Source organism: Semicossyphus pulcher, unplaced genomic scaffold (genome assembly GCF_022749685.1).
Source record: "Semicossyphus pulcher isolate SPU_LCO1_2020_fin unplaced genomic scaffold, fSemPul1.0.p SCAF_11, whole genome shotgun sequence".
NCBI lineage: Eukaryota > Metazoa > Chordata > Actinopteri > Labriformes > Labridae > Semicossyphus > Semicossyphus pulcher.
The window spans coordinates 8,858,986-9,003,164 of NW_027211615.1; the positions used below are offsets into that span (position 1 = coordinate 8,858,986).

The 144,179-nt window shown below is 41.5% G+C and overlaps 5 protein-coding genes across 11 annotated transcripts; 3 read left to right on the top strand and 2 right to left on the bottom strand.

Moving 5' to 3' along the window:
* Positions 1–523: 523 nt before the first annotated feature.
* rnf8 (ring finger protein 8, E3 ubiquitin protein ligase) lies at positions 524–8,687 on the bottom strand. 4 transcript variants are annotated; one of them, XM_069657144.1, is made up of 9 exons: positions 8,514–8,687; positions 8,158–8,286; positions 5,817–6,274; positions 5,348–5,555; positions 5,180–5,242; positions 4,891–4,980; positions 4,699–4,806; positions 3,832–4,036; positions 524–868 (listed from the first exon to the last, which is right to left on the bottom strand). In XM_069657144.1, exons 1-9 carry the CDS (start codon positions 8,634–8,636, stop codon positions 681–683), a joined length of 1,572 nt encoding a protein of 523 aa, XP_069513245.1. In that variant the 5' UTR covers positions 8,637–8,687; the 3' UTR covers positions 524–680. The 4 variants fall into 4 exon arrangements, with proteins under 4 accessions (XP_069513245.1, XP_069513244.1, XP_069513247.1 ...); XM_069657143.1 differs by having other exon boundaries at positions 524–871; XM_069657146.1 differs by having other exon boundaries at positions 786–868; positions 3,825–4,036.
* Positions 8,688–9,591: 904 nt separating this feature from the next.
* Positions 9,592–16,897, top strand: aida (axin interactor, dorsalization associated). 2 transcript variants are annotated; one of them, XM_069656924.1, is made up of 11 exons: positions 9,592–9,853; positions 10,578–10,644; positions 10,728–10,781; positions 11,918–11,972; positions 12,075–12,138; positions 12,473–12,576; positions 12,743–12,751; positions 13,786–13,908; positions 14,058–14,180; positions 15,333–15,450; positions 15,538–16,897. In XM_069656924.1, the coding sequence occupies exons 1-11, from the start codon at positions 9,747–9,749 to the stop codon at positions 15,635–15,637; spliced, it is 924 nt and encodes a 307-aa protein (XP_069513025.1). In that variant the 5' UTR covers positions 9,592–9,746; the 3' UTR covers positions 15,638–16,897. The 2 variants fall into 2 exon arrangements, with proteins under 2 accessions (XP_069513025.1, XP_069513033.1); XM_069656932.1 differs by lacking the exon at positions 12,743–12,751.
* A 1,105-nt stretch (positions 16,898–18,002) lies between these two features.
* mia3 (MIA SH3 domain ER export factor 3) lies at positions 18,003–34,343 on the bottom strand. 3 transcript variants are annotated; one of them, XM_069687349.1, is made up of 28 exons: positions 34,188–34,343; positions 32,831–32,964; positions 32,642–32,728; positions 29,728–32,506; positions 28,618–28,938; positions 28,287–28,417; positions 25,122–25,253; positions 24,838–24,859; positions 24,647–24,735; positions 24,481–24,558; positions 24,263–24,373; positions 24,109–24,180; positions 23,913–24,017; positions 23,702–23,824; positions 23,519–23,606; positions 23,348–23,400; positions 23,172–23,262; positions 22,900–23,038; positions 22,591–22,753; positions 22,467–22,502; positions 22,274–22,341; positions 21,913–21,998; positions 21,537–21,650; positions 20,927–20,989; positions 20,795–20,841; positions 20,605–20,673; positions 19,769–20,156; positions 18,003–18,767 (listed from the first exon to the last, which is right to left on the bottom strand). In XM_069687349.1, exons 1-28 carry the CDS (start codon positions 34,306–34,308, stop codon positions 18,526–18,528), a joined length of 5,952 nt encoding a protein of 1,983 aa, XP_069543450.1. In that variant the 5' UTR covers positions 34,309–34,343; the 3' UTR covers positions 18,003–18,525. The 3 variants fall into 3 exon arrangements, with proteins under 3 accessions (XP_069543450.1, XP_069511485.1, XP_069511484.1); XM_069655384.1 differs by lacking the exon at positions 21,537–21,650; XM_069655383.1 differs by lacking the exon at positions 20,605–20,673.
* Positions 34,344–35,472: 1,129 nt separating this feature from the next.
* On the top strand, positions 35,473–42,174 carry taf1a (TATA box binding protein (TBP)-associated factor, RNA polymerase I, A). The gene is made up of 11 exons (XM_069657483.1): positions 35,473–35,580; positions 36,068–36,260; positions 36,676–36,839; positions 37,039–37,152; positions 37,231–37,429; positions 37,851–37,972; positions 38,552–38,710; positions 39,306–39,372; positions 39,550–39,673; positions 39,800–39,954; positions 41,313–42,174. The coding sequence occupies exons 2-11, from the start codon at positions 36,134–36,136 to the stop codon at positions 41,357–41,359; spliced, it is 1,278 nt and encodes a 425-aa protein (XP_069513584.1). The 5' UTR covers positions 35,473–35,580; positions 36,068–36,133; the 3' UTR covers positions 41,360–42,174.
* Positions 42,175–64,655: 22,481 nt separating this feature from the next.
* On the top strand, positions 64,656–77,621 carry dusp10 (dual specificity phosphatase 10). Its single transcript, XM_069657377.1, has 4 exons — positions 64,656–64,804; positions 65,927–66,750; positions 70,889–71,257; positions 72,871–77,621. The coding sequence occupies exons 2-4, from the start codon at positions 65,973–65,975 to the stop codon at positions 73,134–73,136; spliced, it is 1,413 nt and encodes a 470-aa protein (XP_069513478.1). The 5' UTR covers positions 64,656–64,804; positions 65,927–65,972; the 3' UTR covers positions 73,137–77,621.
* The last annotated feature ends 66,558 nt before the right edge of the window (positions 77,622–144,179 follow it).

A 144,179-nucleotide genomic window follows, 5' to 3' on the forward strand; every position in this document is an offset into this window, starting at 1 on the left:
GCCCAAGGAGCTGTTGCATTAGCTGCTAGACAACATGTGTGTTATTACACAAAGGTGAGGTGAAAACAGTTGGTTCAGTTGGTTGTTTTTGTTAGTCGGGAGCAGTGAGACGTGATGTACACTCTGAAGTGTGGCCAGTGGGAGTGATACATGCTCCTCCTTTTTTTCAGCCCAGGAGCCTTGCAGCAAAGCACGACGCAGTGTGTGTGCCAGGCGAAGCAACTCCCAGGTGGGCATGTGGATGAAAAGAAATCAGGGCAGCGCTGCATGAAATATAAAAAATAACATGAAAGTAGCATGCATTACAGTATTGGCCTATTTTCCAAAGATGAGACAGGTGGTTCCTAGATTAGGAGATTACATGAAACCCTAGTTGCTTTCTAATTGAGCTTTTTTAATAAAAGACAAACTGAAAAAGCAGAACTGACACAAAGAACACTCTTTGTAGTTGGGGAGACTCGCTAGTTCCTTAGCAACATGAACACAATGAATCAAAACATACAGGCAGGAGTGACAGTGGAAATGCATAGGAAGAAACTTTATTCCTTTGGACGAAAATAAAGACAATAAGACAACTTATATTTTTACAAAAACAAAAACATACCTTCACCGAACCTGGACTCAAGATGAGCCCAAAAATATCAACCCCAAAAAGTCCGTTTCACATTACCGCCGGCCGACTAGTCGTAAAAGTCATCGACACTTTCATCAGAGTCATCGCTGAAGGACGGACTGGAGTCCAAGTGGATGCTGCCGTCTGTGTCCACGGAGACCAGAGAGCTGGCGCTGCTGTCTATGGACACCATGCTGCCGTCACTGTCGCTGCTGTCGTCGTCATGGATCACCTCGATCACTTGAGAGGAGTCAGCTGCTGGAAACACAGAGACAACTGGTTATATATATATATATATAATCTTTTTTTTTTACAAATATTTGACAGAGGAGTATCTAACTTTTCTGCCACTTTCAGGCACTTCCCAAGATTAAAAGAAAATTCCAGCCAAAAAAACCTCATGACGAGGGGGAGTTTTTCCTCCCCCGAATCGAGGGTTTCAGGATAGAGGAAGTCACTTCCTGCACAGACCGTGAGGCCTCTTGAGGCAAATTTTAGATTTTATGATACAGGCACAGATCAAATTGATTTGACTTGACTTCCTTAAGCTCTGTAGTTCTTGTTCTGCTTTTTGTCTTTTCCGGTTTAAGTTCATTATGAAAACAAAATGCTTTTTTAGGGACTTGTAACAGATATAGAAAATCACTAGACTGACCCTCTGAAGTAAACTGGGCGTCCTTCACACTTTTATCATGGCTGGCTAATATGTGTGACATCGCTAACCCTTCAAGCCTTTGCTATTATTGTACTGGAACAAACCTTGTATCCAAACTGCCAGCTGTTTCAATACAAGACACTCTAAACAGAGCCAATATGGGCACCATGTATCAGAGCGCATTGCTCTGCTGTTTAATGGAGAAGGAGGAGGAGGAGAAGAAGGAAGAGGACGAGGAGGAGGAGGAGGAGGAGAAGAAGAGGAAGGAAGAGGACAAGGATGAGGAGGAGGAGGAGAAGAAGAGGAAGGAGGAGGACAAGGATGAGGAGGAGGAGGAGAAGAGGAAGGAGAAGGTCAAGGATGAGGAGGAGGAGGAGAAGGAGAGGAAGGAGGAGGACAAGGATGAGGAGAAGGAGAAGAAGAAGATGGAGGGGAGGAGAAGGAGAAGGTGAAGAAGGAGGAGGGGGAGAAGGAGAAGGAAGAGGGGGAGAAGAAGAAGAAGGAGAAGGATGGGGAGGAGGAGAAGAAGGAGTAGGAGGAGGAGGGGGAGGAGAGGAAGAACGAGAAGGAGGAGAAGAAGAAGAAGGAAAAGAAGAAGGAAAGGGGGGAGGAGGAGAGGAAGGAGAAGGAGGAGGAGGGGGAGGAGAAGAAGGAGGAGGAGGAGGAGGGGGAGGAGGAGAAGGTGAAGGAGAAGAAGAAGGAGGAGGAGGGGGAGGAGGAGAAGAAAGAGAAGGAGGAGGGGAGGGGGAGGAGGAGAAGAAGGAGAAGGAGGAGGAGGGCGAGGAGGAAAAGAAGGAGGAGGAGGGGGAGAAGGAGAAGAGGAGGGGGATACAGAAAAGAAGAAGGAGAAGGAGGGGGAGGAGGAGGAGGTGAAGGAGATGAAGGAGAAAAAGAGTCATGCTTTATCTGTCTTATAAGCTCAAACAATGTAGAAAAAGAACCCTCCAGTTCATATCAGGGCCACAATTTTTGTACTGAATTTAATGTTAATGTTCTTTCCTGCACATTTATGAGGCGTGCTGAAGCTGCATGTTTGGCAATAATTGCTAACCTAGATGTAAAATATCATTCAGCAGAGATCAAAGACATCAGTCAGCCTCACTGTGCTGCCACCTTGTGTTTGAAATGTTTACTGTCCTCCAGCTGCCCCCAGTCCTCAGTAAACAAGCATATGCACAAATAAATCCCACAGAGGCTGAAGCAGTGAGTGTACATACTCTTTAATCATCTCCCTTTTTCTGCCTGAGAGCCTCTGAGCAGCTTCACCAGCCGAGAGTTCAGCACTTTGCTCAAGGACACGGGACGAGCTTTAGTCACAGACGTGTCAAGACTCTTCAGTCATTTGATCTGATGAATGTGGCATTGCACACCACTGCTGGTAAGAAGACTGTCAGGCAGATATTAATGCTATATCGGTCATCCATGTGAGAAGCCGTGCACGAGGGTGATCCTGACTGAATAAGCTACATCACTGTCACATAATGAAGATTAATATGTGGTAATGGAGAAAGTAAGGCGGGGAAACTTCAGCATAACATAACATAATGACTGCTGCAGGTGGGGGGCAAAATGTACTGCATATTTTAACAAGTAGCAAAGCATTATCTTGATATCTGTGTGTTAACATAATTTGTTAAATATTCCAACCTAGATGGTACAAAATATGTAATTTTCTTGTATTTTTTCTACGGCTATTTCTTTTCAAAATAAGAGCATATGTAATGTGGAATATAAAAGACCTCAACCCAGGACAGATGTTGGTCCTTTTTTATTTGAGATACTTCCCTCAGACATGGGAAGTGTAAACCAAGGTGGGGTATTTTCAGATGAGAATTTTGTACAAAATATCTACATGTAGAGGCAATAAATAAAATGCCCATTGCAATATATGACCTGAAAGAACTTTGAAAACAAATATAAGAGGCAACATAAGAGCACCTTAATGCAGGTTATTTTCTGATTGTCAAAATACTCATAATATACATTATATTTTTGGCTGACCGCCGGGGTCAGCCCTACACATGGGTCTGTATGTGACTGACTGACTGACTGACTGACTGACTGACTGACTGACTGACTGACTGAGTGAGTGAGTGACGGTACTTTCAGAGCTGTAGAGAGAGAGAGTTGCAACATCGCAATGGTGGATCATATGGACCTCCACTGACGCGACTCTCTGTCTATACGGCTCTGGATACTTTGTTCGGGGAGTAGGCGGGGCTGCTCCTCCGCTGTCCTCACCTATGTCCGCAGCGCGCCTACTTTCAAATACGTCATCATCAGCCTAATAAGGACAGTCCTTGTAACACATTGACCAAAAAGCGCACATTGACCTGATGCAGTCAGCCACATACGAGGTTTAGACCTAGTCTTGTTGAACTTCTCGTGTGTTACTGTACTCTAATTTGTTATTACACTATGTCTTGCCTTTGTTGATTTAGTCTATTTTCTTTTATATTTATCCGTTCCGTTCACATTGCTCTTCACAAACAACAAAAAAACCTGCCCTTGTAAATGTTTAACTGTAAGATCCTAATGACACAGTTGATGACGCACCTCTCACCTTTCCTCTCAGTGATGAGTGTCTGCCGTCTCGCCTTCATGTCCAGGCTCAGGTTCTCCACCATGCTGTTGATGCAGTTGTCCAGGGCCAGGCAGCGGGTCTGCGACTGGATGGCCCTTCTGCAGATGGGACACTCGTCTTTCTTCTTTCGCCACTGCTTGATGCAGAAAGAGCAGAAGCTGTGCGCACAGTTCAGGATCACTGCCTGCAAAAGATATAAATACTTTTTCAGTTTCGGACTTGTTGTACGCCTATGAAGGGCTTGTATATTCAAAGCTTTGTACATTCAGCAGATAGTAGTTAAAGTTATAATCTCAAAGATCTCAGATTAATTATCTTTGGCGCCACCTATGGTGACAAACAGTAATTGCGGGAGCACACTTCCCAGATATCCAGACAGTGTTGCATGTGTGATGTCCACGGTTGGCTCCAGTTGTAACTCTTGTGACTCGTTTGCCTTCATCAGAGCGTCGAATTGGTTTCTTTTTCTTTGGTTTTTTAATTATTTTTGAAGTTGTATCTGTAGTCATCCATCTTTTCTTTGCTTGTTCAGCCATAGTAGATTACTGTTTACTCGCAACATGTGCAGAGACCGGAAAAGCAGTCGCTTAGCTCCGCCTACCCTCTCTGGCAGACCAACCACTGCTGGCTGATGGAAAACACGTCACTAACTGGGCGCTGCTTGTGATTATTTTCCACTAAAGTCGCCACAGACTGTAATACTACAAATACAAAGGCTTTCATCAGTGGGCCATAGGCTCAATCACCATTGTGTTAGCTCATTCTGTGAAAGATAGTGACTTACAGACATTTATTTAAATGAAAATATTCGGGATCATACTATGCCGAACTGACCCTTACTCCTACCTCAATGAAGAGCTCGGAGCAGATGATGCACTGAAGTTCGTTCTCAAGAACTTCAGTCACTTGTGTAACTACTTCCTCCTTCTGGGCCCTCGCCTTCTCTTTCTCCTCCTGCAACAAAAGACAAAGATGAATTACTGAAGCTTTGTCGATGCCACGGCAAACTAACTTCAATGACTATAAATGTAGTCGTACCTTTGTCACTTCCAGTTCTTTGTTTTTGGCCAAGAGAATCTCTTCAAAGCCTTGCCGAGAAAGGGCAAGTTCATCTATGACTTTCTTTTGCTGAGGACGTTGAAAACAGTGTGACCAATTCAATAACATTTCAAGAATGTTGAGTTAATCTTAAGCATAAAACGACTGCTCTAAAAGAGCATTGGAAAATGTCTAGTATATAGATGACAATTTTACACAACAAACTATGTCTGGTTGTTTATATTGGTTGCATTACAATCAATAAAAGCTCTAGTTTTATTCTGCATACCTCTTGTAAGGCCTCTTCCAACTGCTTTTTCATGAGCTCCTCTTGTTGCTGTGTTTTCTGTGCCTATATACATAAAAAGTTACACTTTAAGTGAATGAAGTTTTTCATTCCTGCACATTGGAAGCAGATTTCGTTGACTCCATAAATAAGAGGTGAAAAACGTCCCACCTCCAGCTGCCTCTTCGTCTCGCTGAAGGTCTTCTCTAACGTCTCCATGCGGTGCATCTTGGCTCTGAGCGTCTCCAGCTGACCCTGCAGCTCTTTCACCTGCTCCTCTCTGAGCGGGTCGCTCTTCTGGGGCTCTCCCCCCAGCGTGGCCACCTGCCTCTCCGTGTCGACCACCTGCTCCCTTAACATCAGGATGTTCTGGCTGTACCTGAAACAAGAAATAAACAAAAACGTTTTGTTAATGACAAAAGCGAGAATATTTAACAGGCAGGATGAAACACAAAGGAATGTAATTTGTGTAAGAGCCACTGTTAGACTTAGACAGTATTAATTATTATCTTTATGATATGGAAGTTTGTTACTTTGTGATCCAGATGGACAGAAAGTCTGTAAGGAATCTGAAAGTACCTTAAAAAACTTCACAACAACCACACTTGAATGTGTGTTAGAGGCACACACTGGGGCTTACATCTGCAGGTTGTCCCGGTCACAGGTAGTGCTGGAGCCACCTGAGGGCCCGTCTACTTCCTGGACTCGTCGGCTGGTTACCGTTTCCTCTGGCTGGCTGTGACTGAGCCTCTGCTGCTGTTTCACTGGTGACAGAGGGCACGGCTTTGCAAACGATTTGCCTGCAGAAGAGCAGCGGTACAGCTTTGGGTTTGAGGTAGACGGCTCAACCTCTTCTACGGCCAGCTTCCTCTTGGGCTTCTTGGGAACATGAGCTGCTTTAGCGCCCCCTCTATTTCCCTTCGGCAGAGCCAGGTTAAAGAGTTTCAAGTCTTTGAGGGGCCGCTGGACCAGGATGTAGTCAAACTCTACTTGGGTTCCAATTACAGGAACGCCAAGTTGTATGGAGTCTCCGAGCCTCAGCTGATGGGGTTCTTCAGCAGGTATGCGGTTTCCATTCACCCACACACCATTGAGACTCTGAGGGAAAAAAGATAAAATAATATTGAATAAGGTACACTTATATCCCTTTCCCACCTAAATTTAGCGGGTTGACGCAGATTTTTCAGACCCGGGAAAACCCGCTTATAGATGCCGATTGTCTCTGTTCCCATTGCCAGTGAAGTATACTCCTGTCGGTCTCTCTACTGCTGCATCACTGACTGACTTCACAAACGTGCCCGAGACAGTAAGTTAGTTATTAAACAGTGAAGATGTTACGGTGGTTAGGTCTTTATTGTATCTATTACTCATTCGATGCTAACACGAGCACTGCTTGGATGGAGACGGGCGGATATGTAGCTATGACGACAAGGAGACCAGAAGTTACCGACATATTCATATATATATATTACATTCTGTATTTATATATTTTTCCAAAACTACATTTTATGTCCATTACCATACACAACACACCAGCCCTCACAGTTTTGTCTGTCTTAAGTGTGTTGTTTTGCTTGTCTATTGTCTTGTAATTTGCACTATTTCTTAGCACACTGTCTGTGAGAAACAACATATTGTTCAGCTGTATACCGTGTATGTGTATGTGTATGAATGACAATAAAGTTGGCTTGACATCTGTGATATATCTAGCGTCTGGTATATTTTGAAGCGACTGCAACATTTTCAAACATAATTATGTTACTTACATAACCGAATAACGTTTCTGTTTGAGTCGGTGAACATGTGTTTGAAAGTGTTTATTTACAAATAGGCAATTTTTCCAATTTCCTTCTACAAACCCAATTCTAGAAAAGTTGTGAAATGTGAATAAAAACAGAAAACAGCGATTTGTAAATCCTTTTCAACCTATATTCAACTGAATACAGCACAAAGACAAGATATTTAATGTTCAAACTGATAAACTTTATTGTTTATTTGGAAACATACACACATTCTGAATTTGAAAGCCTGCAACGCGTTCCAAAAAAGTTGGGACAGGAGCAAGAAAAAGACTGGGAAAGTTGTGGAATGCTCAAAAAACACCTGGAACATTCCACAGGTAAGTCAGTTAATTGGTAACAGGGGATAGTACCGTGATTAGGTATAAAAGGAACTCCTCTGAAAGGTTCAGCCATTCACAGTCAATGATGGCGCGAGGTTCTCAATTGCAAGGTGTTTAGAGATTTCACCATCTACAGTCCGTAATATCATTAAAAGATTCAGAGAATCTGGGGAAAATCTCTGCATGTAATGGGCAATCCAAAACCAACATTGAATGCTTGTGACCTTTGATCTCTCAGGCAGCACTGCATTAAAAATCGGCATCATTCTGTGATGGATATAACAACGTGGGCTTAGGAACACGTCAGAAAACCATTGTCAGTTAACACAGTATGTCGCTGCATACAAATGTGAGGAAGACTCTACCATGCAAAGCAAAAGCCAAATATCAACAACACCCAGAAGCGCCACCGACTTCTCTGGACCCGAGCTCATCTGAGATGGACTGACCTAAAGTGGAAAAGTGTGCTGTGGTCTGACGAGTCCACATTTCAAATTGTTTTTGGAAATAATGTCATTATTTGCAGTTTAGGTGATCACTTATTTTTGTTGCATGCAGTTGTACAAGTGATGAACACACCGGTTTGTTTCCATTATTGTGGTAAGTGCAGTGGTTGATCCTTGTCTGGTTGGCCTGTGGCTTCTTCTGATAAGAACTGTTTGTCCTGCCCCCTAAACTGTGTCAACATCTATCTGTCACCTATGCAACTATAAACACACAACCCCGTGCATATACTGTCGACCAAAGTGTCCAAAATAATACTACAAATATATCCAAACAAAATAATGACATGCCAACAATAAACAGAATATGGCTCCTACAGTTAAATTCCTAATGCGAAAATCATACAGCTCGTTACCTTCTTGTCTGTCACTGTCCACTGGCCATCATCCTTTTGCTTGAAAGTACAGTGCAGTCTGGAGATCATCAGAGGACAAGTTGGAGACAGCAGCTGGTAGGTTACATCCACACCACGTCCAATGGTGATCTGAAGAGTCAAAAACAAATATGTAAAACAGCTAGTTAGCTAGATAGCTCCTGTGCAGCTAATTAAACACATGTATGCTCGTCGATAACTGCATGCTTAAGAAAAACAGGAATGATTCATGGATGATTAGTGCATTTTATTAGAGAAATTTGACTCCACCATGAACTTGAAAAAGTTAAAGGGTTTAAAGGGAAACTTAGCTTAAAGCTAGCATGAGCAAACTGCACCTCAGTGTTTTCGTACAAGCGAAGCCAGTCTGTATTTATTCCGACCCTCATCAAACATAAAACCTCAGAGTCCGGACTTTCATCCTCCTCTACGGCAGAAGATTCTGTCGTTACGGTTTCCATCTTATCTCATTCTTTCAACGGCTACACACTGCTGGCTGTGTTGTATCTCCGTCCATGGCTAACGTAGCTAGCTACTACCAGAGCGTCAAGGTAGAGATTGGCAGGGCAAAACCGGAAGCATTAGCTTTGTTTTCAAAATAAAGGCGTTAAATCCAACTGAACACTTTATTCGTCATCTAAATTATTGTTTTTTAACTTTCATATTTATTTAGGTAACCTTATTAACAAAAAGTGATTGGTTATTGGCCCTAAAATTGGGAAAAATACGACGCCCCCACAGCCCTTTCTACATCGAAATAAAGACTTTTATTTTTTTTAATGTTTGTGATAAAGTCACTTTGGTAATTGCTTTGTTTATTCTATTAGGTTAAAATGACGAATCTCAAATTTGTCTAGAAAACAATTCAATTCTGTTTTTTTTAATATCACATACTGCTTAGTTACATACTACCTATGCTGGTGTGTGCTACTGTTGCAAACCAAATTGCCCCTTGGGGACAATAAAGATTTTTCCAATCCAATCCAATCCAATCCAGTTTTGTGTTAAGTTCTATACTGTATTTATAAGACAAGATAAGCCTTTAAGTACGGATAAACAGACAATAATGTAAACAATAACAGGTATAACATACCTAAACAGGATTTGAAAGAATAATACAAATTGTACAAAAGCTGTCAAAGACAAAATAACCAAAGTGACAGTAGTATGATTAGTAGTAGCTAAGTCAGAAAGTGCAGTATATGTAAGCAACATGAATCGGAATAATATATGACATGATTCAGTAATGATACATTACATGTTTTTTTTGTTTTACGACCATCAACACGTTTACAATTAACACTTCCGGTTGCCGTTCACTCGTGCGACCCCGAATCTCAAATCGCGCGCACCCCTAGCTCCAGGCGGGACTTCCTCTGTGCTGCGGATGCGATACTGAGGGTGAGCAGGCAGAAAGGGCTTGGTCGGGGTGTCACTGGTGTATGTGTGCGGCTCTGGACAGCAGAAAACCGGGCTGACGACGCCGCCGCTGCTGTTTCTAAAGCCTCGTAGATGAATCTCCTCCTCGGCTATGCTGCCCTGAAAGCACCGCGAGCACCCGCCCTGCCAACATGTCTGATGTCAACAAGACTATTCAGAAATGGCACGCCAGTTTTAGGAAAGGCACGGACTTTGACTCTTGGGGACAATTAGTGGAGGCTATAGATGAGTACCAAATGTAAGTTGCGTTCAACATGTGTGTCATAACCTCTCTCACCACACTGCTGCTTTATCCCGAGATAAGCGCGAGCGGCATGTTTCATTTCCTCTCCTTTAAACCCATCTCTCTGTAAAGTCTGCAGGGCGCGTGTAGGAGACAGAGGGTGCACGGGGCTTCACAAGAAGTTATAGCCTCTGGAGCTGTCAGTCAGCTCCCACAGCAGTAAACAAACCCTACCCATCCATGACGTGATGTGGCAGTGGTTGCAGAGGGAGCAGGGTCGTTGCTGTCTGTGTGTGAATGTTGCATCCCGGCTTCATCCACAGGCACTTTGAGTTCAGGGAGAGTCCTTTCGTATTTCATGGAAAACCATCCGGAAATATGCTCAGTTTGTTTCATTATGTGTCATGCAGTGCAGAAATGGGCCGATATTCCTGGGAGTATTGAGAAATAGTCAGCCACACCCTCTCATTGTTATGGGTGGGTTTTCATCTGTGTAGTGAGGAATGCTTCCTGCTTTTACTCAAAATGACTGAATTTAGATTTTTTTTTAAAGATGACACTGCTTTTTCTTCCTATTTTTAAACTAATAAATGTTTTAACAGAAATTGCACTAATAATACAAATGTCTGCTCCCCGACTAGTGATTGTATTGGCCACAAGGGGGCGCTTAAATGCATGAAAGAGCCACTGTACATGACAAGTTTTGCTGCAGAGCGTTAACGCACTTGTTGTCGTTTAGTCTGGCGAGGCAGCTGCAAAAAGAACACCAGTCAACAAACTCATCAGACTTCACAGAGGAGCAGAAGGTAATCATTACACCTCTGTTTAAGCTCTGGGCAGAAGAGTTAGGTATTCTGCTTAATTAACTTTTGTTTTCTTTTTTTTGTAGAAAACTTTAGGGAAGATTGCAACATGCCTGGAAATGAGAAGTGCCAGTTTGCAGGTTTGTGTTATTAATTTAAAATCTGTATGATATAAGGAAACATTTACAAAGCATACAGTATCTGGGATTTAGGAAATTGTCAAAAATCTAGTTGATTTAAAAGGCAAATGTTGGTCAAATAGATATAACATAACAAAGTATATAACAAAAAAGACACAATTAAAAGCAAGAATGGTCATGAGGTTTATGAACACAATCATATATACACAGCTTAAATGTATATAAAAAGCACCAATGACCAAAAACATAGATAACTTAAGTTTTTTATGTACACAAGTCACGTGTTTAACAGAAAGTTGTGAACAAAAGAATAATGTAAAGTGATTAAAGATTCAATTTGGAAGATTTCAGTTTCTTTCTCTTTGGCGCCTCTAATGGTGATAAACGGTAACTACAGAAGTACACTTCCTAATTTAACCAGACATCTACAGTTGTCTCCCTTTGTAACAGCTGTTACTTCCTTTTTAGACTGTTTGTCTTCATCTGAGCGTCCAATTTGTTTCTTTTTCTTTGGATTTTCACTTATTTTTGAAGTTGTATCTGTAGTCATCCATCTTTTCTTTGTTTGTTCCGCCATAGTAGATTACTATTTACTCGCAACACTTGCAGAGAGCGGAAAAGCAGCCGCTTAGCTCCGCCTACCCTCTCTGGCAGACCAACCACTGCTGGCTGATGGAAAAACACGTCACTAACTGGGCGCCGCTTGTGATTTTTTCCCTCTAAAGTCGCCACAGAAACCCAGCCAGTCATTTGGCAATAGATAGATAGTGACTTAAAAGACATTTATTTAGATGAAAGTCTTTGACATTATTACTTTAATATTGACAATAAAAATTATAACATGTGACTATTTTACATATACACTTTAAACAGTGCATTTTAAGCTGTAATAATATATACACTATTTGAACCCATTTATACACTAATTGTTTTCTGATTAGGGTCAATAAGTAAAATACTGACACCAAAGCCTCCAAAATTCTCAGTGACAATCCAGAGGACTGGACCAAGCTTTGCTCAGTTGTACCTACAGCGTGATTCTGCTCATGGTAGACTTGACATATGCTATATTTTCTCTATAGTCACTCTTCTAGCTGTGTGCCGTGTTAAATGTAAATGTGTCTGCTCTTCTGCAGTGCACACAGTCTACAGAGGATTTCAAGTTAGAAGAACTGAAGAAACTGGAAACCAGTAAGTGTTGTGACTGGGAATAAAGTGTAATTCTCCTGGGATGACTGGATAATTATTTTAATTATTTCTACTAACGACTCAACTTCATCCTTTTGTCAACAGTAATTCAAAATATTCTGACTTTCAACAAAGAATTCCCCTTTGATGTCCAGCCGGTGCCCTCAAGGTAAATATCCATCATTTAATATACCTTGTGTTGTAATTATTTTGAGATCATTTTTTTGGTGGTGTCAAAAAGAGGGCAATACCATATAAATTTAATAAGTACAACATAGATGAAAAGTGCATTTCCATAAAAAAATAAAGATAGGAAAGTAGCTTATTGCATTATTTGAACCCATCTGGCTTTAAAAAATACCAGAAATTTCATTTAAAGTCCATGCTGTTCTCAATCTGTCTCTCTGCTGCTGTCATAGATCGATTTCCTCGCAGCGATATTTCAACTTTCTTTGATCTAGTCTGTAGATAAAGTGATTAAAGTTGCCGTGACTTTCTGTCAGGAAAATCCTCGCTCCAGGCGAAGAGGAGAACCTGGAGCTGGAGGAGGAGGAGGATGCTGCGGCAGGAGCAGGTTCTACGGAAGCTTTCCCCCCGCGAGCCCCCGGTACTGTTCACAGATAAATCTAAGGCACCCACTGTTCTGGGATGTTTGATCTGTTGTGTCATGTTGTCCTGTTTTACGGAGGGCTGTTTGACTGTGTGTCCTTTTCGTTCTCTCTGTCGGTGCTGTGCATGGCTTCATCGCTCATTCCTGCCTGCTTCATTTGCAGCTTCGCAAGGTACGCCTTCATCACCCGACAGCATCTCAGTCTGTTCTCTGCTGCATGAAACACAGGTTTTTTATTCAGTGGAAATTCACAGCTTGACAAAAATGTGAGTTAGTCTAGATTTAGATGAACGTAGATATGTTTTATTATTCATTTAAAAAGCAGAAAGTTGAGTTTAATTCATATTAAAGTTAAATGTATTTCCACTGCTGTGTTGAAAAGTAAATATTCTTGAAAAGAACTATTATTGTTGAGAATAATTTGTGATACTTTGTTTCACAGCTTGTTGTTAAAATTGCCTTTTACAAGGTCAATAATGAACTTTCTAACTCATTATCATATGTAGCATCCAACAGCCACAACTCCAAGGTTTTGATGCTGTGCCAATCCTTCAAGGACTTAAATTTTCCTCTTTTTTTTACACAGTACTACATGCCAATCAACATTGAACCTGCCCTAATCTGTTTTTGATTAAATTATTATGTGTAAAGGGAAAGGTCTCACCTAAATCTGCAGCTCTCCTCAGCTCTATATAGAGTTTTAGCATCTTTAGCAATCTTAGTTTTACAGCTTTCAACTTTTGTTTCCAGTCCCAGCGGCAATTTTCAGCTACAAAAGAAAAGGTTTTAAAAGTTGACTGTACACCACCTGCTCTGCACCCAACAGGCAGACAAACAGAGCTAGTGACTACGTGGTAAACAGAGTGAAGCATTTAGCTGCTAAAGGTGCATTCATTTATCTTAAAACAAACAAAACAAAGCTAAAAGTAAATCAATATCGGACTTGCATTCATCAGGTGGACCGAAATGCTGGTGATGAATTGAATGAATGCAGCTTTGAAATATGGCCAATATATTTTATAATTGTAAATAATGTAGCTTTTCCTAAATACTAATAAAAGAAACCCTCTGTGGGAAAATACATCCAATACTGAAAGCTAGCCAAACAGAAGCTAACCATGGAGTCGTATTATTGGTTAATATTTAGTTCCACGTGATTTCATCATCTATTGTTATGGTAACTGTTTAAACCTTTGTCCTCAACAGGTACTTTGTTACCACGGTTACCCTCAGAGCCTGGGATGACACTACTTACACTAAAGATTGATAAGATTGGGTTAAAGGATGCCGGGCAGTGCATCGACCCTTACATGACCATAAGTGTTAAAGGTAACGACCCCATCTCAGTGTACTCATTTCTAATATGTGTTGTTTGGGCACTTTTCTCTCTGCTGAGGTGGTCCTCTACTCTTCCACCGTCTAGATAAGAAAACACCTTGAGTGCTAAAATGAGAGCATGTTCTGTGTTTGTCCTACAGATGTGAACGGTGTGGATTTGAACCCAGTGCAGGACACACCCGTGGCCTCCAGGAAGGAAGATACCTACATCCACTTCAGTGTGGACGTGGAGATCCAGAGACACGTGGAGAAACTACCAAAAGGTAACACCTTTAAGTTTAAAGTGACTTATTATAAATATAACAACATTTAATTTAATTTAATTGAATTTGCTTTACTATCATCTCATAAAGGATAAGTCTGGCTGTACTGTCAAATTTCACAAGAAGACCAAAACTAACAATAAATGAATCCCACTGACACTTATCTATGACGATTTTCCACTGTTGTTCAGAATATGACAATATTGGGAATTTGATTTAGGTCATGTAAACAGTATATTCCATTTGGATAGATCCAGGTAGGCCATATAAACAAGTAGCATTTTCCTACTAACATATGTGGGATTTTATAACAGTTATTTCCGACCAAGTAATCTGATTGGACAAGAGGCATTCCATGAGTGCTGATATAGAATATCATTCCTACTCAGTCACCATGTACATGTTTGTTTTAATTTATTGTCCTCTGTGTGATTAAGAGGTACCAGCTTGATCAATGTCAACATACTGTGTCTGCTGTGATGTTAATTAACAGTATTCAGAACACCTGGCTGAGGCGGAGTGATACACAGAGTGAAAAGTCCCAGTGATGTTGCACTGTATATCAGCACTCATTGAATGCCTCTTGTCCAATAAGATTACTTGGTCAGAACTAACTGTTGTATAAATGCTGATGTTAGTTTTTTCCACATCCTACTTGCAAGGCAGGGTAGAGAGATGCATACACAAAAAGAAAATCCCATATTTATGGTTATAAAAAGAAAAATACCTCCATTAAAATAATATGAAAAACTTGCTTTCTTTAACATAACCCAGCTCTGAGTTGAGGATTAGATGTATATTAAGCAGTTAGTTTAATTATCATTGCTTTAAACGTCATTGCCCAGAAGTTAAAGGAATATGCGACTTAAAAGTAAAAAAACAACTTTTTAAAAAAGATTTGCCTTCAGTAGGAACAAGAAGTGTTTGGACCACAGCCTGGGGGAGTCAGGTTGAAAAGTATTAGGAGATGAACGAGCACATTTTTGTGGGATTTGTTGAGGGTAAGAAAATATACAATAAGGCCGATCTTATCCTTTTAAAGCTGCTGGGATCCTGACACGCCAGTGAGCAGAGAGTTTTAAAATAGAGAACAAACTAGAGATACGACTGCTGATAATGTTAACCCTTCTTTTGGTGCTACGCCTTCCTTAGGAGCAGCTATCTTCTTTGAATTCAAGCACTACAAACCTAAAAAGAGGTTTACCAGCACAAAATGTTTCGCCTTCATGGAAATGGACGAGATCAAACCAGGCCCCATCGTAATCGAACTGTAAGTCAACTAAATGTTAAGATTTTTAAGATGAGTCGTTACTATCTTTACAAACATGGAGAAAATACAGTATGTCTTGAATTTCAGGTACAAGAAGCCCACAGACTTCAAGAGGAAGAAACTGCAGCTCTTAACAAAGAAACAACTCTATCTTCATCTGAATCAGACATTACACAAGGACAGCTAAGTCCCAGCACGCCTTGATTATAGACCACCTCTTTTAATCATTCTCTTACATCCACATGTGGTGTTTCGCCTCATCACACCCAGCAATACTAACTCAACCTCTTCTCCATGAGTATATGAAGACAGTTAAGGGAAAGTTAAGCTCAGATCCTCACATTACTTCTTTAATTTTGTGTTCTTTTCTGTTATATTTGCACATCCCTTCTGTCGCAGGAAACCCTTCTCCAGAAGCCCTCAAATACGTCGGTTTTACTACATGGAGAAGGTTATGTTAAAACATCTAAACCACCTCATCTCCAGTCTTCCTTAGCTCACAGATTTGGGGAAATGGGATAAAATGTGAGTTACTGCAGGTGCTTAATCTGAGTCTTTATTGAATTTGACTTGCCACTATTTGTTGGTGCTGTTGGACTTTGGAAGTTAAATTTAGCAAAACATTAAAGCTGCCAAATAATGTGGACTTGTTGGGAAGGTCATGGCAGAGTTTGCAGAGCAACACCCAGAATAATGACACACTAAAGGCAACACTGTGTGCTCTTTGGAGCCACTAAAGTTAAAAGATCTTTTTTAATAATCTATTAATGATTTAAAGAGTTTGGATGTGCCATAGTTAGAGACTTAAATTGTGTTTTATTATCAAATAGATCAATGACTACTAACTTACAAACTGGTTTATTAAATTTGCATTTGAATCAGTCGTAAAAAAGGAATTAAAAATAGAATTTTGTATTGACCAGTTAATAATTCAGCTTTTTTGTACTTTCTTTCATATAACTCTACTTTAACTCATTTTTTGACCACTGTGGGGCAGCAGATAAGAGCTGTAAACACACCTTCGAGGTATCATCACCTTTTAAGATGATATTTGAGATCTTCCTGTTTACACATCCAGCAGACATGGAGCAACATTAGCAAACGATTAGAGTCGCTGATTTTCATTTTTTGCTCTGTTTTTGTCTCCACCAACATCCGAAGGAATTATCTGGCTCTTAAGCTCAACTAAGTTCGCCAACTGACAGTGGGTCAACAGTAAATTAATTTTAATCATATATAATATTAATAATATTAAACAAAAAAGTCCAAATTGTCCTGTTGGCACTCTCAGACTCTGTAATACTTTGTTTATTCACAGACAGTATTTCATTCAGCAGTGGCATTTTTTAATGTTAAATGGTGCAAATAAATGTTATTAAACATGAGGTTTGTTTTATTATGTTTTAAAGTTGTGTTAGCTTTGTCAGAATATCTTACACAAATAATTAAGGCCTAAGGCCAGATTTTCATACTCATACTGAATATTTGTTCGGTCAGAATCTGAGGTTTTGACCCAGTAGCTTTAACGTCCCCATAATTCTGACGGTCCTCGTATGGCAGTGTTACGCTTCATTCTGTTCAGACTGTTTTTTTAAACGAGTAGATTGGAAGCAGCATGGTTTGCATGATGTGGATGTGTATCCTGTATTCAGAGAGAGGGTTTTTGGGGGGGTGGGGGTGTTTTTCTAAATAAGCAGAAATATAGGGGTTGGTTTTTTTTCTAGTGTTATCAGCTCACCTTTATCGATAGTCAAAGGACAGGAATTGTGTGCTCAAACAACTTTTTAAGAATTGTCCTACAAATTAGAAAAAGCTACTGCTTTTATTTTGAAACTCCACACCACCCTTTTATAAAGGGCTTTTAAAAAATGAAGTTGCATGTTACTTTCTGTTACCATTCTGACTTTGCAGGTTTTTTTCTCTTCACTTAATCATTCACATTGTTACGTTTGTTTTTCAGATTTTATTTTTGTAATGTCACAATATTCAGGACTGTAAATTAACTGTAAGATACACTAACTGATGAATATACAGTAACTGTGTGTGTGTATGAAGCGCTGTGGCGCGGTTGGACTGAGACCTGTGGAGTGTTTAAGTTTTGTTGACACTGAGGGGAATTGTATCGAAACATTTACAATGCTTTTAATTTCTAATAAACTACAAATGAAGCCGTTTGGTGAGTTCATTCGTCTTTTAAGTGAAGAGTTGTGACAAATAAAGAAGTTACTTCTGTTTTTCCTTATTTTCAAAAGGCTCTTTGTTTTAAATGTAATGCTTGTCAGAACGCACTTCCTGAAAGCTCTTGATAAAGGGCCAGTTCACTCACTTGACATCTAACCTGCAGTTTGGTTTTATTTCCCCCCTCTAAATTTACACGTTTGTTTTGATGAACAGAACTAATATAAGTGTTCTGTCTCAGCAGCAGCACAGATGTATGCCTTATTTTTTCAAAATAAAGCAAAGGCATTAAGACGCATGTTGAGAAGTATCTGGATCTAGTGTAAAAGACATCCATTGTGAGTGAACTGTAACCAGCTGATAACATACCACTGACAGCTTTTACATTCTTTATTATTAAAAGTTCTACCAACATAGTAAAATAAGTTATACATCTGGCCATCAAATTACACATTTGCTTTACAGTTGGTTCTAAAGCAACAGCTTTGGGAAATGATGGTATTCCTGAAATGCTAGAAGCTAAACCTCCCTCCTTTGTCTCCTTTTTTTAAAATAATTTCCACAGGAAATGACATTAAAAAATTGCCCCTTAAAAATCATTGCTATATTTTTTCAAAGATCAACAAAAATGAAATTCCTCTGGCGTATAATGAATTATTATTGCACAAGAAGCTTTTTAAAAAGTGGCAACCCTTTAAACTCATATCAATTTCAGACACTTAATTATGGATGATGCTTTAATTTAAGGACCATGTTTTCTTTTTTTAAACAAACATCATTGCAGTTTTTACTTTATAACTGAAGTATGAAAAAAATCATGACCTATGTTTGGATTGGCTCTGGGTTGTTAATATGTTCGGGGTCAGCTCAAGTCCTTTGCCGCAGCTGGTGGCATTTTTAAGGCTTGACCATTGCTGGCCTCCCTGAGTCCTGAGGGGCCTCCTGCTTCACGTACGGGCCCTGTCCGGGGCCGCTGTGAGGTCCCGCTGAGTTCTGGAGGGCATCGGGTGGAGCCTGACCATAAGCGTCACCAGGATGTGCAGGATGGGGAGGGACACCTGGAGGCAGGTTCATTGGCGGGCCTGGGTAGCGCATGTCAGGAGGGATGGGTGGACGTGGTCCCATGGGTCCACGGATACCTACACAACAATGAAAAGATAGTTAGGAATGATGAATGAGAAACAATGAAACATTTCCCTTAGTTCTCAGTGCTGGCAGAACATTAATCAAACCTTCTGCAGTTGGTTTGTATATATGCATCAGCAGATGTATGTACTGCTTTCAGGAAATAGTCATAGCCTTACACCTGCAACATTAACCTGGGAATTTCTCCACTTGATTGGAGGAGGTGAAAGAACTAGGGATGCACAATACTGGATTTTTTGCTGATATTTTGCAACCCTTTTTGCTGATTGCAGATTTCAATACAATATATTGGGCTCATGTTTTTTCCAACTAATTGCAGAGAACAAGTCTCCCCTGTAGTGGAATTTATATCATGCCTACTCTTATTGTAGTGGCCAAAAACCGCCATACTACAGACATCTCGCACCCTTCTTCAGGCTTGACGGAAGAGGCGTTGTACAAAAGCTCATGTGTCTGATCACTCACGTTTCTGAGCGTACCTGAATGCAGCAGCGTGTTTGATGTTTTCAAGTTTGGTAACATGACGAGAATATGAGCTAGTTAAGAGTTGTGGAGGTTGTTTAACTGCTTAGCATTTAGGCATTATTGAAGTCCTGTTTTATCAGCAGAAACATGACATATCTGCTGATGTCATTTTCAAGCCATATTCTGCAGATACCGATAATGTGCAGATGATATAGTACAGCCCTAGAAAGAACCTCTGTACTTCTTCCAGCCAAGATTGTAGCTACTTGCCTCTCTCTACACTTCCTCCAGTTTGAGAATTTGTACCAGCAGAATACTTAAAATATCGCTTGTTAAGGGCTTTATAGCATGCTAAATTAGTTCATGTACAAGAGCTGGACAGCATATTCAGTGCTTGTTACACTGTGGATACTATTCCTGCAACTCAATCAATCAAAAATCCAGCAATTCTAAAGCATTAGGGGTCAACATAAAACTTCCCAGCTCCGATTTTGTGTTGAAATTAAAAAAACAAAAAGGCAGTAAGCACCAGGTGGTGGAGGCATCGGTCCAAAGTGATGAGGCGGATGGGGACGGAAGTGTGGTGGGGGACCTCCAGGTCCTGGCCTGGGGTGGAATGCATGTCCGTTGGCCGGCCGAGGTCCAAACTCTCCTCCCATTGGTCCAGGCAGGGGCATGCCTGGGTGTCCGTTGGGTGGCAGTGGAGGCCGGTGAAGAGGAAGAGGTGCATTTGGAGGAAGAGGACCATGAGGGCCAGGTGGGAGGTGGTACTGGCCAGGTCTTGGTTGTCTGTAAGGCCCAGGAGGAGGCAGGCGACCATGGGGTCCAGGAGGAAGGATCTGATCATGGGGTCCAGGGCCAGGTCCTATGGGGCCAGGTGAGTCCCTGATTGGAGACGCTAGAAAAGATCCAGGTCCCTGAAAGAAACCACCAAAAGAAATATGAGATCAAGAAGTCCGTCCTTTGAGCGAGGAGAGATGGATACAAGTCTTTAGTCATGCAGTAAGAAATCCACAAAGCACACAATTTATTCCCAACACAGAGTGCATTTAGTGCTCAATCAGTAACCACACACCATGATTATTTGGATGGAAAAAATCATATCACTTTCGTAAATGACACACAAACTTGAAACTGACCCAATTATTACGCAACGCAACACATTTCAGAAGTTCAGACTAGAATTGCAGCGTCTCTCCGTGCTGTGAGGACAGGTGAAACAACACACTCAGCCCAAAGAGTCACATCAGCCCCAGTGAGACAAAACCATTAATCTCTTCCCAAATCCAAATCCAGCTTTAGGGAAGAGGCGGTGGAGTGCTTGCATACACCGTCACACCTGGCCTGAACCGCCTCTATACTCACAGGCTCTGGACTGTCTGTGGAGGCCTCAGCCTGTGTCTCTGCTTTTATCTGTGGATCTACTGCTTGTGTCTGTTTTAGAGCAAGGACAGACACAACAGACATGTAGGTAGGAGCTCCATATCTTCATGAACTGGAAGGAGGGAAGTCATCGTATAAAATATGAGTGTGATCTTATATGAAACGGACTTACAGATGTGTCCATGTTGGCGGGCGAGGAGCTGCGGGGGCCCATCATGTCTGAAAGAGGAGACACGGCAGAGTGTTGGAAGAAGGGCTCAAAGCAGAGAAGAACTGTGTAATGCAGAGACGGCAGAAGACATACCCATCCCAGAGATGTGTTTGTTTTCAGCGTAACGACCGTGTGGGTCTGATGGAGGTCGCGGGCCTGAGGGGAGAAAAAAACCAAGATGAAGAAAGAATGAAATCCGCTCAAGATTCTGCCTGTAGCATTTATCCAGGGCGGACTGGCCTTCTGTGAACACTCAGAGGAACTAAGCGTTCTGGTGGATTTTAAAGCCCCTTAAAACTTGGGTTCAAATTCAATTCTCTTCTTCTTGATTCATGACATAATCGAGTCGAATTTGTGGATATTTGTTTTTCATCATTATAAAAGTCAAGCTTCAGCAGGACTTTTTATATTAATGATAAGCTTAATGGAAAAATATGTTTTAAGGGCCTTTGAGGAGCAAAAGGTGAAAAAAAAAAAAAAGCAACAACAACAAAAAAGAAATAAGAGCATGAAAAGGGAGTTGAAGACAGAGGAACCAGGAATATGCAGGATGTAATACACACTGTGAAGCGATAAAAGAAGGAACAAAAGAGGTGAAGGAGCTGAAAAGAAAAATGAAGTCAGGTGTGCAGGAAGAGAAAGATTTAAGGAGGCTGCAGCAGAGGGATGATTTCCAACTGGACAGTAATCCGCCAGGACTCACCATACGGGTCAATTCTTCGCCCCACTGGGGCAGAGGGGGGGCGCCTGGGGCCCTCTATCATTATAGGAGGGGAAGGTGCACCCCCACTCACAGGAGAGGGCCCGTATGAATCACCTGTTTTGATCAAACCAACCGTTTACCAATGGAAAAGAAAGAGCCCAACAATCTATGCAAAGATGAAGTCCTCGTTCCAGGCTCAGAGAAAGTCAACATTTACAACAACAAACAAACAAGTTGGAATACTTTTTCCCTTTTAGCAAAAAAAACCACAACAAAGACATGCAGGATTTCATTAGAGAAGAGCCTCCTCTTCTCAAAGTTCTGCCGAATAACCCGATGGAGAAAAAACAGAAGACAAGCTGTGAGGCCTGCTTACCTTGGCGAGGGCCTGCAGGTTGTCCAGAGTTCGGTCTGAAGAGAGGAGCGCGGCGCTCGTTAAGCTGAGAGGTCAGGACAGCTAATCTGTTAACGGAAAACACATTGGTTAGATGTATATGAGAACTTATTTTCTGAGTATCTGACATTATAAAGCGGCTCCTTGTGTCCAACACAATCCAAAACTTTATTCAATTAACAGTTATATTAAACAGAAAAATACCAAAGCTCACATCTGAGGAGCTAAAACAAGTGAATGTTTAGTAGTTTGGCTTAAAAATTACTCTGAATTACTGCCACTAAATTTCTGTTGCTTAAGCCAAAAAACAAACACTGTCTCTACTAAATCTGACAACACTTACTTTTCACGAAGCTTTGATGACTCAAGCTTCTCTTGATTCAGCGCTCGCTCTGCATTACGAGCATTTACCTGCAGGCGATGGGAGAATTAGTGTGCAGCCACAATCTGAATGTCTCAGCTCATTATTAACATTAAACAGGCTTAAAGGTTTGTTTAAAGCATGTTGGCATGTGTAAACAGACTGTGCAACTTACCCAGTTTGAGTGAGTCTTGTTTTCCTGTTCTTTTATCTAAAAAGAAAGAAACAGACATTCATTCAGGGTTCAGGTTTTAGTAGCTCGTTTTTTTCTGTACTTGCTCATCTCACAGCGAGTCTACCTGGTCTTTGTAAACTTCCTCCGTCTTCTTCATCTGGTCCTCCATTTCATTAATGCGTTGCCTTAAGACTTTAACCTGCTCCTCAGCCTCCACAGCTTTTCCTCCGACCTCAGACAGCATGCTCTCTTTGCTGCGTCGCTCCAGCTCCTCCTTTGTTAATCTCCTGTGAAACCACAGAAACACACCTCTTTAAATAACAGCTTTTCTTTCGCTAACACAGCACAGCTTGTTTATATTCATGATGCAATGAGCACGTGTGAAGCAGCAGTTCATAATAACATGTTGATTGATGGTTACAGCTTCACTTACTGCTGCAAAGCGTTCTCCTTCTGCTGATACATTTCAACCATGATTTCATTTTTCTGCTGGAGGATCGTGAACTGGTTTTCCACATGGCTCTTCTCGCTTTTTAGGGCTGCAATTGCGTGCTCCAGCTCCTGGTGTTGTTCTGGTGCCAAAGATACAATGATGTGTTTGTTTAGAGGAAGGCAGGAAGAAAGTTGCATTCAGAGGCTGCATGTTTATGCAATTATCCCCGCACCTCTTTGTAGTTTCCATCAAAACAAACAAGACCAGCATACCTTCCAATGACTTTCTACCCTTTTCTTCATTCAGAAGTTTGGTCATGAAGCGATCGCGCTCTTCTTCAACGACAGCGAGAGTGGTCTGGACCTAGAAAGAAAACATTCAAATAACCAAAACAAAAAAAAAAGTGTCTTTTTGGAAGAGCTATCGTCAGCTGTAAAGTTCATCTTACCCTGGAAACATCCATCATCTGTTTGATCCTGTTCTTTATGGCTGTCTTCTTGTCTGAAAAAGTCAATAAACCACTTATTATGAAGCTTACACAACATAGTTTATACTGTTACAGACAACATGTGTCGGCATTACTTGAATGCAACACTCATTTTACTGAGGTTGGACTAACCAGGTGTGACTTCTCCGTTGGCTAAAACTTTGGTGTCACCTTTCTGTGAATCGCAAGCATCCAGGTCGGCTAGAAGTTCAGACAGCACCTACAGGGAGATATTTTTGTGTGGGTATGTTGACAATTTAATGCACTCTAAGGATTGATATAAACATCTGACAACAATCAAAAGAAAATCCTGACCTCGACATTGTGATCTTTGAGCACCACAGAGTCCTCCAGCTCTTTCTGGGACTTCTGATAGACTTTTATCTGCTCGTTCAGCTCTTTGTGTTTCTCCTCCCAGCCCTTAATGTTCACCTTAAGCTGGAAGAAGAGGAGAGCGGATTAGGACGACGGTATCTATTGAGTTAAAAGACCTCAGTGCTCAACACAACTCTGAACGTCGTCTTACTGTTTTATTCTCTTCTTTTAGTGCGGCAAAATCTTTCTCAAGACACTTTTGATGAACGTTTCGGGCATCTTCTCGGATCTTCGCCTCGTCCAGGAGGACAGTGGTCTGTGGCAAACACATGAGGTTGATATAAGGGGTTAAAACCACAGACTTCAAGTTATCTTGCAACGTGTAGAAGATTGTGCAACGACTTTACCTTAGCAAGAGCATCCTGAACCTTTTCCCTGCTGAGCTGTAGCTTCTCATTTGACTTCTCCAATTTTTCAATCTGTAAAAGACACAGTCGAGCATCAGGGATCTGAGAAAACAGCTGGAGTTATTAAAGGGAGGAAAAGGGATCGAATGTTTACCCTGGTTTCGTTTTGCTGTGAGTTTGCCCTCTCATTTTGGAGGAGTTTGGAGTACTTGTTCTTTTCCTCTGCTATCTTTTCATTCCGTGTTTCTGCCTCCAGAACTTTACCCTGCAACAAGGCAATAAGAGACTCTTACTCTTAAAAATATATCGAATTAAAACACCCAAAACAGTGCAATCGAATACACAACCACAAATAGAAGGTTTAGTGCTTACCTCCAAGTTTTGAAGCCTTTTGACTGTACAACTAACTTCTTCCTTTGACTGTTTTGCTTTTTCTTTTAGCTCTTCAGTCTTAAAAAAAAACAGAAGCCAGAGATAAGTAAGAGAACGTGTCAAAAGAGGCTCATACATTTTTAATTACATTTTGTTAGTAGCTCACCTGTTTCTGGAGGTCAGACATTTTGGTGAGGGCATCATCCTTCTCTTTTTTGAAAGCGTGCATTTGTTCATACAGCCGTTTTTCATCCACTGTGTCAGCAAATGTGCAACAAACATTACACAACAAGTTAGATTTAGCAATTCTGCATTTTAAAAGGCAGCAGGATAAAAATAAAAAGTGTAAAGACTTACCGAGGTACTTTCTCTTCTTTACCTAAAAATGTTTAGAAAAGTGCTTAGTAAAGATCAATTTGATGCGTCAGTGATCCAGATAAGAAAACATTATATTCATCTTAAACTACTTATAGTCTAAACAAGATGGAAAATAACACTCTAAGACATTAACATTTCAAAGCAGTGTGCTTCTTCAAAGTTATTAAATCAAAGCATAAACGCAACAATATTTTTTTCTAAGTTGTTGGCAAATCCTGAAACAATTTGAGCAAATATGAGAGATAATGCAGTCCAACACTTACTGCCAACACGGTCCTCCAGAAGAAGAGGGTGAAGGTCACTACTCCAACCAGAGCAGTGATGACAACAGCTTGCCAAGGACAGCCATACAAGGTTTCCCCCGGCTTCCACTCTTCTGGTAGAAGGGAAATCATCTAAAAGGCGCACAGATACAAACAAAATATTAAAGAATCATTAAAGATGCATCAGTAATGATAATCTAAAGCTGAAAAAAAGATTATTATAAAGATAGTAGATAGATAGATAATTCTGCAAGCCCGGTATTTATCTCAAAGCTTGCATTAAATGAGTTAAGAGGGTACTCTTGTCTTGTTACCCTTCTTTCTGTGACTTCACTGTAAATAATATTGTGACTAAAAATAGACAGGAGGAAAGTAAATATGTATCAAAACACAGTACGACCATCCACTGGGTTTGTCCTCAGAGTAACTTCCAATATTTACACATTACCCCTACACTCATTAACTGAACTCTGATAAAACAAAGGAAATGAGTGATCTGTTACTCTTTTCAGAGACAAAAGCTAATCAGAGCATTAGCATACAATAATTAAAGCAATGCACCAAACTGTGTTCTTATACAACATGCAATAATATTTAACTCTTTGTTTATTAGCCCAAAAACAGGAGCAAATAAGGCAAAGGGTTGCCAAACTAATCAGCTCTTTCACAAGTTTCCTGCCACAAACAGCAGCAGTGCTGTGTGTAACATCAGACGCCAAGGAGGAAATAATTTAGTACTGCACTATTTAGGGTACTTTTTTTTTTTTTAGAATATTGCTGAATTTTGCTGAGTTTTTTGCTGCCAAAGGCATGACTAAATATCACCATAGCCAAATAGACCATCATTTTACCACATTATTGTCCAGTCATGCCAAGATGAACTCTGCATATTGCGATAACCACAATGTAACCTTTGAACTGAGCACGCAAGTGTTAACACAGGATCAAACACAAACTCCTTTGTCTATTATAAAAGCAGGGATTTTAAATGAATTAACACCACTCTGCTGGGAAGGGATTAACATGCTCTGTGCAGCATGCAGCATTTCAATTCAGCACTGCATATAGGCAGGACTGTAACCATGCTATGTTTAAGGTCATTCAAACTGTAATCCACACAGAAAACATGATATAGATAAAGACTCGTGGAAGTTCTGTCAACAGTTAAAGAGGCAGAATTAACTGCATCCGGTAGTTTGGTGAGAAGATTCAGTAGTTGTGCATCAGCCATCTGCTTATTAACACGTCAGCAGGCCATGATAGCATAATAAATACTTAACATGGACAGAATTGATAGCGCCTTAGTTTTAGACTTATTTCTTCACTTACATGTTGTAGCTGCTTCAGAAACAACACGTAAACATGATTCGGTTCCACTACAGGTCGGGGTACTGTATCAGTCTCCATGCCAGCCTTTGAAACAAGAGCGGAACCACTCCGAGTATGCTAGTTTGACAGATATTAGCTTGCTAGCACGTCAACGTTAGCTATCCACTAAGTAAATTGAACGCTTAAGCTAACGTTAGCCGTTTGGTTTAAGACCACTGCACTGTAAAATAAAAGTAAAATACGTTACAAACAGTGACAACGTTAGATGGCAGAGACAGGTGCGACGCTTAGAACGTTCGGTCTTGCCAACAGTAGTTAACGGTCAATCCAAATGAGTCGTCGAATCCCTTTCACTATCAAAAATCAGCGGATAAGCCGGAGACGTTAGCTGAGCCGGAGGTTCAAATATGGATTAAAAAACGTTCCTATAAAGAACATTTCAGAAACTAGATTAACTTAACCGGAGAGAGTCCATGTTACGACTGAGTCTTAAGGTAATTATCTGCCTTTCCATGCCAAAATAAGGCCCCCGGTAGTGCTAGTAGCCAGCTCAGCAACCGGCTGTGTTGAACTTCAGCCTACACCGCGACTGTCAACAAGACAGGGGGAGGGCCGTGGGACGTTCAAGAAAAATCGGAAATTAGACCCTTTCCCTGTTAAGCTGTCCCAATATCCAACCTGAAGTGACACCTCATGCTTAAAGCTCATGTGAGGAATTTTTTGCTGGTTATGAAACAAAAAGAAATTAATTCTGTTTACTCTATATGACCTACAAATGCAAGCGAAACTAAGCGATTAACTGCAAGCTGCCTTGTTGGCTTTGTTTACATTTTCCAGGGCAAAAAATTAAAGTGAGTGATACATATGACTGTTAAAGAAAGCAGGATGAGATTTTTTGTTAAAAAAATACCACTTGAAGCTCCTGTGAGGAGTTTTTATCAAGTTATGAAACAGAATTAAACTGATTCTGATTACTCTATATGAGCTACAAAAGCATAGCAGACCATCAGCGACAAGATTCATAATTTATACATAATTATTTTTAATGCCTGAATGCGCTGGCGGGGGTAGGTGTCAGATGAAGCGATATACTGCACGCTGAGTTTGTTTACATTTTCAAGGGCAAAAATTTAAAGTGGGTGATCCATATGACTGTTAAAGAAAGCAGGCTGAGATTTTTTGTTAAAAAAATACCACTTAAGCATGTCCAGGACAAAATCAGTAAAGAGATAAGAGACACAGCTTCGTCCACAGGGGGTACCAAAATCAACACAAGCAAAGTTCCTCACAGGAGCTTTTAATTGATCGTTGGCTAAATGTGTGAGTGCTTAAAATGCTTTAAAACCGATTGAACGTCAATATGGGACATTTTGAACATGGGCTCCTGTTCTGTTTAATTCACTGTTAATTTGTGTTGTTCATTTCTACTTTTTAAGAAAAAATATAAATTGTAATATAATCACAAAATTTCTAAAAATGAACATGATTCAGTTGTATAGTAAAAAACCACATAGTGTTTAAAGTAATTATTCCACAACTAGCCCTCTGAGTTTGTATTAATGTCCTTTTTTTATGAAATCACAGTTTTCTTTTGGTCTCGCTAGCAAATGTTATGGGCCCGACAGTGATCCACAGCCTGATGGTTTGGTACCACATGTAGGTAATAGCTGAAGTCAAGGGAAATCAAATGAAAGACATCAAATATGAAAAAGCATTGTTCTGCACTATTGATTTTATATTTTTAAATGTTTCCCTAACACCATGCACAGCCCAGACAACAAAAACAACTGAGCTGACAAAGCTAGTGTACACAGGTGCTTAAAATTCTTGACTTACCACAGTGGTCCACTCTACAATTTTACTCCTGATCATTGAAAGGATGCAGCCCATGTAAACAATTCCAGTTGAGAATAATCCCACTTCTTCTTCACTAATTTCAGACACTGGGTCCATGGAGTCCAAGGATCCTAGCGAGACAAAATTCACCTGTTATTGAGTTTGTGTGTGTTATGGACAGACAGAACCACACATTACATTACTTTAACAAAATAAAATATCAGGGAGCTTAACGAGCAGTGAATTTTGCTGACCCCAAGTCCAGGCAAGACTTTGACATTTCTATTAGGGGTTAGGGGAGCATTTATCGATCATGTCATATATTACCAACCTGACGGTGAGTGCTCAACCTCGACACCAAGGACTGGATTTTCCAGAGTGTCTTGAGGGACTTTCTGCATCTCCTCTGGTTCCCTGAAGCTCGGCTGATTGTCTTTGTTTTTGTTAAAGTGTCCGCCATCTTCCTCAACGTTGACTTCTTGTCCTCTGTGCACTCTACCCCAAAGTACTTTATCTTTTTTAGTCTTTGTCGGTCTTTTGTCATGATCTGTTCCTGTGAGGTTGTCATCGCTCTCAGCCTCAGGGACGATGCCCACCCTGTCTTTTTCAATTATGTTGGGTACGTCCTCTTTTGCATTTATTTCCCGTTCATCTACAAGAAAAAACATTAAAAAATAAATAAGGTACATTTCCAGATGCATGTGAAAAGTTTCTTGTTTAAAAGGGTCATATGGTGGGGTGTGTAATTGCTATCAACTCTGGTTTTAGCCAAACATATTTGTTGTAATGAAAGCAGGTGTGGGTTATTGGCTTTGTCAAGATTGTGGTATTCAGGTGCAGCTAAAACACACTGAACATGCAGCTCGATCAAAAGAGCTGAAGCTACATACCAGCTACTAAACCACTTTTTCATTTTTGCTGTTGGCATGGAGCCAAAGTAATACAATTATAGCACACAAACAGGGCAAGATTACTTAAGTAAAAAAGGATGAAATATCAAGGAGCTGCTACAGGCGTCTTTTTTGGCTATATGGCCAAACTAAAATGTGTTTTTGCTCTTTTTAGTGATGGCTGCAATTCCTGGTTGGCAGGGAAGTGAAACCTTTATAAAATGGCCTCTTAAGACACATTTTGATTCAAGGTGTTAGCTGCAATCTCTTTCAACAATCTGGATACATCTGGAAACAAGATGGATATAAACAGTGACTGAAAGGACACTTACACCCTGCATAATCACTGTTTCACATTTTCAAAGTCTGGATTTACTTAAACTGTGGATCATAAACTGGTGGAATTCGCCAAACTTTCTAGACGGCCCCATGTGAGAGTTTTAAACAGAAAATGCTGTGGCAAGCACCGACTCTACCAATCATGGAGGAGTCATTCCGACAAGTTTTTTTTAAATACCAGATACTCAAATTGAATCTAAAAACAAGCCCACCTTGGTCAATATCTGATTCTTTTTCTTGTGCCAAAGGTGTGCTGTCACTGGCCGTTGAATACTTCTGTCGTAGGCTGAATGCAAGCTCCTGGAAGTCATCCAGTATTTCAGTCTCCTCATCTATACTACTTTTGTCCATATGTTGCTCATAGTTGTGTTTTGTGCCCTGGCTATCCAGCATCTTCTCAATCTCATCAAGGATGGTGTTCTCGGAGGCTTCCAGGATGCCTTCGAGGGCACTCTCAATGTCTAGGGTAGTACCATATTGTGAAAGACGGGTAGCCTTCATTTCTGTGTCCAGGTCAGAGAACATAGCCTCCACTTTGAAAAGATTCTTGAGACCCAGAAGCTTTTGGACCCGCTCGATTTTCTCCTCTGTGAAGTGGTCTCGGAGAAGAGTCAGTCTCAACACACTATCGCTGTATTCTGGCTCTGGAGTGGACTCAGTGGGCACAGCTTCAGGTGAGGGTTTATCAGAATCTGTGTTGTCTGTTTGTGAGAAAGAAAGTGCATTTTCATCTTCAAGTAATTCTTCTTTCTCCTCTGCAATCTCTGGATCTTTCTTTTCTTCCAAATGCTCCTTAGGAGGTTCCCTGTGAACCTTGGTTTTCAGTAGGCTGTCATCTACAGCCTTTTTATCTTTCTTGAAATCTGAAGTTGGTTGCTTTTCTTCAAGGGATGGTTGATGATGCTTTTCTTTTTCTGTGCCAGCTAATTCTTGATTGGTAACCATTTTCTTTCCTCCTACGTCATTGTCAGAATCATGACTGTGCTCCATTGTAACGCTACTGTCCTGCACAGTTGCCTTATCATTGTTGACCTCTTCTTCCCGTTGGGGAATTGGATCATATTTTCTATTCATAACCAATTTTTGAGCTTTAGGAATGGCAGGACTGCCATCTTGTAGTACCAGATCCTCTGATTTTGTACTTGCCTCTCTTTGATGGTGTATTGGCTCATTCCTTGTTTCCTCCAAAGCTTCCTCAGGTCCGACCACTTCTCTTTCACTCTCATCATCATCATCATTATTTTTCTTTGCTTCCTCAAAACTCAGAGGGGTTTCTGAAATAGCTTCTTCTTCCTCATCATCATCGTCCTCATCATCGTCTTCCTCTGAACCGTAATCTGCTGTCCTCTCTCCTCCAGTGACAACAGAAAAAACAGCATCTCCAAATGATGTCCACATGTTCTTCTCCTCTACAGCCTTATCATCAGGTGCTGACGCTGGAGTGTTCAAAGACTCTTCAGAGAAAGACAGTAGTGGAGTTTCTTCTTTAACATCAGTGGGATCTTCAGAAGGACTTTCCACATCTTCACGTTCTTCCTCTTCATATGGGGTTACTCTATTGGTGGCTTCTTCATTGGTGATGACAGCATCGAAAGTTGTTCCATAGCTTGTTTTTAACTTGGGTATTTGCACTCCTTCAGAAATTTTGTCTGAATAAGATGCTGGAGTCTCTTCAGTTAAAGTCAACAGTGGAGTTTCTTCTTTTACACCACCGTCATCCTCAGGAGTATTCTCTACATTATCGCTTTCCTCCTCTTCATTTGGAGTAACTTTCAGAGTGATATCGTCATTGGAGATAATAGCATCCAATGTTGTTCCATAACTTGTTTTTAATTTAGGGATTTGCACTCCTTCAGAAATTTTGTCTGAATAAGATGCTGGGCCGTCATTTGTTTCTTCAGAGGTCAACAATGGAGTTTCTTCTTTAAAGTCATCTTCAGGTGGACTTTCGCCATCTTTGCTTTCCTCCTCTTCATATGGGGTAACTTTCTTGGTGATTTCCTCATCAGTGATAACAGCATCAAAAGTTGTTCCAAGTGTTGTTTTTAATTTAGGGATTGGCACTCCTTCCGAAAATTTCACTGTATCAGACGTTGGAGTGTTCGTGGTTTCTTTAGAGAAAGACAGCAGTGGAGTTTCTTCTTCAGCATCAATTTTATCGTCAGAAGGGTTTTCAACATCTTTGCTTTCCTCCTCTTCATATGGTGTTACTTTCTTGGTGACTTCTTCATTAGTAATGACAGCATCAAAAGTGTGTCCAAGGGTAGTTTTTAATTCAGGGATTGGCATTCCTTTAGAAATTTTGACAGAATCAGATGCTGGAGTGTTCACGGTTTGTTCAGAGTAAGACAGCAGTGGAGTTTCCTTGTTCTCATCAATGTCATCATCAGGAGGGTTTACAACATCTTCACTTTCCTCCTCTTCATATGGGGTAACATTTTTAGTGATTTCGTCATCGGAGACGACGGCATCAAAAGTTGTTCCCATCGTAGTCTTTAACTTTGGGATTTGCTTTCCTTCAGAAATCGAAAAGTGTTCTGTAGAAAAATCATCTTTGGACGCAGAATCCACTGCAGTGGCTGTGTCTTTGGTTTCACTCATGTCGGACATTTCAGTTTCATGAACTGTGTGTTCTTCTGTGTGTTCTGCATCTCTTTCAGTGGCATCAGGAGCAGCAGTTGTATCTGACTCTAGTACTTCTGTAGATGGTGATTCAGTTGCCACGTCAAGTTTGGGTAAAGAGCCACTTTGATCATCAGGGACTTCATCAAAGTCCTCAGAGTTATCATGATGCTCAGTTGGTGTTTCACTTTCAGCTTCACTGTCTTCTGATGGCTGTGTTTCTATCTGGGTATCCTCACCAACCTCAAATTGGTCAGATGGCTCCTTATTTTCACTATCATCCTCCTCAGGTGAAGAGCCTAGCAGTAAATCGATGTCATAATTGTTAAACTTATCAAATCCAGAGTCAAAACAGACAAAATCTGTTTCCTGCAAAAAAGACAGAAGAATGAAATTACAAAAAACATACAGAGGCATTGCGGGGGAATTAGTAAGTGCTACTGTGTTGACAGTTGAAAGGATTTTAGATTTAATTTTGAGTCATTCAGCAAGATACTTCCATACCTCTGCTCGAATTTCAATTTCTTTGTCAGTATAAACGTGGTTTACTGCAAGAAGGTCCATTGGAAAATAGCCAAAGTTAGCTCCAACCTATTGATGAATACAAGAAAGAGAAGTGTTGAAAATTATACCCACATAGCCAAACCTAGATATCAACCAGTATTAATTAAAATTCAAACATAATATTCTTACACTTCCAGCCCACATGTCCGCCCTTCTTCCTGACAATTTGTAGTAAACATAGATAGTTTCTGACTTCTTAACATTCAGGAACCGACAGTCTGGTCCAGAGAAATCTTTCAGAGCTTTTCCACGAACCAGAAGCACTGTGAAAGCAAAATATAAAGCATTATTAAGACTTGTTTCAAAAAGATATGCTTTATCAATCTCAATTTCATACGGTGCTTATTTGTAGAATGCAAAGGACCAAACTGAATGCATCTTTTTCATCATCTTTTTTTCTCTCAATGGATTGGTTAAGTAATGGTCCATGTATTGTCAGAAAACAGTGTTAGTCATGATTTCTTAAAGCTTACTTACCTGATTGTTTATCAAAATAATTTCTGATTTTCCCCAGTCAATTGTATAACTGTTTCTTAACCTCGTTGTACAAAACATGCAACACAAAATGATACTGTTAATGATGTTACTTAAGTAAAGAGCTAGCTATCTGCTTCTGACTCACATTTTATAGGTTTATAACATTTCCTCAATAGATAATGACTTATCTACTTGTGGCTTTCTCACTGCTTGTGATTTTTGGTTAACGTGTTAATGTGTTTCTTTACTGTTTTATGACTCAAAAATAACTTTCCCTGATGCTATGTGGTCAATAAAACAATCTCCTGTTACCATCACCAACCTTTAGGTATATTTTCAGGTGACCATTGTCAACAACAGCTGTTACAGTCCCCTCAGGCTTGACCTACCGGTACGTTAGCTTAAATCTATCATGCAAACTGGGATGTAAACCTTGATTAACAGTTATGTATATTGACTTAATTCTCCATCAGTTCAGCTAAAGATGAAGTTACATTTAAAGAGTTTGCTGTTTAAGCTAGGCAAACTAGAGTAACGTTGGTCTGTTTGAAGTTGTATAGCCACAGGGTGAAAAGTAAAGCTAATGTTGCTCAACAAAAGCGCTAACGAGGCTTCTGCTTTGTTAGCTTCAGTTAACTATTGTTTGTTCAGGTAATAACCATAACATTAGCCAAATGGCGGCTAATTAGCTGCTAACATTAGCAACCGCATTCGACACAGTACGGCAGGCCGGAGATGCCAGGCAACCGGCCAACACAGGCTGCGTCTCAACGGATAACCTTCCCAAGCTAATGACTGATGAAAACATTAGCTTGCCCTTGTTTGAGTAAGCGTAACAGAGCTTTCCAGCATCAGAATAGCTGCATGAGGTTACCAAGGTAGCAAATATCGACTGGCAACAGGTCCAGAGATAAGGCGCAGTTTATGGCTAGCTGTAGTATCTGGATGTGGGAAGATGCATCCTTGAAGTCCTGATGAGCTACTAGTTACAACAAGCAAGCAAACTTACTGCTGCACTCCTCATCGGCGCATCTTTTAAAGTCGGAGAACCTTTTCTCCAAGGCTGCGGTGGAAATAAAATTAAATAAAAGTAATAAAAAGCCCTGTCGGTAAAAGTGTTTTGCTGCCATGTTGGCAGTTTTGTTGACTGGCTTGATTCTGCAGCTTGAGCATGAGCACTGGGCAGAAGGAGCGGACACGTCAGCACATCAGATCCGGCTGGGTGTAGGCTCGGATAGGTTTTCACAGGATATAAGGTTCGTATCAGGCTGTTTTATGAGACCGTGAGAAACAAGCTCAGACCGAGGCAGTGATAGATAGAACCAGCCTCATCATTTTGTGTAAACGTATCCTGTAAAGTTTCCTCTGGAATAATCGAGGAAGAAAAGGATTTAAAAACAGGTCTTCCTCATCACGCATAAATGAATATTAAGAGGATTTTGATTGGTGCATTTGTAGAGTCATTCAATCATACCATGATCTCCGTTTAGACAATTTTGTTAGGGTAGTGAATGGCATTAAAAAAAACATGACACAAATGTAATCTCATAATAATAAGAAAAATCAATATGGGCAGTAAATACAAAGGTACATGAAGAAATATTTGTTGTCAACAATATTGTTTTCACAAGTGGGAATTCAAATGAGATAATTGACAATAATACCTTTGTTTGTGAAGCAGTTATAAAAACAGAGTTTATAAATTGCTTTGACAGAAAAAAAAGTTAAAATAAAAACGATTAAAACGTTTACAGCTATCAATCACAAACATCTGACCCATTGAACGTGTTATCCATAGATAGATAGATAGATAGATATAAGGTCATATAAAAATTTCACAGAACAAACAGCATAAGAACACTCCCCCTGACTAAATCTTAGATGTCATAATCATCATTGTTTATTATGTCTGTGTAAACAGTATTTGGTGAATACTACCATCAGGTATAAAGTAGTTTGCATAGTTTATATACACTAAATCACTCAAGAAGTGATTTATAAAAGATTTTGATTTTGAAGAAGGCCAGTTTCTGAAACAAAAATATTTTCTGATACTGCTCTTCTTCGCCTCAGGTCAAACCAGGTTGGACAAAGACGAAGACGAAACAAGCGAAGAAGAAACTCTAAGCCCCGCCTCTTCCGACAACAGCGACCAATGAACCAATTTTCATCTCTACTTCCTGAGTTACCGTAGTAGAAACATGGTGGGCAATAGTTAATAACGTGGAAATTCACTGTGACCGACATTACAAGACATCGCTCAATGTACTTGATTTCAAAAGAGGTCTGTTTAAGTACAGTAAATTAGACATGGACGTCAGCGAGCTGGCTAACCGATAAAGTTTAGCACAGGGTACGTCGTATATCTTCAGAAACGTCTGACTTTAGTTGCTGCCCTCCAGGTAGGAACTGAGATCAGTTTCTTTTACAAGTGAAAAGCTTGCTTTTCAGACTAAATTAATTTAACTTTGTATACGTTAGATTTCCAAGCCAGCCAAGTAGGGATTAGCCTCAAATCCATCAAACAATTAGTAGATTAAGCCATGATTTGAATACACGAAATCAATCGATTAATGGGCAGCTATTGATCGAATAATCACTTCAGTATATTTTTTAATGCTGATGCATGGTCCTGCTTCTCAAGTATGAGAGTTTTCTAGTCTTACATTTTTGTACATGTCCTACCTTTGGGACTAAGCTTATTGGTTAAATTGTTAGACTTAAACAAATTGGGTACTATTGTTTGACGTTTTGTCAATAAGAAAAAATAAATAATCAGCAAATCAATCAATAGTTGAAATAATTGTTCATAAATAATATGTGTTTGTCATGATCTATATGTCTTGCAAGCAAGTTGCCTGCTGAACACATACATTTTTCTCCTTGCAGATAGAAGTTATACACTTAGTGTCAGTGAAAGCGATAAAAGGCAGCTGGGTTACTTGAGTGTTGATCATGGATGACTTGGAAAGAGAGCTTGGGCCTATTGAAGACGAAGAGGACGATGATGACTCCTCAGAGGACAACTCTACAAAAGGAGGGAAACAATCAAAGCTCCCTCTGGGTTACCCTCTGTGCGTAGGTGAGTTATACAGTATCTACATACACTATTGAATGTAGAATCTATTTGAGTTAGATTGATTTAATTTCTAGCTAATGTATCAGCCAATTTTAACTTATAGCAGATGGTATGTCTGGCTAGCTGATAAATGAAATCTTTTATATGAATGTTATGTTGCAGCTAATTCAGAATTAGCTCCATTACTTATTAGACACACTTAGGTAATAAAACAAATATATAAAAAAAAAAATTTTTCTAGCAAATGTGTATGTTATTATGTAAGTAATTCGATGTAATCTGATTTTTTGCATATCAACATAGGTATCAGCCTCAAAAACCCATTACCAGTCAAGCTATAAACATGTAATAGTTACTAATGTTTATGACAAATCCAATCATGTAATCTAATTAATAATAACTTTTTTTTTATCTTAAGAGCAACCAAAGGAAACTGGGTTTCATCAGAGTACCAGAATGTGTCTGGAGCAGATCAGAGAAGCTCTTCTGCACCATAGGTGGCAAGAGGCAGCTGAATATATGGCGTGTTACCCACAGATGTTAGAAGACACAACCAATGGCACAGCTCAGCAGTATAAAGAGGCAGGTTTGGTTTTGGTGTTCGTATGTTTTTGTGTCATGTAGTCATAGATTATGCACTGATAATACAATTTCAATTTTGTTGCCACAAAAGGCCTGTTTCTAAAACACAATTTAATTATTTAGTTATTAATCTTTAAGTTATGAAGACCAGTTTCCACAACTTTGATATTAACACTCCTTTTGCAAATTCCAACCCTAGCTTATTTGGAGAATCAGCGCTGAGATCCTTCATCACCACCCTCGCTCAAAGATGGAAGACTACAACAACATCTATGAACGGATGAAGCACTCGGGAGTGAGACATTACCTGATGGTATGTTAATGAACCTGATTGACCTTATTACACAGATTTAAGTTGCTTTTTACATTTAAGATCAATTATGTTTTCTAGATCTGTCTGGAACATTCATTCCACCTGCTGCTTAACGGTCACATTGACGATGCGAAGCGCCAGCTGTCTGTTGCTGAAAGTTGGAGGCATGGGAAGGAGTCAGCAGCTCACTTACAGAGAACTAAACTGATCCAGGCCTACAGGAGTTTACTGGATTACATCATCTGGTGTGACAAAAAGGACACAAACGCCAACAGTGGTAAGGGGATACACCTGTTAACACCCAAAGCATCGATATTTAAGAGTCTGTAACACGGCCATGCTGTCAGCTCTTGTGTGATGTCACACTGCCACCTACAGGTTAAATCTAATAACTGAAAAAAGAAGCTAAAGATATGATGAGTCTGTTTGTGTCTCCACTATTTTCACTTAAAGCTCTCTAGTGGAATAGATGATGTGAATGAGAAGTGAACTGATCCTTTTTTTTAAAAAAGATTTTGGCTTTACCTTTATTAGATAGGACAGCTGAAGAGTGACAGGAGATGTGGGGAGTAGAGAGCGGGGGATGACATGCAGATGATCTGCAGACTGGGAGTCGAACCTGTAGCCTCTATACATGGGGCACCTGCTCTACCAACTGAGCTAAACCAGCACCCTGTGAACTGATCCTTTTGTTTCAGATTATCCCGACTCCAGTGACAACAAAGACATGCACAACTACTTCAGACAGGCCTCAGTGAATCTGAAGGACATTTTGAGGAATCCTGGTGTCTGGGATCCTTTCATACTCAGTTATGTTGAGGTGAGAACTCATTCACAACTACCAGAATATATCAAAGTAATATATTTGTTTTAATACTAGTTTAGTGCAGTAACAAGTATTCGAATGATGGAAAAATAATCTTGATTAAGATTTATAATCTTCATTATTTTCATAAAAAATCAACTTATTGCTTCCATTTCCCTAAATTATAGGGCAACCAAATTGTATGCTTTCAGGAAGAAGATAGTAGTTGTTTATTAACATAGTAACAGCTTTATAAAGTTAAGACAGAACTTTATTCATCCAGAAGGAAATTATAGTGCCAGATAGCTCCAAAAATACAGTGCAAAATTAGAGAAATACAAAAAAACTACTCACATATAAGTGAAAATATAAAATGTATGGTTTAATGCTAAAGAGACAGCGCCTAAAAGAAAAACAATATTACAATAGTTATTGACAAATATCTACAAAAAAATCCAAACCTACTGCACTTTTAGAAATAAACCTTTTGCCTTTCATGTTTTTGAAATGTTCTTTGTAGGCTTGTTTTTACATTACAGACCCAATTCAAGGTAAATGTTCCTCCTTATGTGCAGCCATTATTTATCTTTACAGATGCTGGAGTTCTACGAGGATCACGAGGGGGCTCTGAAAGTCCTGAATGACTACGCTTATGACAGCAATTTTCCACCCAATCCCAACGCACATGTGTATCTGTACCAGTACTTAAAGCTGCACGACACTCCAGACAGGAAGCTGACCAAAGTTTTAAAGGTATAACTGTATATTAAAAGCACTGCAGCTAAAAATTTTGTGTATCATTTAATACTCGGATATATATACACTCACCGGCCACTACATTAGGTACACCTGTACAATCTAATGCTGTTCAATACAACAGCACTGCCATGGGTTCTGCTTTTATGAAGTTTAGTTTTTGTTGACTTTTGTTGAGAGTCAGAAGTGTGTAAATTCAATTCTGTTCATTACTGAAGCCACAGTTAAAGGTGGGGTTGTACTGAACTCAATTATATTGAGATGTGTCTCTAATTTGTTGCCCTCCCTGTTTACATACATGAGCGGGCCAGAGTATTAGAAACACCTCTGAATATAATGCGGCTCAGTACAGCCCCACCACCAATGATGACCTTGATGCTGAAATATCATTGAATTACTCACTCTATGACAGCTTAGAAAAAGGCCTGTACATTACAGGCAACATGAAAGCAAATCTTATGGCTGAGCTGGTGTAGTGGATTACATTAGATTGACATTAGATTTTTTAGGTGATCTTCTTAGATCTTCAGATAAAAACACAAAACACATTGTGTCAAATAAACCTTTTAAGTTGTCCTTTCTTATACCACAGATCCTCCATGTTTTAGTCCCAAGCCACGAGTTAATGTTGGAGTACAGCTCGCTCCTGCTTCACTCAGGTAAAAACAAAACTATACATATTACCGGATAATCACTGATGAAATTAATTTCTTTTGATTCAGTGATACCTAACTAGAAAAAATGTGTTTTTTTAATATAAAATGTTTTCATAGGGTTTTGGAAAAGATGTCTTCTGTGCAATCTTTTTTTCTGAAACATTTTCTGGTCTTTTTCAGGGAAACATAGTGACGTTCAGAAAGCTTTAGCAGTTGTTCTGGAAATGCTGGACTTTGCCTGTTGGGGGAGCAACCTGGAGGTGTGGAAACGTTTAAAGGCCATTATTGAAAAACTACAATCACAGTAAGTATACAATATTTAGAGAATTTGAAGTTCTAGTTTGATTAATGTTTAAAGAAACTGTAGCTTTTTTATCTTGTATCTCACTAAATGTTGCACTAAATCCTGTTCTGTATTGGATTAAAACAGAGAAGACTGGAAGGACTCGCTCTCTGAAAAAATGGCTGCCAGGAAAGACTGGTGGCCAGCGCTTCACTTCACAAGCTTCCACGCCAGCAAAGACTCCGAGGAGAATCCAGAGCTCATGGAAGTGAAGGCTTCGCTGACAAAGGTCCTTTGCCCAGGTGAGAGAGTGTATATCAAGGCAACTGTTTGATCAGTCCTGAATGTTGCCTGTAATTACAGAAGCACACATTTTTCAGATTTTCTTTTTAAGTTCTCACCAACAGCAGCAGATTAAGTCTTAATGTCCTCTTTAAGCCCCAATGTACAGGACGTCTAATTTTAGTGCAATGAGCCACTGTTAAAACTAGAATAAAAAAAGGCAAACTAGCAGACAAAAATGCACCTGAATAACTTGAACACAGCCATAATCATATGAGAAGTCCACTTTGATAAAATAGTGAAAAGTACCAGCAAACTATTTTACAAGATGTTAAAATATAGGCTTATACAGGGTTTTGTAAGTAGGCATTTCAACGACAAGGTTTTCAAATAAATTACCAATGACAGATCATTTTTATTCCACACATTATTTTTTCCTGAAACAGTAATGCTAGTGCTGATAGCAGAATACCTATGACAGCGTATAAGGGCCATTTTAAAAACAAAATGCAGCCGGAGGAGAAGAGAAATATTCAAAGAAAAAACTTTAAAATTCATACTGAAAAAAACCCCTCTGATATCTCTGAGATTAAACTGGTAATTTGCAAGAATAAACTAGCAAATTTATTACTAACAAAAACAAGGAAAATGTTTTAATAGGAGTGTTTAAAGTCATTTCCGTTACGCGCGGTTTGTTTACTTTTAGTAGCCGCCATGAGTGCGTAGAGTAACTTTCATGTCTGATCGTAACCCCTGGGGCAAATTGGGAGCGGAGAAACTTGTGTTTTTGCAGCAGAGGCTCAATCTTTCTCTGCTATTAAGTCTGCTTCTTGTGCGCAGAGAAAATAGGCTAAATATGCTCCGAGTTCAGTGCCATGCACTCCTGTGTAAGCAGCAGTGGCAACAGGTAGTGGCAACAGGTAGTGGCAACAGGTAGTGGAAACAAGTAGTGACAACAGTAGTGGCAACAGTGGCAACAGTAGTGGCATCAGTAGTGGCAAAAGCGCTGAAGAGAAACAGGTGAATCGAGAGGGAGGGGGCTGCGAACCCCAACCTATGGCTCAAAAATGTTCCTATAAACATTTTTTCCATGTTTCACTTTTTACTGTTTATTGCAAATGTATGACTCTCAGAAATGTACCATTTTTTTTCTGGCAAATTAACAACTCCAATCTTGGAATTTTTAAGTTTTTTCTTGGAATATTACTCTTCTCCCCCGGCTCCCTTTTATTTCCCCAATGGCCCTAAAACGGCATCGTAAATACCTGTCCAGGATTTTCCTGCCTCTTTTGCATCATCAGGCAATCAGCTAGTCCTGAAATAGTAGATGTTTAGTTAATGTTCTTCTAAAGCTCAACACTGTCTTTCTTTCTTACAGACCTGAAGCTGAAGTATACGGCCGGACAGGTAACCAGTGGAGAGTGAACTCAACTGAATATCAAACTGTGTCTTTCCAATTCACAATCCGGAGCCGAGATCTGATGTTGTCAGGAAACAACTGGGAAAACTCTGGCGAAGGCGTCTTGATGACGACGCGATGAAGTCTGCAGTCTGACTATGTGCACTATTTACATGGAGACTCTCTGTGTGGAGATAACTTAACTTTAATGTAAACAGGGATGTTTGTTCCTATTTTCTTTTTGAAACATTGTTCATTCATGTTGCTTAGTTGCACCTTAAGCACACGCTTCATCGTCCACTATGTGGAGCTCTTGTTCTGCAGCGTGGCTGTGAGTCGCTGCAGGGTCCATCCAACTTTCATTTATTTTGACAGAGTGGCTCTGAATGTCGGCGTTCATGTTCGCTTCATGGTGTCTGTAAACATTTTAATGGGAGCAGAGTGTCATATTGCCCTCAGCTGACCTTTGACCCCGTGTACTGAGAGGGTTTAAGGTCACAAGCTAGTGTACACGACACACAGCCTGAGGGATTTTCTCCATTGTTATGTAATAAAAATCAACACAGATCTCTGAGCAACAGGATCAGTGGAGGTTTAAGGAAGTGTGACGGAGCATTGGCAGGTGCGCTAATGTGCAAGATGCCTTCAGTTAAAGATCATAATTGATGTGTGGTCAGTTTTTCCAGTATGCTCATGTTTTGCATGAATTTCACAAAGCTCTGAGAGTTCACAGTGCCTTGTAGTAAAGATGCTTTTATATTTGGATACAATCTTTTCATGTTTTATTCATATTTTTGTGCTAAATATGTTTCTAATAGCGTGACAGGGTTCTGGCCTCCACTCGCCGTTCTTGCTCTCCTTTGGTGCAAGTCCTGAAATAAAGTCTTGCATCCAGCAGCATGCCAAGTTAATAAGTGGAAGTGTTTGTAATGATTCTGTTTCGGCTCGCCACAATGTTGGACATGCAGCAACTCACTCAGCCGTACTGTATGTGTGTGTGTGTTGCTTTGCAGTCATTACATAAACCAAAGCCCAGAGCACTTGCCCGACCACAGGAGCAGCTGCAGAGGGGATCTGGGAATACATAACACATGTCGTTTGAAAATTCAAAACTCGGAGAGCAGTGAAGAGGATCGAGTTAGGAGCTGGTCACCGCTCTGGACGTGTCCTGGAAGTGACCTTTTAAAAGCTTTTTGTTTTTTTTATCGGGGCTTTGAATTTTTTAATCACCTACACAGATGTTCTCGAAGGAGGCGGTCATCGCTCTGCTCCCTCTGTCTCGGAGTGGCTCTGTCGGGACTTGTTTTTCTCCTCAGGGGCACCTTGACAGTTTAGTTTAAAGATATATTTTAGTCCAGGGATTCAAGGTAGAGGCCCTCTTATCCTCTCTAACTCACGCACAGGTCTCTCCACAAAACAGCTTCCTCTGCAACAGTATTTTGCTGTTCCTCACCTAGTTTCAGCTATTGTGCTCGTTATCTTTTCTCAGTTATGTCAAGAAGGACCTGGTTTGTTTGGGTTTCATTTCTCCCTAACCATAGCAGGCGGACAAACCAGAGAACAGTCCGACCTCAGAAGTAGATGTAACCGACTATTAGGGATTATCTGGAGTCTCAAACAACAAAAAGTGTCCCTAATGCAGCCGCCTGTTTATTGTTCCCTACTGGGGCAGCAGCAGGAGACTGGGGCAGGGTGTCCTCACTGTTAACAAGACTGTAACTGGAAAGGTGCGGCTTTGTTCCCTCTAGTGTCCATGTTTACCTTAACACAATAAGTTATTTTATATCTCAATATGTTGACATAAATATGGCACATTTCCTGAAAAGAATATTTAGAATTTTGTTTAAGGGATAAACTAGACAGGAATATACATTTTCTGCATATTTTAAAATATAATTTAGAGTTGTGTAATAACAAACTGCTGCCTAATTAGTTATTTGATGCTGTAAAAAGGATGATTGACAGCTCTGTTGAAAAATACGGCTCCTGCAGGAGGTAGTAGAGGAAGAACGGTGAGAGGAAACATAACAATAACATAACAATCACTACAGTCACTGAGGTTTTCATAACTGAATATCTGCTTCACACCAACACAAGTAGCTGCTCTGCTGTTAAATAACCCGACGTGGGGGCATATTTGCCGTTTTTGGTAAGTTAAATGTGTGTTTTGGTTAGCGGAAGGGGCGGGACGTTAATGCGCAACTCCACCAGCCAATCTCAACTGCGCAGACTCCGGCCCTAAATGTTCAGGTTGTTAGCACCTGCTCTGGGTTTTTTTTGTCTTCACTTGAGTACAAGAGGAGGTGGAGACATGTCATCCATCTTTATAAACAGTCATTAGTAGCAACTCGCATTAAAAAACATATAAGATAACCTGTTAGCTATTGTTAGACATAAAATAACCTGTTAGCTATTGTTAGACAAAAGCTATAGCATTCAACTGCCTCCTGGCTATTACCTTTTGATGGCAGCATCTTAGCTTCCCACACTGAGCATGACATCAGAGGAATATGGCTGCCAAGTGAAAATGTTAATGTCTAGTGTTCCTTGCAAAATAGTAACACCACAGTATGTCTCTGAAAATGACAAATAGCTATTTTTACATTTCAGATTCAAATTGTGTTAATTAGAGAGCTTTAGAGGTTGTGCTGTTTTTAAAACAAGCTAGCTGTTTTCCCCCAGTCTTTCTGAGAAGCTAATCAATCATCCTAACTCATTAATCAATACTAACTTGATATTTTAGGAAACGTATGAAATCACCTGTTAGAAAACAAGATTGATACTCTTCTCGAGTCTGTACAATGAATATGAAGCTACACTTAGCAGGTTGTTAGCTTAGCATAAAGGCTGGAAATGGAGGAACAGGCTCTGGCTCTGTTCAAGGGTTACAAAATCCATCTATCTGAACATTATTATTAACATTTCTAAAGTCCATGGCTCAGTCTGAGAGGAACGGTAATGATGTATGTTCATGTTGGAATGCACCCCAAGGTTGCTGGGACCTTCTGTGCTGTAAAATCTATCAGGTAAATAACCCTCCCTCTGTTCGCTCATCTGACGACTCTAACAGGCCCTGTGCACCTCCTCTAGCTCCTGGTGCTTCGTGATGATAACCCCTCTGTGAACTGACAGCTGTAATAATTGTTGTGTAATTAATCATCAGCACAGGTTTCAGACCAAATCTGTAAACAAACACTGAGCAGGGAGACATGTCTTTATTTTATTCCTGGCGTAGAACGGCGCTGGATGCTGCTTTGTTTGTGTGAGGCATTAATTGAGTCTTCTCTCCTCTTACAGTCATACTCCCTCCTCAGAAACACACACACACAGACACACACTGTGCAGTCGGTGACTCAGGGTCTCGCTTGGTTGGTCTGCAGGGCTCTGAGGATTTGTAACCTAAAATCCAGACTTGCACAGTGACAGCGTAACATCCCAGTAACTCTGCAAGACATCTGAAGTCTGGTTGAAAAAGGAGGGAGGAAGCAGGATAATTCAGCCGTGCTATTTGGACTTAACGCGCTGATGTGTCGGCCAAGTAGGAGGAGGAGATGAAACAGGAAAACATGAGGCGGAAGCAACTGAAGATCAAACTAATGAAATCAAAGAGAAATAAAGATCAAACTCACTAAGGAAATTCTTTAATAATAACATTTCCTTTGCTGAATTGAAGCTTGGGTGTATTCCTAACGCATGACGGCCCTTTTGAACAACAGATAACTAAAGACCCCCGACACACTCATGATACTCGCAGACAAAAACTGCTTCAGGGGAGTCGAGTCTTGGAGAACTTCTGTGAGAGGAAGAAAGAAAAAAAAGATTCCCAAAATATCCTCCCTGTTCCGTCTGTGAAGTTAAAAGTGACAACCGCAGTACCTTTGTTCTTGGAGTGCAGCTGCAAAAATAGCGTTCAATAATGTATTAGGGAGAATAAAGACTGTGAGCTGATTTCTGGGGAGACGGTGCCAACGCTGGGAGCTCTCCGCGCAGCCGAACACAAACTGATCCTCTTGACTTTTTAAGATTGCTCTACTTATCCGGCGACAAATAAAATCCTGGCCCTCGGAATAAACAGCTAATCCCTCTACAAATATTCGCGTCTGGGGACTGGACAAGATAATTATTCCTGAAATGTTGCTCCTGCACACGGTCGCAGGGACAAGCAGTGCAGGAGAGCGATGTAATGACTCTGAAATGCAAAGGACCCTGACCAGCAGAGCATTCACCAAAGGCCACCGGGGTTTAATTTCTTGCGTGCCTGAGTGTGATAAGTGGTAATCCAAATGTTGTGACTTTTGCTTCGAGCTCCGTGGAGACAAACCAACTGGGATAAGAAAAAAACAAAAACATAAATGATCTGAAATTTGGAGAAAAAAGCACAACAGAATTCCAGGCAGGCATCAATTATTAAGAGAAGCAGGCACGCAGGCGACAGATGATCCGTTAGAGGCTTTTTTTTCTTTGGGTTGGCTCGACGCAGAATGAAATATTGCATTTAGAAGAGAATATTTGAACAAAGGAGAGTGACATTCAGATTGAGTTAAAGTTTTTCCTCTGTGGATTGTTTAAACCACATGTTAAGGAGGCTTCAATCCGAGTCACACGGGTCAGATGTGTAATGTAAAGTTGGAGCTCTTCCAGCCACTTTCATTCCTTTGCTTGCAGTTGAAAGGTAAAAAAATGACCTTCCTATCTATGCTTTTTTCTCAACATGTTTCCTTGACTCAATGGACAATGTCATGAGGTCAAGAAAACATCCATCCATAATCTATACCGCTTATCCTATTCAGGGACGCTGGAGGGCTGGAGCCTATCCCAGCTGTCATTGGACGAGAGGCGGGGTACACCCTTGACTCAGGGCTGACACACAGAGACAGACAACCTTTCACCCCCACACCTATGAGCAATTTCACGAATCACCATTGAAACAAGCATGTCTTTGGAGACTGTGGGAGGAAGCCCACGCATGCACGGGGAGAACATGCAAACTCCACACAGAAAGGCCCACTTTGTCCGAACTGGGGGTTCAAACCAGGAACCTTCTCGCTGTTAGCCGACAGCACCACGGTGCAGCCCTCAAGAAAACATGTGAAGGAGAGTTTACACAGCAGCTGTCCTAAGAGATCACGACTTCACCTACACTGAGATATGTAATGATGCAGCAGCATATAATGTCCGCTGTGGTGAGGCCACAGTGTTTTCAGGATGGACAATAAAAGTGCATCTTAGATACTTCGGCCTTACTTTCTAAATCTGTAATTCCTAAAGACTAAACGTAAGTATTAATATATTACCAAAAAATGAAATCAATAAAGACATATAGGCAAGCAGTCACAGAAGTGAATGTTATCCCTCATCTCCACACATATTTATCAATGTGAATCCCATTAGTAAAAACATATCAAAGTAATTGTTGAATGTTGGACCTCCAAATCTACTGCTGTCATGGTGATCATCTGTTTTTGTAAACAGCTGAATGGTGCGTCACTTTGGGATGACATTATCCCCTTTCTTTTTGCAAAGGGTGCTGTATCCTGTGCCAAAGGAGTTGAGGAAGGGGTGCTGGGTTAGCTCAGTTGGTAGAGCAGGTGCCCCATATACAGAGGCTACAGTCCTTGACGCACTGATTGCAGGTTTGACTCCCGGTCCACCAAATCATTTGGTGCATGTCATCCCCCACATTTCCTGTTTATCTTCAGCTGTTAAGGAAGCATTGAAGAGCCTTTCCTTAGTATTCAGAGAATTTAACCAACTTTTATCATGGCTGCCAGTTTAACACTTAGGATTGATTTATTTGGAACTTCCTAAAGCAATTCAGGCTTTTTGCCAGCAGTAATTTTTTGGTTTTCGGGCTGGAAAATGTACGGTTTTAGTTCAAGCTCACTGCACCCAGCAACTCATTGTTGGTAGCTGTATTTACTAAAAAGGCTTTTATAAAACAATTAGCAGCTTTAGAACCAGATATCTCACTCAGGAGTTGGCAGAGACCAAAAACTGACCTTGATGTGGTCGACTGAAAAATCTATTTAAACACACACGTCACTGCAGGTCAAATATTTATGTTACGTTATATTACCTTGATGCCTTCTTGCTTCATTTTATGATCACGCTTTGAAATATCTTGCTAATCTTTTATTTATATAGTCATCAAATGTTGCCTCTCTCTTCTTTTCAAAGCAGTTTGGGTGATTATAGCCCTCTCCTGCAGGGGGCGCTGCAGCCTTGAGTTGACAGGTTTTTATTTAAGAGCCTGAATGTGTAAATGGAGCCTCTGACAGAACAAATCTGCTTTTATTCAGCGTGTTGTCATCTTTTCTGTTGATTCACATGATGTCATCTATTTATTCATGTTATTTATGGTGTGGTGACTCTACAGAGGAGGATAATGACCCTAAACATATCGTCTTAGAGTTTCAAACAAGAAGACAACATAATGGATATTTATACCATTTGAGAGGTGACATCATCCCTGTGACATCACACCCCGATTCACACCCTTTGCAATCCTGTGAAACTCTACAGGTGTAAAACCAGGAAGGATGAAACCAGCCTGTTTAACCCCACAGTGACTCACGTCAGAGTAAACATGCCCACTGACTCATGTTGTCTCTACTTATCTGTAATTCTGAGTAAGTACAGTGAGAGGTGAACAAACAAGAAACTCCACCCGCCCTTAAAGAAGCTGTGTTCTGTCAGAGAGGGTCTCTACAGAGGGGATTGTGTGGTTGGAAAATATAACAGTGAGCTGCATTTTGAATGAGTGTGGGGGCTGGAGAGTATGACCTGTCTGTCTCTCTGTCTGTCTGTCACTTCTGCCTTTACTCATCCTCCTCTCAGCCAGTGCTTCCTCTCTTCCCCTGGCGCGTCTGGATGTCTGCTGGTTGAACTTTTCTATATTGCGTAGTTTTTACGTCAGTGAATATCATTTTGGATATTCACGGCCTAAAGGCTGACAGGTTATTAAACACATTAGTGAGAGAGCTTTGAACCATTTAGAAGCATTAACTGTGGAAATAATGGATGAAAGCTGATCAGGCATGTGTCATCCAGATCCCCAGGTACAAAGATAGACCTGTTGGCCATCCACTGATGTCCTCAACACCTACTGAATGAAATGACATTCATATACGTATATTCATGGACGGACGATATATCCTCAAGAATTTGACACTTTCAACCCAGCACTCATCACCGTCAGCCACCGAGGTCTCCTGAGGTTGACATTCTCCGTCAGGTATGAATGAACTGCGTCAGCATCCAGGGGTCGTTCTGCCTTCAGAGATGCACAGAAGTCACTTTCGTCACCCTTTCAGCACTAAAACAAATTAACAAAATTATAAAACAATAATGTGTTTCTGACAGTTGATGTCGTAACCGTATTTTAGCCGGTTGAAAAATGATTGAAATGAGGTCTCAGATGTTTGGACCTCATTTCAACGTTGAAATCCCGGTTGGTGCTCCCTGGGAAACCAGCCCCCCTTGAAGGTCTCACTTTGTGATGTTTTTAATGTTGTCCTCATGAAAGGACCAAAACTTACTTTGTGTTCGTCCATCTCTCAATTCTTTCTCACATAATGAGGCACAATTCAGAAAACCTCGCCACTGTCGTCCTTTTCATGCAAACAGCTCGGAACGAGCAACCGATCAAACCTCTCCCTCTCTTCCATCTTCAGTTCGGCTGCCCTTACACTGTGGATGGAAAGGGAGAAACAGGTTGTTAATTTTTGTCACATAACCTGCAGTGTGCTCTCTGAATGCATAGATGATGAGAACTGTCCATATCAGTGTCATTTGGACGGGCAGACACGTTGCCTTGAAGGAGCACAGAGTTTGCTTCCCTTTGGATTCTCCAGTGAACGTGTCACTTAGTCTGTTGTTGGTTTTCAAAAAGAAGAATATAAAACATCTGATCCTGTAATGAATGTAACGTCTGTGTACACTTCATATTGAACATGATTCTGCACGATGAAGCAGCCAAACACTAATGAATCCGAGCTGTGTATCCTCTGTAGAGTCTGTCGGCTGTAAATGTTCACAGCCTGACCTCACTCAAACTGTCTGCTTCTTCTTTCTATTCAAAAAGCTGTGCTGCTGTGTTTTTTCTCCGCTGGCCTTTAAATGTTTGTGTGTCTTTGTGCTGTGTTTAACTGTGTGTTAGGTCAGATTAACAAATGTTAGGCCCGGTGGCGGCCTGAATAACAGCATTAACCTCAGAACAATGGGAGCGTGGCACTAAGCCCTTTCACAACCTGTCTGACAGCTCGCAGCGTTGATGTCATCCTCTGACTCAGGCCGTTACCGCCGCCGCTGTCACCCTGGACGTTTGGACGCATGACATCACCAAATGACACATATCACTCTCTGCTTTCATTTCTCCTCTTTTGTCTCTCTCTTTTTTTCTGTCGTTTGCATGCTCATCAGCTTTCCTGCTCCGTGGGTCCTCCCCTCTGCGAAGGAGCAGCAGGAGAGCATGAGAGGACGTCATTAGTTCCCCAAGGAGAGAAGGAGCATGTTTGAGTCAGCTATGACATGTCGTGTCTGTGCTCTCACCTAATCCTTAGTTTGAGTTTGGCTTAAATTCAATGTTGCCCGTTCTTCTAAGCAGCTGCTAAATGTTCCAGCCCGTTCTCACGCCCCAAGTCGTCAAATACGGCAGCGTAATCAGTGTCTCAACGCTTCAAAATACGACCCCCGAAGCATCATGTCTGGTCACTCTCTTGTAGCTTATTGTTCTGATGTGAGGTCGGGGTGGCAGTCAGGGGCAAAGGATGGGTCAAACTAACAGAGCACTTTCATTCACTTTTTTACGTTGTAGCCTCTCACAAGCTTAACTGAAACAGTACCTATAAAAACACAATGCCTTCACTTGTACTTAAAACATGCTCTTAAAATGTGCCTTTAAGCTTCTAATGCTGTCTCTGTATAGAGGCAAATATCCACCTTTTCCTGTACCTTTAAAGGCTCCATTGTTCCTATTCAAACACAAGGAAAGTAGGTTATAATAAATGTAAAAATTGATCGTAAACGTTCATTACTGATCCTTAAAAATAATGAATCTGGTTTGTTTTTAGCTTACATCCACATCGAACAGTGTTAGTGCTCGATCAGACAGGACGCGTTTTAGCAGCTGGGGGCTTTTTTGTCATTGTTTTCAATGAGAGCACCTAGAGTTTTTCCGCTCAGTGTGCCTCGCGTTTTTGAGGAAACGCTCTGAGCGCCTCGAAAAACAACTCAAAGCAGAAATGCGCCCGACGTCATGGGCGTTTTTTCTCATTGTCCAATCGGATGAAAGGAGAGGCGAGCCTTCTGTCAGTTTACCATATAACGGTTAATGACAGCTAATGATTTGGTGGTTGCCTTAACAACAGTAGAAAAAAAAGGCGCAGCGAGCTGCTCTTTCCGATCAAACAGATGATAATCATCATGTGACCCAAACATGGCAGTTTAATGTTCTAATTAGGGTCATATTGAACATATGGGGAGGGTATGTAACCAGTTTTTAATGAATTTCAAATGAAAGGCTTTTAGGCATGGGTTAAGGCATGTTAAGGAAACAATTTTGTCCATCATCAACGATCAATGATCCAATACAAAACTTTCACATTCACTGTTGAAGACGATGAGATACAGGTGAAAGCTCTTTAAAAAGGCCACGAGGGAACTCTGATGTGAGAGTTTTTGGTTAAATATTACTGATGGTTATACGATGTTAAATCAGTCACATAATGAAAGTTACAACAGGCAGATTTGGTCAAATGTACACTTTCTCTTCCAATTAATGTGAAACGTTTTTAATATTCAGACTTCAAACTCTCAAGTCTTATAATATTTTGTCAGAATGCTAAAACACCAAACATTTCTCAGCCCAGCCGATCTTTGAATCTTAAACCAAACCAAAGAGATAAAACTGTCTGAGGTTGTTGAGCCGAGTCCCTGTCAGTTTTTATTTCACATCTCGTCTTTGTTTCGTTCTCCGTCACATCCTGTTCATCACTTCCTGTTTGCATATCAGCGTTACATAACCGGCATTCAAATATAACTCAGGCAAATAAAGTGAACGTAGTGCACCGCCACTGTCGGAGTCATTTGAGGCTGAAAGGACCAGTTTATGTTCACACAATCACTATTTGCACGACTGCATGTCATACTGGTTCAGTGTATGTAAAGCAGCTGTAGTGATTATCAGTGTCATGTGATTGCGATGAGCTGTTTCACACAGTGGTGATAAAGAGAGGAAATTCCACTGAGGCAAATCAATTAGACTCATAGTACACATGTAGCGTAGCGTTAGCATGCTTCCCTATTTGGATAGTAAATAGTTTATTATATGTTTCACATGATACACGTTTACATCACTTCCTGTTTGACTGCAGAATCAGAGTGAGGTTTTTTTTACCAACAGTTTGAGCAGGAATGTGCAAGATGATGGGAGAGTGCAAAGGGGTAGACGGCAGCTCAGGCTAGGGACTTGGAGATTGGCTGGTTCAAGTCCCAGTGCGGACCAAGTTTGAAACTGGGGCTGGTAAATGAAGAGGTGCCTGTTCCTTTCCTGAGCAAGGCACTGAATCCCCAACTGCCTGGGGCGAATGTCCATGTGCAGCCTCCTAACGCTGACATCTCTCCATTAATGCACATCCATAGGGTCCTGTTTGTGCATATCTGTGTTTTGGGCCTATGTTTGTAATAACGGAGTGGAAAAAAGCCCCTTGGGGACTAATAAAGTATGTCTTCTACTTCTAAAGAAATGTACAGTATGCATTACAGAGACCATGTTCATTGTTAATAAAGTCCGATTTAGAGGCTTAATGTTGCTTTAAGTGACCGTGAGACTGGATCTGAAAGTGCAGGTTGGTTTTAGGTCAAGTCTTTAAACGTCTTTCAGTCTCCAACGTGAATATCATTTTGTCGTTTCATTTGTTGTCCCTGCTGCACACCACTGACCCGAGCAGCTGATCCGATACCGTGGGCTGCATGCGAAGATATACAGGGCTGATGTGCGGAGTAAGACATAATGCCGTCTGCAGCGGTGCTTAGCTTAGCTTCCGTGTAGGGACTCCAGCCGGCTTCTCCTTACAGGGCCCGTGCTGACTGTTATCTACTGTATGTAGCACATACAGACTATCCACACACTATCCCTTTAAAGTCAAAGTACACCTAAAAATCTGTGTTTACATTTAGGCATCAGGTAGTGCTAATGGCGCATGGTTGGCCTTTAAATGCCTTTGTTAGGTTTAAATATGTATTTAATATTCACGGAATAAGAAGCACATTTCTTATTCAAAAGCTGATTCACAAAAGACTCTACATTTCTATTCTAGACACCTGCTGTCTGGTAAGTTTTTCCTTGCGAAATCATCTCCTGTCAAACAGGAAGCAGTGAAGCGTTTTACATTTTTGACAGCCTGAACAGCCTATGAAGAATAATGGAGGGAAAAATGAGGAGCTAGCATTAGCGGTGTTAGCAACAAGGACAAACACTTAAAGGAACTCTTTTAACAAGCTACTCCAATAAAAACACAGTTTTTCACAGGTGTTATGCCTTTGTTGGACAGGACAGCTAAAGAAAGACAGGAAATAGGAAAGAGAGAGAGTTGGGATGACAAGCACCGAATGGCTGCCAATTTGAGTCGAAACCAAAAGCAAAGCAAAGCCAGATCACAGTGAAGTAGTGTTTAGCTTCCTGACTTTCTATCCATTGTCCCTCATTCATTTGTTTGTGTAGCAGTCACAGCTCAGAGCAGCTGCTAACAGAGGCTAAACGTTAGCCCCCTCTGGGAGCGGCGCTAAAAGGCCCCTGGCTCGTGCTCAGCCATGCAGCAGGTGACCCCCTGTCCTAGAAACAGTTGCTATTTAGACGTGATGAACAGCGGGAGCGGAGAGAGTCATTGTTATTTATATTGTGTTTGTTTCAGAGGTCAAACGCAGCGAGTATTCCTGATAAGTTGCTCAGCTCGGGGGGTCAAACGGCCAAGAGAGTTTGGTTTATAACCTCTAAGAAGACGCAAACGTAGAATAAACAGACTCTCACAGTGGGTATAAATATCAGGGGACATCATGTAATACCCCCGGTCGTGTAAATCCATCCATGTGTGTGATATGCTTCCATTCTGGGAGAAGGTCAGGATTAAATTGGGCTCCCACTGCAGGGAGAATGACAGTATTTGCTATTTCTGAGGTCATTATCTCCGATTTCATCAAAGCATGAGGTAAAAGACGTTCTATTAACATTAAAGACGTTTTATCGCTGACTTTGTTCACTATAAGCGCCAGTGTGTGCTCCAGCAAGCGAGAGTGAGCGTTTACATTTCTCGATCATTAACGAGACAATATTTGGTTGTTGCTGAGTGACCGCGAGGATGATTCACCCCTCCTCAGGCGGAGGGACATGCCGACCTGAATGAATAACACCGAGCAGACGAGTCCAACTCAGAGGAAACAGGGCCGTTATGAGTTCACTGACGGAGCTGTTATTGTTCGGTGTAAACTAGACTTCAACCGGTGATCCGTCACAGCCGCCGGCCTCCTCGCAGCCGACACCTAAAGGAGACGTTTGTCCTTTTACTAGATGATTTTTTAATTCGTTTTCGCTGCCCACAATCATCAGCTCATTTCAGTGTTTCTCAGCGCTCAGCTGGAAATCCCCTCAGGGTTGTGAGAGGGTTTTAGAGGAGGAGGGGATCAGAAGATGAAATGTGTTGCTATTAATAATGTATCGTCCTTAATACAATAACACATTGATAATTGGTCAGACTGAGTGTTTTAGACTGCTTTAAGCTGCAGTAAGACACAATCTTTTACATGTTTTAAGTTGCATTGTTAATGTCACTCTTGATTTTATGGTCATTTTGGAAAACAGAAGAGGTTAAAGAGTCTTTTTGTGCTGTTCAAATGTGAAGACGGAGGCCTGAAAGGATCTGAACTGTCAGTTGGAGATAGTGGAAATACTGAAACAGCAAATAGAAGTGAAAGAAAACAAAAAGGCAGCTCTGAAAGGAGATTAAATCTAAGTTTAATGTGTTAAAACGTGAGTCAAAGCGTAGCTGGAAAAATACAAAAGTTCCAGTTGAAGTGAAAGTCCTGAAAGGATTCATAAACTACATGAAGATGCTTGTTGACGTGTAAACACTGAAAGCAGCCGTGCTAACGGTGTATGACCAAAGTTTGAAGGCCTCTATGTTTGTTAATGTTCTTTTATTTTAAAGATGTCTTTTTTTGTCTTTTATGCCTTTATTGAGAGAGAAAGGACAGTGGATAGTGTCGGGAACAGGGGAGGAGAGAGTGTGGATGACATGCGGCAAAGGGCCGAGGGTTAAAGGCGAGTCCAGGGCCGCCGCTCAGCTCTGTACACTGACGCACAATGTACCCGCTGAGTTAAACCGGCGCCCCTTTGTTGATGTTCAAAGATGAAACCTTGAGACCTGAAAGGGTTTGAAGTATCAGGTTAAGTGTATCCTTGAATGAAGCTTAAATGTCAGTTAAAGAGTAAGAAGAATAAATACTGAAACAGCTGAAGTAGAAGCGGCAGTCAAATGCAGATCTACTGAAAGAGGTGTAAAGGGCAGTTTGGAGAGCAGCTCTGAAAGCAGAAGGACGTTAAATGTCAATTGAAGATTAAATAGAGGAACAAGTTTAATTCAAAGTGGAAGTTGTGACAGAACTTATTAATAACAAGAGTATGTCTGTTCAGGTCTAAGAATAGAAAGCAGCTGAGTTCATTTAGTTTTGAGCAGTGAAGGTGAGAAGAGGTGCAGGTGGTTTTTGTTGTTGTTGTTTGTTTCAAGGTTAAGATATGACACCTGGAATACATTTCAGCTGAATAGACCGACAAGTTAAAAGTTGAAAACATTGGAAATAGTGAAACAGCTGTGGTAGTCGTTAAGACAGAAAGACGCGCAAATGGCAGTTAAGATTGTATCCTTGAAAATGTAGTAATTAAAGTGGTAGCCAAGGGGCCGGTTTAGCTGGGCGGTTAAATCGCACGTCCCATACACAGAGGACACAGTCCTCGATGCAGCAGCTCCGGGCTTGACTCCCACCCACGGCCCTTTGCTGCGTCTCGTCCCCCACTCTCTCTCTCCTCGTTTCAACACCATCCTCTTTGCTCTGCCTCTCAATAGAGGCATAAAAGGCCAAATAAAAAAAGTGGTAGCCAAAACACAAAGACAGAAGGAGGTGTAAGTGGATGGTTAGAGAGCAGCTCTGAAAGCAGAAGGAGTTTAAATGTCAGTTGAAGGTTAAATAGAGTTGAACTCAAAGTGGAAGTTATAAACTACAGGAAGAGGATTAGTTAATTGTGTTTGAACAGTGAAAGTTGGAAATAAAGGTGTTTTGGTTTAAAGGTGGGATTGAAAGGGTTTGTAGTGTCAAAGTGTGACTGCTGAATTTGTAGGTTGTAGTTTCAAAATAAAAGCAGCTGAAAGGTCAAATTTATGCCAACTGGTATGCTTTGAGTTATCTGGTTTGTGGTCAGGAAAGGGAGATTTTTGATGTCAACGAGGCTTCTCTTGAAAAAGGAAAAAATGTTCATGTGTTGTAAAAGTGGTTAGCGCTGTTGCCTCACAGCAAGAAGGTCACTGGTTCAAACCCCGGTTTGGGCAAATTGGGCCTTTCTGTGCGGAGTTTGCATGTTCTACCTGTGCATGCGTGGGTTCTCTCCGGGGTCTCCGGCTTCCTCCCACAGTCCAAAGACATGTTCGTCAGGTCAATTGGTGACTCTAAAATTGTGGGTGTGTGTGAAAGGTTGTCTGTCTCTGTGTATCAGCCCTGTGATTGGCTGACGATCAGTCCAGGGTGTAACCCGCCTTTCGCCCAAATGACAGCTGGGATAGGCTCCAGCCCCCCCGTGACCCTGAACAGGATGAGCGATTGATGAATGGATAGATGAATAGATAATGGATGGATGGATGGATGTTCTATAGTGGTTGTTCTTAAAGTTCTGTACTTCTGCGGCCATGCATGAAAAGTTGACTCTCTTTTACTTAAAGGTGTAATAAAGGTGTAATAAAGGTGTAATAAGTAGGACTTTTCGTTGCATTTTGTCAACAACACATTCAAACTGGGCCCCTCCTCCTGGGCTCTTCGTCACCAGAAGCTCACTCTCACTCTCTCGTGCAAGAACACGCCCACCCCGCCGAGCAAACACCGACAGCATCACGGTTACCTTTGCGCTAGCATGCTAACAGCTGGGTGGCTTTTCCTACCCGGTTTGAGGCACCTACCTGTCCAACAGAAAGAAGGCCAACCCTGCATCACTCTGTTGTCGTGTTCTCCGGTCTGAATGGGGCCCAGCTGCTAATTTGAACCGCTCCCACACTCACCTGTACGCTGTGATTGGCTCAGGGAACCACAACAGCACCCCTCCTGAAAACGTCCCGTGCAAAGCAAAACAACAGAACAGATGCAGAGGGAAGGGTCTCACAAGGGTCTGCACACACACTCACCAACACATGTATAGAGGCCCATAAGTCATGATTTATATTATATTTGTAAAAGTCTATATTTTATTTTTCTAGGAAAATCCTACTTATTATACCTTTAAGGAAATAAGATTTACAGTCCTCATCAATTCACTTTTAAACTTGTGACGCATTTAACCATGATTCACTTTTAAAGCTCATGTTCATGTTGGAGCGATGCTGACAAACAATGACTTCTCTGTCTGGAAAATCTAAGCTGTGTTTGCCAATGTACACGTTGTAAACTCTGCATAGTCACTGATCTCATCAGGTCTTCTAACATAAATGAATGTTTTCTCTCACAACGTGAAGTTTGTGATCTAAACAACTCAAAGTCTCAAACTCATGTTTGTCACATGCTGTCAGTGCTTACAAAAGTTTCGACGGGAAATCGACTCTCCGTCCAATAAATCAGGAAATAAACAAAGACGTGCAGTCATGGAGTGACAGTTTTTCAGAGGGAGGCAGCAGAATGCATCGACAGACCGGCTGACAGGGTTTTTTTGGACTCTTGAAGCTGAGGCAGAACGACCGTCACACAGCCCGAGCACTAATGATAAACAGAATGTTGTTTTGGAAAGCTGCGTGCGTCCTCTGTTTAGGTCTTACTCATTCAGTTATATTATCTAATGAAGCTGATGAAATACATCTCAAATGACATTCATCTACAAATACTAACACTAGATACTTATTCAGAAGAGCGGTATGATATAAGTGATGAAATCTTCAGAAGGGAACGGATCACCTTCCCGTAAACCCCTGGACGTCATCCTATCAGTGATGACTGTTCATCAGTTTGTGATTCTTAAATGAAGGTTTTATAGATTTAAAATGACAGAGAGCATCGGTTTGTAAAGGGCAGACAGGTTTGAACTTGTGTTACAGAACTGGACGCTGTAAGTAAAGGGTTAAAGGTCAGGAGGCTGTTGCATCCTTGGCAGAGTCCCTTCGCGCCATCGCTGGACATGTTGCTTTTCAAGCTGTTAAGTCTGCAGTGGTCCCATCTGCGCCGCTCTGCGCCGCTCCCTCTCTGAAACAGTCAGTCGCAGCGTTTCTATGTTTCTTAAATCCTCCGCGTCGAGAAAGAGGTGAAGTCAGCGGGCAGATGGGAGGGATTCTTGGAGGCGACCTTTTGCATATTAAAAACATCAATTAGTAAACCGGCTGATTTGAAATTCAAACTCTGTCTCCAGGGCTTTTTCTCTAAATGAATGTATGTACGACAGCCGGTTCGCAAGGTTACGTAAGGTTGAGCTCTTCCTGTGAGTGTGAGACTGAGCGTGCACCGAGCTGCACACAGGAAGTGGTTCGGCCTTTAATCAGGGCCAGCGAGCACCGCACCACGCTCACTCAGGTTTTCCATGCAGCTGAAAAAAGGTTAACCACTTTGACTGTGTTTAACATCAAAGTGTGACATTATCTCATATCATGTGTGTGATCTTTACACGGATACACAAAGCCACACTCTGTCAGGTTTTCCACCCGCTGACATTTGAAGAGGCTGATAGTCGCTTGATCCGGTTCAAGATCTCAGAAAAGAGAAAGAGGGAGGTTAAAACGAGGTTTCTCAGCCTGTTGGGAGTAAAAAAGAAATATTATAACATCTGTAAACCTTACATCAGCTAAATCATCATTTTAACTTCCACCTGCTCCAAATATCCTGCTACAAAACAAGAAGCAGATTACTGGTATTAAAGGCATTTAGGCATTTTTAGGATGGTTCAAACAAGCTGCCGAAAAAGAAAAACAGTAAGAAATGAATATGGACAAATGCATCTCACTGACTGCTTCAAAGGACAATATATCAAAAGAGACACTAATATATCAAGCCATACGTTTTAACATTGACTGTTAATTGCCTTTAATCCTTTAAAGGGTTGATGCAGAAGTCCAGTTGTATAGAAGTCTATGAGATAATAACACAAGTTTTAACCTTGGAAAGCAGTTCCTTATTAGGTTATTGTCTCAATCAGTAGTTTCAAGACTTCTTTAATACAGCAAGATGTTCATTCTGTAAATTATAGCCCCATTTAGAGTAAAATATGTGGTGGCCGAGTGCAACCACGCTGCAACAGCACAAACTGTTTATATTCAAAGAAATAGGCTGCAAATTCAAAGACACGTGCAAAAGTCCAAAACAAATTTAACAACACAAAAACACTGCAAATGAAAAAATGTGCTGCAAAAATCTGAAAGAAATGCACTAACAACAAACATGCTGCAAACACACAAACAAACCCGGAAAAGACAAAAGAAAATTGTATTTATTTATTTCATTTAACCTTCATTTTAGCAGGAAATAATCCCACTGAGATACAAAATCTCTTTTACAAGGGAGTCCCGGCCAAGACGGCAGCATAAAAAGCTGTTTCATATGCAGAACAGACAGAATACAAGCAGGAAATTCATCGAACAGTAACTGAACAGCATTCAGCAATAAGACATCCACTCATCAAGTGATCCTTAATTCTGCTTTTATAATCTTCCGAGCTCTCTTGTAGCTCAGACCTCGATGAAGCAAAAACATAAAAAACCCATTAAATTTACCAAAGACAGGTGGAGTTCGTGCAAATAACAAACAAGATATGACCATGTGACCGAAGGCTGCAGCCACTGAAAGAGTCAATAGACAAGATAAGTAAGAGATCAATGTTCCATTCTACAGTTATATAATGAAAACAAGCCAACTTTCTCATCGAGCTACAGTGATGGGTGCGGAAACCCAAACCACACACAAAACCCAACGCCGCATGATATACTGAGTCAAGCGGTTTCAGTGAAGATGAGGTAGCGTGCATGTAAAGGATACCACTGTAGTCAATATGCTGCAAATCCAGTCAGCACAACTGAAGTTGTCAGCCTGTAGGTGCAGCTGATGTTTATGCGTCTGTTTTGCCTTTTTGCAGCATGTTTTTCCATTTGCAGTGCGTTTCTATGGTTGCATTTGTTTTGGACTTCTGCATATGTTGTTGAATTTGCAGCCTGTTCTTTGGAAATCGTTTGCAGCGTGATTGCAAAAGTCACTAGCACCACCACAAAAGAGGCGTTGCAACTGGAATCCACCCCCTCACACTAACACTAACTAATATACAAACTACACAGCAGTGTGTTAACTCTATAAACAATAATAAGTTATTTTACTTTGTATATTTCAGTATTGTTGATGCTAATCCTGCAGGACATGTCTTTAGTGTTTCTTTAGTGCTGCACTATCACTATACGATGTGAACACTTCTTCAAACACTGACCTAAACCAAAGTGCTTTTGCTGCCTAAATCTTACCACACATTTTGCACACCCATCATCCTCCCCTGTCCGAAACACATGCAGGACTGCACACAAATATAGCCCTTCCTACACTTCTCCACACTGGGTCCATCATGTGAACATTATTCATGCAGCAGCTGCATTTCCCTCAAAACATAGAAAGAAAAACAAATCACTATTATGTAAAGTACTTTCTGGAACATGTTGTTAACATGAGGATGTTTTGGTTCAGAAACATTTTATTTTGGTTGAATTAGCACTGAGTGCTTCTGGGAAGCCGCATAACTTCCAGGTAAGCTGTTAGCATCTGAATACATGTCATCATCACCAACATGTCATCATAATAACCACGAAGAACATCTCTTATCTAATCGCTTTCAGAGTGAAAGCTATCTTCTTGGTAATCCCTCTTGTCTTCATGTGATGAAGCCAATCATTCAACAGTAAAAAGAAGCCCCGTATTAAATTAGATCTTTAAACTATGACACCAGTAACAGATTATTATAGTGTTGTCTCGACAAACATGTGGCCCAGTGAAACCGGCTACACGGGCAGGACTGGTTGAATTTACATAACAGGTCCGGTCATGCTGCGTCTCCTGTTTGAACTGCCAACAGATGCTTCAGAAGACTCTCCGAACACCTGCTCCTTAGTTTTAAAATACAAGTTAATACTGTGTGATCATATCTAAACTATCTGAGGTTAGTTGTGCTCACTGTTGCCCTAGTATCAGATGCTCCTTCTTGGCAGTTACTTTAGTTATGTAACAAAATGTAAACTGCAGATCTCAATAGCCCACGTGTCATGGCGTGTTATTATAGTCTCTCGGTGTCAAGTCCTTTTATTTCAAATCATATTGAGGTCAAAGTTCACAAGTTGGAACAGCGATTTTTAACAATACCCTGTAATTTATAAACACTTCACATGCTTTGTATCTTTATCAGAAAAGTAACTATGACCTTCAGCTGTCAGAGGCCCCTCTCACACATGTACTCCTGACGCTTTCCAGAGAAGTTCATGACGGTCCACCCCGGACATTTTCCAGAGTTGCCCTTTCACACGGGAGATTTGCCATGGGGTGTCGTGAGGCAGGACATGACGTAGAAAGCACACAGTGTAGCGTAGCAGCGCAGTCATTTGGTCATGGATTCAGGCAGACGGCAGACGAACATCTTTTGGACGGGAAATGCAAACAAACACTCCGACGGCAGGACGGCAAAACGAAACATGCATGTTGCTATGGTGATTTTGGATAAACAATATAATCAATTAATTTAATTTTTGTCATCATTTTATGTAATTACTCTAATATTTGTAGCTATAACTGCAGCTTTCTCTTGATATTCTGATGCAAACATAATATTATGTCCCTCAAAACGTAAGGTGACATTTTCGTGTGATGTCTCTGTGGGATTTTAAACGCTGGTACCAGAATGAGAAGCTTCTTGTTGTCCAGATCGCCCATGTTTTCTAGTTGTGTGAGGGAGGTACACAACATCTGGTTGTAAATTCTGTTGCGGAGGACGGCAATACCATTGCCGGCAATCTCTGCCGGCCTCACCACATTTTACCGTCCTGCTCTCGTCCACTAAAATGATATCCGCTTTGCCATCTACCGTCTGCCTGAATCCATGTGAACGCAGCCTAAGCCCCTTGTTGTTCCTGAAACTGACAAACAATCTCTCCAATTTGCAGACATCTTTGCTATTGTCGCCTTGTTAATGATCCTCCTTCTCGTCTTCCGGTTATGTGCTGCTCTTCTGGTTTCGCAGCAGTCGCTTGAGAGTTCCTCACTGTTACCTGCTGCGTTCACACATTGGCTGACCACGATTCGACCGATTTTTGTCACGTATGCAACAGTGCAGTGCATGTGTGAAAGGGCCGTTACATATTTCTTTCACTCTAAATGTAGCGGAGGAGAACTTGAAGGTAGGTCCCATAAAATTTGAGTACAAGTGAGCAAATTTACTCTCACTTTCCACTACTTTTCCACCAAATTTGTTTGGATGATGTTTTGACTGGTAAAGCAATGATAAAAAAAAATCTCTTTTGTCCTTTAAAAAGAACCATTTTACATTTTTGTGTGTGTTTTACATGAATAAACACTCAAAATAATCCTGCCATTACATTTAATAGAAGGGCACTTACAAAGCGCAGATCTCCCCAAGGCCGAGACACCGGTGTTACAGTTTGATCGGCTTGTTTGTGCGTCTGATCTGCTGTAACATGCCGGTGGTTCTTCCATGGCCCATGCTTCACCCGTCTACCTAAGGCCAGTAGTCTCTCACTTAACCTGCTGAGAAACAAACACAGCAGAATAAATAACCTCATAAGAAAATGTGATTGTGACAAAAGATGGAACATGAAACATGTTGATATTCAGTTTCCTTGATGACACAGTGTTCTGAAAGCATCGGTTGTTGTTCCCTTCATCACAGTGAAACAGGAGTCGCTGTGAATCTGATCTGAACAGGCTTTGATCAGCTGTGTCCATTTATAAATAACTGTACAGCGGGCTAATAATAGCAGCAATAATACATGCCCTGCATTGTTTCAGGTTGCCAATGAGGATAAATAAAGAGCTCAGATTATATTCGGGGTTTGAAGCCAGCGAGACTTTTCACCGCAACATGGCCGCTGTCATATGGGAGCGAGCAGTCGGCCAACTTGGCTCTCGGTTAATGGCTCTGCTGCCAAAGACACCCACTTATACCACCAATGATGTTACCTCCAAGTCTCACACCCTGGTCACTGTTGTTGTCTTACAGCAGCGAGACACCATGTTTATTTTATGCTTTTGTTCTTTCATTATGTTAGAGCAGGTTAAGATGGGTCACTGTATGTGCTTCTAGATTTCAAAATAAAGGTCAATTTATATTTGGAAAAAAGAAAATGAGTAAAGGAGGAAATGATGCAACAGACTTCTGCAGTTTGTCAGAGATTCAGTGACTCAGATACAGAAAAACAAAATGATTTCAGGATAATGGTCCCAACTTATCTAACTGAAGCACAGTGACACAGCTGCTTTAATGCTCTTCAACTTTCTTTTAAAAAGTTTATTCGTTTAATTTGGAAAAACTGGTGTTGTCATGTGTGTTTCATTGTTCGTCATACAGGTTAGGATAATGTTTAAGTTGGAATTATCCAGATAAAAGCCGACAGTATGTGTAAACTGATAGTGTACTGATACTGCCTTCAGGCGCTGTGGGAAATTTCACCGTCGAAAGTCAGAAGATTGTTTAAGTGCGATGACACATTATTAACAGGATAGTGTATATAAATGATGAACATGATGAGACCAGCCGTTTCATGTATGTTGCAAAAAGAATAGGTGATGACTGTAACCTGTGGAAAACATGTAGGACAGAAAACCAGAGCAAATATATCAGGAGGTGTGTGTGTGACGGAGTATGACAATGTAGAAGTGTAGAGGTTTATTTGTTCATTAAGGTGGTGAAATCGTCTGGCCGGCTCAGCAGGCCTTCAAATGATTCATTTGAGGAAGATAAATCAGAAATCTGAACACAGGAAGAGATAGAGGTAGATACAAATCTTTGCTTACAGGTTGTAGTTTTTACTTCCTTTAGCTGGCAGGTGCGGCTGCATTTTATTCAGATCATAAAAACACATTTAAATAAAGTTCTTCGGAAGCTTAGCCCATTAACCAAAAAACAAGAGAGCAATTTCATTTGACCTGCCATGGCAGAGCACCAACGTTACTGATAACATTTCTTTGTTAAAAAGGCTGAACAAGGATCAGAACTGAAGAAGCCTCCTCGGATGAGATCTACTTCAACCAAGTCCAGCTGCCTTTTAGATTGATATTGGAATAGTGGGATTTAGTGTTATTAAGTCTCATGAAAAAAAGAATAGAAAAATGTAATACTGCTGGCTCTCTGCTGACTCTGTTTTCACTGGCTTTCCTGAAATATAATTTCCTCGCCTGCTTCTTTTCTTGGCTTGTTTGGGTCAAATTATGCAATGCTTTTCTTTTCTTTGACACAGAGAGGAAGCAAAGTTTATCTATTCATTCACACTAAAAGTTATAACTCAGTACAACCATATAAGACATTATAAAAATAGGCTTTGTGAAAAGGGACATCTTTATAAGCTCTCTGAACCTGGAGAATAACGTAGGAAACAAATAAAAATATGTCTGATATATCAATGAAGACATCAGTAACATCTCTTGTTTGTGTTGTCTTCATTCCTCCTGGCACTGCGGTACAAAGTAGCTCTGTTATGTGTTTATATCCTCATAAGCGGCTCTGCTTTACTGTACGTTAACAGTTTACGAGCAGCACGTGAAGGCACCGTGTCTTCTTCATCGAGCCTCCTTGGGAGACTTTTGATTGGCTGCCAGTGACATCATCGCTGCTTGTACGTTGGACTGAAGGCAGTTCAAGCGACAACCTCCCCTCTCTCGCTCCCCCCCAAAAAACCTCCCTCCTCGCGAGCCACAGAGGCAGACAGCTCAGCCAAACCCCTCCCACCAACAGGGCCGGACCTCACTGTACAAAAAGGAACACATTTAATATTAATGAAGTCGCGTATTGGCTCGCGCTCGCGTCAATCCCGCTGCGCAACTTCTGTAGGCTGGCAGACTTCCTTCAATATTATTTCTGGGGAGCAGGGTAAAAGTACTAAAAAATGTTGCCGCTCCACAACACCGGGACGGACTGAATGGAGGCGACTGTTGTCCGCGAGCGGAGATAATAAACCCCTCTACGGTGCACGCGACACACACCGGTAAGCAGAAAAAAAAGGCAAGTTTGGGAATTAAGTGTCCAAGGCATGAGTTGTTGTTGAAATGCACAGTCATAGAGATATCATGCGTTTCTATAATTAATGAAGAGGAATAAATAATAACTGCAACCATTTTCGGCAGATTAAACGTTATCACAGAGATATTATTATTTTAAATGAACGAATTAAGTGTTTTATCACAGCTGTCATCTTTATTATATTCCACCGTTGCGACAAAGTTATAAAACCTACATTTAAAAAGCACCCATCGCCTTTTAATTCTTTATTTTTTGTATATAAACGGTGGTGTGAAATTGAATTTTTCAGCTCATCTGATCAGCTCGCCTCCTCCTGAAAGCCACATCACATTCACGGCACGTTCTCATGCCGGTTTCCTCAATGAATTTGGCCATGAATGATTCCTGCTGAACCTGCACCGTGCTCAAAGGATGGCAATGGCCGGGACAGGCACTGCTCGGCGGGTGTCTTTACATAACATGCCAGCATGACATGCTTTTAAAATGCTCGGGCTGATGATCAAAAGGAATTGCCACCCCTCTGTTTTTTTTTGTACCCTGACTTTCCATCTGGGGGAGAGACCAAACTGCGGCGCTGATGCAGTATTTTATCTTTTTTTCTCCCTTGTTATAAAAGCTTTGGATCAGACAGACCACAGTTGGGATGAAAAATTCAACAGCACTCTCACACACACACACACACACACACACACACACACACATACACAGAGAGAGAGAGAGAGTGAGAGACACACATGTACAGTATGTGGATCATGATTCATATTGATTACACTCAAAGTGATTCAGTTACACCAGACTCAATGATGATTTCACTGTTTATTATTAGTGGTCGGACTGTCCCGCCTATATTTTCTCACTGAGTTGGGTGTAGCCCTGCAGGTGTTGACACTACTAATATTTGGCTTCAGCAGCCGTTTTCTAGTTTGCATGTTGATCAAACAGACAGGAGGTCGTCCTTTGTGCTCTCTGCTCTTTCATTCACAGCCTTGATCCGAATCACTGGAAGCAGAACTCATTTAACCACACTGTATTTTTTGCAAAGATTCTTGTGCTCACCTCGTGCTTTTTCTCGCCTCTGTCCCCACAGAGCGGCTTGTTGAGTTCTCCGTAAGCGTCCAGCCCTCGGCCTCCCCATGCCTCCATCTCCTCTTGACGACAGAATTGTGGTGGCGCTGCCAAGGCCGATCCGACCTCAGGAACTCCAACTGCGCCTGGACACCAGCTACCTGGACTCCATTGCCAGCAGCAGCAGCAGCAACACAGTCATCAGCACCACCGTGGTGAAGATCCGGGCGACGGCCAATCTTGTGACGTATATGCCCTCATCCAAGGGCTCCACGCGCTCGTTGTCGTGTGGATGCAGCAGTGCCAGCTGCTGCTCTGTGACCACCTATGAGAAGGACAGCCCGAGCCTCAGCCACAGCCAGGTGAGCGCCAGCAGCCCAAACCTCAGCTATGCCGGGCCCCCCACCCCTATGGTCAGCAACCATGAAGCGATAAGCGCCCCCAGTCTCACTCCTGGCACCCCGAAGGCCGGCGTAAGGATCATCCACCCCAATGAGCTGGCCAAGCGGATGACCTGCTGCCCCATGGGACACCCTATTGGGCCCCTTCCGGTCATCATCGACTGCCGGCCCTTCATGGAGTACAACAAGAGCCACATCCGGGGGGCCGTGCACATCAACTGCTCCGACAAGATCAGCCGGAGGCGGCTGCAGCAGGGCAAGATCACCGTGCTGGACCTCATCTCCTGCCGCGAGGGCAAAGACTCTTATAAGGGCATCTTCTCCAAAGAGATTGTGGTTTACGACGAGAGCACCACGGACCCCCACCGCCTCACGTTCTCTCAGCCGCTGCATGTGGTCCTGGATTCTCTGAGGAGGGAAGGCAAGGACCCCATCATCCTCAAAGGTAACATCTAAGTGGGTTCTTCAAGACTTGGAGAAGAGTGGAAAAATCTGTGTTTGCAGTGTAAAAAAGGGGAATGAAACCACTGTTTCTGGGGCTTTAGTTGGATTCTGGAGGAGTTAATCAGTTCAGACATGTGAAATGTGACTGCAGTAGAAGCTTAGTGTCAATATAAACAGATGTGGTTATAAAATAATGAGTAGTGTGTCTTTAAAGCCGGTTAAACTCTCACCTTTACTGTTTTGGTCAGCTGATTTAGCCTGTAAACTCTGGTTGTAGTTTTATCATCCTGCGAGCTTTGTTCTGAGGATTTACAGCAGTTACGTTACGACACACACAACAGCTTCTGCACGTAAAATCAAGCCTGTTCTCCCTCACACATAAACATATGCGCCCGCTCTCTATATGACACATTGCAAGCATTTTGCAGGGAGTGAGAAGCAGCTGTTAGTAAATAAGGCAGCCTTTTGAGAAAGCAGTCCTTGGGTTGCTGCCATGTTTTTCTATCTTTGGTGTGTGTGTGTGTGTTTGTGTGTTTGAAGCCGGAGCAGCATGTCGTGTGGGGGGCTGGGCTGCGAGTGTTTCATGAATGCCTTCGAGTCAACGTCTAGCCGTAAGATCACAGCTCCTTGATCTCCCCTCTGCTCTCCGTCCTCTGGTCCTCCTGGGCACTTTGATGGACGAGGCTGCTCTCCGGTCTCTCATCCCGCATCGCTGCGTGTCTGAAGCTGGCCTCGGTGGGAGGAACACACAGACTGTGTCGCTCATTCTTCCAACGGTTTACTCTTGCAAAATTCAAGACATGCTCTCTGCTGAGGCAAGTCGTTGTTCATATGAAATGGCCTGCATCTCCCATGAGTCATGTTTGATTGCTTCCTATACTCCATCTTACATAATCGGATACTTTGGATGTACGATTTAATAAAACATGGACTCATCCAGCCTTAAGCACAAACTGAAGGGTCTTTTTTTTTGCATTATAATTTATACTTCTCATGCACTTTTTATTTCTTTGGAAATTTAGCGGTGATTAATTCATTTCCTTATTAAAATGAGAGCTTTATATGCAGAGGAAGTAGATACAGGATTGTGATTAGCACAATAAAAGTAGTAATAGTGACACATTTGGAACGTGCTTGTATGAACGCTGCTGAATAATTCACTCGGTTACGAGCGTGCCTTAGTCATGATTTTTTTGCTTCAGTGGAAACACAAATCTTGCGGCCCCGCTGCAGCTCAGAGAGGTATCATGTTAATCCATCAGAAGTGTCATAAACATCATGTCAGCGGTGTCGGAAACAGCAGGTTTGTGATGCGAGAGGCCATTGCAGAGGCAGAAGCAGCCGTTTCTGTGCAGGAACTGAGTCTGTGGCTTGTGAAAGCGATAGACAGTTCTCCTCTGCGAGTTCAGTTTGTAGATAATGACAGACGGTCACACTCCACAGATCTCATCTCACAGCAATGTGCTTCTTCTTCTGCAGAGTGTTATGTTCAGTTTACTATGAGAAGTGTTTTTTATCAGCTGAGTTTGATTTGAGAAGAACTTTGGATGAGTTTCAGGTCAAACAGGAAGCTGGCGAGCTGAGCCTTGTGACTGTTGATTCTACACATTCTACAGATGTGAACAAGCACATATAAATTTGTTGGGTTTTCCATTGTGGAGACGTTCGTTTTGCTCATTGTTTAGTGCGTTTTCAATTTTAACTTGTAAACTTTAAAAAGGGAAATGTTAATGATACAGATGAAACTAAACTTAAGAGGCAAAATCTTTAAGGTGATACTACTTAAATGTTTTCTTAATCGCTTCTTATGTTCCCGTAAATTCCCCCGAAAAATGAATAAATATTACAATTCTTATTCTTTATTTATTATTTTTCTTCTGATAATATGGTGGTGCAGCAGCAGTGGTACAGTAGTTAGCGCTGTAGCTAGAAGGTTCCTAGTTCGAACCCAGGCTCGGTGGAAGTTTGCCTTTCTGTGTGGAGTTTGCATGTTCATGTCCCGTGCATGAGTGGGTTCCCTCCGGGTACTCCGACTTCCTCCCACAGTCCAAAGACATGCTCGTTAGGTTCAATGGTGACTCTAAAATTGAAAATGAGTGTGAGCGTGAAAGGTTGTCTGTCTCTATGTGTCAGCCCTGTGATTGACTGGCAGTCAGTCCAGGGTGTTCCCCGCCTCTCACCCGGTGACAGCTGGGTTAGGCAGTGCAGTGGTTAGCGCTGTTGCCTCACAGCTGTGATTGACTGGCGATCAGTCCAGGGTGTACCAATGACGACCCCTGCGACCCTGAACAGGATAAGTGGTATAGATAATGGATGGATGGTTGTCATAAATTCTGATCTCTAAATGTGCAATAATATTTTGACAATGAATCAACATTTAAATTTGGCCTCGACGACTGAATCATTTCATTTCATAATTACCCTTGCCAAAATATTAGCAATTTAGCAAATTGTCCAGATAAACATCAAAATATGCTCAAAATAGGCTTAAAACTCTAAAAAAAAATGGCACTAAAATTTAGTGGAATCACTTTATATTTAGCTCTTTTAACAGCCCCATTGTTATAAAACATCCTTATAGGGCTGTACTTGAGTTGACGTTTTCAAATCACTCATGTTAGGAGAGTCCCAATTCCTGATGAGGTAATTTCCCAATGATCAACTTATTTGTTCTTTAATCGTTCTCTGTGATAAAGTCGTCCCGTACCTTAATCAAGGAGATGTAAAACACACGGTAGTTTTCATTGGCCGTCTCTTTGCCAGATGTTGTTAAGCGATCGTAGGGTGATAGAAATAAAAGTTAAACATACAGTCAGTGTGGTAAACGATGGTGCTCTGGATGAAGGTGTTATCCTTTTATAACAAAACGAGATGTTTAAACCAGATAAGATTTTTTAAATGTCTGTAAAATCTTCTTTATTGCCAAATAAGGATCTTTAGAAATGTAACAGAAACATTAACACCAGCGGAGTTTCCCTTCCCTCCTTCATTGACTTTAAAGACTTCCCTTCCTTTTATTTACTTAAAGTGAAATTATGACCATGACACCCCACTACAGCAAGGTTGGTTTCAGTTTCAGCAGGTTCATGTCTTTATTCACAGAGAACAATCGGCGGTTTTATAGTGAAAACAGTTGACAGGAGATCCCCACCTGCCTGCTCACAAAGGGGGAAGTTGTGCGATGACCTCACATGGCATGATGTCAGCTGCTACTATTTGAACAATACATGAACTGATACTTTGTGTGTGTGTGTGTGTTTGTGTGTGTGACACTTTCCAACCCCTCCCCTCCACTCCGGTGCTGAAGGGAAACTCTGGCATCACTTGCAACAGGTGCAAACCAGTTTATTTGGAGAAGTGCAGACGTCCAGTGAGAAGTACATTAAACATTTAGTACGTCTATTTACCTGCACATTAACGAGGGGATTTCTCCTGCAGTTTAGCGAGTGGAAACTGACTTAGTAGCTATTTTGGTCGCTTCTCTCCTGTTTAAAATAGACTTGACTGTCAGTTGTTGCAAATGGAAACACTTCCAATCCCTTTACAAAGACTTCAGTAGGAGACGACCACACGTAACAGCGCTGACCAGGGATGAGAGATTTCTGCAATGTTGCTTTTATCAGATGTGTATGCAAAGTTCACTTCTCCCACTTAGCTGTAATGTTTTCCATGTGGCACAAGTTCATGTATTTTTAGCATGGAGGGCTCCAGTGGGAATTGACCCCTTAACCTTCGCAGCGTTAGCTTCACGCTCTATCCAGGGAGACCACGAAGGTCAGATGTGCAATTACGATGAGCACAGGGAAGAAGAAATAAAAACAAACTAATTAATGAGATGTTGTTTGACAGTTTAAGAGGTCTTTAAAGCTACTGAGAGAAACTTCAGGTTTGTGTTGATTTTGGCAAAATTATCTCTTCGTTGATCCTGAGGAAAATGTAAACAAAAGCTCTTCTGGTCTGAACGCTGTAAATCTCTTCGTCTGACACTCAGTGGCAGGCACAGACACCGTCAATCTTCTTCCTGATGGTCTTGTTGTCTTTTGTAGATCAGAATTAGTTTCAGTCTGTTTCACAAGTAGGTTTAAGCTAAATAATCTCCTGTTTACTCTGAGCTTATGTCACACTGTTTGTGTTTACAGGAGGCCTTAGCTGCTTCAGGCAGAGCCACGAGAACCTGTGCGAACACTCGCTGCACCTTCGCGAGGGTTTGGACACCGGTGCAGCTGCCGGCCTGACGGGGACGCTACCTCACTCCCTGCCCTCCACCCCGGACATCGAGAACGCAGAGCTGACACCCATCCTGCCCTTCCTCTACCTGGGGAACGAGCACGACGCTCAGGACATCAACCTGCTGCAGCGCTATAACATCGGCTACATCCTCAATGTGACCACACACCTGCCGCTCTACCACTACGACACGGGCATCTTCATCTACAAGCGCCTCCCCGCCACTGACAGCAACAAGCAGAACCTGCGGCAGTACTTCGAGGAGGCGTTTGAATTCATCGGTATGAGACCCTTCACATAGTTCACTGTTTAAGAAAAGAGATGAAATGATGTCTCTGGTCTGTTCTGGGGTTTGAATGTTATTTTGGAGTTTGCTGAAGTGAACCCTCAATGGGTGTAGACTGAAATGCACCCGGACGCTACAGCCAATCAGGGTGAAGAAAACATGTGATGCAGCATCAGGCTGTGAGGCCAGGTAGCTAGTTGCATCATCCTTTTCACATTGGTTCTAGTTCAGCAAAATACAGAGGTTTGGAATTACATGATTGTGAGCAGCTAAACTACTCTCCGGTTAATTCACTGAAGACGTAATCACATACCCATTTCCCACCAAAATAAGCACGTTGACGCAGATTTTTCAGACCCGGGAAGACCCGCTTTTAGATGCTGATTGTCTCTGTTCCCATTACCAGTGAAGTACACACCTGTCTCTTTTCTGCTGTGTCACCGTCTGACGTCGCAAATGCACCGGAGACAGGGTTAGTAAACAGTGAAGATGTTAGGGTGCTGAGGTCTTTATTGAATCTATTACTCATTCAGTCTGTGTATCAAACTCAGCGCTGAGTAATTTGGAACAATGTTTGAGCGCTGCTCGGACGGAGACGGGCAGAATTTGTAGCTGACATGACGAGGAGTCGCAGAAGTTACCGACGGAGCATAGCATCGCGGGTTTTGTGTTCCCATCAATGCCGATCGGAGTTGAGGTGATAATTACCCGGGTCTACTGCAGAGTCGTTTGACCCGGGTCTGAATGCCGATTGTAACCTTTCCCACTAAGCAAAACGCCGGGTGTTAGCGGGTTTTTTGACCAGCGGGAAAGCAGCTAAAGATTCAGAACATTCACATCAGAGGCAGCCATTTTGGCTGTTCCCTAAACGCCTCAATGCTGCTTAAACCTGCCCCATATCAGGCCTCCATCAGGATGTTTAGGACATCTTCTGGGCGGCTGTGGCTCAGCGGCGGAGTCGGTCGTCTCTCAATCTGAAGGTTGGGGGTTTGATCCCTGACTGCTATGGTCACATGTGGAAGTGTCCTTGGGCAAGACACTGAACCCCAAATTGCTCATGAAGACATAGCCATCGAGTATGAATTAGATACTGATCGGAGATTGGCAGTTGCGCCTTTGCCATCAGTGTGCGAATGGGTGAGTGTGACATGTAGCAGAAAAGAATAGTAGTTGCAAGACTACCATTTACTTTGTGAACTGGAGGAGGGGCAGATGCATCTGCTAGAGCAAATAAATACGAGCTTGCAGGTTTGTCTGGTTTTATCTCTATGAATCAGATTTCCAATATGGTGCTTTCAGGGAGCGTTTGGCCAGTTGGCAGTCTGATGTTTAAAAAAACTTCAGCTCTTACTCTTAAATGCACCTGTGCTTATTTTTGCACATTATATAATCAATTATTTTAGGCCAAGCTCTTTGCCCACATAAATCACAATTATGCAAAACACTTATTTAAACAAAGAAATATCAGCTTCTCTTACTCCCATGATACATTTCAGTTGGTACAAGACCTTGATAGCTGTCTGGTCAACAAGGAAGGAATATCTCACCATGTGGGAACTTAGCATTTACTATATTGTGTTCTATTTGTCTCCATGTTCCTCTCTGCAGAGGAAGCACACCAAGCAGGTATGGGCCTCCTGATCCACTGCCAGGCAGGCGTGTCCCGTTCAGCCACCATCGTGATCGCCTACCTGATGAAGCACACCTGGATGACCATGACGGACGCCTACAAGTTCGTCAAAACCCGGAGGCCCATCATCTCCCCGAACCTCAACTTCATGGGCCAGCTGCTGGAGTTCGAGGAGGACCTCAACAACGGAATAACGCCACGAATCCTCACGCCAAAGCTGATCGGTGTGGAAACGGTCGTCTAAACGGAGCCCTTCGACTGGACGCGAACACTTTTACTCACTCTCACTGCTTTTCACGAGAGGTTCGACTGCTCTATGAGCTGATTTGGAGTTTTTGGAGAGGTAGTATTCTACTTGAATCTCCTCGTGCTCATCTTGGACTCTCTGGAGTGCCAAAGCTCTGGGTCAGCGGTGATGAGAAATGCCAAAAATTCCGACTGTTTGGACCTGGCCGTAGTCCCGGTGGAGAAGACGAGTTAGAGCGATAGAGGGGGGGGGGAAGCAGTCGGTGGGAAAGCTTTGTGTGTGACCGCAGAGAAAATCTGGTTTGGAAAGATACTCTATGTGCTGAGAGGAAGGAACTCTTACAGCTCACACTGTGGCACACAGGTTCTGTTAGCAGACTCAGGCGGGGTTGGCCACGGCAGTGCCTGTCAAAAAAAAAAAAAAAAGAAGAAGACATGTTTGGTGTGTTAATGTTGTTGTTCTATTTTTATACAGGGGTTTATGGGGGTGACCATGACGAGCCCACAGCGGCTTACTGTGCAATAATTTCAGAGTGGAATGCAACTTGATCTTATGTGTATATATCGGTAATGATTACAAAACATTTCCAGCTCTTTGCTGAAATGCCATTCTGATGTTCATGTACTTACTGTCGTTCGGTTCGAGACGTTTCTTTTTGTTATGCTGTAATATTTGCAGATTTGAACAAGGCAGAAAAATAATGGGGTTTTATTCTTTGGAGTGCAGCTTTGGGTTTATGTCAGTCAGAACCACACATTCATATTTCATGTGTTCGCTTCAGTGTCTTCGTTCTGCCATTCCTGCATCCACATATGCATATTTTAGCAATATATATGTTACCAGACAGCCATAAGAGCTTTTTTTAATGCATGGCTGCTGGCAGAGGTGGGACACTTTGAAATAATCAGTGAATATTGTAAAAAAAACAGGGCTACTGCTGATGTTTAATGTAACTAAACGGAGGATTTTCACTGCCTGCTTCTGTTCTCTCCTCTGTTCTTTTAGCCTCCATTCATCCACGCTAACATGTATTTTTCTGTGTCCATTTGTAGCTACATGTTTGTGCCATTACCCTACATTTTGAGCTATGATTTAATCCACTGAAAGGTAGCAGAGTTGAGGTTCAGACTTCAAACATGGAGCTCCTCCCGTGCGTCACCGTGCAGTGTGACACAGGGTGGTACAGTAGAGCAGCGTGACCCCTTGTCTAATCTTTTGCCAGTCCCTGTCGCTGACACTAAGCTACAGTTAAGTGAGCTCTTCTGCCTCGCAAAGGCGAGCGCTGCTGTCACGTGCTGTTCTAGTGCCTCTATCAATGCCTTAATTCATGTGTCACCACTGGGCCTGCGCCTGCTACAACATCACGTGCAGACGGATGCAGAACGAGGGCAAATTTTAACTCCCAGACAGAAGCAGCACGCTCCTTTTGTTCTCTGCGTGAAACACTGATTTCACTTTTCAAAGAGCGTTTGTGCGGTTTTGATTCAGATGCAGAAATTTCAGATGATTGCTTCACAGATGCTAAAAAGCCTTGAGGTAACAAATGCTCATTATGTAACTCTGATGCTCTCGTGGTGGCGCTGGAAGGAGAATCTGAACACAACCATGAACTGTAAATTCATCACTGCACTAAATAATAGTGTAATAAAGAGAATATGCACGCACACTTAACTTACCCTCATCCTGTTGACTCACCTTTGACTCATTTTACAGCCATCACATGCAGACAGGTATGAAGAGATTTAAAAGACTTACTAGAACTGCTTCTTTAAGCATTTAGATTTTACATTTCCAGATCCTGAAACAAACTTATTTACACATTTTACTTTTTCAGCTGTCAGCAAATAAAGTGGAAATTATTCGAAAGGGAAACTTCTTATAACCCAGGTGGGATGCATGTGTTTGAAGGTGTAGTTTATTTGCCTGTAACCCACCTTTAGACACACTTAGACACTTGATTGTGCACTCGACCATTTAAACTAAAATTTTGAGATCAGTGTTTTAGTGCGAAGGCTTCAACAACTAAATTGTCCTTCTCAAACAAGCTGACTGCTTTGTGACGTTTTTACGACTTTAGTGGAAAAATCATGCACGCTACCAAAAGCGTTTAAACATGTTGATAGCAGTATTTTTGAGTTTCATTCAGACTCGAAGCTGCACCAGTACATTCCCTCAAACCTCTAAAATATGGATTTACCTGAGCTGAAAATATCTTTCCCAGCGAATCTAGATCCATCTAAAGTGACAGCAACAACTAGTGACAAAGTAATATGATAATACAAATGTAATGAGAACACAAAAAATAATATGCAATATTTAAAGTGGTAATCTCGAAGATCTCTTTGGCGGCACGTTATGGCGATACACGGTAATTGCAGGAGCACACTTCCCAGATATCCAGACAGTGTTGGCTCCGGTTGTAACTCTTGATTTTCCTCGCTGACGGTCGCTTTCCTTTTTAGACTGTTTGCTTCATCTGAGCGTCGAATTTGTTTCTTTTTCTTTGGATTTTCACTTATTTTTGAAGTTGTATCTGTAGTCATCCATCTTTTCTTTGTTTGTTCAGCCATAGTAGATTACTGTTTACTCGCAACACTTACAGAGAGCGGAAAAGCAGCCACTTAGCTCCGCCTACCCTCTCTGGCAGACCAACCACTGCTGGGTGATGGAAAACTCGTCACTAACTGGGCGCTGCTTGTGATTTTTTCAAGTCACCACAGACATCCAGCCTGTAATACTGCGAATGCAAGGTCTTTCATCAGTGGGCCACAGGCTCAATCACTATTGTGTTACCTCATTCGGCGATAGATAGAGACTTAACAGACATTTATTTACATGAAAATCTTCGAGATTGTTACTTTAAAGAATAAAAGGTTTCTCACCATCACCAAACGTTTACTTTTGCTTGTTGTGTTTCTGCGTGAAATGACGTCAACTCGGCAAGTCCTGTACCAAAATTATCGCCAACTTTCAGAGGAGTGAAGGGGCGTTCAAGTGAATCTTCCCTATTGGGAAAGAAATGATTATGACACCACATGAATGCAGAGTTGTTGTAGTCTCAAAGCTTTAAATTTGATGAAGTGAAGTCGCTTCAACAGCAGTTTAAATATGAAATTCATAGTTACAATCTCTTCATCCAATATTTTCTTACAGTACATGATGGCCTGTTCTGTTTGTGGTATCCAGTTCTCCATTGTGTGCATGAAAGTAAAAGCATCAAATGAAGCACAGGGCTAACAATATCATGGTCAAAGCAACAAAACACATTTTCCTGTCAATGCACCGTCTGTGAACGATTCTTACATCTGAACCCAAACGACTGCAGAGAAACAGGAAGAGTTTTCATACAGGATACAAACAAACGGTGCACTAGGTGCGGCTTTACAACAGCAACATTCACGACAATAAATCCCTCATGTGAAGATTCATGCTATGCAAATACAAAGGTAACAGGTTTCTCCTTCCCCAACTGTCATCAAACTGTTCAGTGAGGCTATTTCGAGCATGAAGAACAGTTTGCAGCCTCAGATTGAAGTGAGTTTTTTTAAGCACTGTGGTCGACAAAGACGTAAAAAAAAAATGTTAGTGTGACGATGGTCCTCACTTGTACTTCTGTTGCTGTTTTTATTGGTGTCTAATGGTGCTCCACAATATATTTGACTATGATAAAAAAGGTATATAATAACATTTACCACCTGTTTGTAGCTTGTGCGTTTATATTCAGTGATTTGCAAAAAGAAAAAAAGAGTGCTAACCATCTGAGCCAATGTTAAATACAAACAATGTACCTTTTTCATCCCATCTGGCTTTTGTATGTAACGATCTATTAGACTGAACAATGTAACCGTCGTACTGTACATTACTCTCTCTCTGGTTGGAAAGCGAAGCATGCTGTGTGCTCCCGGCCTGCGAGGGACGCTCGCAGTCATTATGGTGCTGTCTGTCTTTCCCACACTGCTCTTTCTGTAGAGGTCACAGCCTGAATGACAGCTCCGAGAGGCGCCTGGGCCTTCTCCCTTTTATTTGGAAACACGGTTCTGTATGGAACAATATCGAGCTGTCATATTTGATGTGCACTCTTTACGACTAGACTTGTTTAAGAGTCTCTGCTTTGAGCTCAGAGGCTCCGGTGGAAACGGGCTTCGCTCTACAAGTCTCTGTATCTTTCTTTGTGTCTGTAGTCAATGGTCAAGTATATACAGTATATAAATATATATATCTATTTTCTTTGTATGCATATATTCATTACTATTTTTGCACTGACCTACGGACAGATGGATTTATTTTTTTCCACAAAGGGTGCTATAATAACGGAGGCCTTCTCCCACACCTTTTTTGCATGACTAGCTAAAAAAAAATTTCCTCAACTGGTCTGTCATCTCTCCTACTCTTCTCCTACTACTCCTCCAACTGTTGCAAATTGAAGCACTGTAATTTTGTAATCCCAACTTGTGAGCTTTGAAATAAACAGGGAGGCTTCAAGTTTGGTTTGGCGTCCGAGACGTTTATTCTGTCATCCTTTGTTTATACTTTCTCTGACAAACTGTGGAGATGTTTTGCACTGTAAAAAAAAGTTAGATATCCTACATGTTTAACTTTGTATTTACATTTAAAAGCTGCTAAAATTAGGGATGCACGATATTATCAGCACGTTATCGGCATCGGCAGACATGTCATTTTTCTGCCGATTTTTTCTGCCAGTAAAACAACGTTTTAATTCTGCCTGAATGCTCGATGATTCCCTAAAAAAAAGAAAAGAAAATGTTCCAAACAAATAAATATGACATTTTGTACATAACCTAAGTTTAAGTACTTTTTCTTATATTGCCCAGTGAATGTGTACATTTTAAAAATAACGTTATTTCTGCATCTGCCAGTGGGCCACTACAATAAGAGTAGGCATGATATCAGTTCCACTACAGGGGAGACTTGGTGTTCTCTGCAATTAGGGTGAAAAAACATTTGCCTTGTATATCGGTATCGAAATCAGCAATTGGCAAAAAGGGTTGGAAAATATCGGCATATCAGTTATCGGCCCAAAAATCTATTATCGTGCATCCCAAGTTATAATCATTCTCAATGCGCTATATGCAGCTTTTTCAGTTCATTGTTTGGGTTTTATGGCCCGAAATCTGAATGTTCGGTTCACTTTCACTGCTGTATTCAAGTTCTTACAAGATGCCTTCAACAAAAAAAGATCTGATGGGTTAGCTCATTTGGTAGAGCAGGCGCACCATGTATAGAGGCTACAGTCCTCCACGCACTGATCGCAGGCTAGACGCCCGGTCTGTGATCAGTTGGTGCATGTCATCCCCCGCTCTCTACTCCCCACATTTCCTGTCACTCTTCGCTGTCCTATCTAATAAAAAGCAAAAGCCCCCCCCAAAAAATGGTGAACATATCAGAGCATTTAGCAGCTCAAGAAACCTTACCATCAGCAGGAGGTGGAGACCAAAAACAGAGCTAAAATGGGACAAAAACATGACTGTAACTGACAATGTTGCTCTGCGACTAATGGATTTGCACATAAGCAACTTTTTTCCACATAGTTTGTCTGACATACTTAAAAGAGGATGTCAGGGCGCTGGTTTAGCTCAGTTAGAGCAGGCGCCCCATGTACGGAGGCTGTCCTCCACGCACTGATCACAGGTTTGACTGCTGATCATTGATCATTTGGTGCATGTCATCCCCCGCTCTCTACTCCCCACATTTCCTGTCTCTCTCCAACTGTCCTCTCAATAAAGGCAAAAGCCAAAAGAAAGGCAAAAAAGTTTCAAGCAAATTTCCAAGCAAGAGACGAGGGCTGCAACAAATCAAATTGAGAGAGTCCAAAATTAAAAGATGTTTAATTGAAAGACATAAAACGACTGACTAATCAATGATCAAGTATCCTCAACTCTACATTAGACAATGGATCATTGAAAAGTATTGGTGTGAAAGGGGACATGTTTAGCCACGATTGGCTGACAGTATTTGGAGCGACAGCGTAGCCCCTCCCCCTCGTGTGTGATACCACGTGGGGGAGCGGCCGCACTGCGCTGTCACTCCAAAGTTGTAGAAAACATGGCTGCTCTAGGATCGGTTAGTCGGCCTTGTATGTACGAGCCAGAATCGCCAGAACGTATCAGAATGGTAATCTTGACAACGACTCGACTACAAGCTAGTTCAAGAAGGCAGCCTGAGGGGAATGATGGTGAATGGTTAGGTTCTACGTAGAAACCTGCAGCTTTTCTGAACGGCCCATTTCAGAGGAAAAACAGGGAATTATGTAGTTGTCACTTTTTCACCGTGAACAATGAACATCCAAAAATGTGAAAGCCATGCACAATATGAGAATATCCATTCAGAATATACAGCCCCTTTTAAACTTCCTGATATTAAAAGAGAAACAACAGATTGAGGGATTAAGAGGGAACGAAAAGAAATCACGTGACCGAGCCGTGCTAACACAGCCGCAGCCAGGAAACAACAGAAGCTCAGAGACTCCCTAACTATCGGGATCAATACCAACAAAAGCAGCCTAACAGGGCGCGTTTTAAAGGACAGCCTCGATCAGCCTCTTGACATTTGAGCATCCAGCGGAGCACACAGCCAGAGTTGTGAATTATCTCCTCTCCTCTCCATTGAACCATGTGTCACATAGCTGCAGGAGTTATGGGCCTATATTTACTCTGACTTCGCAGGCGTCTCCCGCCTCGTGGCTGGCAGCGAAGGGGTGTGTGTGGGGGTCAAGATCTCTCCATAGGAACAGGCACAGAAATAGTTTTTAGCGTTGTTTCTAATTACAAGTGATGAGAGCCCCGCCTCATTAATCCTTTCCTATCAGCACTGGGCCGGCTGGCGGCACCAGAATAGCCCTGATCTTTGTGCTGCTGAACGCCGCTCTGCTGCGAGCCCTGCATGGACGTATTAGGCAAAGCAGGAGAGGAGAGGAGGACCTACCTTTCGCACACACACACATGCATAATCAAGTGTGTGTGCATAGTTCCCAGTCAGAGGAGGCGGTGAAATAAAGCAGAGAGGATCTGAGAGCCCGAGGACGGCTGCACTGGTTACCATCAAAGCTGCAGCCTTTGTCACAGGAAGCGCACTCGCACGTCATCCCACCACTGAAGGACACTACAGCAGCATCATGCAACTCATGCATAAAATGATTCCTCTCATATTAAGGAAACATCAAAACAAAATATGCCGAAGGACACACGGATTTAGGTTAATTAGAGGGAAAATGGAAGCACAAATTATAAAGGGATGCAGAGGACACGCTCTTTTTTCTTTGTATCTGTTGCTAATTTCATTAGTGGGTAGAATAATCTTTCGATGCAGTGCGTTGTTCATGTCAGTGGCTCCAAAGTTTGGGGTTTGGAGCTTGAAAAGTCCCAAAATTAATGAAAGGGATAAGAGAAGCACAGTCATGATTGTGTCACAGGACTTCACACTCAGGCCGTAACTTGCGGTGAGCGTTGTGTTGAGACAAGCGGACATGTCGAGGTCACAAGCTGATAGACGGATCAAACAAAGTGATGAATTTCCCCCGGTAGACAGGTGTTCATGTCCTGTGTGAAAACCAGAAGTCAGTGTTGACATAACTTGCGTCACATACCCAGCTTACCTCATGTAGCTACCTGAGATAGATCACTAAACGTCATTTAAACCCTTTCGTTCAACCTAATGAAACTGTTTCATGTTAACCATGTGTCGGGTGGCCCTGACACTGACACCATGACATGAAAGATTAAATTAGCTTTAAAGGTTCGGTTTTTCACCTCTGGCACCAGTAAGGCTGATTGTTTCCTCTTGTTAACAGCATTCATGCTAGGCTAAGCTAACTAGCTGTAGCTTCAAATTAGTATTAATGTTATCTTAGCAACGATCTCAGAACCCATTGGCTGTAGTCTGACGACGATATAGCATCTGGGAGCAACGGTGAACATGTCGAGCGTGTGTCCGCCTTAGCCAGCGTTTAGTGATAAACAACTTCCAGCCAAGACTTCCTTTTCATGCGCTACATTGTTTACAGTCCTGTTAGCAACTTGATTTGTCAGGTCTGTCCCAAAGAGGAGAACTACTTTTAAAATGCTCGTTTGTTGAACGGAGGTCAGAATGATCATTTCTGGTGCATTCGAGGAAGTCGGGAAATCTAAACGTTGCTCGGCTTTCGCGACACAGCGTCAGGCGAATTTGTCTCAAGGTGAATTTTTGATGTAGAGCAGATTGTTAGCTGTTAGCATGCAGATGTCTGTTGATAGAGACTAATAAGAAGGTCAATTGTTGTCGGATGACGCTGATGGCAGCCGGGATAGCATTGTGGTGGATTAGGTTATGCCTGCTTTAGCTCTCCACGCTGATGATAGGCGATTGGTCAATATTACTCGGACTACAAACGAACTACAAACAGAAACCAGAACACTTCCTGTACCAAAAATGTTTTACCCATTCCTCCAACACGCCTCACCATGTTTTACCATTTAATATGCTTCTCCTCCTTTCCTTCTCTGTTACAAAAGTGCACACCTGTGATGCAGATGAGTCAGGGTACATTGCAGAATATGAACACCCACTACCACATGCTTTTAGTTACTTTTGACATGGAGCTGTTTCTAATGGACAACACCCCTCTGTGCAAGTCAAAGGAAATCTTGATGCTGAAGCAGCTTTAAAGTCAATTTTAGAAGACGTTTGGGTGTCTGCAAACATTTGCCCACACATAATATATTCCTGTGTTTGGTCAGGATGAGCTGTATCCACTGTCCCACTCACTGTGATGTATTCTTGCTGTAAATAAGTTCTGGCCTGTGATTCTCTGCAGTCAGCTCTTAGTTGGTGAGTATGAATTATCCTCCTGCATCACAGACACAGAGAGAGACAGGCAGGCGTGTAGGACGGGGGGAACAAGCGAAGCAATGAGGGATGGAGAGAGACAGACAGAAAAGAACAAGTAGAAGAGGTCACGGCCCATTTCACACAGCGAACAAAGGAGATACAGGAGGTCTCAAAGCATGACACGGGCCGTCTCTGCAAATCAGCTGATGCAAATGTGCCACCTGCCGAAGAGCCGAGGACGGGGAAGGACGGGGAGCTCAGAGAGAGGACACAAATGAAGAAACGTTTTATTCTGTAAGATTGAAATGATATCAGACGACTGCGGCGGCTCTGCGAGGAGGCGAGATAAAAACGCTGTCAGTCGGGGATGCTGAGTCCGCGAGCTGGCAAAGTGAACGTTAAGGCAGTTTGTTATCGCTTGTGGCACACGTTGGACTTTTGAGGCGTCATAGCTTGTTACATGTCAGCCACACGCTGACTGCCGCACCAGAGACAGGACAGGGCTCAGTGTGGTGACGCCAGGCCATATGTCAGACAGACTCTCATGGTGCTGCAGTGGCCCTGTTTGGGATTGGGTAACATGAGGTGAAGCACTTATATTTATGTGTTTTTATAACCAGTGATTTCACCCAATGCTTTATGGACATTTGGAAGCCTTAAGTTTTGCACCTTGGCTGTTGCCATCTTGATTTTTTGGAGCCCAAAGTGACCATACCTGGACGACAGGGTGGATACACATTGCTCCACTTCTTTCCAATAAAGCATACCCTCCTTTATCGTCAATGTTTTTCTAAATGGGACCAACATACACAAAATGACCACCATGCGGTGTTTAAGAAGACTTTAAACTAACAAATGAGCCATAAACTCACCAGAAGAAATGTTTACTGAGGCTATAAATCAAGTGAGAAGTAGGTAAGTTTCCCATCTGGGTCCAAAAAATCAGCCCATTATTTGCAACCAGTGGAGTCGCCCCCTGCTGGCCATTAGAAAGTTTGCAGGTTGAAGGCAGAAGTGCCTTTTGTCTAACAAACAGACTTATCTACACCCAACCATTGACTGTTTAGAAAGATGGACAACATTCCAGCTCCTTAAAAGTGAAGCCAAAATATTGCGAGCACCCCCTGCTGACTGGCTGCACTATAGGCCATAAAGCCCGCCTCCTCCATGTTAACAGATGGGACATGAGTCAAACTATAAAATCAAATACAATTTTTCTCAAACATGGTTTCTGTCATTATAGTTAGTTCTTATCATGCTGATTTACGTCCAAGTGTTCATTTTTCTGACAAGTTGAGTTTTAATTAGTTATTTGATGCTGTAAAAAGGATGATTGACAGCTATGTGGACCAATACGGCTCCTCTCGCCGATCTGTTCCGGATTAGCAGAGCAGAGGAGGAACGGTGAGAGGAGACGTAACTGAAACAATCACTACAGTCATTGAAGTTTACATATCTGTGAACGTCTGCTTCAGACCAACACAAGAAGCTGTTTTTTTCCCGGTAAGGTAAGTGTGTGTTTTGGTTAGCGGAAGTAGCTACGGTTGCTCCACTCGCCGATCGCTACTGTGCAGCTCTGGCTCCAAATGACTCACCAGTGCAAGATGGCTATCTTGTTTGTTTGGAGACAAAAGCGGCCATCTTTAGACGACAGGGTGGATATATATTGTTACGTCTCTGTCATAACTAACAGAATAAACTTCATGCTGTTTTGGAGAATACTTGAATTAAGTGACTCAGAGCTTTAACTCACTGAGAAAATGTTTTTAACAGATAAACTGACATGTACAATCGGTTATTTTTCTAATAGACTTATATAAAATCTGTCGCCCCCTGCTGGCCATTAGAAAGACTGCTGGTTTACGTCACTTCTGCATCATCTTCACTTTGAAACCAGAGGCTATGTGGACTTCTCATACACAGTCTATGGTTTACTCACTGTAGTGCAACAGCTCCAATGTGACTCATGACTCATATACAGTGATTCTATAATGTATTCATGGACCCTTGAGTCAGTGAGGAACACATAGAGTCAGCCATGTTTAAATACCAGATTACCCAGGTGCATATCAGCGTTATAAAGTCAGCTACATGTAATTAAATTACAGCCTACATACATTCAGAGGTGACGAATGTGAAGGAATGAAAAAGTAATGTGTCAAGTGAGCATGAGGTCATCATGAGGGGTATTTCTGTCAGCCCACTGACCTACTGGCTCTCTGTCATGTCTTTCTTTGTCTGCTCTGTGTATGCAGGCTAATGTTCTGACTTGTCTAAGCAGGAAAAGCACAAGTTAAATCAGAACCATTGACATCCCAGCCACAAATGTTTGGTTCTAAGAACGTTCTGAGAAGGTTACGTGCGATGTTTTTAATAGGAGAACGTTCTCAGAACACATGTTCAGAAAGTTGCAGTTAAAACGTTTTGTCTTCGTTAAAGTTTTAACGTTACAAGAACTTAATTTGAAATGATAAACATCCTTAAAACGTTCTTGAATATTAGATTAAAACGTTGTCTATCAAACGTACTTAGAGCTTGTAGGTAATGTTAGCCAACGTTATGGAAACATTCCTTGCTACCTGGGCGTGGATGGCGTGTCCCAGTACAAACTATTTTTCTGCTCTTCCTGCTGTGACATGTGTAAATGTCGGCTGTGTAGAAGGTGTAACGCAGCATTTTGAGAGATGATTCCACTAAATAAACACACACAAGAGTGAGAAGCCACAAAAGTCTTAGATAAAATTACCTGCTGATCAAGACTTTGGTTTTCACAATCTGAAAATACTTAAACCAAACAATTTATTGGTTCTCTCAAGATTCAAGATCTTTATTTGTCGCATGCTCATACAGGCGGGCAGTAAAATGCAACGACTGTACCACAGCGCCCTGCACTAAAAAACACTTCATGTTCTGTAGGCGACAACTGCGGGTAAATAAACTGGCCTATATGTAGCGCAGGCCCGACATAGCTTACATGGTAACCACAAATCACACAGCATGACCTCACTCAGTTTGATTTAAAGATGAAAGTAAAACTACTGCAGATGGTTTTCCCCTGTAATTACCACACCTAAAATAAGCTACATCATAAGTCATAACATTAAGAGCAAAAAATGTAAATAAAAACAAAACAACCTGAAATTAGGGGCAGAGCCATAGTGAGGATTTATAGGTCACGTGTACAATTACAATTTTAACACTTTATGTATTCAGTAAACTACTGTCTACAATTTTAATCTGCCAGCATTAAGGTCTACATGCTGTTTGTTACAACCTAAAAGTTGCCTAATTTAACTCTCTAAATCTAACATTACTGTCCACAGCAGCATCTTCAGTCTACTTTTGCAATAAAAGCATTATGAGTTAAATTTCTGCTGGTTGTTGAAATATTGATATTTCTCGTCGAGCTTGAAGACGCACCAAAGAGTTTTGGGGGATGTGAGCAGTCTTTTATCTCCTCACTGCTCACCCCCCCACCCCCCTCTTTCTTCTGCTCCAGATAAGTCCTTTTAATTGCTGCCCTCCTTTTTCTACATCCCCAAAAAATCGCACAGTAAGAACGGTGGCTCAGACAGGTCACACCACCAGCCTGAGGGGGGAATGTCTAAAGGTTTTGGAGTTGCGTCATATCGCGCGATGACGACTAAGACATGAATGTTACAGGATAGAAGCAGACTAAAGACCCCTCGTGTGTCACGCCGTTATCTGTGATGTCAAACCACGGACATCCTGGTTTAAATATAGGCCATGTGGGGGAACACATCTTCCTCTTTTACAACTTAAATATCTTATTTTTATGATACAAAAAGGACTTATTTAAGAAAAGCAAGTCAGTTTGACCCTTTGAACTTTCCACTGTAAATCTAAAACTAACCCGGTCAAACCTTCTCTGTCTGTAGGTATCATGATCCGTCTGGTCCTGCTTGGCTGCCCCCCCATCATCTCCCCTTACCACCATGCAGAGAACGCACCCCCCTCTTCCTCCTTCCTCCTCATCTTTCCATTTGCTTTTTTACCCAGGGAAACCCCCCGCCACAGTCTACATGACACATTCAAACCCACCTATTATATTGCACTGTGGGGGGCCGGGCGAGCCAAAACAATAATTTAGACCCCGGTTTACTGGCTTACTTCTCTGCCGAGTGCTGAGTCCCAAAGTGTGAGATTGCTGAAGGGGGTTGATGGATGATCCAGTCCTGAAATCCAGTTGGAACTATTCTTTACTCAAAGACTCTGGTTGTGGGTAAAATGAATAATTGAGAAGCAACTTAAGCCTTTGGTGTGAAGAGATACATTCACTATATTTTTCAACAGTCAGAGTTAAACCCTTGATGCTCTTATTTTGCTCATTGCATTGAGAGAACTTCAGCTATAACCCTCCTCTGTTTAGACCAATGGAGACGCAGCATTTAGCCTGTTCATCAACACACTGTTAGACCTCTTAACTTAAGTGGTCAATGGATACACATGAATCTCCAAACTTTATGTTGCAGTTTGGTTAGGTATAGGTCATAGACTGAAGATAAGAAGAGGATGTAGCTACCTGGTTTAAAAGTGAAGCCAATGCAGAAGTGTCTTAAACCTGAATTCTTTCTTTAAGCCAGCAGGGGCCGACTCCACAAGTCTGACTGCATGAAATCAGATGAAAAACTGAGCCTACTTCTCAGCTGATATATCACACATTTTTGATAAGAAGTTAATTGTCTCAATCACAGGTTTATGGTGTTCTTCAATACAGTGTGGTGTTATGGTCCCATTCAGAGTATAATACATGCTTCAAGTAGCTACAACCGACAACTGCTAAGCAGGATTCAGACGTAGCAATGCGTTTCCACCGAGTCGTCCAAATATGAGCTGTGCCCCAATCCAGGGGCTGCCTCCTTCGAAGGATGTATTTGGAGGCTGATTGTGTCACAGCGGTGCGACAAAGGCTGTCCCATTTCAAAGGCTCCTTCAGATGCGGTCAAAACATGCGCTCTCCTTTTCCCGGGACACGCAAGATCCATCGGCTGCGTCCTTCGAAGGTCCAACGTATTCCGAGATTCATTGCGCGCAGATTCAAACGAGATGGCGGACTCTCAAGCCGCTGAGTAATAATTTTGATTTCAACTTAATTGAATAGCTAACAATCCAGCTAGCTACCTGTTGCTAGGTGACAGGAAAGGCGCTTTGTGAGGAAGTGTAAGGGCGGGAACAACTGGTGACGCAAACAGGAAATCCTCCGTAGACCAGACCATCGCATTTCAGTTCGCACTCCTTTGAAGCCCGTGTCCTTCAAAGGATGCAGCCCCTGAATTGAGACACAGCTATGGTCACTTCTGGCTCAGAAAAAAACAAGATGGCGTCGGCCAAACAGCCAAACTCACAAGCAGGTGAAGGTGGCAACAAGGTCCACCTATTTTATACATTCTATAGTTCATGTATAAAAGTACTTGTGAGATTAGAAGAGATCATAGTTTGGGTTATAACTCCTCCTGACACTCACCTTCTCGCTCTTTGTCACCTGGATGATTCCTTTGCTTGGTTTTCATTAGTCTGGTAACAAGAAGTCACTGTCTGCATATAAACGTAAATATAGGTCGTAACAATCTGTTTGCACAGTCAACCTGTACAGCACCTTTTTGTTAGGTCGGTCAGGTCTAATTAAAAAACAGGCTTTAAATGATAATAGAGTTTTAAATTAGAAGTTCAAGTGTTGTTTCACACCTGTACGCTGTTATTTTTAACACATCCCTTTGGTGCTAAAAGATTTCAGTGCACCGCAGTTTTCTAAGTTGGGAGTCAAATCTTTTATTCTCTTTTATGCTCGCTGCAGTGAGAGAACAAAATCAAGTACTTGAACTTTCATCTGCTTAGAGAGCGACCAAAGACAGTCCGTTCAACAATCCGAGTATTAATAGCGTCTGACCTTTCAGTCAGACATGCATGACAGTACATGTGTGCATGCATGTGCAGCACACACATGCTATAACTCACAACAGCTCGTAGTAACTCAGCTTGTCACTAAGTGTTTTGTGTGGTCACGGCGAGCTGAGGTGCAAAGTTGAGCTCATATTCGTGTCCTCGAGGTTTCATATGCAGCGAGTGTAACTCAATAGGTCCGTCAATTACCTCTGTTTCCTAGGTGCGTTCACAAACAACAGCTGCAGAGTTTTAATAAAGTAGCTGTGCAACTCAATCACACTGGCTGAAATATCATGAAGCCTGAAAACCAGCAGGATGATGAAAGTAGGCTCCTTTTGTTGTCATCTATCAATCTCTGTGATACAAAGACCCTTCAAAACACACGCATAAAGGCAGAAAATAAATCAGTGTTCTGTCTTTTCTTGTTATTTAATCAGAGACGACCCCCAACGCGGCATGCTGCTTGGCGTCGAGGCCCGCTGTCGCAGTATTAAGTTGCTGCAGGCGTCATTTTTGGTTGTGGGACAGAGGTACATTTTTTCCATGGTAACTGGAACCGCATTCAAAAGCCCGTCCTTGAATAGATATGAGAGCCACTCTCTCCTTTTAGACTGAATTTGAGTCACTGGTGCAACATGCGTGTGCCTGCTCAGGTCTGTATTTACTTTATTTATCTGCATGGAAAAAAGTATAAATATAAAGATTCAACAGCTGCTGCAGGTCAGGACAGACACAGAAACGCGTCCTGCCTAACCATATTTAAATCTGGAAAGACATGCGGAAAAAACAATAATGTAAAAAAGAAAACAATTGAATCAAAAGTGGAAAATGATTGTGGGTGAAGCAATGATCGCATATGTTCCAGTGTGTGGATGGTAAATGAAGGTGTGAGGGGGGAGGTGAGAACAGTGTATGATTAAAGGGACAGGAAACAGAGGGTGTTTCCAAAACTGAAATGAAAACTGTCTAAACTTAGACATCACAGAGGAGATTAGAAGCATATTCATTACATCACTCGTCTCATTTGAACCAAACAAGCAACAGACTCTCCAGGTTTTATGCTACACTGTGTGAGTGAATCTGAGAATGATCAAAATATATGTGTGTTTATGGACTTTAAAGGGAGAGTTTCATCTCACCCTTACCCTTCGTTTCCACAGGATCCGTCTCCGGCACGTTCCGTGTGCACCGCGACCTCCGGAGTTGATCATGCCCATTCAAGTCAATGATAGTGATTCCACAGCAGCATACAGCATCCGGTCATTTCAAAATAAAACACCATGTTCAGACCGGTACAGACTCCCGTTTTTTTTCGTTTATTTGAAGATCAACACACTGAAATCTCGAAAAAGGAACACTTTTAATTAAGTAGTGTATTCAGCCATGGTAGAAGCACAATAATCACGGAATGATTTCCGAATGAGCAGATAATCAACCTCGGATGTGCAAACTGAACTGTAGTTTGTGTGTTGCTCTGCTAACATTGATGTTATCGCGTGATTTCTCAATTCTCGCGCGATAATGTAGTTCTCCTGCGATCTTGTGATCTTGCAAATCCAGCTGCTTGGGCCAGCGCTCCGCTGCGCTGCGGACCAGACATGCTTCCTGTGGGCGAGGGCTCGCGCCGTTGACGGACCAGAAACGCGACACAGACGGAACGTGCCAGAGACGGATCCTGTGGGATCAAGGGGTAACCCGTATCTCCCCTTAAGTGTCACGCTCGCTTGACAAAACAGTCAAGCTTTTTGCGATGGCAGTACCCACAACCACAATTACACAATTACTGTTGCTAGGATACGAAAGTTTTCTGGCGGCACTTGCGCTTCCCTTGGTAGTGATCGTCAAGTCCAATTTACATTGTTCTGTATGCTACATATTTACTTTAACATAAAAACGATGGAAAGGAACCGTGTCCTGGCATGAGCAGCAGCTCTACACCTTGACATTATACCCACGAAAAAACAAAATGATGCACTTCTCGTCCGCCATTGTTGTTGACAAAGTTGATATGAAGTCTCGCCCTTTCTTGGTTTTGATTGGTCGGTGAGGGAGAAGTGACATTGATGAGTGCTGCAGTGTTCCAAAAGTCAATCTATTTTCGACTGAGAGCGCAGCGACAAAAAACAGCGTGAGGGCGTTTTTGCACTGAGAACGCCGTTAGTGGACACAGGCCCTAAACACTGAGAAGCACAGGACACGAGGGGCAATCCAAAAAGGCTCGGCCTATTCAGTCCAAAAATCCAGTGAGGGAAAAGGCAAAAATCAAAATATCCAGAACCAGGCTGTGTAAAAAAAAAAAGGAGATAACAAAACTATGGTGTACCGTAGTTGTAAAGCGCTGCACTCACAAGGATGAACAAAGACAATCAAATAAGGAGGGAAAACAAAGGAGTGTATGATCTGGGTGGCTAATGACTTAACGAGCTGCAGGTGTGTAACGAGAACAGGTGCAGGTAATCAAGGAAGCAGGAGACACCCGAGGGCATCAACTAAAATGAAAGACGTTAGACTTTCAAAATAAAACAGGGAAAGTAATGTGCAACATGAACTGATTGTAACAGAACCTGACAGCTAAGTTAGCCATGTTCACATAGGAGAAAAATAAAACATTGTGATGGTAATTGATTTAAAATGTGGTGAAATTAAAAATGTACTCTTGATGTAGGCTAGCTGCAAAGCCTCGGGTAATTTGCATCCTTTTGGGCTTATTCAGCATTTCTCTTTTTGCATATTATATTAGTGACTAATGAGAAACGTGTTAAATCCTGTTGTCTTTTCCTTTCCTTGTTTTGTTTTTAGTTTCACCATTATTGACACCAGTTATGCAAAATGAACAGCAGAAGGCATCCCACAGCACACGGCACCCTACACATATAAAATACAGACATTTAATGAAATATAATTTGTGATTTGATAACTATCCACACGTGATTTCTGCTGCTACAATTGCAGAATAATTCATGTATGTATGTGCGACTATGTGAGAACTAATCTCATCTGGTTTCTGCTCCAGGAGTGACTTTGAGCGTGCTTTGTTCCTTTAGGTTCTCTCCTTTTTTCCACAATGGAAACATGAGTGCAGCTGAATCAGGACTTTTATAAATAGCTCAGACTGTGATAACAGAACAGAGCTGCTCAGAGGGGCTGCTGAGGCTCCCTGCAGCCACACTCACACTGGAGAGAGAAGACGGAGGCTGGACGGATGAATGGATGCTGCACTCTGCTGGACAGAAAACCTATCACCGTGGTATTCTTTGCACAACAGATATGAGCGGATCTTTTGTAGTTAAAGGGAAAAATGTAACATTTTGGATTTCATACTGTTACATAATAACTATGACCTGCATCTGTCAATGTTCCCAGGAAGACAACAGCTGCACTGAGCTCTGCCAGTACAAATGTTATCTGATGGAAAGACTGACAGGGCTAAGATGTTGTTCTTACAGTTTTATGGGTAGAAAAAAAAGCTCTGCAATCTACTTATATTTATAACAGTCTGGGATGAGACCTTAATCATTACATATAAATGTGTTTGGATTGACATCTGAGGAATTTGGAGGCCAAGTCAACACCTTGAACTCGTTCCTCAAACCATTTCTGATCCATGTTTGCAGTGTGGCAAGGCGCATTATCCTGCTAAAAGAGGCCACCAGCATTAGGGAATACTGTGTCCATGAAGGGGTGAACTTGGTCTGCAACAATGTTTAGGTAGGTGGTACGTGTCAAAGTAACATCCACATGAATGTCAGGACTCAAGGTTTACCAGCAGAACATTGTCCAAAGCATCACACTGCCTCCGCCGACTCGCCTTCTTCCCACAGTGCATCCTGGTGCCATGTCTTCCCCGGGTAAGAGACGCACACGCACCCAGCCATCAACATGATGTAACAGAAAACATGATTAATTCAACCAGGCCAGCTTCTTCCATTGCTCCGTGGTCCGGTTCTGATGCTCACGTGCCCATTGTAGGCGCTTTCAGCGTAGGACAGGGGTCAGCATGGGCACCCTGACTGGTCTGCAGCTACACAGCCACAGTGTGTTCTGAGACCACCATCAACTTTTTTCAGCAGTTTGAGCTTCAGTAGCTCTTCTGTTGGATCAGACCACACGGGCCAACCTTCGCTCCTCACGTGCATCGATGAGCCTGGGCCACTGGCTCACGTGTTTCTGGTACTGACCACTGCAGAGCGGGGACACCCAAGAGCTGCAGTTTAAGAGATGCTCTGACCCAGTTGTCTAGACAACATGATCACTTGCTGCCTAACATATCCCATTCACTGACAGGGGCCATTGTAACGAGATGATCAGTGTAATTCACTTCACCTGTCTGTGATCCAAACGTGATGGCTGATTGGTGATGTTTTCCCTCAGAAATGGATTAAATGACGCTCATAAAGATGCCCCTCATGATGCCTGCTGCTGTGTGTGTGTGTGTGTGTGTGCTTGTCTCAGATGTCAAAGTCACACTTGCTGACCCTGAAGAAGACTCAACCTGACCGGAGCACAGAGTGTGAATCATCGCTCCACCCGCCTCTGTGTCTCTTCCTCTCTCTGTCTCTGTGTTTGTATACCACAGCAGCTCCTGCAGCCCTCTGCTCTGATTAATGCATGTTTATGAGATGCTGCGCTAAAGCTGTCATCGTCCAGATCTCTCCCTCCCTCTCTCCTGTGTGTGTACACTTCTCTCTCTTTCTGTCTCCTTGCTGACTTATTTTCTCCCAGAGGTGCTCCGTTTATTTGACAGGGGCAGGTAGGACAGGCCCGGGGCGCTGCAGGACAGACGGACGCGGCAATAAAAGTGTCATTTTTCAGCTCCTTTATAAACAGCTCGTAATGTTGAGATGAACCATTGCCTATTATGGGCTGCGTCCAGCCTGTGACATCAGTAAACAGAGCAGGACTGAACCAATGAGGAGTGTGTGTTAAACAGCAGACGCGGGCTGTTGGGGGTCTGGATTAGCTCGTCTCATGGTTACCCAGGTAGACAGTGTCCTTGTTATTTTGGAGCCTGGGAACAGACGGCTTACACTTTGTCTCCGAGCTGTCCCGTGAGGCACAAACTTTGCATCATGAATATTGCAGAGGTTATGGGGTTATGGGACAGCTTTATTACTCTGACAAACACCAGCAGGGCTGTGGCGGGAGGACAGGACGGCCATATGCCGGCCTCTTTAGTTTGCAGAGCGGGCTGTTGAACTTTTTAACTCCTCTGCGTGACTTTTGATTCACCTTTATCTCGCACCGCTTGACCCGTGCTGGTGCCGCAAATAAGCCTCTATCTTTAGACGCATTGATTCAGAGTGCAACAGGTGACAGGCTTTGTGAAACCGAACTCCAGTGCTGTTCCTACACAATCTTCCTGTTTCAGATGCTTATTTTACAAGCTCATAAAAGCTCAAGTCCACCTGAGGCATAAGAAGAGCCCATCTGTCTGCGCTTTGGACATGGATGCAGGTTTTTGTCATAATGCAGGTGTACAGTTTTAAGAGAAAGGAGGGATAGAGGGAGTAGGAAGAGTAGATGAGGAAAAAAGGGTGATACTTCTCTCCTCCATATGCCCACTATGCCTCTCCTCCATTTCATTCAGCTCGTTTCTACTACTTTCTCTCATTACAGAGCTAAAACAGGCCTGTAACTGAATGCGTTGCAGTCATTAGGTTACAAAGAGAGACAGCGCCCTCGTGTGTGCAAAGGAAGCACTGCATAGACCCCACATAGGAGTTGTTATAAGTTTGCATTGAAAAGTAGCTTCTGGGAAACTAAATGCTTGATTTGTGGAGAAGGTTTCATACAGTCTTAAAATGTTTGAATGCCACTTTTTAACAGGGGTGGAAAGTAACAAAGTACATTTACTTGAGTACTGTACTTTGAGTATCTGTACTTTACTTGAGTATTATTTTTGGGGGAAACTTATAACTGTAACTCCACTACATTTGAAAGACAAATATCGTACTTTTGACTCTACATTTCCATGAATGTTCTCGTTGCTCGCTACTTTTGCTCTGAAGTCAGCTGATGAATTTTCTTTTCTAAAATCCGTAAGACAATAAACTGTGTTGGTGTAGTTCTGCGTGTGGTTTCTCTTAGTGGTGTTGCTGTACCTGTAAATCACGCGCCTCCATGGTTGACTTATGCTTCTAAATGTTTTCGACCTCTGACTACAAAAATTGCTCTGGAAAGCCATTCAAAGTCGGAGTTCCTACTTGTGACATCTTCCCCCGACAGAGGATCAGACGTCTGACATCACACAACAATGGAGAGACACATCGTTAATGGTAAACACTATCAACTGAAAAGAAACGTTATATATATTTGCCTGCATTTAATTGAAACAACAACTTCTATCATACAGTAACACATGTTCTGCATGAACATTTTCATAAGAAATGGAGCTGGTTACTTTAAATGATCTGTGAAATAATTTCTCCACAAAAGTGATTCTGGAAAACATTAAAAATGCAAAAAACTAGTTAAATTGGCTAAACACGGTCGGCCATGTTTTGTATTTACGTTTGCCATCGTCTACCTGGAACACTTTGAGTTCGGGAACTTCTCAGGAAGTTCTGTTGGGAGTTCCCAGTTGTCTGGAACGCAGCATTAGGGCAAACGCAGATCAGGCAGTTCATTTAGTGCTGGTAACGATGGCTACGGCAGAGAAGGATGACGAGGCTTCACCTGAGCACCCACGGCCGTATCTTCAGCCCATTATGAGGTTTTAGAAGTGAAGAATGATTTGTATGGTTTTAAATGTTCGCTGTGTTTACCGCGCACAAACTTCATCACAGCGTATTATTTTGGAGCTACAAATGTGTAAACCTGTAGCATGCGAGTGTAAAAATGTAATGTACAATGTTTTGAGATTGTTTTAAAAAGTAGTTTGAATACTAAAGTATTTTTAAAAGCAAGTACTCCAGTACTTTAACTCAAGTAATAATTTGACTGAGCAACTTTCACTTGTATAGGAGAAATATTTGACCATGAGGATCTATACTTTGACTCAAGTAATGAAGCGGTTTACTTTGTCTATCACTGCTTTTTAAATATATAAATTATCAAACAGACTGAACATCCATTTTCAAAAGATACGGTCTTGATATGTTCTTCACTTTCATAGGGAGAGTAGCTTGTAAATTCAGAGGTTTACTCCTTCAAACATCAGATTACGGTCCTCCCTGACTGGACACTAAATGCATCTGTACGGCTCACAGTGAACTGGCTTTGACACACACTTTCCCTCACTCCCTCACACTCATTAAACCGAGCTTTGTTTCTGCTGCCTCACTTTCTTTATTCTTTCGTCTCAGGCCTCTCCGTATGTGTTTCCACTCTCTGCCTCTCTACATCTCTGGGAATCTCGGTGGGCTTGTAAAGGAGTTTTAATAGCGAGGAATATAAATCTGCAAGTGACAAAGTCCAGTCCTGGCAGAGCGGGGGCCGCTGTGTACGTGGTGAACTGCCGCTGTAAAAACCAGGACCTCCAAGGCTCCTGTGCCCTCCTGCGATTCCCGCTGGCACTGCCGTGAGAGCCCACAGCCTCCCAGCCTGGAGCACAGCACACAGGCAGGACGCAGGGAGGGTATTCAAGTCTGACTGAAGCTGCCTGGAGGGATTTGGCTTTAGGTCGGAGAGTTTTAGGAGCTTAGGCTGGCAAAGGCAGTCGTCTTTAACATCAAAGAATTATTACTTATTCCATCGACATAATAATCCAATTTCCTTTTATTCTTTGAATGTAATAAATGCTGTAAAAGATTTCTTCATCATGGTTTGCTCCGTACTTTTAAACAGATCTACTCGACCTTTATTGTCTTTATAACAGGCTAGTAAAGTAGGCAGATCTAGAAGACCAGAGCAGGGCCATGAGAGAGAGTCAGAAGTAATCTAAATAAATACTTTGAATGTTAAAATGTACATAAATATTTGAACTGAGATATGCAGGCATTCATTTGTTACATAGGCATATTAAAATATGTATATACAGTTAATATAATATCAACGTATTTATGTACACTTACACCTTCACAACAAGTGTCTGCCCAATAAGTGGCTCTACTTGTGACAAACTTTGCCCCTTTGTCTTCACACAGATTTGCTTAATGTTAATTTAGATATTTGTATTAATGTACTCATTATTATTCAATTTTACTGTTACTAATATTATCAACATGTTTTTCTTTCTTCCTGTGTACCAACTTATTTATTTATTTATTATTATTTTTGTCAATAGTAGTAGTAGCTTTTCAGGTGTCAGGAGAGGGCGGGGGACTGAAGTTCTGTATATGTATGTTTATGATAAACTATAAATAAAGTTTGAAAATAAAAGTTATACTTTTAAGATTTCACTAACATAAGAATATGACTATCAAATAATGTAAATACAGTAAATGTAATTACTGTATTTTAATCTGTTATTCCGGGCTGTGGAGGACTACTATCAGCTTTTTTTGTTTTTACAAATTTCTGAAATAAACAAATAAATAAATTAAGAAAATATATGAAAGACATTTAAATCATAACCATTTTGTGCGCTGGTTTAGCTCGGGCACCCCATACACAGAGGCTACAGTCCTCAATGCACTTGTTGCAGGTTTGACTCCTGGTATGTCTCCTGGTATATTTGGGGACATGTCACCCCCACACTGCTCCCAACATTTCCTGTCTCTCTTCAGCTGTCCTATAAATTAAGGCAAAAACCAAAAATATAAAATCAAAGCCAAGACGCTATACTGTAAGTTTATAGTCGCAGTTTGCCAGATTTGACTGAAGAGTTAGTTTAATGCTCTAAAATAAGCAGTGAGCACCTCATATCATACACCGTCAGTTTTCTCGACTTGTTGGAGAATTATTCGAGGCACACTTTAATTTTCAGAGTAACCTTTCATCAGTCTTTAAGGCAGTTTTCAAATAAAATATGTTTTTGTTTTCAAGCTGTTTGGGAAATTATATAAAAAAAGATGCGTCCAGCGTAGGACTGTAAGGGTTAATACTCATGACTCTGGGGGGAAAAAAGAATAATGCACACACACACGCACACGGAATTTGACTCCAGTTGTCGATAGCTGACAAAATACGAATACGGCACTGAGCACAAATACACAGTTAGAATATATCTGGGATCCTACATGAACCTTTTTCTGTCTTATGATCAGGACACTGTAAGGTCAGGGTGCTTTGTAATCACCACATTGTTGTAGATATTTCATTTGAACCTTGACCTCTGTGCTCTTTATTCAGCCTTCTAACACTTTAGTTTAGGAGGAGAAAAACAACACTCCTAACCGTTACATATGATGATAATAACGAGGAAGAAGAGGAGAAGAAAGCAGAAAAAGAGAAATGCAAAGAGTGATCTCACCTAAAAGATGATGATATGCAGAGAATTTGCAGAGTGTCCAGGAGGTGGCAGTGCAAAGTCTCCAGCTGAACACGTTCAGTAGAGTACAGTAAGACTTCCTCGTCTTAAAATGGAAGATAAACCGACTTTACGCTGTAAAAACAACAGATCAGGCTCACTGGCTGCTGACCTGATGGCGGCAAACGTGCTTTTGGATTGTGCTAGAATAATGGATTGATAGATTTAACAGGCCCAGTCCACAAATTAATAATCTGCTGCACATCGCAGAGCGTATCGAATCTGTCAGATAGTTTTAACAGCTCCTCGACTCCACCTTTTTCCATTTTGCTTGAGTTGAATTTGGCTCGGTGTTTTCCGTTCCCCAGCAGCTGTGTTTTGAGTCATTTACAGCTCAGCTGACATCGCTGCTCCACATAATGGATTAGAGGACAATGAAATCATTTTTAACACAGGCCAGTGGGGAGATGAAGGATTCAGTGGATACAACAGCTGATAAAATGCATCTTTGACTTTATATTGTGTTGAAAACCTCGACAGAGAGTGAGTGGGGTGGAAGATCACATCTTCATTACTCAATTTAGGGTCAACAGGTTACATGAAGGTGTTGAATATCCCCACATTACATCATTTATGTGCCTTTTAATAGCAACCAACCATTCTTGTTCTATATATACTATATTTACAGTAACTTCATATCAAATTCTACTTATATTTACTTTCTTTTCTAAGTTGTTAATGCCGCAGCAGTTTAACTGATCCTTCCTACTTAACGCAGAAAGATCTACTCTTAGTTTCGAGTTACAATCTCGACGATCTGCATTATTTTCTCTTTGGCGACACCGGTGGTGATAAGCGGTAATTGCAGGTGGGTTTTGGGACATTTCCTGAGCGTACATCCCACAGATAAACCGGTCCTGACAGTGATCAAGTCATCACTTCATTCAACTTTCTCTTTGTTTTTTTTCTTTCATAGTAACCGTGTTTACTTGATGGATGCATAAGAGGATTCAAAGCTCTTCCTGTTGTGTTAGCTCCTCTTACCCTGGGGTGGCTGTGGCTCAGTGGTAGAGTAAGTCGTCACTCAATCGGAAGGTTGGGGGTTCGATCCCTGACTGCCAAGTGTCCTTGGACAAGACACTTGACCCCAAACTGCTCCTGGTGGCATACCCATCGAGTATGAATGGGAATAGATCTGATTGGAGATTGGCACTTAGGCCTTTGCCACGTGTGTGTGAATGGGTGAATGTGACATGAAGTGTAAAAGCAGCTTTGAGTGGTTGGAAAGTGCTACATAAGTACAGTCCATTTACCATTTACCCTCTTTCAGGGGACCAACCACTATCACTATCTGTACACTGCCTGTGACTCTGCAGCAGACTGTATATAAGAAATGGCTGTCGTCACCCATTTGTTTGGTTTTGAAGCCTCACCACGGGTAGCCACACCCTGAATCATATCCTGCTTTGTCGTCTCTATTTCTCTAGATTGGACTCTAATTCACATAATGGACATCATGCTTATTGAAGAATATTTGAAACTAGCAAATTATCTACTAATTTTGCTGTTAGGAAAATATTCAATTATGTAACACAGTAAATTAAGTCAGGAGTAGGGTCATTTTCTGAGCTGGTGTCTTACACTGGACTTTTTTTTTCAGCTTTAGGGCCTCAATTTCAGAGCTCTTCTCAACGGCGCTTACTGTTGCTAGGTTATGAAAGTTGACTGGCGGCACTTCTGCTTCCCTCGGTACAGACTGTTAAGTCCGTTTTAAATTGCTCTGTATGCTTAATATTTGTTTTTACTGAAGGGCATATTATGAAGTAAACATGAAAACAATGGAACCTTAAAAAAAACGAAATGATTAGATTCTCCACCATTGTTGTTGACAAAGTTGATATAGGAATACCTGCTCCTTCTTGATTTTGATGAGGGAGAAGTGACATTGACGAGCGCGGCGGTGTTCCAAAAGTTGAACTATTTTCCACTGAGAGCGCAGCGACAAAAAAGCGCTGAAAATTCTGAACTGCACTGGTTTTGTATAGAAAATAGGCGCTGCCAACGCAAAAAACGCAGTTAGTGGACACAGGCCCTTACGGTACTCCAGCATCTGAGACCATGTCCACTTCATACAGTTTATGGATTTTGCAAATGAGAGTTGACATCCGGTGTTGGTTGTTTGGTATTACATCAAATGCGTGGGCTTTACGCTCAATCCCCATTGTGTTCATTCATTTGGCCATGGATAGTGACTTAACAGAGGTCTTGAACTGGAGATCTTGAATATTATTTTAAACAGTCCATAGCAAATGGTGTTGCCAGTAATGTATAAATTATAAATCACCAAAGGAGCAATCTAGTGTAGGATTACAGTACTTTGATAATAGGATTATTTATAGTTGAAGAATTCATCTTACATTACAATAATTTTATATTATGTTGTCAGCAGGCTCGGTGTAAAACTTCCAGGAAATATTCATCCACTGTGAAATGACTGGCCTCCATGCTTGATCACACTGGGTGGCAGGGCTGGCACTGCACTGCAAAGCATTACTTCTGCATAGTGTTAATGGACTTACTTAACTCCTGGGTCCTGACTAGTGTTTTCCAATGAATTAAAGTGTCAGGAGCCACAAATCAGCGTCTGGGATCGGTCATGTGGGTTCTGGAGAAGGTGGGGGAGTGTGGGCTCGGTGGGCCCGGCGCTCTTTCTTAATGGTTTGTTCCCTGGATGCATGAAACCAGAGCCTTAAAACCCAACCTGGTGTTACTGAGGCCCCATTTTTACTCCGATTTTCCCGAAACACACACACAAGCTAACACTCAGAACTACCATCTCTCCCTAAATCAGATCTACTCCCACACACACACGCACACACACGTCCCCTCTGTGCTCCGGCAGAGCAGTAACATTTACTCAGCTAAATGAATTAAGTAATCGCACAATCCCGCAGCCTCTGCATTACAGAGGAATTTCCATATTACAGCATCTGATACTCCCTGTTCACAGCTCTCCTACGCCACTAATGCAAGCCCCCGACCAGGCGGGCCGTAACCGGATAGCCGATGGGATTCTACTGCAGCAGATGCAGTGAAGTACAGTGTGTGTATATGTGTGTGTGTACTATATAGGTCCTGCTTTTTTATGAGAGCTCATTAGGACCGCAAATAACTCACGACTAAGTTTTCATTTAAGCAACAAGCCACTCGAGGCTGTGGCTCGCAGTGATTTAGAATAGCTATGAGGCGACATTTGGCACAACACGACCTGGAGAGAAGCCACGCTGAAGGTACTGTAAGCTATACTGGTTCTGCTTCTTAACAACATTAAAGCTTTAATCCTTAAAACTTGCAATCATGAACACGGTTAGACAAAAGGGACAGCTAAAAAAGGGATCAAAATTGATGCAGCTGATCCTTCTTAATTCACACCCTTTTCTTCCTCTTTAAAACCTGAGGCCTACATTACCCACAATGCAACATTAACAGTTCAGCTTGAGGCTAGGGTGTGCTATGCTAGTCGTAGCTAAAGTAGGTAACTAAAGCAGCAAGTCTCAAGCGGAGACGGGGAGAGAGCCTCAGCCACAACTGGGTCTGACTCAAGTGACATCACTTGAGGCATTTATTATTCCTCAGCAGGAGACACGAAAGGCTTTATGGAGCTTGTTTCACAAATGTATGTGATTTGGTGACATGTGAGGTCACAGGTGAAACACAAAGAACATCTTAATAATGTTAATCACAAAGTTTTTTTTGCTGGTGAAAGTTACCGGAGTAAACCTCCGAACTTTGATAGAGCGTGTTATGTCAAAATAATACACATGAGGATATCACAGGGGACAAGGATATGACATAAGAAGTACAGTCATTAAGCCTTTCTTGATTTTACCAAGAAATTACTTGGTTGCAACTCATCTCAAACACTGAATTAATACATTTAAGGATGAGTGCAAAAAGTAAAATCATATCATAATATAAAAGTCGTTGGTTTTGACAATAGAATAATTAATAGCAAACAGAACCGCTTTCTTTTTTAAAATGTTTTGAGTCAATTTATTGATAATAAATGAACTGATGTTTTCCAAAACTTGTGAAACTGGGGAAAAGATACATTGGAATAAATAACAAGATACTTGTGCCCTAATGATAAGGATAAGCGCTCACTGTAGAAACCCCTCCCATTGTACCCTTATCACAATACTTAAAATTAACCTAACCTACCACCGCAACCCAAGCAGCGTTGCCAACTTCAACAGACCCAGGCTCGGTTCATGCAAGCTCCAGGTATTGACCAACGCTGATACTGCCTATCCTACTGGCTCCCAACCTTTGAATTAAACACGCAAGAGAAAAATACAGAGAGAGGGATAGGGAGAAGAGTTTGTAGAGAGAGGTGTCTAATATAACAACTGATGTTTGGTCATTGTCATCCACATAAATGCGGCTGTGGATGTGTGTTTAAGTCTGGTCCTAATTCAGCCAATCAGAGTTCAGGATCAAAACTACCCATGTTGAATAATCACCAATAGCCCTCTCCTCCCATGATCCCATGCTGCAGCATAATGAACCAGTTGGTAGCTCCAGCAGGGATCGAGGGCCACACACAGCTTGCAGAGCTGGGGGTCTTCGGTTTGGCGTAGGTACCTGCACATTTGGACGAGCTCAGAGAGAAGAAGGAAAGGTTGAGTCAGAGTGAAGCTGGCTGCTGTTAAACTGTCAAAATGAAGCTTTTGGAAAACAAAAGCCCATCTGCAGAGGGTTTTTTTTTTGCATTCACAAATCTTAAATTCCTCGATGATTCCTCGTGTACTTCTGACATTCTTGAACTTAATGCTAACAGGGGGATTTGAAAGTCAGCCGACACCTGAAAGGCAAAGTGTTTTCTACACAGCAGAGTAAAAGAGGCACCGGCCAGCGCTGCATCAGGTGTCGTTAGGAGGTGAGCTGAGAGAGGCAAAAAGTCGCCCAGTCAGCACACACTTCTACTCGCTCTTTAAATCTCCCTCTGTTCCTCTCAATCGCTCCGGAGTCGAGTTTCAGGAGCTCTCTGCGATTTTAAACGTTTCTACATTTCTGGCATTTTTTAAAGAATGCCCATACAGAGGCCCTGACATGTTAAGATCCTTAAACATGCCAATTATATAATGCAAACCACAGCTAGTGAGGCAACGCTTTTATTTACAAACATTAAGATAAAGAAGTGGGGAAGAAACTGTGTAACGTGTAATATATTTATGTGGGGATGGATATATTCAAACCCTTTACTTAGCTTTAATTATACATTACATTGTAAAAATAGTGTTAAATTATCTTGATCATTTTATGACATTATCATTACTGATGTATTCATTTACAATTAGGATATACATTTTGCCGGTTGTCAAGGTGGGGCGAAATCTAACTTGTTACATACAAGTGCTTACACTTAATAGAAATAATTCTTTCTGACAACAATGCTGATTTAAAGCAGCTTTAAAAGACACTAAAATAAATGTGGTAAAGTCTTAAGTACAAGATATTCCTCTGAATATTGTGGTGGATAATCAGAAAGAGGGACAAACTCAAGTAAATTACTCCATTAAATTCTCACTGTTTAGATATTGTTGTAAATTAAACATGCATTATTTTATGATTAACTCGCAGCTATTTTATGGATGTACCCGCTTCAGACAATATACAAATACTTACTAGGCTACAGTATATCTGCACTAAGTTGTACGTTACAGTCCAACACACAGTACACATGCAGTGGCTCTGTGGATCCACTAGGAGTCAGTTTTTCTTATCACATGTATTAATGCACCGTTGAGAAAGCAGTAAACTGTAAACAGCTTGTATGTCCTGCTGACTTTTTGATGGCCTCTATGTCAGAGTTTGCGCTGAAGACGTTCTCTGCAATAAGAAAGAAGAAGAGGATGCCTGATGAAATAATATTGAATAAGCAGCCTCACATCTCCAGTTAAAGTTTTTCCTTAACTAGTTTAAATGTTTTTCACAACATGACTTAATGGCCACTGCATCGTGTCTCACTTCCTGTCTCTCATTGTTGATGATCCTTCAGCACGTTTATCACTCAGTGAATTATGTTGACATCAGTGCAATCAGAGGTTTGGAAAAACAAGGTGATAATCAGGAGAGGTAAACAACGAGCTGTTTTGCTGTTTGAGGAACCAGTGTGACGAAAAACAATACACAATACAGAGAAACAGTCAGGAGGATTTACAGTAACTGACAAATAACTGTTTATATTTGTATTGAAAAGCTTTGATGATGAGTTTTAAATTAGGTTCAGCTCCAGCTCAGATTATATCACTTGCTGTGTCGGTTATTGTGACAGCGGTGTTGTACAATGTGAATGGAGATGAGAATAAATTGCTTGTACCATTATGAATAACTACAGGCTGATAGTTTCCTCCTGTGTGCCATTAGCGTCACTGAGATGTGATGATGACTATTTAATGGATGTTACAGATTATGTGTGAATTATTAAAACAGCAATACTGCTTCTTTGTATTATGATTGTCTATTTATTTCATATCTATTAATTTTAATATGTATTTACTATATATTATATTTTTGCAATTTAACTTACATTTTTACTAGTTCATATCATACTACATTATATACGTATACATACTGTAATATAGCATATTGTACCACATTTGATATTCTGTTTTTACTGCAGTACTCTCTACATGATGTTATACTAGATTATATTTTATTGCCACTTTTATATTGCACCATATATTTAAGGCATAATGTATAGTGAGCAGGTCGTTATCGCAGAATGGAACCCCGACAGGGTGAGCACGTCTAGTCTGACCCTGAATATTGATTTGGAAATGATTTTATTAATTTAATGATTATAGTTCTGTTTTCCCCTTAAAAATAATCTGTTACACTCACAGTGAGAGCTGCGTCCATAGCAACGGTGAACTCCGTAGAACTTCTTAAAATTAGCTAAGCTAGCTGTTTTTTCCTCCTGTATGTGTGATTAGAGCCGCATCCCTAGCAACGGTCTGTTCTTCATAGCAACGGTCTGCTATCGAGGAATATTAGACTCCATAACTGACCAATTAGAATGAAGTATTTAACACACGATGTAATGAAATACTATATCGTATACCTTATACCTAATTTTATACTGTATTATTTTATACTATTTAAATGTTGCTGCTAATAATCATACAATGCCAGTTTACCATATAAATGTCACTTTAACTCGTCACTTACTCCTACGTGTATACAGCTATATATACATCTCTTATTTTATTTTATCTATACTAATTTTTGTATGTATTTACTTACTTGCTTATTTTTGTCTCTGTGTTGCTGCAACATCCGAATTTACCCTCTGGGGATCTATAAGGGATTATCTTATCTTAAAACCTGGTCGACATTTTCAGCATTTTTTTTGCAATAAGTTACAAAACTATGAATTGATTGACAAAAAATGCAATAAGATGAATTTGAACTTTACTGGAACAAACTCTTAGTTATAGCCTGTGCTGTACCTTTTACTGCACTTCATTTTTTGACAACTCACCAGTTTCTTTGCAAATCTCAAACATAAGTATAAAATATGATGCATGATTATACAACAGATCTTTTCTTTTTCATACTTTATTAGTATTTTTACACGTGAGTATTGGTTTTTTGACTTGAGTTAAGAATCAGACTTCAACAATCCCTGGAAATCCTTAATAAAAAACAAAAACTGGAACAACACCAGAGGCACTGTGTACCATGTTGATGTTGTTCCTTTACATGATGAACTTTATGTCTTTTAACAAAATAAAACAAAAACAAACGGGAATGCAGAAAAGCTCACGTCTCTTCACCTAATTTTCAGACCTACCTCACCTCTTACACACGTACTGCACAAACACACACACACACAAACACAACCTGGCTATTTTCATCTACTGAAGTGAAAGGAAACAAATAACAGTGCATTAGCACGGGCTGCACGCACACAAAAGCGTCCACACACAAAGGTGCTTGGATTATTTTGGCAGGCGGTGAGTTTATTATTTTGTTTTATGGGGCTGGGTGGAGGAGCAGGAGGGGGGGCGGTGTTGTTTTGCGGCACTGCCTGTGATACGGCGGCTCTGTTTGTGCGCTTGTGAGAAAGGAAGCAGCAGTAAGATCAATACATCCTCTGCGTAGATTTCCAGCAGAGAGTGACGTGCGTGTGGGGAAATGAGCCGGGCCGAGGATACTCTGCTTGTTATGGATTTGACATGAACTTGGCCCCCGGCCTCTCCAAATGTGATGAATGTATTATTTAATCTTCCTGTCTTTGTTAACCTCGCTGTGGCTGAAGGCTCGCCGAGTCTCTCTGCGAGTGGATGAAACAACATCTCCAGTTTGGCCTTTGGATTTGATCACGTATAATAATGGCTGTAATAATAGAGCCGCTCTACAAGGACTTTTCCCACCACAGGCGCGCTAATGGGAGCAGGGCTGTATTTTAGGCACATGTGAGTCAACTGCACAACACAGATTAAATGAGCACACAAACAGCTGCTTTGACACTTTAGCAGCTTCATTATGAAGAGCTAATGACTTGACTTAAGAGTGCGTCTTGAGTTTAAGAGTATAATTATAGACTGAGGACATATTGCAAAGTGAGTTTGTCCCGGTGAGGGCAAAAGTTCAGGTTGTAAGGGATTCAGTTCTACATTAGGAACTGAGAAAGTAAACCAAATTGCATGCGATACAGTCACAATGAAATGTAATTTTGAACCACATTTTATTTGCATTTCACATTTTGTTGTTATAATAGTTTTAGCTTGCAGTTATTGATGGGTGGTTTGCAATATTTCTTTGTTTTTTGGACAATATTAACGCCACATAAATCCATGCTTGGGTTTTTTTGTTATGCGGAAGGGAGTCCAAGAGGTTTCGCAAAATTACTTTAAATAAATATATGATTGTAAAATGGGCTTGTCATTTTTTTTAGCATGTAGGATATGCAGGTCGTTTCAAACTCTGAAAAATAAAACCCAAATGTAAACTAAGGCTGCAGAAAAAAAACAGATTTCCTTCAATGTGACAATTACACACGATTACTTAATTCATTGTTTAGCAAATAAAATGTCTGAAAACAAAAACGGAAAAGTCGGAAAACACATAAAAGAGCGTGTGTGTATGTCTCACGGCAATTTTGAGATGTGAAACAGGTGAACAATTGTGTGTAAATAGATGATTTATGGATGTAGCGACGGGATGGCCCTCATAAAGACAGATGTACTTGTTTGTGTGTGTGCGTAGGTGGAGAAGTGTGCTAAGAATAAACATCTCTGCCAGTAGCCTCAGACAATGACGGGGCAATATTCTTTAGAGGCTGAGGACGTCAGAGCGTTTGGACAGGATTCAGACACAAAGACAAAGAGATAAATTTAGACGTCGTGTTGGCTGCGTGAGTGGGAATCTTATTCGTCACCTCTGGGTCAAAGATATTTCTGTCAGCTCAGACACGTACTGAGAAAAGACACAAACATGTGGAGAAACGGAGCACTTCACTTACCGACCCAAAATAATGCACGAAAACAGGTTCAGGCAGCAGAGGGATTGTGGGGGGGAAAAGTATTTCATGTGGGAGGCTGAGGCTGACACGTCATTAACAGCTGTATAAAGTGAAGGTTAAGATTCACGTGATGAAGTACGAATCACACAACAGATTTTACGCTTTGTATGGTAGATTTAAATGTGTCAAGTTCTTGTATCTTGTTTATCTTTGTCTCCTTTGACTACAAGCTTCTTAAGAAGTAACTTCAGGACTAATACTATAAGGACCAGTTGTGGGGAAATCAATACTATATCAATACTGATCTGAAGGTTCACTCCAGCAGGGGGCGTTCATAAAAAGCACTGTAAAGGCCCTGTCACACCAGAGAGTTGCTGACTGAAACTTATCAGCACATCTACATCACAAGGCGTTTCCGGGTGAACTTCTGTAGCCTCAGGCTAACTGCTAACAAGCTAGCATGCAGGGAACATGCAGGTGCTTGTCTGTCACAATAGCTCCCTGATCGTCTGTCTATTTCCTCTGTACTTGGACACTTACACAATGAATACATAAATAATCATGTCATATTAACCATACATCTCATTTCTACTCCTCCTGGTACACCAGTTGTTTATCCTCTTTTTATTTTATTTATTTTATCTATTGTTATTTAGATAGATGCTTAGATTAATGAACCAGAATATGCTGACTTGTTTTTGTGATTGTTTTGTGTATGTCTGAAACTTAAAATGTGCAGCTGCTGTCTTGGCCAGGACACTCTTGTAAAAAGAGATTTCTAATCTCAATGAGGCTTTTCAATGAGGGTTAAATCAATGTAAATAATTAAAAATATAAAAATATATATATATAATAAAAATAAAACTTTGTCTTTGTGCTGTTGCAACGCCCTAGTTTCCTCTCTGGGGATCAATAATCTTGTGTTATCTTAGCGTATCTTATCTTCTGCTGTGGGGAAATATAACCTCCATTTTCACTTTTTTCTGACATTTCAAAGACACAACAATGACTTGATTAATCAATAAAGAATAGAACTGTAAATAACAGCACTTCATTTAGCAACACAGATGGAGACATTGTGGATAAAGGTGCGGCTGATTGCACAACTCTTAATACACAACTGCCTCATTAACATTACTGCAAAATATCTGAAGTCACCTGTTCGCTTACAGAGCAATGAATAGTGCAACATATCAGAGCTTTAAGATACGCAGGTTGTGTTCAAATTACAGCAAACCAATGACATTTTACGTCTCAGTCGTTACAACTTGAATATCAGGACAAATGATCTAGGAGCCTTATTCTGTTCCCAATGGTGTAGCTGCTACAGACAGAAGTTTGACCGCAATGCATCAAAAAATACTTCCACTCTTAAAGTAAATGCAGCAACAGCCAACCTGAAAAGACAGTAAAATATTATCAGGTAGCCCAAAAAACCAGTAGGTCCATTAATAAATGGTAAAAGGCTTTGTAAAAATAGTCTTATATAAAACAACTAGTTATTCGCTTCATTAGATTATATACAAAAGCCTCACTGTGATCCCAGGGTCTGTTTGCACCACTTAGCCTCAATGCTTCAAAACACAAATGTTAGATATGACGCTCCATGTGCAGCTTAATGGAGCTTCTCGCCGGCTTTGTTACTGCCGCCATGACCTGCAGCCGCTGAACCAACAACGCCGCCGACAGAACGAGCCAAGATCCTTTCAGAAAGACGAACACGCGAAGGGAAAAGTCTCCTGGAGACGCAACGAGGTGAGAGAAATGTTCTGTAAACGTCTCCAGCGCGACACTAAAAATACTGAACAGAGTCTTCGGCTATTAATGAGCTCCTCCGTCACTGTTGTTTCTAAAGAGGAGGATGACCTGCTGTCAGCTGTGGTCTGCAATCAAACAAATATAGATTATGAACTTTTGAGTGTCACAAGTACGAGATATTATCCACCAGTTTACATCGCCAGAGTGCTTTCCTGACCTCTGCCGAGCCCTTACAACCATCTATCACTCATACTTTACACTTGAGCACATGGTAATTCCTACAAAAATACCAAATCCTCACCAGCAGCAGGCGGAGTGACCCAAAGGTCTGAGGACATCACGTTAGGAAACCCAGTGAAAGCCCAACTCCCCCACAAAACACCCTAAAACGCTTTTCACTTCGCAGTGCCAAACCACAGAGAAGAAAAAAAGCTATATCTTTGAAAATGTGCTACATAAAAGTTGTTTTTTCAGCTCTATTTAAAGCCGGGGTTAGACTGTAAGCCTCTGATGAGAGTAAGATTAGGGTTTAAGGTTAGGGTAAACTTTCTAGGTGAAAATTAAAACACAATCTAGCGGTGAAGTCTGCCCAGAGAGGATCAAGCTCCTAAATCTGGAGCCTCGCCTCCACAATCAGATGGACACAAGCGGCCGCAAGAGCCATGCGGACGCTTCGCTGAAGGCTCTCCTCGGTCCCAGGACAGACCGTCGACAAGACAGCGATCCACATGAAAAATGAACAAGAGATAATCAAACGTTTCTGCTCAACAGGCTGTTCCCGAATTCAAAAGATATTTGTTGGAAAATGAGCATTTTCCGCTGGCCTGAATCTCTTCCACACATTTCTTGGAAGGCAGTAAATTTTGTTACATGCATCATTTTTTCTGCTTCTTTTTGCCCCAAATGATCCATTATATGACACTGAATCAGGAGCCTGGAGTTGAGTGGTCTCCAATGCCTCTTCACATGCATACCTCAATAGCAGAGGGCCCCCCCTGCACAGGATACAGGAGATTTGGATGTGCAGAGCTGTGCTCAGCGCCTGATGTCACAGATGACTCAATCCAGAGGCTTGTAACTCCAAAAACACATCTTGCAGATCCTGAATGGAGACGAAATGGGAGGAAAGGAGTAGAAGGGATTAGTTTCCATGCCTCCATAAACATGTTTTCTCTATTAGATAAAAGTATTGTCAGTCATGAAGTGGAATATAAGACCAGGCTGTTCCAAAGGCTACATGAGGGAGAAAAAATGTAAACATTTTAACAACACTGTCTCTATTTAAGAGGAGGGTCAGCTTTCTTCTGCAGCAGACTCTAAAACCCCACTTGAGTTAAACACATCGATGTGTTTGGTTTTACCCTCTGCGAGGCCGAGGGTCCCAGGAGAGGTTGAGATTAGCTAGAATGTGATGAGATGGTGACAAATATCCAACACTCCCCTGCATCAACAATCCCCAACGAAAACCACAATGGAGGGGGAGGGCGGCTCCGATTGGGCCGGAAAACAAAACAAAACAAAAAAGGAGACGCGGCCAGGAAACGAGGGATCCATTTCATGCCCCCCGTCTGTTTGCCTGCCACCTGTTAGACATGATCATTACCACCAAGCAACGCAAAGGGGGGCTAAGTCGGCCACATTTATATCAACAAGCTGGGATAAAACTGTCTAATTATCCCCCACGGCCTCTGGCCTGGCCCCCCGGCTCCCCTCGCTGAGGCGGCCCCCATTTGCCAGCCTGGCCTGCAGCCAAACTATGTGAAAGCACATCCTTATGACAGCTCTCTTTCAATCCCGGGTCTTTGTAATTGCCCTGGGTAGCTAATACACATTATGAGGCAGCGGCCCAGCTCAATAGTTAGAAGGTCAAGGGGAGGTTTAGTGTAATAAGTATGTGAATGTATTATTGCTGTACCTGGTCCGAATAAAATAACATCATGTCAAGTGTTGAGGTCCATGATGACAACTGGGCTCCATTTTGAGAGAAAATAAAGGTGTGTTGAAAGTCTTATTGAATAAGGATGGTGGTCTTAAAGACGGCAGAAATTAACCATATTCACATGGTGGGCCATTTTCCTCTGACTCTGTGCACAGGCTGGGAAGCTCTGATGATGTTATAATGTCATAGTGCTGTGTTCGGGGTCTTCAGTTAAACATAGGAAACGTAGGAACTGCTTCATTCATGCTTCAATATTGATGAGCAACTAAAAAGAAAATCCAAAAGGACATCTGGCCATATTACAGTTAAACTAACATATTTGATAACCCATGAGCTGCTGTCGGACAACAGCTAATGTTAGCATTCAACCTCCTATAGCTTATATCACTGTTAGCTAGGAAGAAGCTGAATGCTAACATTACCTTTTGAAAGTGTTATTATGATACAATAAAAAGGCACAAATAGACTTGTCATTGTAAAAACAACATACCTGATAACCAAGTAGCTACCATCAGACAACAGCTAACATTAGCATTCAGTCTCTTCCTCGCTAACATTTCCAGGAGCAAGGTCATTTCTTTCCTATCAAATGGAACAACACAATCAAATGGTCACCGTAACATTCAGCCATTTCCTAGAAAATAAAAATAAGCTAGGTAGTAGCTGAATGCTAACATTAGATTGTGAAACTGTTTTATGATACGATAGAAAAGGCACAAATAAACAACATCTTCCTTGCTAGCACTAATGTTAGCAATTAAATCTTTTCCACTGTATTAGCATTAGGATCAAGACACTTCCTAGTTAACTCTATAAATAGCTAGGGAGTAGCTGAATGCTAACATTAGATTCTGAATGTTATGATACGATAGAATAGGCACAAATAGACAACAATAGCATTCAACATCTTCCTTGCTAACACTAATGTTAGCAATTACATCTTTTCCATCATATTGTACAACATAATCAAAAGGCACTGTTAGCATTTAGACACTTCCTAGCTAACTTTACATTTAGCTAGATAAAATCCATCTTTTCATCCATCTTGCTTATCAATCACAAATGGTGATGTGATAATGATTTGTCTGATTCCCTGAGTTTACATGACTAACAAAACACAATACTATGACGTTATCAAAGCATTTTAACTTCCCACCCTGAGCATTATGTAAAAAAACAAAAAGTTATCTATAATTTTCTACTTTAAACAAGCGTAATCCTCAAATAACATCCAAGTAAATCTGCCACTTGTGAACAAACCTTTAAGTCCAGGAGAGTTAAGCTTCAATGATCACTCGTGATTGAGAGCAAACGTAGCCTGAATGTAAGCAATTTGCACCTGTGCAAAGCTGACTATTATCATAACAGTTTTGATGGCTACAGGGGGAATGCGGAGGGTGGGAGCGGAGGCATTCAGATCCCCGCGGGAGGTAGCATTAAGGTCTTAATTAGGACGCAGGGGGACAGATCCAAAGTAGTCAGAGATGACGAGGGACGCAGCGATGGGAAACCGGAGCCGATCGTCTTTCCTGGTTCAAGGCTAATTGCTGAAAGGGATCTGACGTGGATGTGCAGGGAAACACGGGCGGTATGTAATAAGACGATGTGAGGTCATCTCTAAAAGCTGTTGGACTAATTCGGCGAGTCTTTGGTGGCTTGTAGTTCTACTTTATTAAGACATCACGGGCACCATTAGACCTACAACACTTATATTACAGAAACACATTCCAAAAAATTTAAAAATGAAGCATCAGTTCAGGTTTTTAGGAACTAAAAATATAAACAAACTACTTCTTTTTTTGTGTTTTTATGGACATAGCGTACAATAACTTTAAAAGCTTTAATAGAGATCATAAAGTTTTCTACATAACACGGTTGACAAAATTGTCACTCAGCAAGCGGCCTGTTTACTTCCTGGAATCTATTTGTCCTCAAGATCGCCGACAAAGCAGCAGCTGTCGCAGATATGATTACTACAACTGTGTTCCAAATGGAGGCAGGCCTAAGGCTCCAAACCAGAGACTTGTTAATGCATTTACAGCCTGATTAAGATTAGATCAAGTCATTTAGCACAAAGTGATGTGTTAAAGATCTGGTGAGGTGTCTACTTCACAAAGTTTATTTACATTGATGTGTATTTTGGTTTCTTTCATGAATCGTCAAGAAGTCTAAATGAGTGGCCGGGGTGAAAAAGTTCAGCCATGCTTCCATGAACCATTTGGTTCACCTCTTAACCTTCCCACAAACCGAACCCATAACAACATTACTCACAACCTTTTCTGTGGAAAAGAGACACCATCTTACACAATTGGTCTAAATGAATATCTGATGCATCACGTCCTCAGTGTATTATTTGTTTTTATGTGGTTTAACCATTGAGATTTAACCACACAGGAAGTGAATGATCATAATTCAAGAGTAAAACATCCAACTTTTATTTCCCAACAGCAGCAAGTGAGTCAGCGGACTGAAAACATGAAGCCCAAAAATCAGTCCTTGTAATCCCCAAACTTCCATGGTCAGTATTAAGCTCCATAAGGTTATGTGTTTGTCTTGGTGTATTTTTCATTTTGTCACTACCGGTTTTATTTTGAAACTTACCTTTGTCTCCGTCTTTCAGACTTCCTGCTCCCCGTGTTTCCTGTCACCTGTTTCAGCCCTGCCCTAATCTCTATTACAGATTCTACGTAGAAATGTAGAATCTGCAGGCAGGGACGTGGATTTTAGGGACGGCAAGTGTTCTGGTTTCCATTTGTAGTACGCTTGTAGTCCGAGTAATATTGACCAATCACGTATCAGCAGGCTGCGGCGTATGCAGGAAAAACAGTCCGTGTGGAGAGCAAAAGCAGGCGGAACATAATGTGGCGTAATGACATCCAGGCTCCCATCAGCCACTACCTGACGACGATTTAGCTTCTTATTAATCTCTATAAACAGACATCTGCATGCTAACAGCTAACAATCCGTTCTAGATCTAAAATTCAACTTGAGATAAATTCCCTTGACGCAGTGTCACGAAAGCCGTTCAGCGTTCAGGTTTCCCGACTTCCTCGAATGCATCAGAAATGATCGATCTGACCTCCGTTCAACAAACGAGCATTTTAATTTATTTTTCTGTAAACAATGCAGCACGTGGAAAAGGAAGTCGTTTATCGCTAACCGTGGGCTACATGGCCCCAGCATGTTCACCGCTGTGCCCAGAGGCTACATCGTCTCAGACTATAGCCGCTGGGATCCGAGGTTGGCCCTGCCCTAATTGTCCTCACCTGTGTCACGGCTTGTCCTGATTGTCTTTGTATATATACACCCTGTCTGTCTTCCCTCTTGTTGCCTGTTCGTTGTGTGTTCCTTCGTGTCACCTCGTCCCAGCCTTTTTCCTAGTGTTTGTGAGTTTTTTCTGTGAATTGAGCCTGTTTTCTGAATCTGTGGCTTCCTGCTCCTGTGGATTAGTCTGCCTGTGGAACTGATGACTGTGTAGCGAACCTTGGTCCAAACATTAAAACCTTTTTGCTTTCACCTGACCTGCCTTGTGTGAATGTCTGAGTCGTGAATTTAAGTCCTGGCCTGTCATTCCATTGCTTGTAACAGTATAAAGTACGGATGTTAAATTGAATATATTTTTACTTTAGACAGAATCAAGGAATTTGAAGACAGGACCTTGGCCTACTGGAAGTTAAAATAGAAAAAAGAATATTTTATTTACAGTGTGACATCATGCTGGACTGTCTTTGCTAAAATATTCTCTTCCTGCTTTCAGGGATCTTTGAAAGTTTGCCGATACATAAAAAGCCAAGTAGTTAAAACATTATTTGTTATGGTTAGCACACTTCAGAGTAAATTGAAAGTTATTTCATTAAAAGGAGATCGCGGAGAATTTCCATGAAATACAAGAACTTCCCCTAATTGGCCTATCAAATGAATTCTTTTCATTGACATCATTTTCTAACATTTCTTCCAGATAAAATCCTTTCGGCTCCAGTTTGTGTGAAGTGCGTCGCACTTCTGTTCTACAGATCATCAGGAATGATTCCCCTGGCAGCGTCCAAGCTTTATAGAGTAGTTTAAGGCAAGCCTGCGCTAATAAAAAAACAGGTGCTTTTCTTCCTCTTTCAAAGACTTTCGCAGACTTCTGTTCAATCACAGATAAACAGTCATACATCATGTATTTATTCTTTGACTGGTTTGTCAGACGTGAAGAAGAACATCCAGTCAGTCTGCTCCGTGCTGTTTGTGAATGATTCTCCAAACATTAAATCCCTGCTTGTACATATCCCAGCTGAAAAATCCTGATCCCCAGCTTTGAAGCAGCTGAGAGTGCACAGGGATAAAAACTCCACACAATTTCCACATGAAATAGGAAGACAGGGGTCCACCGGGAGACACTAAATTGAAACTAAGGCTGTGCCTGATGGACCACAGGATATGCCTGCAAAATTTAGACACATCAGAATGGCGAAAAGGTCTGTTAGTGCCCATTCATATAAACTGAATGGCTTGTAATGTTCTCAGGCCCTCAGAGGATACTCGCAAGGTTGAGGAAAGACTACAGGAAGAGCCGAATGGTTTTGACATAACTTTATTTTAGTGCACTACAGGTTTTCTCTCCTCCCTGCAGTTTAATGTTGTATTCCACTGGGTCCCGGAAGGAAGCAGCCCAGTAAATCCCTACTGCTCGACTTAAAAAGGAAACGGTATCTGAAGACAGGTGAAAAACTGGAAGATAAATACATCCAGGCCCCTCGCCCGTACTGCTTCTCTCCAGAGAGCCATCTCCCAGCCACACAATATAATGGCACAGCCGTTTGGTTTAAATTTAGCCGGAGAGGAAGCCATAACGATGAAATAACACTTACTCACTTTAGAAAACATAATTCATTTTGATTAAAAACTTGCAGTATATGTTTTAGACTGCTGGCTGTTTTTCAGATAACCGCGTCTTTCTGGGTTTTCAGGTCGATTTGCAGCATTTAATTGGGAGAAAGTAACAGGGAACATTTAACAGCACACAGGAGGGTCTCTGGGGGGTTGTGGAGTGGTAGGTGAATTAGGAAGTCTTCACTTAGCCGGGGTCTAATGAACTGAGCCGATGTGCGCCCCCTGTAAGCTTTTACATTTTACCTTTTTATTTGGAGGAAGGAGGTTGGGGGTTGGAAGGTAAACAATGAGCAGTTCTGCAGCCGCCTCAGCTGCTCCCAGTGCGCTTCAAAGGGGGTTTCCATATGTTTTCAAGATTTCAACCAAACTCCGGTATCGCCATTTAAAGACGCTTAAGCGAGCGTGTTTTCCCTTTTTTTTCTTCCTACATTTGTTTTCACTTTAAACTCATGCTGCAGAGAAACAAGCACGGAATTAAAAAGGATACGGAAATAAAATAAATGCTCATGTTCGCACTGACAAGCATGAATTAGAAAATGATATGCCATGTTTTAACTGATCTCCAGGGCTTTCTTTCCACAGCTCCGTGTTATTGTGTTTCTAAGACAGCCATGCTGTAGGTTAGTAATCACCACCAGGGTGTGTCTGTTAAGGGGGATAAAACATCCACCATCTGCTCGGCTCCAAGTTCCTGTCATGCTAAGATGAATACTCGTGTAGTAGTTTGTAGATGGTATCCAAAACATCAGTGAGCATTTATAGAGTCATCTACTTAGAATCCAACCGGCTGGGTAATAAATAGATAAAGTGTGGAAATAAAGAGCTCTGTTGATCCAACAGGAAATTCCCGACCGGTTGTTTACACCTTTATGATTTCTGAATTGTGTGCTTTCTAAAAAGGTTATTTAAATAGAGTTGTTCTAATTTTAATACCAGTATCTGAAACGCCTCCCCTAAAGCCTTTAATGGGGACTTTAAGCAGCGACAGTTGAAGAGACGGGTGTGACATTTAAAAAAAAAGTTCCACTTTGCGCACTTCCTGTCGTTGTAGCCCAGCTGTCTACTACGGGAGAAAGACTTTACCTTTAGTAGTTGTTTGGATTCTTAGTATGTTTGTTAAAGATACCTGCTAATCTGACCGTTTTTCCTGTTTGTTATAGACATGTCATCCGTTGCCAGCAGCAGCCAGTAACAAATTGTTGCTTAGTGACACTAGATTTCTACCACTGTGAATGTTTCACGGACACTGTAGCCGTCCCTCAGCTGCTGCTGCTTAGAGTCCCTAATGGCTTATCGGGGAATGGGCCAATACACCAGTCAACACACCGATTCAATAACATAATTTATTAGCCTAAAAAGTGTTGGGTTTTTTTTCCTACTCAAAAAACTGTAGCGTATACACCAAAAATGTACATTATTGCTGCCATTAGTTTCTACTATTTTAGAGCGGCAAAAAAGCGATTATTGAATATCGCAAACAACAACAGCGCCTGCTAGTGGAGAGCAACGTTAGCTTGCTAGTCTTAGCTAGCAAGATCTCAGCAATCAGTATCCCCATGTCACATCTTAAGGCTGCATTTCTTCATAAGTTGAAAGTGAATTTAATTAAAACCGAAAGCAACACAAAATAAATTATGTTGTAATTCAGGGTTTTTCCGTCACTCTTCAGCAAGCACAGGAGGAGCATGTCAGGAGGGCTAGCTTAGCTGCCACTTACGTAAGCTAGCCGGTTCTTGGTGCTCAGCTTGTTTGAGGACAGGATTTGTACTAAGGCAGCCATAAACAGTGATAGCACTCATGTCACATGCATACAGGGTTAAAAGTAAAGAGCTTTTAAAAATAGGTATATTATGTATTTGGATAAATGGTATCCAAACAACTCCGATTATATTTTGATAAAGGCTGACAGGGTGTAAATTATCTGTGTATCGTAGCAACTCATTGGCTCTTGTTAATGCTGCAATGGCATGCAAACTATCAAAAGTGAAATCACAGCATAGTGTGTGAGTAATAAAGACAATTAGATGCATTAATAGAATAGTTTCATTGTCATCCTAACTTTGAGCGGAGTTCATTATTCCTTACTTAAAGGTAATCAGTGGGGCTCCTTGCTCTGAAAATTGCAGGACACAATATTTACATATCTGCTTTAATCAATGCGGATCATTTATTTTTACCCTATTACAATAAACACACTGAAGTATTACCAGCTGGCTAATAGAACGAGCTACGGTGTAAACTCGGCAACAGTGAATTGCTTTAGTATGAGGAATTTCTACCCAGCAACATTTCCAGTACATGTCCAGAGAGATGTATTAAGACATCATACAGTATATATCTCCAGGAGGATGTTATATATCAGCGATTTGCAGGGTCAATAGATAGTGATTCAGAGGTCTCACAGAACAGGAGGGATCCTGAAACTTTACCAAAGATCAGAACAACATTATGACAATATATATTTAACATCCTGAAGGACAAAGGGAGGCCTGCTATAATCTCTGAACAAGATGTAAACCAAATGTGCAGAGGAGCATAAAAAGCACCATGAAACCCAAGTGTTTCAATGTCCAAACATGCCCTGACCGCAAGCCATCTGTTTTTCCCTCGTTACACTGGGAAGCCAACGGAGAGGTCCACAGTGATGCGTAACCTCAATAAATATCGCAACTCCGCAGGGACGTCCCCCAATTTGTCCACTGGTGATTCATCTGGGAACTAATAGTGGAAGACAATAAGCAGCGAGAGGCAGCATCTGAAAGACATCAGTAAACATGTGCGTAAATCACAGTGACCCAAAGCGAGGGAAGGGAAAGTCTCTCCACAAAAAATCATCATGTGGTTGGATGAGTACAGGGCTGGAAGCCGGACCGTGTTCAGGCTATTCCCAGATACTTCATGTTTTGGTCTGTGTGATTATGAGAGCTTGTCCTTTCGGTGACCCTGCAAGTAATTGTGCATCTTCCAAACAAGCAACCATTTGTTTATTAGAAGTACAGTGGCCATGAGCAGTGTTGTGTGCAAATTAAGGCTAAATCTGCGACATGTTTCAACTTGAATTCACCTGTCAAAAACCTGGATTTCTTTACAGCTTGGGTGTAGTTCTGTATCGTGTTTTGTAAGATAATGCTGAGAGATTAGAAACTTTAGGGCTGCTAACATGAACTGTGGGTCAAAAAAAGGTTACATCTGACTTTTGTTCCTTCACAAAAGACACAAATTGAAAGATTTACCACAGAATGTCCAAGGAGACACACTATTTTAAACACAAATCTGAATTTAAGTATTGAATTTCACTTTTGGCATCAGTAACTTCAGCTGTCAGAAGTTTTCCCCCAGCGGCAGCTCGGCCTGCCAAAAGTTAGCAGAAAGAATCATAGTCAGCTTTACGTTATTTATTGACAATGGCAACCTGGGTTTGACAGGACAGATGAGCTTTGAAAACATATAAATAATCTAATGGCGACCAGTTTCAGCCTTGAGATTCATCGTGTCGATTCAGCAAATGACCCTTCACCAAGCCCCCCCACCCTCCAAAGGTGAAGCTCACAATTCTAAAGTGTCATGTCGTCAGTATAAAGTATAATGGCTGCTGATTTACTCTTAAAATACTTGGTATCTTTTAAACTACAACAGGTCTTTAATTTCACACAAATTTAAACAAAAGCATGCTTCTTTGGCTCCTCCTGTTAAACATGTCAGTTACGACAAGGGGTGGGACAAAATATTGATACGGCAATATATCGTCGTCCTGAATCGTGCGATATAATTAGCGCTAGGCTGGCACCAAATATCAATATTTTTATTTTGCCGCTCTAAACAGGTTTCCCTGCGATTTTGACTCATTGTGTCACTACTTCATAACTACATCTGGTAGCACTTATGAAATGAATGACCGTAACGTCAACGGAAATGAATTGGCCGAAAAGAAGTTGACAGCGGGACAAAAAAAGACAACGACAAAGAAGACAGCGGGATAATGTCGGACAGTGGTGAAAAGGAGTTAAGAGATGCGGCAGCCACTTTCAAATCCGAAGTCCTAATTTAGTTGTTTTTTTTTACAGTTAGATAGATACTGAAAACATATAGCCTACATTGTTTGTGTCAGTTTCAGTTTGTGTCAAATTCTGTGACACTGACACCAAATTGCAGTGAATAAATACATTAATCCTGCACTTTACCTTTTTAGGGGCATTTTGTATTCTTCAGTTAATCAGATATTGTGATATATCGTTATATGATTGGCTTGTAATATATCAATTATCGCAGAATCGCTGTATCATGATATTATCGTTATCATGGGCAAAGTATTGTATAGTGTATCGTATCGCATCATGTATTGTATTGCGCATTGTGTCGCATATCGTATCGTGTATCGTATCGTGTATGGCATTGTATCATGAGTTGCGATTCCCACCCCTAGTTACTACTGCAGATATAGCTGGTGGTGCATGCCAATGTTTGCCACTTAGTGTACAGTAAACAAAGTTTATTCCTTTAATTGCACTTGTGCGGTGATATTCTTTTGGTTTTGGAATTTCAATAAAAGACACATCTTCCTGTTTAAACTCCAAATATGACTTCACAGACCAGCAGGTCATGGGAGTAGTTGCTAAACTAGCTACAAAGGGTGTTGGTTTAGCTCAGTTGGTAGAGTACCCCATGTATAAAGGCTACAGTCCTCCACATACTGTACTGATCGCAGGTTCGACTCCCGCTCTGCTGAACATTTGGTGCACGTCATCCCCCACTCTCTCCTCCCCACATTCCCTGTCATTCTTCAGCTATTCTATCCAATAAGAAGACATAACAATCTTAAACTAGCTACAAGCAAAGAGTCGGTGCTTTGCTTGTAAGATCTACTTCCAGGACTTGAAGATAAACATTTAGCCTGAAAACATACATCGAGGTTATTGCTGTTCTGTAAATCAGATTTAATGATTAATGCCAATGAGGGTTCAAGCTGAGTAATTCCCCTCCACAGTGACTCCTTCAGCAGCAGACATATTAACACTCAGCTGTAAACACCTAAGCACATGAAAAACGTCATCCCCGTATATCAACATCCATCTAATCCATATGCAGTGACAATTTTATTGCACTCATAAAATGCTCGCAACTGCCTTTAAGCACATAGTATTTTCAGCAGGCGTTTTAAAAAGGCTTAAATTTCACTCAAACAGCATCAGGATGAATGGATTGGCAGCGCTGATGTGAGTGCATTTTTTTCTTTTTCAGACAGGGAATTTTTCCTCCCGGCAGCCCTGCCAAGAGCAGGAGGGGAAAATCAACTCCATTCAACTATTTGTCAACTCCCTTTAGAAACATTTAATAGTAATAAAATTTATGGCTGCAGTTTCCAAAGGATACTGCCAGTGAAGTTCATCTCTACGAAAGTGGCTGTAAATGCTACCATTGTTTCACATTTTGATTTATGAGTTAACCTTTTCTGCTGAAGTTTGAGAATATAAACACTAAAGCCTGTAGGAAGAGTGTAATGTATGCGTGCATTAAAGTATCTATGTATCTGCCTTGCCTTTTTAGTTTATTCCATACTGTCCAACAGTAATCCGGCTTGAGGAAGGCGCACTCTCCTTTCTGTAGGATGAGCAATGACAGAACCAGACAACTTGTTGGAATCCACTGAAGAAGCGTTTCCAAAATGGAGTTCCCATATGGCGGTGGTGCATAAACGTTGCCTTGAGACAGCTTACGGCATTAACGCATACGTCTTGTCTGTCAGCTACATTAAATTGCTATTAAAACGTTGACAAAACCTACACAAATTAAGACGACGAGCAGAGAAATGGACTGAACCAGAGTCATCATTTTGTGATTTAAGGATAAAATCATTTCATCACTCTGCGTGTGATTTCCTCATTCTCTCCATTTCACCAGCTTTCAGGCTCTTTCCTCCATTATTCCATTACTGTATAATTCATAAGATAGTATAAAATACATTAGTCATACTTCGGATCACAGTTCAAAGTGTTAACCTTTTATTGGACAGTGTAGAGTTGCCTATAATAAGGTCATTAAAACATGGCGCGGTGGTGGATTGTGAATCGGACAGTGTGAAGGGGAAAAGGGAATCATGGCTGGAGTGAGTTATGGACCATGGAGGAGCAGTAAAAGCCAGTGATGAATTAGTGTGTATTTCTATTTTTTTCCTTCCCCTTTTTCATCCTGACACAAGGAAGGAAATGCTCTTTGTTTTCTTTAGGATGTGCAATTTTCCTCTCTTCATCCCTTTCCGAATCCTCCCGCTGAATCCTCAAGCCATCAAACTGAGGATTTAAAAGGCCTTTGGCGGCAGTAATGGCTCCCTGCAGAAGCTTCCTCGCAATGCAGGGTGGCGACTCTGTAATGCCGGGAAGGAAAACCGAACAAATTGTGGAAAAAAAGAGAGGATATCCCAGAAAACCTGGCAAAACTTCTGAAATTCAGCTTCATATGGAGCATCAATCAAGCCGCCTGCTCTCTTCGCTGTAATCACTGACGATGTTGTAAATTTTGTGCAGATTTTGAAATGAGAATTGAAAACACTGAGGGATAAACGCCTCTAACAGGAGAGATTGAGTCATTCAATAAGATGAATCCCTCGTCCACATTTAGAAAAGATAAAGCGCTGTTTGCTGTGGAGCTGCAGCAATAAATCAGTCGATCCAGGAAAATTCATTGTGGACTATTTTGATAAGCGTTTCAGTCATTTCTGGAGCAAAATGTCAAACATTTGCTGGTTTCTGCTTCTGTGGTGAAGAATTGCTGCTTATCTCTGTCTTTTATTACGGTAAATAAAGGGTTTTTGGATTTTGTAATGTCATTCAAGTTTAAAGATATGTCTTTGGGCTTTGGAAAATTGTAACACTTTTTTTATATTTTTTATGAGTTAATTGATTAACACCTCTCTAGACCCCATAGCGCCCGGCAGCACCCGCTTTGTATTTCACTATAGCGCCCAAGAGCGCCGGTCATTTTAAAGTTATTTTTAGTGTATCAAAAACTGAAAATAAAGTTGCAAGCTTTACATTGTAGATACTTTTAAGTTGTCACCGCTTAACCGGAACCAGAAATATACGTCGTTACGTTGAAGCCTTTTTTCCCCCCGCAGATTTCAATACGTTTTTTTTACAGATCTAAAAATGGCTCCGTCGACTAAGCATCCCCGTATTTGCAATCTTATGGAAGCCCTAAGATTGTGTTGTGAGTCAGATCCTGAACCACTGTGCATAATGGAAAGCGACGAAGATGTGAGTTGACGTTTTTTGCTCGAAATCACGTAATCACCGTCACTAAACAGCTGGACCTACCTGGCTTTCCCTGCCGGAGACGGACGCTGTTTTCCGGTGGGCAGTGCGGCCCCGTCAGTAGGGAGGACTGACCGGGCAACGGCGACTTTTCCTCATTTATAAATTAGGCGATTTTTTTTCTCATACACATCATGTTGTCTGTTCTTGTAACATTGCTGTGTTGGTTGAAGTGATTTAAGCGAGAGTTCTCAGTGAACTGCAGCAACATTCAATAATTCTACTGGGGTCCAGAGGGTTGTAAAATAATTAGCAGATTAATTGATAATAAAAAAAAGGTTAGTTGCAGCCCTAGTTGTTTTTTCGGGTATTTTACAGTTGTAGAGTCGGGCGTCTCTCAGTCAGAGGGTTGGGGGTTCGATCCCTGACTGCTACTGTCACAGTCACATGTTAGAGTGTCCTAGGGCAAAACACTGAACCATAGTGAACCATAGTGTAAAATAAAGCACCCTTATATAACAAAAATCAGTTCTGCTGGATGGAGTGAAGAGAAAGAGAGCAGCGACATCACCCACGCCCTCACAGTGCACACGTGTGGATCACATTATGCTCGGAGTCCTACCACAGAAAACTTGTGTAATTTATGGGGAGATAAATCTATCCCCTTCCTGACAATTAAACCCAAACTCTAAAGTGTGGCACAAAAGAAAAGCTCCCCTTTCAAAATAAAAGAGAAACAGAGCGATTCTTAGCTCCTTCCTAAATCACTCACCACAACACCAGCGGCCTCTCTGACTTCCCTCCTGAGTGTTGGCTGTTAGAATCGAACACTGACCGGCCGCGAGTCTGCATGGGACGACAACGTATCAGCGTCAACATTAAAGCATGCATCTGTCATATCCCCAGTGAGTGGGGGGGTTATTTGTGAGCCAAGTTGAGATGCTGATGGTGCTCAGCTGACAGGTGGCTGACGTGACGATGGAGTTGTGGGAGCCATATGCAAAACAGAACATGGTGACACTGTACACGGAGCAGCTTCATAACGGCTCAGGGCTTAAGTTTGTGTTCATGTCAAGGACTTGATTAAGCATTGTACAAGGTTTTTGCATGCTTAATATCTTAACTACAAAACCAAATATAAAGTATATCTATAAAGTAAAATATTCATTACAGTGGTGCAAAAAAGGGTGTAAAACCAGAACTCCATAATGTACCCGTCAGTTGATTTAAGTCATTGTTCTAAAGATTTCTGGTAAAACAGATGTCTGTTGAGTCACTGATCTTTACCAAGTAAGTTTACACAATGGGTATTGAGCCTGTGGCCGGCTGACAAAGCTCTTGCATTTGCAGTATTCTTTGGTACTCTTTCTTTGGTATTCTTTAGTACATGCAGTCTGTTGAGTCAACACTCAAGGGATAAATCACAAGCAGCTTCCGTCAACCAGCAGTGGTTTGTCCACCAAAGAGAGGAGGTGGAAGCAGGGCACCATTTTCTCTGGCTTCGCCGAGTTGTGAGTAAAAAGTTGCGACAGGGGACAAGGACGCCATTTGGATACACCTGCAGTTACGGCATCTTGCCATAGGCGCCGCCAAAGAGAACGAAACAGATATTTGAGATTGCAACTTAAAGGGGACATATTCTAGCTATGCAATCAATTCAGAATCACGTTGGTAACATTTGTTTTGTTTTAAAAATTGTATACATATATTACGTTTTTTTACTGAGCCTCTCCTTCCTCCTGAAACGAACGAGCCGTTTTGCCATCCAAAGGTCAGACCTTAGCCACGATTGGCTGACAGTTTCTGGACTGACTGGGTAGCCCCTCCTCCACGTGTGCGATCCCACGTGGGGGAGCGGCTCACTCCAGAGTTGTAGAAAACATGGCTACTCTAGGATCAGTTATTCGGCCTTGTATGTACGAGCCAGAATCACCAGGAGGCATCGGCATGGTGAGCTGAAATCTTGACGACTTGACTACAAGGTAGTGCAAGAAGGCAGCCTGAGGTGAGTGTTGGTGAATGGCGATTGGTCGGTTTCAGCAAAAGCAAGATTCTACATAGAAACCTGCAGCTGTTCGGAACGGCCCATTTCAGAGGCGACCTTTTTTAACATTCCAAACGTGGAATTATGCAATTAACAATAAACCCAAACATGTGAAACCCTTGAAAATATGAGAATATCCATTCCAAAGATATGGCCCCTTTAAGTCATAATGCAAAAAAATCCATGTGTTTGTACAAGCCTATAAAAACAGAGAAATCTATTTTATGTTACATATATATATTCTATAAAAGTCATGCATAGTGCCAAAAAACTCCTTTATTGTGTGTGCTTCATTGCTTTCAGGATTGCCTCAGCAGTTCTATAAGAGCATCAGTTAGTGGTAAAATTTGTCTGGTGTTATGGTGATGCATTCTTAAACTGCCAGTAGGCTCACATACATAAGAGTCAAAGTATCCCAATAATGTGGGACTGTCTCATCCAGCTGTGAGCAGTTGACCGGGTTAAGGTTAATGCTCTGTGGTCTAAAAGGTGTGAGTGCCTGAAGGCTACAGGGGGAAAAGGGGACATTTTCAGTGGCTGGTGAGTGGGGTGCACCAGTGAGAATTAGGGCTCAATTTCACTTCCCACTCTGCAAACTTTCTAAGAAAGCAAGAATCAACATTAAGAGCTTTGCATTCTTAACAGAGCGCATTTCCTGAAATTAAGTCATTACATGCAGTAGAGCTGATGAGGTCACAGCTGACAGGAAAGCCTGAGGCGTCCCACTCAAAACAAAAACATCAGTCCCGTGGCTCCGCTCCCAGCATCCTCGGCTCATTGGTTAATTTTTTGTATTTTCAGTCCGGGTGTTTGATTTTTCAGACTTGAAAGTGACATTGTTACGCCTTTTAGAACAAAGTGTTGCATCATGCCCTGAAAATATAACCTGATGTCATGGTGTCTGCTTTCATCGACATGCTTTGACTTCCTTAGATTCAATTAAAATGGACGTAAGACAACAATCAGTGTTTTCTCAGATGTCTTGTGCAGGCAAAAATCACATTGTTTTCTGAACTATGCAACATCCTACGTCCTATTCTCTCAGGTAACGCACATATGCAGGGATTCTTCTGGCCCGTACATCTCCAACTTTGCCAAAGCAGCTGATTTATGCTCTTAACTAATCCCTGTGTGAAATCTGCACCACAGAATCCAAACAGCCAGAGAAGTGTTGGTCCTGGCCGGCACGGGGTCATTTACTTAATGCTGAATGAATCTCTAATCCTGTGTAAACGTCAGCTCCGTGCAGCGAGAGCTCCTGCAGACAGAGAGAGTTTTGCTGCCTGAACGTTCAGCCAAAAAGTCTGAGCTGTTCCTCAAGCTGGAAACAAGGTCAAGGAAATAATGTTTGATCTGTTATGGCACTCTTATAATTATTTGGGCCCTGGAGGAGGACCTTTTCTTTGGCTTGGCTACTGCAGTATAATATTTCACTTGAAAGATGTGAAAGCCATATCGCTCCTTGTGGTGAAAGTACGCTGCTGGAAATTCCTAAATCTTCATACACAGTTGTTCCCCGCTCGCTCTAATCCCACTAATTACAATAAATTAAAAGCTCAATGGAGTGCAAACTACTTGTCAGGCTACTAATTCTAACCAAAATCTGCAGTGGTTTCAGGATGCCTGTGTCCAACTGAAGTCGAATCTAAGATGTTTGAAGAAGGTCTGCAAAGAAATGTACATGTACAACAACATGAGGAAACAATTTAAAGAAATATACTGAAGGTGTGCTTCAACAAAAAGCACTTTTACTGGCTTCTTTTAAGCATTCCAGCTAATGATCATATTGATTAATCTAACTTTCTCATGAATAAACTGTTTAGTCGATTTTATTAACTAAATTGTGAAAATATCCATTACAGAATCCAGAGTAGGAGTAACGTCTTTGTAGTTCCCATTAAAGGGCTAGCAAAGTGCGATTTAATGATGCATATTTACTAGTTTTGTTTAAAAACAGGAAGCCAGGCAGGGACTTATCACCAACGTTGATTAGCGTTTAGAGTAGCCAATAGCGCTAAGGTTGAAAACACTCAAACAAAAACATGGTGAGGATGATAACTGCTAGCTCGTAGGTCATATGCGCCAGTCGTTAAGTGACAGAACATCATAAAGCTATTATGCTGTAGGGACGGGTATCCAGAACCAGTGTTTTTTGGTACTGGTACATGATTGGTCAGTACTGAAAGCACCGATAAGCTCATGGACAAACGGTGCTCCTATTGGTATTTAACGTTAACATTCTGTTTTATTTAATGCAGTTTTCATTAAATCGTTTCATTCTAACGTAGCTGGCATCCGTCCCCAAGTGATGTCAAAGTCACCGCCATCAGGCAAGGATGTTGCATTGTTGTGCTCTAATGCTTGAGGAAGTCGAGCAGGTCTATATGGCGAACAGAGCAAAGTGTTCGAAAGTTCGGGCTCGCTTTACCAAATTTGACTCTGGTGCATCTTTGTGCAATTTATGTGTAAAGGTAGCTGCGTCTAAAGGGGGGCGACTCCATGAGAGCAAGGAAACTATGTTTGTGTTGCTTATGATTGTAACTGTTACTACATTTACTGTAAATGGTAACTGTATGACCACGGCCTTTTCAGAGGCACATTATCAGACACCCTGAAGAAGACTAAATAATAATAACAAATAATGGAGAGTAGTATCGTTAAGAGTATCGATCAGTATCGGTATCGATACCAGTATTGCTAAATTCCTAACGATACCCATCCTTAAAGAACATATAGCTATTGTGGAGGGAATACAGAACTTTTTTAAAAGTTTTCCAGGAAAAGAAAAACTCTAGAATACCATGAACAACACCTACAAAACAACTTATTTGTCACTTATATAGGTAATGATCAACGCAAGACTTACGTGAATAAAAAACCTAAAGTTTTACTTGGTTTTCCTGGGAACTTTTAAAGTGTGTTTTGTGTTTTTTACAACAGTCCGAGACCCAAAGTTATTCTGTTAACAATGTGGTGCCATTCAAAGTGCTTTATCAGACATGAAAAAGGCATACACTGATATTGAACAGAGCAGAGTAGCAAACAGACACACACATTGGAAGTAGGACTTCAACGTTTTGCATTTCTGTTTAAAAAAAGTGTTTCTTTGGGCTCAATCGAATTATAAGATATAAAAATAAAGGTAGGTATTATAATAAGATATAAAGTCTAAAAATGAGATAGTTGAAGATAATGTTTGAAATCTTCTCTCATCTTGAATCCTCAAACAGATGAAGACCCCGCCGTGACCCTAACAGGAGTGCAGGAGGAATTTAAAAGCGCTGTTAAAACAATATAGATATTCATAAAAGCAGGGCTAAAAGTTAAGCCAGTGTTATTTCATTCAATAAATCTCCTAAAACAGGAGGAACTGGAGAGAAAAGTGTCCGGCTCATGATCCAGTGAACTTCTTTACAAGGGACGGCTAATACAAAACTTCAACCGCTAACGCACGTGTCCGTTTGAGCTGAACTCCGAGGTGGCCGACTCGTCCTCGCTGCTATCACTGAGGTTTAATTTGTTCTGAAAGCAGCTGGCGATGAGTTACTGCCTGTACAGAGAGGAGAAATGACAGCATGGCAGGTTTACGGGGAGGAGGAGGAGATGGTAAAAAGGAGGCCTGGTTAGAAAATCATCTGACATGTCGTGGAAACTCTTTCCGTCTCTGACTGTTAAATGTCCACATTACTGTCTCATACTGGTGATTTAGTCATAGTGGAAAAGGCAGGTACGACAACTGACATGAATCTTTACATTCTAGCTAGATTTATCACACAAACAGACGCATACTTTCAGATTATCCATTACAAATTACAACTATTTGCACGTTCTGCATGCTCCAGCTGTGATTGTTGACCTGTTACTGCTCTACGTTTTGAGGAGAAAAACAATTTTTCTGATCTAGTGTAAACACACATAGGGAAACAGCTGTAGTAAAAAAAAACGACACGGATATTGGTTCACAAAATTCAATGAGAGTAGTAGTAGGAATCGAATACTATGTTAGAAGACTTTGTCACCTTTAAAGACAGATCTTATCCTCATGCCATGATTAAGATGGTATCCTGATGATCGTCAAAGAGGAGAACTGTCACCATAAAACAAACCTCAGAGACCGCATCAACACCAAAGAATGGCTGACAGTATAAAGTATAAGTAGGCCTATTGAATGAGAAAGGTCCTCCGTCCAATATCACCTTATTTAATTGTACAATAAGTTTTACACTACAATAGACAAGAGTAAGGGTAGACATTTAAAAAAAGTAAGGTATGTAGATGTGTGCTGATTTAATCCGACCGTAAGTGTTTCTACTGTTAATTCAATTGCTCTTGAAATGATCGATCATAGCAGAAAAAGGCTCTTTTAAAACAGTACATAAATGTATGTTATTAGCAGCCTCAAAGTCCTGCATTGGTCCTTATTGGTTCAAGATATAGCATTGCATCATAATTATGAGCATATTTTGCCTGTGAAATCTTTGGAATAAAACAATTACCGTAAAATGTGGTGTTTAAGACGCACTTTAAATACTTTCTTTTTCATCTAAAAAGTGGGCTTTGTTCTAAACACTGGTGCGACCAATATACCAGTATAAAATGCAGAGAGAGGTCTGTTATCGTGTTCTCTGCATTAAAGTGTTTCCAGGTCCAAGCCGCTACAACGTCTCCTATTTACAATATGTTGCAGAACTTGCTTGCTGCTAACGCTTCGTCACGGACATGCACCGCCATGCAGCCGCCACCCTCACAACAATCAACGTTACCGTAGGCTGCCAGCTACCGCTAGCTACAGCACCGGTAGCTAGCAGGATTACAAACTCGACATGGTGAAAACAGATGGTGGCGGTGACTTGTGTGTTTTGAATTAAATGAAAACACATTGAAATAGTGTTGAAATAACGTTTTTATTAATGAATAGCTATAGAAAACCTTTTACCCTCTGGGAAACCCCCAAAAACAAACTGCGTCTTATATTCCGGTGGTGACTTGTTTTGCAGATTTTAGAGATAGGCCTTTCACATAAAGGAGGAAAAGTACAGCATTTACTTTGAGGTAGAGCTAAAAAGTTTCCCCAAAGAAAAGGTACTTTTTACGGCCTTGAGTAAATGCACACTGTTACTTTTCACTGCCTGAATCCAACCACCTGTCTGTATCTGTGGATAGAGTTAGTATGTGTTTAACAGCAGCTGTGAGGAAATGATTATCTGTTTGCACAAGTGACATATAAGACAGGAACAATCTGATAAAATACCGTGCAGAAGCTCACAAAAAGAAAAAGCGGACATCATGACTTTGCAGTAAGCTATCACTCATCACAAACTTTTCGCTATTCTTTTTCTCTCCTTTGCTCCGTTTCTCCTTCTCTCTTCCCCTCCCTTGGATGCCGTGCATTCCTCTTTGTTTGCTCATACTGAGCCCTCCCAGTGGATCCCGTGCATGACTTTCCCAAAGCCGATATTAATATCACAGGCCATTGTAATGGAGTTATTTTCATGGAAGCCCCGGAGGAAGTCACGTGGCTATGATTAGTCCCCCGAGGGCCCGGAGTCTCCATTAAGCCGGTTGTTTTAACTCACATAACCATCAATGAAGTGGAAAAAGCTGAGGAAGTAGCCATCACTCTGGGCCGGGTGGGGTGTTTTCTGAGCACCTATTTTGTTAATGGGGCCAGAATATTTTCCCTCTCTCTCTCTCTTTTCTTGGGAGGGGGAATTATTCTTCAACTGCGGCTTTGCAGAAAGAGCCTACACATGTGTGCGTTTACATTCACCCACCACCATTAAGATTGATAGCGATGGGATCTGGTGGTTAACACACTGTTTGAGCCCGGAGAAAAAAAAAGAAAGAAGGGGGGGAAAAAACAACATAAGGAAAAGCACAAGGACTCACACACACTCAGCAACTACACGCAAGGGTGAGCTCCAATGCATCTGCCATCAGGAAGTGAGTTAAGATGGAAAAAAAAAAAAGCACGCTGGAATACATTTACTCTGTCAGGTTACTACTTAAACACACATGACTGAGAAAAGCAGACACTGCCACATGCATGCTTCCTCTCATAACTCTGTTCACCTCTCTTCTTGACCTAAAAGCCACTGGGCCACTTCACCAGCGGGCCACTTCCAAGGAAACAGGAAGAGCCGGGCCGGCGAGGCGGCTGACAGCTTTCAGATGGACTCTTGGTGATATCTAGCATGTTCAGAGGCTTACTGCGAGGAAGTGAGGGCTGTTCCCACTCATTACCCCCGACATGAGCCTCATGATTGTCAAACCAAACTGTCGGCTTATTATGGGGGTGAAGGGAAAAAGAAAGGGGAGGGCCGACGCAAGATAATCCTCTAACAATAAAAAGGGACTTTGGCTGAATTATGAGTTCGGATTTTCTGGCAATTTATTGACAATATCATTCACTCTTTTCTGACCTGGAAAATGTATCACAGCCGTAACTTATCAATGGAAATATCAGACTGTGAAATAAATGGATCACATTTTCAGGCCAGGGGATTTCTGCCTGGACTTCCACTTAAAGAGTGGATATAATGAGAAAAAAGGTCTGCATGATGTATTAAATATATTGCGTTTTTACTTTGGATTACTGACAGTATATACAGAATGAACCTTTGAGCTAAGACAGCGAGAGAGGTCAGACAGGGGTCATGGAGCATCCATTAACACTTGAGGAAACATGAATGGCTGAAAAAAACAGGAAGATGTTGTCAAATAAAAGCGATGAATTGGACACAGTGCCCCTGAATCAGTGAATGTTACCCAGCATGCCTCAGCTCACCCTGCTGTCTTCACCAGCTACTCCGAAAACACATTTCCATGCTGCTTGTCATTTTAACTCGGATCACAAGGCAGGGGATTCTACTATAAAACTCACATGCAGCCAGGCGAATAAATCTGCCGCATTATTGTTTTTTTCTATCTTGAAAAATGTAAATACCACGTTGGTCACGTCAACGTGCAAATGGAAGATGGCTCAGGGCTTCCATTCAGTCACATCTGCACGCCGTCCAAAATGATGTAAGCAAGTTCCCATCACTTTCCCTTATTAATGTCAGCTCCATGTTGGGCGCTGCGCTACATAAACACCCACACACATGTTAATAATGCACACGCAGCAAGACTCTATGTGGGCCCCATTTGACCTGCGTGTGTTAAACTGACACACATATAATACGCCATCTATCCCCCCCTGGTTCCCCGCGTTGCACGGTCCCTTCTGGGCCGCTTTTGGGGGAAATGGAAGATCCACATGGAGCTTGTGACACTGCAGAACCTCTGCTTTTCCCCAGCCGCCGAGACCAGAGGAGGCCGCCCGGCCCCGCTGCACATTAACTGGAACAGGTGCAGTGAGCGGGGGGCTTGTTTTTCTTCATCGGCTCCTCAGGAAATCATAAAGCAAATATATTGCTGGAGGACGGTTTTTCGGGGTGCCCTGTGAGCAAACTGAGAGGGGAAATGGATCAACGAGCGGCCACCGGGGACAGTAAATCAACAAGCTAAAAGGAGAGCTGAATGTACTGTGGAGGCCCCGGGAGCCCGGCCCAAGGCCAGGGCCTCTGTCAGTCAGGGCCCGGTGTTAATGTCAAAGCCAGCTGGACCTGGCAGCACACGCCTATAAGGAAATGATTGAGCTGTCTGTGTCAATCGCCAGAGTACCACTAGAGGCCATCATGTCACAGGCCAGCGATTTGGGGAACTTCAAGGTTGAGTTTTTCACCCAAATGTCTCTTTCATATCTTCCTTCAGCCTTGACATCGGGGAGAGGATCAGGTTTTGTTGCGGGCTCAAAGGCCTCCTAGACGCTGCTTTTTTAGTCATATTTTTATGACCCCAATATAAAACTGACTCTTCCTTCAGAATGAAAAGTGGAGACAAAATCATACATGGTGAGATTTATGTATTTGAAGGAGCATTTTTTCCAGGAGAGAGTTGAAAATAGGAGCCTTTCCACACACTCTTTGGAGTAATGGGTCATCACTAATCGATTAGTGCTGCCTGTTTAAGCTCTCTGTCCCTCTGTCAAATGCCTCGGTGAACACAAATTTCTCACTGGCCTGAAAACACTCTCTCTCTGCTACTGAGCTTGATTCAATCATCGTCAATCAGGAACATATGGTGTTCCTTACAGGGCTACCCCTCTCCTGCCCACCACCGCCGGCACCCTATCCAGTGCCACACACACGCTTTTTTCTCTCGCCTAGTTTACAAATTAGAGCAGCTGAGCTTTACTGCTACTTCATACAGGCCGGCACTGCCACGGGAGGCCCGGCCAGGCTGCATGGCTACCTTGTGAATGGGGCATTATTACGAGCTGGAGACAAGAGCCGGTCCAGCCCAATTTTTCTGATCGAGCGTTTCAACACATCATATAGGGAAACAGCTGTACTACAAATTAGTACGCTCTGTGACATTGACAAATGTGCTGCTTGGACTCTGTAGAAGCTCGGCAATTCCCAAGCTCTCTGTTCTTGCCCATCTTCCCAGCACGGACACCTTAACCACACACACACACACACACACACACACACACACACACACACACATACATCTTAAACGCATGCACTTGGCAGAAGAGGCAGGGTAATAAGAGGGGCTCACTCCACTTAATCATCTATCTGTCAATCTACTAACTGTTGCCAAAGCGCAAATGCAGAGCGTTGTGCAACACAATAGCCATTGTTGAGAGACAGCTGTCATGTGTCAAATGACCGAGCATGAATTTCACTTAACTTTATATGCTGACTGATTTAAAAGCACGTTGAAAACCAAGCTTAGTGCTGTTTGTGAGAGCGTACAAGTAATATTTGGTTACATTTTTATCAGACAAACTGACCTCGGGTTTGAGATAGCAGACCTGTTATGGATGAAGGCCACTTTTAAGTTGTTTTTTCGCTGGTGGAAAAATTAAGGTTAAGAGAGAGGCTGATGAACAGCACATCTGTGTAAGTAGAGGTGTGTTGTTCAGGGTAACAGTGAGACAGTGAAATACAATCCAGGAAGGCCGGTTCCATTAAGGACTTATCAGACGCCAACACTCTGCACTGAAATTTAAAATACTGCAGGAAGGATTTTATTTCAATGGAAAGTTATTAATGCAACAATAATGTGTCCCCCACTGAGATATTTTGGTGTTATGGACAACCTTTATTTCTTTTTCCTCTGCTTTTGCAACAACGCTGTGTCAGTGCGTTGCTCGTCAAAGGGCAGGCTTATGCTTGAAGTGTTTGTAGCATAGACTGTATAACATGAGGGGATGTAGCTACAGTGACATCATCCACTGATTTGTGTACTGCTGATGTTTCCGCATTGGCTTCACTTTTGAAACCAAGAAGCTTTGCCCACTTCCAGACAAAGTTCAGTTTGTAGCTGCTCTGAGTGACCACACACAAAGGTATGGTTAAATCTGCTGTCATAGATAAGGGCTTGACATGATATCTGACAAGGAAGAGTTAACAACCCTTTCAGATAATTTGACAAGCTTTTTCATCGAAGCATACTAAGGGCCTTAAGAAACATAGAATTAATCTAGTTAGTACATTTGAGCAGCAACATCCCCAATAGATGTTCAAACTGCACCACTTCAAGAAAGTCAAACTCCAGCAGCAGGAAATCTCAGAGAACACAGTAATTGTTCACTCCGGGAAGCTCAGTGGAAAAACACAAGAGCAGTAACCGTAAGTGCTTAGCAAAAACACATTTCCACTTTATGCATTACAGATAATTGAGGATTTCCACTTAAGGTATTACAGGTAATTGTAATTATGTGGTGCAACTCAGGATAAACAGTACTTCAGTTTGAGTACAGTAACACCAAAGTGTTTTGCAAGCGAGTCAGATCCCTCGTTTCACTGATTTGAAGTCAGAGAACCATGTGGTTTAGGAGAGAGTGATTGTACCAACGAGCTCTGTAGGTATTTTGCAACTTAAACGAAAAACTGGAGCCATAGAGAAGTGAAACTACGTTTGGGGTTGAGCTGCTGGAGCAGCTGGAAGGCAGCATGTTCCAGGGTTCATGTAACAGGAAAATAAAAACGGTACTTCCCCATTCTGGCACTATATGTAATTTCATACTAAATAAAAAGTTAGGCTGCTGCGGAGGCGTGGATGGTGGAGGTGTAATCTATAACATGCCGAGAGGTTAGTAATGATGCATCTCAGTATTTTTAAATGTTTGTTTAAACACTCAACGCCTTCCTGGATCTTTCTTAAGGTCAGTTAACTGGTGACTTGGTAACTCATAATTTCTCTAGAAAACTATATTGATACCGCAGCATCTTTACTTCCTCATTCCGACAATGACACATTGTGACTGTTTCCTGTTTTATTATCATCAGCCTTACAGGTTGCCAAAGACTGACAAAGACAGATCAAAGTTTATAACCCAGAAAAAGTTCAATTTAACATTATAACCCTGTCACTGATGTATTAGTAATAGTGGAAGGGTAAGGTTGCTTCTACAGATGTATGTGGAAATAATTTTTCTGGTTTGAACAGAGGTATAAAAAACCCCAATGATAAAATGAGGCCTTAGACCACACGCTAACTTTGAAGAGGAGAGTAATGGGAGTGTTTTTGACATTTGCAGTTTAGTCTCAGCAGGTCTGTGATGTGCAGCCAGGCTGCCTCCTCTGAGGGGAAACATCACCGGGCTCAGAGCGCAACCCGCCGAGAGGCTCCGTGTTATTCTTTCTGCCCTACAGAGTGGCAGAGACAAGCTAAATATCTAGCCATAAATCTGACCCGGTGTAGGTCAGGCTGCTGGCGGAGCATCAATAGGGTGTACCAGGTAGTGTGTGCCAGGAGAGCCCAGCCCCTTTCACCGCAGAGCTGCTCGTATATCTGACTGCTCACATCATTCTGAGCCGCTCTCCACATGGTGCAGCACCTGAAATTTAAATTATCAAGTGTATTTAAAGATCGCGGTGAAAAGCTGCTTTCAGTGGTTTAACGTGTCTTTGTCAAATGTTTCAGGACACACTGGTGCTTTTAAAGTCAACAGATATCGCAGGTGCTGCTGGTGGTCAGAATTATCACTGCATTTGTCTCATTTTTTGTCCATCTGCATTTCATTTGTTTTGGCAAAAGGTCAGTAACAAGGAAACATGAGCAAAAAAGGGTAAAAGACTCAATATCAAGTTAGGAAAAACAGCAAGACCACAACACAACCAAACAGAAACACACACTTATAATTACAATACAGAATAGTAAGAAATAAAATAAATAGAAGAGGTGTCCTGTTACGTTTGAAGGAAATTATGTAATCTCCTGTTTATTCTGAGCTGATGAGATTGATGTAAAATGATCACCTGGTCAATAAATGGTCTGGTTTTTCATACTACACAGCTAACAACGAGCTTACAATGCGTAGGGCGGTAAAAGCACAACACTTATCAGCAACATTTAGTGTCCGGACGATCTGCTCCCACCAAAGGGCTTTTCGGTCTCTATTGTGATACTGTTTGTTTGTCATATGTACAGCTCCGACAGAAACGGCCAAAACAATTTGCTCCTCCATGGTTACCAGGGGGACGAATGGCGCCCCATCTGATTGCTTGCCTGAAAAAAGTGGCAGTGACGACACCAGCGCCTTTCTGAAAAGTTCAGAGATTTTCAACTCGAAGCGCTCGGAGCAGCCGCACAAAAAAGGCGGAGCGCTCTGAAAAGAGACGCTGGGTGCAGCGCTTTTTCTCTAGGCGGCCACATGCGGCCGCATACTCTCTGTCCTCATAGGGAACAATTGAAAAAAGATTCTGGCGCTCAGAAAAAGGGCGCTATGTGGACACAGGGCCTGAAGCAGCTTCTATTCAAATGTATGTGCCTTTTCATATGGACTGTAAATGGTAAATGGACTGTACCAATAATTTTAGTGCTTTTCTAGTCTTCCGACCACTCAAAGAGCTTTTACACTACATGTCACATTCACCCGTTCACACACTGATGGCAAAGTGCCAATCTAAGTGCCAATCTCCTATCAGTGTCTATGTACATTCAATTTGGGGTTCAGTGTCTTGCCCAAGGACACTTCGACATGTGACGGTAGCAGTCAGGAATCAAACCCCCCACCTTCTGATTGACAGACTACCAACTCTACCACTGAGCCACAGCTGCCCCACTATTACTGCTTTGGTTCAGACAGACAGCGCATATTAACTAGTTAGCAAATATATTTACAGTTCGTTGGAGGAGGGGGTAAAATAGAAAAATTTCAGACAACTTATTTTAGTGTTATCTCCATGAGTTGCTAATATTTTATGCCAAGTTTCAACCACTATTTCTAACAGGTGTAGCTAGGAGCAAGCTAGCTCAGAAAGAGTATAATGTGTATTCTTAATCCTGATTGGTTTTTCCAACTGGATTAAATAGCTGTAGATTTGCACATAATCAAAGCTGTTTGACTTCCTTAACAAATTGGTGATGTAGGGTTGGTTGGAAGGTCTGGAACACGGCTACGTCTACTTGATTGTTCAGATGACCGAAGTCTAAGGTTTACTGTAATCAAGGAGAAAGGTTGCATTCATGCAAACCTTATTTGTAAAGCAGATATTAGATATATGCAACAGGCAGAAGGACACTTTATTATGAGTATCCACTTTAAGAACGTTCTAAGAAGCCAAAACCTAAAACAATAATGGTTGAAAGCCGCATTCAAACCAGCTCATTGTACTGAATACGTCTCAGTAACTTTCCACCCCTCATCGCTCCCGTTGTATTTATCTTTGGCTTTAGTAAATATGAAATGTGCTGCACTGATCAGTCAGCACATTTCTCTGGCTTGGTTACCTCCCTCAGATTTGCTGGGTTTCATGTTGACACAACCGCCATCAGCATCATGACAAGGCACATGGTGACTGGGTTACGTCCAATTGCCTCAGACTCAGAGTTGACAAACAGTCACAGTCTAGATTATACACTTTTCAAAGGAAGCGAGGGCTGGGAACTATTTTAGCCAATGCACAACCACATATTTCATACACGTTTCTGCCAAGAGGGTAACACAATCTCACATCCCGCTGGCAAAATTAATGTTTATGAGCATTTTTAATGGGCTACCTCAGACCCGAGCGTTTTAAAATTATGCCAGCGCTACCAGAGCCTCTGAATGATTTCAGAGCTATAAAGGAAGCGTTATATTCCACTTTCTCTATAATTGAGAGCAGCTCCCTGAAACAAGCCATGTGAGTTTTAGAAATGATGTAGACTCCTCATTATTGAACTTTTAGTAAATCAGTGCTGAAGTTAAGCCATTTGCAAATGTGGAAATTAATCTGGGTGTACATGTTCACTGAAGAGTGTTTTTTGGACAGTTATACAGTTGTTTGCACTGTGGAGGCAAACAGCCTAATCCTTAAAAAAACTGAATGTTTGCTATGTTTTTTCTGGAGAAAACCTCAACCTGAATTTTACTATTTTAGGATAGTGAATGCAGATTCTTTTTGAATGCAGCTGTTATTATAATTACAAAGTACAAGAAATGTCTGTGCTTAAAACAGGTGTTGGCTGGTGTAGGTCTAAGACTAGGACCATGTATTAGGGCTGAACAGTTAATAGAAATTTAATTGAAATCGCAATATGGGCTACTGCAATTTTCAAATCGCAGGAGGTGCAATATTTTTTAAGGGTGAAATGTGTGTTAAAAAACCATTTTAATTTAAATATTGTGTTGCAGAGATGCTCTGGCCTACACAGCATACACAGAGGAGAGTATCAAATGTCTTCGCTTGGTACAGATCCCCACAAAAATCACACCATAATCACTAATTCATATTTTTCATTGAAACTGAGAATGATGATGTAAAAATGATCATTCCCTTTAAAATCGCAAATCATACTGAAATCGCAATATAAGTCAAAATAATCGCAATTACAGATACTTTTTTCAAAATCAGCCTTGCCCTGTATGCCCGTGTCTTTAGGACAGACCCACAGACCCGAATGGTGATGGATACGTTTCAGGAAAAAAAGTGTGTAAAAGTGTACACCTGCTTGTTACGAGAATTAAGTTGCTTACAGCATACCAAAAGAATCTGAATACATCTGCTATTAGATGAAAAAAGTGTCTCCACAAAATCTATCAACCTTTGCCTCAATGATGTTACCTCAAAAACACAATATGCTATGTTTCATACAATGTTCCTCTTGGCCTCACTCACATTTTTCTTACAAATTAAACCCACACCACTAGAAGCCTGCTGTAAGTGTATAGACCAGTTTATAGTCTTGACCATAAGCCAAAAGGAGTAAAAACATGAGGAAGTTTGGGTTCTGTAAATCTGCATCCAACACAGATCGAGACTGAGAACTGCTCCTCACAATGAAAGTACTCACACTTGTTAGTAGATAGAGGGGAAGTAAAACGGGGGCCTCTAGTCATAACAGGAATCATTCATTTTAATCACTGAGTGCAAGAGACAATAGACTTCGTCTTGTTGTCACTGTTCCTGAGACAGTTTGAAAATGTTCAGACTTTCACAGCCCATACTGACACAACAGAGAGAGGCCCTGTTCCTGCACTTACTGGCCTGTTAAACAGCAGCCTAGTTTTGTTTATCATCATCAACCCAATAATAACCCTCACATTGCTTCTGACCTTTTGTTTTAAGTGCTTTTAATTAAATCTCTCTTACTGTGTGGAGGACATACAGCTGTAATCTCACTACCCTGATCTAGGATTTAACTATACATAAAACGCTGAACTTATTTCAAATACATTTTTTATGAAATTAATAAATAGTATGAAATATTGCCATAGTAAAAAGCAACTCAAAAAAAGGCATCTAAAGGGAAAAACTTCCAGGTAGTAAGTCAATATAACAGTCAGCAATATATATAAATAAGCAGCTACTGGCACAATTTACTTAGGTAGTTTTGTATAATATGATGCCTTAAACTTTCGAACACATTTCAAAAAAGATAAACTCCTCTATCTGATTCCATAACATAAATTCAACAGCAACTGACCCACACTTAAACTCTTAATAAACGCTTAAAGGTAAATACGGCTGCAATTCTTGGTCATCACTAATGCAAAGGGTTACTCACCTCACAGGCCCTTGAGGTTGGAAACGTCTGGTTGCTGGGCAACGTGCCTGAGGAACGTCACGTGCGCAATCTGGATCCACCCGTTGGCCTCCTGTTTTTAGCGATATCCGCGCTAGCTTAACGGTAGCAATGCAGTTAGCTTACCAACCGCGAGTCACGTTCGGCTATAAATGCGCTACTCCCGCTCAGCTTGCTAGTGACGCTAGTAAACTTTATTAACAGAAACTCCAAACAGTCTGTGAATAAGTTATTTTGGAAACTTTAACGCGACCAGTACTATGTTTCCCGGGCAGCCCTACACACCTGATGCTTCCCTTTGCTCTCTCCGGTCCACCAGGCACCAGCCAATCTCTGAGTTAATTGGACAGTGGGGAAATTCGCACGTAACGCGAAAGTCCCGGTTTGTCCGTTCTGGGCTCATGTAGAAACATGGCGGTGCAACCTGGCGGACTCCGTAGACGGATGAAGAGCGAATCTTCTCATCAGGTGATTAATCACTAATGTTTTCTGTTGTTTCTATTTTGCTAATACGTCCATTTAACATGCTCTGTTTGAAATGTACGTTTACCTGTTCAGCTGCATGTTGTTGTTGCATATTTGACTTAAATTTATCTCTGCCAGTTACATTCTGTTAACTCTTTTCACTTGTCATTTTGTATAGTCTAGTATGGGGGAAGTATAGCATATTCCAACAATATGTACCACAGCATTTATAGCATATGTTAACTTGATTTACAATGCAAATTAGGAATTTTTAATTGCTGATTAAGAAAATCAAGTTTGGCTAGGCCGGACTTGCTGCATATGAGGAGACAAAATGTACACGTGTAAGGCGATGTACTCTTCATACAGACTATACAACAACTATAGTTGCATAGAAACATTATTGTATTGTTAATAAGTTGTATTTTGCCCTTGGTCTATTGCATTGCACTTAATTTACTCTAAGCAGGAACAATTGTGACCAGTGTTACAAAACCATCTCTGCAAATGTAAAATGCAAACACATTTGATATTTGGTACTATTCAAAAGTCTAAAACTGCATCTCTTTTTGCCACATTATGTTATTATGATGATGTTTTTATTAGGTCATGTAATGTCTTTTCAAAACTCTCCAGCTAAGTCTTACTTTTACCAAATAATGTTATTATAAAGACATCTTTATAAGGACACAGGGTGTGTCTGGGCAGCTGTGTGTTTAGAAGTTTTTTCCTCCTGACCCCAGTCATGTTGGCCATGACCCTGTTTAAGGGTTTAAATCCAGAGAATCCCCCTTGTAGTAGAGGAGATGAAATGTTGCGTCAACGTAAATGGATGTGTGTGTATCGCTGCACCCTGTGAGAGGATCTGGGAGCCCTTTATCACCTTCCCGAGCTGTTGAGCAAAAATAAAGCTCCCTCTGTTATCCTCATCAGCAACGCAGTGAGCAAGTCTGAAGGGATATCCTGTTGGCGAAGTGAACGCATTCATCCTGCTTGTGGCGGTTTTGGTGACACAAGATTTACAAAATGTTCCACCGGCCTCCACTTACCACTTTACAATACTCTGTATATAGAGTAATGGGCCTTAGATCCTCTGTTATTTCAGAAAACAGGGGAATCTCAAAATGCTGCCAACTTGAGCAGGGTTAACGCAGAGACAAATACCAGCAGGGCTGTTCTCACTTACTTTAACAACCAGGATTTTAAGGACACACTGCACTTTTTGTAAGTAGAGCAAAACATTCAGACTTCAGACACTTAATTTAAACTTATTTATGACCCTTATAAAATCCAGTTTCACACTGGGTCTCAAACCTTCATTTCTACAATGATTAAACGCCCCTCTTCAGATTGCAAAAACCCTGGTTTAAAATTGCACTTGGAAAAAAATCCTGCAAGCTAAAAACAAGGCTCTCCTTTTTTTTAAAATTCCCCACAAGTTCACAGTTTGGACATAAGGGGTCTTTACCTAGAATACATTATATATTTATTGCCCTTAATGTTATGTCATATTACATAAACTGTCGCCCTAAAATAAAGTGAACTGCCTACGTGCCTCGATGTGAAGGCTAGGTTTAGGAAGCAGATTACTCAACATCCAACTCAATGACTTGAGCAAAGTTTAAAAACCACCATGAAACAATTCTGTGGGCTGGGTAAGGAGGAACCATTAAGTAGCTGAAGTAATTTAAAACATCTATTAACCATAATGCAGCGTGTGGTTTCTGATTTCTGGAAAAGTGAAGTACTTAAAAACAATCGGATTTGAAAAATTTCGTCCTCCTCTTCATCCCCCCCCCCCCCCCCCCCCCGCCCCCTCTGTGGCAACAGCCTCCACTGTGGGACAGAAATACCCCCTTCGACAAACGCAGAGTGGATGCTTCTGAATTATGGAGCTGGATCCTGCTATCACAGCTCGTCCCTTTTGTCTAACCCAAACCACGCTTGTGGTGGAGCTCCTGTCATACCAGCGAAAGCAACGACATTAACATCAGAAACCAGAGGAAGCCCGGTTGCAGGCCACCCAGGTTTTCCTGGGGTCTGGAGAGCCAGGGAAAGTATATCTTGGACAAGTCACCGGACTACCCTCGCATTTCCTATTATTAATTTTACGCAGGCGACCGGCCCTGCTCTGTAAATCATACCTGTGGTTTAGGAAGGCCTGATCGGTCTCTCTTTAATTCACGATGAGGTCTGCTCATTCTCTATCCTATCTCCTCATCTGTCTAGTTATCCAGGAGATTATGCTTGTCACTTACAAACCAGCACACAAGCTGTATAGGTTCAGGCATGTTACATTTGAGCTCAAGTTTAAAAAGGCTTCGTTTATCCCTTATCCTTTATTATTGTCTTGTTTCTGGCACATTTGTGTTATTGCAGCATCAGAGCTACTTAAGAGAGGAAACTGTGGTGAGAACTGGCGACTCATAACACCCGCTGCCCTTCATGTTAAGCAGAAGAGGCACATTGAGTATTCCCCTCTCAACTCAATATAACGCAGACACACAAGGTTTAACAGCAAGGTCAGGGAGGCTCCCAGAGGCAGACGAAGGCTCAGTTTACTGTGCATTTTCTTATAGGTTTAGTGCAGCAGATGAGTTCAGTTTGCGAGGAAAGGACTGCAAAATAATATTTTTAAAAATTGGCAAATTTCAACCCCTTTGGTTCTTTCTGATTCATGATCTTGGAGGAATTTCAAGGCTGCTAGAGATGTTTTTGCCCGTTAACATTTCAAGGCTACATCCAGCCACACAATATATAAGCCTGTCAAAGTAAAAATAGAGTTGATTGAGATAGATATTTGATGTACAAATTATAGTCGTGTGGTGAGCTATCGATATATGCACAAAACTGTATGTTGTACGCCAGCACAAACTTCACTCCGTCAAAATATTTCACCCTTTGCGGGCGCTCCTGTCTCAAAATAGAGACTTTTATTCGGACAACTTTGGCTCGCGGATGACTAATCCTCCTCCAGAGTTAAACAGATCAGCGTTTAAGCCGTCTCCAAACTGTCCACCATTTATAGAAATATGTTGAGCAGAAACCGCTCCGGGACTATCATGTCCATCTTTTGTTTTATACAGTGAGCCCATTCATGCCTCTTTGTGTTATTATATGTGCTTTAATCCCATTTGCAAGAATTAGATTTTTATCTCCCCGGTGTGTTCGGACCCGGCAGCTCGGCGGGAGGGAGAAACTGCCTGTGAAACCTCAACAGATTGCTGGAGTCATTCATTTTTTTAAGGTTTCTGGCATGCTCACTGTGAGGATGTGGCAGCTCCCACTGTGACGCATTTACTGAGCTGGAGTCCATCAGAACACAACTGGAAGGTAGAATAAGTACAGAGCTGATCGGGATCATAGGAAGGGTAATGGGTTGTGCAGAGAAATGAAGATTCAGAAGGAGAGAAGTCCTGGTAACATGTCGTGGTATTGGCAGCAGCTCTACACCTGGAAATTGTACTAACAAAAAAACGAAAGGATTAGCCTCCCCTCCATCATTGTTGTTGACAAAGTTGCTATTGTAAATCCCGCCCCTTCTTGATTTTTATTGGTCGGTGAGGGAGACGTGACATTGATGAGCGCGGCGGTGTTCAAAAAGTTGAACTATTTTCAACTGAGAGTGCAGCGATAAAAAAATAGGCCTAGGGCGTGTTGGGTTTGTATAGAAAATAGGCGTGGACACAGGCCCTAACTGGGAACAACTTGCAATTTTTCACGATATTGTCACCACAGACTTGCAGTTTGGAATTTAAGCGGTGAAATACACGTAAGGGATGCACAGTTTAGTTATGCGTTTTGGTCCAAACAGGGTGTTTAGACAGAGCGAACAGAAACAGCTCTCTCTTAAACGTACTTAAAGTGCTATTCTCAAAGATCTCAGTTTCGTTCTCTTTGGCGACACCTATGGCGATAAACGGTAATTGCGGGAGCACTCTTCCCAGATATCCAGACAGTGTTGCATGTGTGACGTCCACGGTTGGCTCCGGTTGTAACTCTTGATTTTCCTCGCTGACGGTCGCTTTCCTTTTCAGA

Bases quoted from the DNA above. Each gene is read 5' to 3' on its own strand.
- taf1a (XM_069657483.1), top strand. From the start codon at position 36,134: ATGGATGACTTGGAAAGAGAGCTTGGGCCTATTGAAGACGAAGAGGAC. The intron at 37,430-37,850 runs GTAAGGGGATAC...CTTTTGTTTCAG, and splicing joins GGACACAAACGCCAACAGTG to ATTATCCCGACTCCAGTGAC. The intron at 39,674-39,799 runs GTAAGTATACAA...GGATTAAAACAG, and splicing joins ATTGAAAAACTACAATCACA to AGAAGACTGGAAGGACTCGC.
- dusp10 (XM_069657377.1), top strand. From the start codon at position 65,973: ATGCCTCCATCTCCTCTTGACGACAGAATTGTGGTGGCGCTGCCAAGG. The intron at 66,751-70,888 runs GTAACATCTAAG...TTGTGTTTACAG, and splicing joins GGACCCCATCATCCTCAAAG to GAGGCCTTAGCTGCTTCAGG. The intron at 71,258-72,870 runs GTATGAGACCCT...TCCTCTCTGCAG, and splicing joins GGAGGCGTTTGAATTCATCG to AGGAAGCACACCAAGCAGGT.
- rnf8 (XM_069657143.1), bottom strand. From the start codon at position 8,636: ATGGAAACCGTAACGACAGAATCTTCTGCCGTAGAGGAGGATGAAAGT. The intron at 4,037-4,698 runs GTAGGAGTAAGG...TATCTTTTGCAG, and splicing joins GCTCCGAGCTCTTCATTGAG to GCAGTGATCCTGAACTGTGC. The intron at 872-3,831 runs GTGAGAGGTGCG...CTGTGTTTCCAG, and splicing joins ACTCATCACTGAGAGGAAAG to CAGCTGACTCCTCTCAAGTG.
- aida (XM_069656924.1), top strand. From the start codon at position 9,747: ATGTCTGATGTCAACAAGACTATTCAGAAATGGCACGCCAGTTTTAGG. The intron at 9,854-10,577 runs GTAAGTTGCGTT...GTTGTCGTTTAG, and splicing joins GCTATAGATGAGTACCAAAT to TCTGGCGAGGCAGCTGCAAA. The intron at 11,973-12,074 runs GTAAGTGTTGTG...TTTTGTCAACAG, and splicing joins ACTGAAGAAACTGGAAACCA to TAATTCAAAATATTCTGACT.
- mia3 (XM_069687349.1), bottom strand. From the start codon at position 34,308: ATGGCAGCAAAACACTTTTACCGACAGGGCTTTTTATTACTTTTATTT. The intron at 24,181-24,262 runs GTAAACATTCGA...TGTCTTTTACAG, and splicing joins CACAGCAAAACGAAACCAGG to ATTGAAAAATTGGAGAAGTC. The intron at 22,754-22,899 runs GTAAGTGAAGCT...GTGGTTTCACAG, and splicing joins AAGGAGAACGCTTTGCAGCA to GAGATTAACAAAGGAGGAGC.